This window comes from Musa acuminata, chromosome BXJ2-1 (assembly GCF_036884655.1).
Source record: "Musa acuminata AAA Group cultivar baxijiao chromosome BXJ2-1, Cavendish_Baxijiao_AAA, whole genome shotgun sequence".
In the NCBI taxonomy this organism is placed as follows: Eukaryota; Viridiplantae; Streptophyta; class Magnoliopsida; order Zingiberales; family Musaceae; genus Musa; species Musa acuminata.
Window position 1 is genome coordinate 18,981,484 of NC_088338.1, and position 122,306 is coordinate 19,103,789.

The window sequence follows — 122,306 nt, forward strand, 5'->3', positions numbered from 1 at the left end:
TAAGGCGCGACAACCATACGCGCTTATGGCAGCCATCTCTTTCGCACGACTTCAAGAGGAGCGATTGAACCATGAAGCCCGGAGGACTAGGATCACTCCACGACCTATAATACTAAAGCCCTCAGCCCCCCCTACTATCAACCGAGTCCCTGCACCGAAAAGGTTAACAAGAGAAGAACTTCGAGAGCGATCTGCGAAGGGGTTATGTTGGCATTGCGACGAGCCGTGGAGCTGCGAGCATCGCTGTAAAAAAGGTAGACTTCTTATGATTGAACCAGTAGAAGAAGAGGTCATTGAACATCTAGAAGAGAGCCTTGAACATGAAGAAGAAGATATGGAAGAAGACCCACAGCCGACCGACATTATGGTACACGTACTAGCCGGCTACTCAAACCCGCAAACGATGAAAGTTGGAGGCCTTCTCAAACAACAGCCGATCACTGTTCTCATCGACACGGGTAGCACTAATAACTTCCTGAATAGTAAGGTTGCTGCTTGGATGACACTGCATATTGAAGGTTGCAGCAAGTTCGATGTAAAGGTTGCCGACGGCAGAATCCTAAAGTACGACCAAAGATGCCCGCATGGTGAAACTATTACTGCAAGACCAAGAAATTATCACCGATTTCTTCCTCCTACCAATCGATGACTATGAGGCAGTGCTTGGTATAGAATGGCTGACTACACTAGGTGATGTCTCTTGGAACTTTTCTAAATTAATTATGAAATTCTACTGTAAGGGCAAACAGATCATCCTACGCGGGAAGCGCGGAAGCAACGTTACCACTGTTTCGACCCAACGAATGGAGAAAGTTTTGCACAAGGTAAATGGTGGCTTTTTGATGCATCTCCAGCCACAACCAGAAGAGAAGAAAATAGAAATTGAAGATCAAAATCTTGCCCAATTGCTTACTGAATTTGCCGACATATTTGCTGAACCGCGCGGTCTTCCTCCTTCTCGGCAACATGACCATCGAATTCCAATCCTTCCGGGCAAGCCACCAGCGAACACTCAACCGTACCGATATCCTCACCTCCAGAAAGATGAAATTGAAAAGATCGTAAAGGAGATGCTTGAAACAGGGGTGATTCGGCCAAGTTGCAGCCCCTATTCCTCACCGGTGCTACTTGTATGCAAGAAGGACGGAACTTGGCGGATGTGCATCGACTACCGAGCTTTAAATGGCATCACCGTCAAGGACAAGTACCCAATACCAGTGGTGAATGAACTTCTTGATGAATTGAAAGGAGCTCGAGTCTTCACGAAGTTGGACCTCCGATCCGGTTACCACCAAATTCGGGTATATGACGATGACATTCCAAAAACTGCATTTCGCACACATGATGGCCATTATGAATTCTTGGTAATGCCTTTTGGACTCACTAATGCTTCTTCAACCTTTCAAAGTCTCATGAATGATATTTTTCGGAGCTTTCTTCGTAAATTTGTGCTGGTATTTTTCGATGATATTCTCGTTTACAGCCCTTCTCTTGAGACTCACTTTCAGCATTTACGGATTGTTTTGACGATCCTTCGGGAGAATACTCTTTTTGTTAAGCAACCAAAGTGCATCTTTCTCCAGCAAAAAGTAGAGTACCTTGGGCATATAATATCAGAAGGAGTGGCGGTAGACCCAACAAAAATTGAGGCAATGCAAGGCTGGCCGAAACCTACAAACGTGAAATTACTACGGGGGTTCCTTGGACTAACGGGCTACTACCGAAAATTTGTTAAGGACTATGGGAAGATCAGTGCACCACTCACTTCTTTACTGAAAAAAGATGCTTTCCAATGGTCGGACAAAGCCATGACAACGACGCCGGTGCTTGCGCTACCAGATTTCAATAGATCCTTCATCATTGAGGCCGACGCATCTGGAGTCGGAATTGGAGCCGTTCTCATGCAAAATGGTCGACCACTCGCATATACGAGCAAGGCATTATCTCCCTCCCATCAAAACATGTCAGTATATGATAAGGAGATGCTTGCCATTGTACTCGCAGTAACGAGGTGGAGACCCTACCCGATCGGCCGGCGATTTCAAATTAAAACTGACCATAAAAGCCTCAAGTACTTTTTGGAGCAAAAGATATCATCCCCTGAGCAGCAAAAATGGGTAACCAAACTTCTTAGATTTGATTATGAAATTATTTACAAAAAGGGGAAAGAAAACGTTGTTGCAGATGCACTCTCACGGCTACCAGAACAAGCTAAGGTTTCAGCCATCTCCCTTCCTACCATCGGTCTCCTCGAGGACATTAGGGAAGAATGGAAGAAGGATCCAGAGATCAGCAACATCATAAAAAAATTGGAGGAGGATCCAAGTGCAATAGCCCACTACACCGGGGATTCGAGGGATCTACGCTATAAAGGTCGCATTGTGCTTATACCTGACTCCCCTTGCATCGCAATCATCTTGCATGAAATGCACTTCATACCTTCAGCAGGGCACTCTGGATTCCTAAGAACCTACAAAAGAGTGAAGCAAAATTTTTACTGGAGAGGGATGAAAAAAATTATTGCTGAATATGTGGCACAATGTGATGTATGTCAACAACACAAGGGTGAAACTGTGGCAAATCCAGGGAAGCTACAACCATTACCCATACCAGACTCAGTGTGGACTGACATCTCCATGGACTTCATTGAAGGGCTGCCATCTTCCAAAGGTAAAAGCACGATTCTCGTAGTGGTTGATCGACTTACGAAATATGCTCATTTTTGTGCTGTGAGAAATCCCTACACTGCTACTAGTATTGCCCAGATTTTCATAGAAAATATTGTTAAACTGCATGGGATGCCAAGGTCCATCGTAAGTGATCGTGATAGGATCTTCACTAGTAAATTTTGGACCGAGTTATTTCAGTTACAAGGCACCAAACTTAAGATGAGCACAGCGTATCATCCACAAACTGACGGCCAAACAAAGGTGGTAAATAGGTGCTTAGAGACGTACCTCCGGTGTTTCGCTAGCGACCGACCAAAAGAGTGGGCGAAATGGCTTCCCTGGGCCGAATGGTGGTATAATACTACATATCATTCATCTACAAAATGTGCCCCTTATGAAGCATTGTATGGTCGACCAGCCCCTGTGATTCCAAAGTATGTAATTGGCTCGGCTAAGGTAGATCAGGTTGACCAAGAATTGATTGATAGGGACAAACTCTTACAACTGTTAAAAGATAATCTCTCTACCGCTCAAGCCAGAATGAAGCAGCAAGTCGACACACGACGAAGTGAAAGAGAATTTTCAGTGGGAGATTGGGTTTATCTTCGCCTACAACCATACAAGCAACTCTCTATCAACACTCGAGCCTCCATGAAGCTATCCCCACGTTTTTATGGGCCATATCAGATCACAGAGCGTATTGGAGCCGTGGCGTATAGACTTAAATTACCTGAGGATGCCAAAATTCATCCTGTCTTCCACGTATCATGCCTAAAGCCCAAGTTAGGAGAACACGAGTCACCCCAGATCCAACTGCCCAACATAACTGAGGATGGAGTTATTCAAGCCCAACCACAAGCCATCCTCGATCGCAGGATCGTGATGCGTCGCCGACATCCCTCTACTGAAGTACTAGTGCATTGGAATAATCTACCACTTGAAGACACCACATGGGAACCATATGAGGAGCTGAAGACCCGGTTCCCTGAGTTCATGGAATCTCAGCCTTGAGGATAAGGCTGATTTGAAGAGGGCGGGTTTGTTAGGACTCTAGCTAGGAGAGTCCTAATTGAGAGGGACATTCTGTTAGGACTCTGTTAGGACTCTAGCTAGGAGAGTCCTAATTGAGAGGGACATTCTGTTAGGACTCTAGCTAGGAGAGTCCTAATTGAGAGGGACATTTATGTAGGAGGTTTTTTCTTAGAGAAGAATTAGGAGTTGTAAGGGAATAGGAGTCTTGAGTAGGAGTCCTATTAGGAGTTGGTTAGAAGTAAGAGTCTTAAGTAGGAGTCCTATTAGGAGTTAGGGTTTAGAAGCCCTATAAATAGCCATGTATTCCTTCTCTTTTCATAAGTAATAGATGAATCTTTTCTGCAGCCTTTGAGCAGCAACTTGGAGGGAGGAACCCCTATAGAGTTCCAAGGAGGCCGATCCCCTAAAGAGATCAACCCCAAGTTTAGAATCTACAAGGGTTCTAACACAGCGAGAGCAGCGAGCGACAACAGTGGTAGCGGTAGCGACAGCAGCGAGCAGCGGCAATGAGCAGGGTTAGGGTTGGGGAAGTTGTGCCTAGGCGGCGCTCGCCCGAAGCGCCCGGCGACTGGGCTCGGGCGAGCGCCTAGGCGGCGCCTCTTTGAAGCGCACCACCTGGAAATGAAGCGAGGCGCTCAGACCTTGCCTCGCCTCGCCCGAGCACCTAGGCAAGCGCCCGAGCGCCTTTTTAAATCACTGTTAGAGATTGGATAAAAAAATTTATAAGACCAACTAAAAATGCAATATCTATCTGGTCTTGTAATTGTTAAGTAGATGAGACTACCAATAACAGCATGAAAAGAACGAGAGTCAGAAAGAATACTCCCATCATTACAACTTAACTTTATATTTGTATCAAGTAAAGTGGAAACCTTCTTATTTTTATTAATTCTAAACCTTTCAATAATTTTCTTTGCATAACTTGTTTGAGAGATAAATATACCTTATTTTGTATTCATCTCCTCTAGACCAAGAAAAATATTAAGCTCTCCCAAGACTTTCATTTTAAATCAAAGAGAAAGATCACAACGAAACTTTGAAATTTCTATTTCATCATTACCAGTGATAATCAGATCATCCACTTATAGAAGAACAATAATATGTAGACTTCTTTGTTTTTTAATAAATAAGTTAGGATCTTAATAAGAAAAAAAAATTCACAGAAATGTAAGTATTGAACAATTTTTAAAGATTTCTAAGTGGCATTTACATATGTAGATCCATGCAAGCCTTAAGTATTTAAGCCTATAAGGCTGAAGTCTAAGAGTCGTTCAAGATTTATAAGTATTTTTCTTTTTGAGAAGTTCAATATAGTTTTTCCTTTCTGCCTTGTTTATTCTTTTAATTTGATCTTAGGCTAACAACATCTTATTATTACTATTTGAGAAACAGTTACACTTGTATATAATCCCTCCCTTTCTTTACAGGAACGACAATAATATTCCGTTTCATCAGAAATATATCCTTCAAACTCATGTTGAATACACTTACTGAGCATATCTTTAGGAATGAAAGAGGTATCGAAGTGATGTTTCAACTGCGAACAACAGATATTTTCCGTGCCATTGATGGTTTCCAATTGAAGTCCTTTAATTTACGGGATCGAGCAAGCGAGTTTAACATCTAGAAGAACAGGAATACGTTTCCATTCAGATGTAAATCAAAGAAAACATGCATAAATTATCCAACAAAATTAACGACTAAATACGAATCTGTTTTCCTGCTCTCATCCGGACAGTTGATCGAACTAGCCTATACCTAAAGTTTCTTCTCTGTGGGGAAAAGATCGTGTCGCATTGACCCTAATTACCCTGGAAACTGTAGGAAGCTGAAGTTGGAATCATCGATCGCTGAATTGCTTCGGGAATGTAGGGACAGAAAACGCACCGTGGATTTGCCGGTGATGACGGTCACCCCTGACCGGAGATTCTTCCGAAGTTGCCCGCCGTAGATTCTTGGATAGGAGGGAAGGTTCCGGCCGAACAGTCTCGGGCTCTTCTTCGATTTGGATGGCGAAAGGCGGGGCTTTGTCGTCCTCCTCCACGCCTCCAGCAGCGAAAGCGTAGCTTAAGCTCTCTTCAAGAACGAATTATTACACATTGCCATCAGATCAAAATCAGACGATCGTGATCTTCTGGGCCATCCGTCCAAACCCGAACCACTTGGGAACATAATCAAAATGCTTCGTTTCATTGAATACATTTTTCTTACCGTAACCTTACCCTCACGACAATTGGAGAAGTGAAACGCCGATCGTGGAACCCACCAGTACCTACCACCAGACGAGGACCGTCAGGGTGGAGATGGGCATTTTAATATTTATGCTGCTTCTTCAAGTTATTTATTTTCAACATTCCAACTTACCCTCGTTTTAATTGGTTTTACACGAGCCCCCAAATGGGACCCACTATAACGGGACGGATAAGTATGGGATTGGTAAGCTGGGTATTTCCGAATGCTACTTATTTAAATGTCAATTATATATTGAGTTGCTATTGATTTCTCCCGACGAGTCGCTAACAGCATTGTCTCAGCCCGATTTAACGCTCGCCGTCTCTTTTGCTTCACAACGATCTCTTTCCTCCGTCGCCACCGCAATTGCCTGTCTCAGATCCACTCGCTCCCCCTGCCGATTCGAAGGACTCGAGCCTCTTCGTCCCCCAACCGATCGATGGGCGTGGCGAGTTCCTTGGTACTCCCCTGTGCTCCATTCTTTCCCGCTGGGGTCATCTGTTAGGTTATCAAGCATGCTCCTGCTGAGATTTCGGAGGCGCTTTGGGAGTTTTTAACATATCTGGTGATTGAGTTTGGTAAATTTATTAGTCTTCTCGCATCTTGTCTCTCCCCTTTTTTTTTTTTTTGATCTATCTGTTTGTCTGATTTGTACGAAGTTTATTCGTAGTTCAGAGTACTGGAAATTACGAAACTTATATTGCTAATTTTTCTGTTCATTATGGCATCTGTTAACATCATATGAGTTAATTTGAAGTTTTTTTTTTCTTGATCTCTGTTTTTATATGTTTGTATTTTGGTTACTACTCAGACTTGGACAACTCAACTGGTAATGCACAAGATTGTAGGATAAACGAGGCTAAAACGGGCTTTTATTTTATATCTGCGTTGTAGGAGACAATGAAATCAAGATCTGGTAAATGATATCATTTTAGATTGGGCTTTTTTGTATTTTTTTTATTTTTCAGTTGAGAAATCTGGGATTGATACTATAGGATTTTATAAAACAGTTATTGATGCACAAATCATGAGATTAAGGGTGAATTTTGGATATTATCATCATGTGACCTTGAGAAAAGATCTTTTTTGCTGTTTCTAGTCGACAATTATGTCTCCAGAATTTCTGTCAGAAATTTACTTTTCTGGACTGGTTTGTAAAGAGTTGTGGCCCTCATGCATGATTGTAACTTTAACATTGAGTCATTGACCATGAAGAGTTTTTACTTTTGATCTTTTACCTATATTTTATGTTTCCTAAATTTATGTTAGCATGAACTTGTGAACTATTGTCACTTGACCTTTGGGTCTAGACTCTTGACATGTAGAGAAGACTCAGTATTGTTTCTTTCAGAGCAAGTTGTCATTATATTAAGAGAATGGACCCTGTTTTTCACCTAGTTCTTTAATCCATTGATGCTGATAGATTGACTACAAGTTCTATATTGTTTGGTATTTAATAATTTACTTTCTTTAACATGATTCATTCTAAATACTTCATTGCTTCGGAGATTTCTCATGGGTTCTTAATGTTCTTTTAAATTCTATTTATTCACTACCAAAAACCAAGAAATTACTTTTTGTCATGAATTCTAATGCTGCATGCACTGATTTTTTTGACTTTGTATTGATATATGGTACAAGCTGGTGTTGGTAGCATAATATAAATGGGTAGTTTGAGTGTGGCATGATCTAGTATCCTTGTAGAATAGATATTTTCTTCTAGGTCTTGACCATTTCAGATTACTTGACGTGTGGATGAAACAGCATCGAAATAGCATTGAAAACCACCAGTAAAGGACGTCTTTGATGTGCTCAAGAACTGTTAATCTTCAATTTCATATCAGTTATATTGTCAACACAGCAATCAGATTGCTGCTGCAATGTTATCACAGCAATTTCCACTTGTTTTTGAGATGGATCTCAGCAGATTAAAGGGTCTTTATTCCACTGTAACCAAATGCAAGCTAGAGAAATAATTCAGAAAATAAGAGAAAGGAAGAGGAGATGGATAAACAACAATGTAGTGTGGGTGAAACCTAGAGAGAGATGGGTTAGAGTATCTCATGCCAGTTTTCTCAAACTAATCCAAGTGTCTGGGGATGTGTTTACATCAACTATATAATAATCTACCTAATAGAGTCCTTACTAACTAAAAGAAGTAAAATTTGTCTAAATAATGCCTAAACTAATCAGCTGAGCACTGTATAATATCTTTGGGTGAATACTGTTCCCACTCTTATACAAAAACTGCAAATGACTAATTGCAAATTGGCTTGACCTATAGCTAACACTAAAACCATATTATATCAAAATTAAGGTAATACTAAACTTACATCATCTTGACCTACTACTTAGCACTAGAATTTTCATAATATATACTTATGAAAAACTATAGTTGACCTCAACAATTGACCTCTTTTACTTCATTTCTCTCTGATTCATAGAATTTTCAAGCCTGAATTTCAACCAAAGGCACTAAGAATCTCTCTATTCCTTCTTTATAGGTAGAGCTCTATTTCAGAACAATCTATCTATATTCAAGGTGTAATTTTCCTTAAATTTCTCATTTAATTTTTGGTTTGCAAGATGTAGACATGAATAAAGCATTTTATATTTAAAAATTTTGGACTAGATGAAGTATGGGTCTATAATGATATACATTAGACCTACATGAGATTAAGTTGGATCCACACGACTCTAACGTAAATCTTACAGAATATAACACAAGTGCCTCTATTGTGCACAAAGTTTGTAATCATAAGTTCTGTCATTAAAGTTATGTACTTCTATGGTTCAAACTGTGTGCTAAGTTTATGGATGTCAGCCAGATCAACCATATTGATTTAAGTTATTTCAAACCTTAACCTCAGCAATGAGAGAATTCTTCAGTAGCTTAAGTTGATGTGCTACTAATCTTGGCGAGTTAGATCCTAACGGGTGTAACAATAGAAGAAGTGTAATAAGTTAGGGAAGGTGTTACTGTTTCTTTCATCCCCCTCTTTTATTTAGCTAATTATTCTTTGGAAGTTTCACAATAGGAGTTGTCACCTCTTCTTTTATAAGAAAAAGAAAATCATAGGCTTTGACATTAATGAAGTGGTTTCTGGTAGAATCAAAATTTTACCTTTCGTCCTTATGATTTCTTAAGTCTTTTGTGATTGAATGAGGAATTTTGTAAAGCACAGTTGTTCTTGGTGCCACCATGTTTTGTACTCAGTTTTGCAGTTGGCCTAGAGAAACTCACCTGTGATAGGATTTTGGAATAACATAATCTTTTTTTATTTTGCAGGTAAAGTTCTGCTTTGGTACACCATTTTCTGCTTAACGACAGAAAACTTAGAAACTGATTTGGAGCCTTTGCTTCCTTTTCTTTTCTGTTGAATTATCTTTTGGCAGTCAACAATGGCCAAAGATTTGATATCTGCTGAAGTTTTGAAGGCAGTGTTCACTCTGCTTGATGGTGAAGATCTAGTTTCATGCATGCTTGTAAGTCATCAGTGGAGAGACACTGCCAGGGATGACTACTTCTGGAAGTGCATCTGCACCAAGAAGTGGCCTTCCATTTGCAAAAGACCTCCTCCAGCCATAAGTTACCACAAGCTCTTTTTGACTTTTTCTAGATCCCAACCCCCTCAGCCCCTTCCTCCATCAAGGCTTTCCTTCAACAATTTGGAATTCTTTATTGACCTTTGGTCTGAACAGACTCTGATATTTTCTGAAGCTGTCTCAGGCACTGTGCTCCGGAGAGGGTTAAAGAATCCACCTCCAGGAATACCTGATGCACTCAAGATTCATCTGGACAGTACAGATTACAAGATGATAATGCAAGTTGAGCCAAGATTTTCTTTTCCACTTGGGCAGACGATCATTGTGTCTGTTCTTGTGAGTCGCAAAGACACAAATCAGATAGCACGGATTGTAAATCAATCCCTCTTTGGATATGTTGATGGTAATGCATTTCGTGCACTGGCTTACGACTACCTAATCTTTGCACCAGGACATCCATTCATATCCGGAATCAGGGCTTGGGTTTCCTTGTTATTCATGGCGAACACCGCTCACAGTATCACCGATGTCTTTGGCATTGAGATAGACTTCTGTGATGCTGCAAACTCTGAGAATGAAGTCCTGTGGCTTCTGGACATGCTTGATTGGAAATACATCTGAGCTACATTTGCTGTTGAATGTAAAAAAGTATAAGCGTCAAATCAAATTGTGGAATGTAAATGAGAGATGATACTCAATATTTTGGAACTTGAGTTAAAATAAACTAGAGGCAGAGTATTGTCTACAGCTGATTGTTTGTAGTCATTTTAAGCTAGTGCTGATAAGGAACTTAGACTTGCATGATTTTTGTAGTACAGCTGATATACTCTTGGTTATGTGCAGGCTTCAGCTCAGGTTTGCTGCAATGTCACAACTTGAGTTACAACTGAAGCATGTGCTACACATCAAAGGGCCAGAAGGGGTTGGGCTCCAAGGCATTGTCCTTATAGATGTGTGCTAGATCAGCCAGTTGTGACATATTTCTCAAGATCATGGTAATCCTTCTCAACCTAAAGCTTCTTATGGGCACAAGCAATGGTTCACTTTTCTTTATTCACAACTTGTTGATGTACTGTTTATGATGTCTTTGTTAGCAACATTGGCCATTCCCATGAAAGCGATCACATCAGTTGATCTTCAAATGGCCATTCCCATGACGTTTTGGAGGTGTTAGAGTTTACAAACAATAACTTAACATCAGTTTAGTAAGATTCTAGCGATCATTTTTGTTGAGAAGACTCACTGCTGATACTCTTAGGCAACACTGTACATTTTCTAATATCTAGTTTAATTGGCTTGGTGAAAATTAATAATACTGAGATAACAAAACTGCTCCATTGTCATGTCTTCTTTATTGGCATCTGGCTCCATATCCAGTTTCCATGGTCATGTGGTTTTGTTTATGCTAAAAAATGATATAAGAAGCGCTGTCCATGTTTGCAAAAAAGTACAGTGATTGAATTGCTGAAAATTTATTGATGAGCTTATATAATAATTTTACACTGTTTGGCCAACTTCCATTTTGCCTAGCCTATGTGGCTGGAAAAATATAAATCTGCTTATGTGCAGCCTGAATTGGGTTTTGTATAAACTCACTTTGGACATGCAACTATGCATTTTATGTCCAAGATATCTAACTTGGTTTGAGTTTGAATCAAGACCCCATCTGGGCAACTTGGAATACAGTTTGGGAGCCATAATTTCTTGGTGGCATACAATTTGATGTTGTGTGTTTGGAGAAGTTGATCTCTGTCTGTTTTCTAATAGATATCTTAGCTTATAATTGTAAAACAATAAGCAAAGACTATATATATGAAAAAAATGAAAAATAAGCAATAATTAGAATGAGTAAATCTTATTCTTCCACCAAGAAATTATCAACATTGATTAACAAGCAGGCTGTCCGTCTGCTTAAAGGAACTGGTTTAAGTTGTCCATCTGCTTCTGAAGAAGGACAATATATATATATATATGTATAAATATATATATATATATATATATATATATATATATATATATATATATATATATATATATATATATATATATATATATATATATATATATATATATATATATATATGTCTGTTCTAATCTCTGGTACTCTTTTATTCGACTTCCCCTGTTCATCTTCACCTGTCACCAAGAAATCAATGGTGTTGCTTGGCTATTGCTGACTCCCTGCCTAACTTGTTCTCTTTCCCGACTTTTGACGTCACAAACTCATGCAACGCCTTAAGAAGAAAAGAAAAAGAGGACGCAAAATGGAAATCATTCTTTTGCATTTGTAAAATCTTTTACACTGTGCATCATGTGTTTTTTATTTCTACATGCAGAATGCATATTATGAGACTCTTGCCGATGATTTCTCACCGGTATTAGTTCTTTATCATAGTATCATGTTTATTAGATTTTACACTTAATTCTTTTACAAAATAGAGCTGCTACGTTTCAAGCCAACAAATATCTTTTATTTTCCCTATAAACCTCAGTCTCACATCAGCTCATCATTCTATCACACGAATATTTATTAGCTTCCATTCCGTCAATAATTCCAATTATCTCAAATTAATTAATAATATGATATGTCATTTTCCTGAAATACTCCTTTTTTTCGAATATATTGTCTTATGCGAAATTCTCAGTGTCGTTTGGACTACTCGTCAACGAACTAATTTGTCCTCTTAATTTGTACGAGGTTATTATGGGTAATTAATACGGCTTAACACATCTTTAATAGACGGCACGACACACTAACACTCGACACCAAAAAATACAATAATAATAATAATAGTAGTAGTAGTCGTCGTAGTAACAAAAGTGACGGACGCAAGCCATTTGCCCCCATTTGGCGTTTTCGCTGCCAAATTCACCGACTTCGATCCAGATGTCCTCCAATTCCTCCTGCAAATCCACGAATCGACCCCTTGCCAGCTTCCGGCCTCGTCCTCCGCTCTGTATTGGTACCGATTTCTCTGCCCTTGGAAGCTTCTGGTCGCTTCTAGGGTTAGGATTTCCGTGCCTTGTTTTCTCCTCGTTTCCGATCACGATCTCTGCATCTGTTGCATCGAGAGGTTCTTGAATCGATCTGCTGCGGTTTCCCCATTCTGATTCATCCTGATTCGTTCTTTAGACAGGAAGATCGAATCTAGGGTTAGGGTTTCATACGGGTTCTCGATCATTTTGGTGGCTAAATCCCGATTCCTAAATATTTTCCTACATACTTTTGTTCTCTATTTTGCGGCGTTTCCCCTTTGTAGATTTAGTGTTTTCTTTACTTCTTAGGTCGCTGGCTGGTCTTTGGTATTTGGGTATGTAAGTTCCGAGATTCTTCCGATTTCTTCGTGCAATTCTCGTGCGTCTGTCTAATTGGCCGTTTTGACTTGGTCAGTCTTAGTCTATGGGCGAAATTAGGCTATAGGGTTAGCACTTTTAAACCCGGTGAAATTGGGGAGTGTCAGCTTGTTGGTAGGCTAAAACATCTTTTTCTATATCGTGTCCTCTTAATTGCCATAATCCTTTGTAATACATCAATTCAATTACTTTGTTGGTTTACTGCTGCTCCAGGGCGCACTAGATCTTTTTGGACTGCTTTAAAGGTAAATAGCAGTCACACAGTGCAGCTGAGTGTGTTATGTTTTTAGTTATTTTCTAAGAGAATCGTTCCTGGTTTCTTATCTTGATAAATTTACATTTTTGTTCTCGACAAAGTTGATTAAAGAGGGTGATGAGTTATGCATTATTTAGTATTTATTTTTCGTACTTAATATGGAAAATACAGATGTTCTTGCAAATTGGTTTTCCCTATTGTTATATGTCAATATGCTTTACTTTAATGGAAGCTTACTTATTCACCATTTTAGATTTTAAAAAATAGTTATTTTATTAACAGGAGAAAAGTACAATGCAAAGCTTAAGATTTTTCTTGCGCCTTTGACATGTTTATTGTTGCTGAATACGAAAAACTTGTCAGACTGATATGTACCAGCTGCTACAGTATGTACCATTTGGTACATTGCTGAAAAAATAACTGAAATATTCAAAATTTATTGGGACATTTGTGTACTAATACTGGATTGGACTGGTGCAATCAGTATATCATGGTATTTAGTTTCATTTTTTAACATAACGTTCTTAGTGAAACTAGCCTTTTTGATATCAAGTGTTTCTCTACATAGATAGTTTCTATATTGATCCTGCATGATCATAGTGTTAGCAGGTGTTGAACTATTTATTGACATGGAGGAAACACTCTGTGGTACAGAATTTAATATGAAGTTAGAAAAAAAAAAAAAAACCAGATGGCTAATCCTTTTCATAAAAATGACAGTCTTTTTTGTTAAGTTCACTATATTTTGGGTTTTTGTGTTTAATCTTTGGGCCTTTTTTTCAATTCTTTTTCTTGGGTTGGGGTGTTGGGACTTGGTGGGATGGTTGGGGGATGAGGCGAGGAGCTTGAAATCTGCTCTCCTATGCTGAAGAACTTGAATAAGCATCTCTTCACCATGTATGTTATACTTGCTTCATATTAAACACTTGTCTTTTCCCTTTGCGTTTCATTATTTCTCATGGCGGGCTTCACATTTATTGTTTTATTGCTCTTGATTCTTTCTGTTTTAGCTTTGATCAATGGTATTTCTCTTTCTGACTATTTTGCCTTTTGGGGCCTTTTTGACGGCCTCTGGAATTGATGAGCAGTGTTTGTTTTTTGTAATGCAATCTTGGAAGTTGTTTAGGTAGATTATGGATGGAAATTTGGGATGATTTCATATGCACTGTACTCTGACCAGATTATTTTTTGGTTAGGTTCAGCTTGTGTGGAACAGTCATCTATTAGAATAATTCAAATCATGCATGAGGCTCTTTGTCAATGTCCAAATTCACTGCTTTCCTTTACAAACAAAGAAATGTTTCTTTATCTTTAAGTCTTCCTGGGTCATTTTCATTGTCATACAAATTGTTGTTTTCTTAAGTTATTTCACTTGTTGGCATTCCATGTGAATTTATTTTGCTTGTTACCTTTGCAGGTTATATATGGTGTTCAACCAAAATGAACAGTCTTTTGCCGATCACACATCTGACCAATTTAATTGTGAACACGTAAGACATTTGTCTTATGATGGCCAACTACACGTGAGGCCATTTGCTGAAGGCTCTACATGTGAGGACATTCCTGCAAAATCACCTGTTTCAGGTAACTGAAGGAAACATTTAGTCTGAAGTTACAGGGAGTTATTAGTATATATTTCCTTATTTTTTTTCTTTTTCTGATGTAAAGATCAAGAGAGGGGTTTCTCCAGCTACCACATAGACTTTGAGAATGTGATTGCTGATCCTCCCTCTGACAACTCTTACAGTAATCTCAGTGGCAAACCTAGCTTCTCACGGGTGACAGGCAACAACAGTGAAGTTATCTGGTTAGAGAATGGCAAACGGTCTCTTTGTGATGATGAAACTTGCCTTTGTGCAAGTAAGCGTTTGAAGCGAGTGGACCAAAATTTTCAATTGGGTTCATCTGAAGATGTTTGCTTCAGTAACTCTAAGAAATCACTCTCAGGTAGTCGTAGGACTTAATTGTTTTCATTCTTTAATCAAATAATATGTAATATTCTCAAGCAGATTAAAAGATTTTGACTGATTATAATAACATGTTTCTAGTCACCGCTGAGGACTTGAAAGATGGAGGAACTGCTGCTGTTGCTGAGGATGCTATTGATCAGACAACCACCAGCCACTGGTTTGCACAGAGTAGTAGCAGAGAAGCTGGTTTAGACCCACCTGTTCGGGTACCTTCCTATCCATTTTGTTATGGTGATATCCGTCAAGCTGCTGAATTTGATCAGGTTGAAGAGATTTATTCGCCCGTTTTTGGTTACTTCGATCAGAAACATATTGCTATTGGATCAAATCATCAGGCTGATGTTCCAGAGTGGAGATTTTATGAATTTAAGAACCATATTGGGGATCATGAAGATTGTGCTTTTCCTGGAAGTTCACCATTATGTGATGATCATATAATTGATGAAGATGACAGTGATAAATGGAATGGAACATGTGTAATGCCCATGCCTGATTGTGCTTTATTGGCTTCAGATTCTGTGGGCTTGCACTACGAGATGAATTGTGGATGCCTAGATGAGGCTTCAATCAGATGTGTGAGGCAGCATGTTGTGGAAACGAGAGAAAAGCTCAGGCGCAATTTGGGGCAGGATAGGTTTTTAGAGTTTGGTTTTGCTGATATGGGTGAGGTTGTAGCTGAAGGATGGACTGAAGAGGAGCAACAGTTATTTCATGAAATTGTGTTGTCGAATCCTGCTTCGGCGGGCAAGAACTTTTGGGATATATTGCCTAGGGTGTTTCCTGCTCGAAATAGCAAAGAACTAGTAAGTTACTACTTCAACGTATTCATGCTTCGGAAGAGGGCTGAACAGAATAGGTTGGACCCTTTGCACGTAGATAGTGATGATGATGAATGGCAAGAAAATGATGATGGTGAATTCACAATGGCAGAAGATGAAGATGAAGAAGATTCTGTGGTGGAGTCTCTTGCAGATCAAGACAATGTTCCTGGTGAGGAAGATGATATTGTGGAAGAGGACATAACTGAAGAAGCTGATGATGTAGAGGATTGTAATTGTTACACCCTTGCCAGGAACAATGAAAAAAGGACCTGCGGTGATGTGAAAGGATGCATTGGTAGTGATCCGAGCCTTCCTCCTGGAATGCAGTTTACAGGAAGCAATTTGCACCATTGTGTGGAGGAACAAGACATGCAGGATGATTCATGCACATCCTACGAGGGCCAGCGTAATGGGGCTGATTCCTGTAATCCTGTCGATATATTTGACTCGCAACACAGCTTGATTGAAGATCATGAGAACTTCCGCAAAGAGTACCAGAATGGTAATCTAAGTGGGTTGATGGATAATGGGTTCTTTGACAGTCTGTGTGATCCAAAAGCATGGGATACAAGTTATTGCTGTGAATCAGAGAAAGATGACCTCTTACCAACATGTAATGTGATAGAGGAGGTATTTGGAAAAGAATGCTGACTGTCATGATTTAAGTCGGTACGATTACTCTTGGGTATTTTCTCCCTTTCTTCACCATAGGTGTATGCTGATTGGTTTAGGATTTGCACCTATCCTTGTAAATTATGGAATCAGGCAGTCCTGCCTGCTTGCTTGTAAAGAAGAGTGTTTGATGTGAGGGGCAGGTACTTCAACAATGGAGTGAACCTCCTTTACGCTCTCTCTGATAACACTAGAAAGGCTAATAGGAATCTGGTAAACGAGGAAACACTCCTTTTCGAATTATGGAATGTATTATTGTCGATCTAATGGTTTCTTTACTGTTTGATGTCCTTCTTATCTGAAATTTGTTTGTTGTTTCTTATATGATGAGAGACTGAACTATTAATGGCGGGTAATATTCATTAGCAGAAATGGGCCACTACACGACTTGGGTTTTTAGATTTGTGCAGCCATGTTGTCGTGAGATTTACTCTTCCTAGATCTTTTAGGTTTTGCAGCCCACATATTGTTAGGTCTGCAAGATTGAATGCAACACTCTGGAGTTCTTAAAAAGAAATTTGCTGTTGCAGCTGCCAGAACTTATTCCAGCTGAAGCCCATGAAAGCTAGATTTCCATCTTCTCGGAGTTTTGACTCTTTTGCAAGCAGAAGGATACCTTCTTCGTTGCGTTGACATATGGACGTGTCACTTGAAGGCCTCGTATCTCGTTGACTAGTCCGTTGTTCACTGCTCTTTTAAGTAGTCAGCGTTGACCCCTGAGGACGCATCACCCCCGATTTTTGGACTAAATAGTATTTTTTTTCTTGAATGATAGAAGCCAAGTATCGGGTCATTCAAAAACCAACAATTAAACAAGATTTCAATTGAAAGAATATTGTTTGATAAATAATAAAAGGAGCATGAGAGTTTTTTTGTAGTTTTCTTTTTCAAAACAAAGAAAAAAACTCACCCTAGTTTTCTCCTCGCCGGTCCGTATTATAAGCCAAACGTTCAAATTCTCCCAATCCCCATCCTTATAAATGAATGAGCAAACGCGAAGAGGACAATAAAAAAAATCTTCCCCTCCCCATCCTTATAACCGAAGGAGCAAACGCGAAGGGAACAACAAAAGAAACCTTCCCCTCCCCATCCTTATAATCGAACAAGCAAACGCAAAGAGGACAACACAGGAAACCATTTTTGCCGTCGTTTCGTCTTCGGTGCGGATCCTCTGTTCTCGCATGGATTTAGCTTCTCCGGATAAGAGATCTCTGATGGTGTACATTTTGTAAGGAACGATCCAGTTCTGGGCCTCTAATTAGCAGTTTGCTTGCCGTTAGTTCGACGAGATCGAACTCGGGACAAGGAGTCATCTTCTACTTTTTAACCTTCTCGAGCATGCCCGCAGATTTGGTTTCACGCCTACCCGATTGACAAATTCGCTCGCCCTTTCCGGTTTGGTTCACGTTTCGATCGTTTCTCTTTATAAGAAGGCGAAAAGAGAAGCGGGAGTGGTTTGGTATACTCTTTTTGTCCCCATTTGTTTGTCTTTTTTTTTTTTTTTGCCTTAGATCTTCTTGAATTTCATTTAGTATTATATTCTACTTTGTAATTTTTTCTTTCTTTATATTCTTTTTTGTAGTTTCTGTGATTGTTTTGATATCCGATATCTAATTTTGCATCAGAGTCAAGATCTGTTATTATTGTGCTTCATTTCCTCTTCTTATGTTTTGAAGCTATATGTGCCTTGTGTTGTTTTGTTAGGTAGAAAAATTTTAGATCACAGTTTACTGGAATTCTTGGTTTCTTCAATCTGTACCCCTCACTGCATTGCCTAAATCTGGCACAACTCATGCCTGTATCTCCAAGCCCAACCCTTTTGATTCAGATTCTGAACCCGAAATGAATCCTAAACCTGGAAGATCTTCCTCAGGCCCTGTAATTGGTAAGAAAAATCCAGTAGGCTCTTCTTCTAGCTATGATGAGGATGAAGGAAGAGAGGCCTTGTCATATTCACATTTGACCTCTGCAGCTGCAAGAAACAGATATAAGAATGATTTTTTTTCATGATGCAGGAGGGATTACAGAACCAATCTGTGCAGGAATTAGAAAATTATGCTGCATACAAGGCTGAAGAAACAACACACAAAGTAAATGATTGTCTCAAGATTGCTCAAGTCATAAGGGAAGATGCCTCAGACATACTTGTGATGCTGCACCAGCAAGGAGAGCAGATTACACGTACTCATGAAACCACTGTTAGCATTGATCATGACCTCAGTCGGGTATGCTCTTGGAACCTGTCTTAAACTTTTATTATGCATCGAGCATCTAAATTCAATATCACTGTTTATGGAAGCTAAGTCAATGCAGTAATGCAGTCCAAAATGCACTACAGGATGTATAAAAATGCTATGATTATTTTTTTGGCAATGTATATGTTTTTCATGAATTTCCAATGCCTCTCTTTGTTCTGTGAACATTTGATGTTTATGTATTTTGGCCACTTGTCTCTCAGATATGTGAGACTGGGACATCTTTATTTTACAAATAAATATTCAGGAGAACAAATTGTGGTAATTCATGCTAATATGTAATTTTTTGCATATCGGTTGCCTATGTGATATATGTTTGTTCTGGACATAGATTATTGTCGTCATTTTGTAGTCAGGGTTTACCTATCAAACGTACCAAAACAACTTCCTAGTAATTAGTTCAACTTAGCAAATTTTTTATCTGCATGCTGGGGGAACCATAAGTGAATAAATTTAAGCTTAATCCTCTGAAAATATATCCTTGTATTAATTGATGCTTTTATTTAATTCATTTACCTGCCATTCCACTAAGCAAGATTTTCAACTTTGCTAGTTGTAAGAATATTTTTCTCAAACAACCCCTCTACTAGCAAGGGGGTATTGATGGGAGCCTTGTGCATTAGTCGCCCGATAAGAATATTTCTCTATCCTCATCACTGTTAAAAGAGCACTGCATTGAATAAAATTCAAAAGTTTTGTGAAGTTAACCCTTTCGTAATTCTTTTTTAAATATACTTTTGTCAGTACATATTCTTGTTACTGCTTAAAAAAAATATTTATGGAATAAAAAGAGAATTTTGTATACGAATAAATGTAAGTTGGTCGTAACACATAGCAGAATTAAACAAAAATCATAATCAAATCGGACATCAAGATTTATGTGGAAACCTTCCCCCAAACATGAAGGGTAAAAAACCACGGGACAAGGATTACGTCATTGTGTACAATATATAAAATCTCTCCAAGTGGTCACAGTAAGAATTCATTGTAAATCTGATCTAACCTGAGATGAGAACATTGCCTGGATGATTGAGAACAACCTCTGCGTTGTCCTTGTCTTCTTCCTTTTCCTTTTTCTCTTGTTTTTCAGCCCTCAACTGTGTTGTTTCTCTCTTTTTCACAGTCATCGCTACTTCCTTTTTATGCCTTAGCCATCACACCTCTGGGTTAAAAGAGTTGAGGTTTAGATTAAATGAGAAGATTAAAGTAGACTATGGGTAATTAAAGCTCATTATGAGCTGAATAATGGGTTATCTGTCCAATAGATATTACTGCATGTGGAGTCAATAAACTATGAAATTTGTTGTTTCATTGGGTTAGTATCTATCGTTCCATGCAGCAACCTTTTTCAGTTTATAAGACAATAATGTTTTTTTTACTTAACTTGCCTTAAAAGAAGATCCTTCGATAAGACAGGTTTCCACATATCCCATCAATGTATTTTTAAGATTTGAAGTTGAATCGGGTCCATTACTTTATTATCCTCACCATCCAAAAATAGCCACCACACCTGAAGGCGATGGTAGCTTATTTGAGAATTCAGATTAAACATTATTGAGGCTCCATGTAATCCAGTCGATGCAAGAAAACTTCCGCAATCTACTTGTGAGTTCTGACTTTGAGCTTCCTTGATTCCATTTCTTCCTAATACACTTTTCCCTGGATTTCTTGCATCGGTTTGCCAGGGAATCGGAAGTATCCATCATCTTTCTCTCTTTTTCAGCCAACTAACAACAGGTGTTTTGTACTAAAAATACTTTAACTATTATGACATTGTCCAAATTAGTCTCGTGGTCGGTCCTTCACCTGTAAACTATGATAGATAGTCGATTAGGATCCACATAAAAATCCAGAGTAACTACAACAACCTGGCTTGGCTTGTTATGTATTTCATTTGCATGTTGTTATTTGTGATAATGTTGATGTTTCGTTTTCCTGTTTTCAGGTGTAGCTTCCCTTCCCTGACATGCTTTCCTTGCAGGGTGAGAAACTTTTGGGAAGCCAAAGAAAACTCACCAGATAAAGGGCCCAGTTTTTACAACAGGTATGTACAACATATACATGAATTAGTAACACTTTCTGATGTTGGTTGACATCTGTGCTTGATTTGGCACTCCTATACTTGATGATTCCTATGAAAGAAAGGCAAACCACATGGATCAAAGAGAAAAGTCAAATCCACGGCATTATTCTGAACCCACATCTGCTATGTACAAAAGTCCAGTTTTGTGTTTTTATGAGTTTAAAATGACAAATATGAGGACCACTTACTTGTGGATACATTTGACTTTCTCGTAGATTGAGAAGGCAAAACAAGATGACACCCTTTCAGACTTTAGTGATGTCTTGGGGCAGCTGAAAGGCATGGCCCTTGACATGAGTACAGAGATGGACAGGTGAGATATTCTTTTTCTATTTTTGAACGTTTTATCACATCTCTCTCTCTCTCTCTCTCTCTCTCTCTCTCTCTCTCTATTTCTTTTTATCTATTCTTGTGCATATGAATTTGCTGAAACTAAAAAATGGTATATTGGGGGCATTGATGTTTTCATGAAAATTTATAGAAGATGTTGCTCAAAATCTGCCATAGCGTTTTCTTAGTTGTGCTCCGCAATCAACATAATTTGAATATTTCTCCCCTCACTGAGATGTAACAAAAGAATTTTTGATACTTTAATATTGTTTTGTGGCAAAAACAATGGATTTTGATTTTTTTTTTTTAATGAACAATGGATTTCTTGTTTCCTTAAAGATGGTACAGAGATCTCTTGATCAAGACATAAGGCCAGTGTGATCTATAGATATTTTTAGATAGATACATTACAAGTCAGTCTAAAATAAGAATCTTTAGCAATGGTTATATGAGCCACTGAGTTTGCATTAACATCAATATTGACAAATTTATCCTGGAAATTGTTGGAAAGAAAAACTTAGATTGTTCATCATATTAGGAGGTTGTCAGCTTTACCCCTACTGGTATTTGGTACTGTATCAATGTGCCGCCATTACTGGTGATTAGAGCTTTGCCATCTTTTTAAAGTGGCTATAAAATTATGCATCTGTAACCATTTTTCTTGTTCCATATACAACTTTTTATACAACAACATGATACATTTTTGCATAAATAAATAAATATCATGTAAAGAAAAGAAACTATTATATTTGACCCTCTCTCTCTCTCTCTCTCTTTCTTCTTCTTATACCTACCTACTCTTTTTACCTTGAAAATTGGTTGAAGGTCAGTGGTTGGCCATTAGTGGGAGAATTTGGGTCATTGACAGCAGACTCATTTGAAATTTTAGAGTTTTCCAACTTTGGTGTTGCAGTTCAGACTGTAGTTTCCGCATCCTTGCTTTAGTATAGCATTCATTATATGTATCATTATAAAATAAAGAAAGAAAGAAAAATGAGCAAAATTTGGATGTTTGATTCCTAAATGAATGCATCTGCACGGCATACAAATAAGTTTAAAATGAGGAAATTTTGCTTTATAAGAAAAATCTCAAATGTTGCATGAGAACCAACCATGGACAAACCTAACAAATTTTGACGAAGAAAAAGCAGAGTGGTCATGGCCTTTTTTACTTTTCAGTGATTATTGTAGCTTTGTCATCTTTTATTTTCATCTCTTGATTCATTTAGTAGTCCATGTAAATGTTGGTGAAAAAAATTAAATATAATTATTTTTTCTGGGGTCATTCAGTTCTATGGAACAATATGTCAATGGAAGGTTGTTGGTCAAATAAGAGAAATGTATGATATATTACATCATACTTTTTGCCGCTTCCTAATTCCGTAGTCCTGTGCCATTGCACCTGCCCTTTTCCATGAGCTTTTGGATGTCTTTATCTGATCTTATTAAAGTTTAAAAAAATAACTAGAAAGAGTCTGGTGTTATGCTATCTAATTCTCTCGTTTACGCTGAGTTCATGGATTCATGGTTCCTGCCTCTTGAATGGCCCATGTAACTTGTTTTATCTGTTGCTCTATCTATCTTTTTGGTAAATGGAATCTCCTTGCTTCTTGGCAGGCAAAACAAGGCTCTGGTTGCCTGCCTTGCATGATGATGTGGAAGAGCTGAATTCCCGAGTGAAAGGAGCCAACCGACGCACTCGCCGGTTACTCGGCAAATAGGGGCTGCAGATGTTCAATCATTCAGGATAGCAGATAAGCAAGTCCTTATATTAGATTTTTTTTACCCACTTCAATTTCCATTATATGGCCACTTTTCAGCTTTTGCACATGAATTATTACATTCTTCCTGTTTATTATTACTGATTCTGTTGTAACACTTGATTACATACAAAAGGTGATGATGTCAAATTTGCATTAGAGTGCATTTAAAGAACTCCATATCATGTTAAGGTAAAGGCATGCTTGAGCTCCATATGTTGATAGCCAGAGTTCCATGCAACGCAAGACCCCTCAGTGCTTCCATTCGTTTTATGTATTTTTTCACTCAGATGGAGACGGTGCCCGTTCCATCATACATTCACCGAACAATCATGATAGGACGGTTCAGATCCATTATAATCAAGCCAGCCGCTTGATGCTCTCCCAACAACGGTCCAGACCAGACCGGAGAGAGCGTGCCAGTCTTCGTCGCCCCCCGACGCTACCGGAGATAGATAGCAATGACAGCCGCGGTATCCTTGAACCACCACCGTCACCATCCCCGCCTCGTTCCTCCGGCGTCGGAAAGCTCTTGTGGCGACTCCCTCTCGGTGTCGCTCGCCTCCGATGCCAACCCCTGAGGGTGTTGAAGTAAGATTTAGGGCACACGAATTGTCGGGTTCTAGATCCCCATCACAAAAGTCAGATTTATCCTTAATTATTTTGATACCAACACTCTGATGGTTTTGAGAGATAGGTAGTGATAGGGTACAATTTGGCAGCACGCCCTTTGATAGCATATCACAGCCACGATAGCACTAATGTGAAACTTAAAAGACGATGTAGCGTACCACGTTAGCGACTCAAACAACGCGACCATCCTACCAGCTTGTACAAGGCCGTCCAAGTGGCGTCGTCAGGTATGAAGCTGCCTCGGAATGTTCGGAACGATACCGTCGGGTACAGAGTCGCCCTGGAATACTCGGGATGGTGCCGCTTGGCGACGATCTATGAAGGTCAACCATCGTCCGCGGAATGACGTTGTCGGGTATAGAGCCGTCCCAGAATGCTCAGGACGGCGTCACTCGGTGTCGATCCATATAGGTCGATCGTCGTCCGTGCATAGAGGCATGAGCCGACCGCTTAAGGGGTCAACGATCATTAACATATGGGGTACGACCGATCCCCGTGTGTAGGTATAAAAACCCACCACCTGGCTAGCACCAAGAGGGACTTTTTTTCACTACACTTAACTCACTCTCATTCCACTCAATGCTAACTTGAGCTTCAGAGGGGTCGAGTCAGGAAATCCCCCTCCCGACCTCGACCTATGTGTAGGGGTCGGCGACGAAGAAACCAACAACAAGACTCTTAGCTCATAGCTCAACCCGACCGGACGCCCAATCCCGCCTCCCGAGTCTTTGCGTGAGTGACCTTGCACATTCGGGATCGGACCAAGCCATGTTGACTGCTTGGCCACAGCATAAAGGTTCACTAATATTTGGCGCTAGAAGGAGGGCCCGATGTCATAAGAACGCCCTCAGCAAAACAACCTGGAGGAGCATCCCAGAGAAGAGCTACACCCGACCTTCGGGTTCAGAGGGCAACCCCCACTCCCTCCGAGCCTAAAAGGAAACACCTTAACCGCAACCCCAAGCCGCTATTGGCGACTATTCAATGATCTTGGGTTGTCGCCTCCCGGGACCAGTATGGGGCAACTTCCCATCTCAACTGAGGCATTCCTTAGCCTCACTCACCAGGTCCAAGCTTTGGCAGGGATGATGCAGATCATCATCCCTTTAGTCCCTCAGCTAGCCCAACGGTCGGCGATGCCTCAGCCACTGTAATGGCAACCGCTAGCTCCTGGTCCCCCATCACCATTGGCCCCTCAACAGCCCATTGCGGTGAACATTACCCCATCACCCGAGGAGCTATCGGAGAACCTGAGGCTGATACCCAAGCATAGCATTCCCGACCCCGACACATTATCATATGACTTGGCAGACTCTCTCTGGGCTCAGTTGCGCTCGGTCAATCGACGTCTTGATGAAGTCCAAAGGGAGTTCCACAAATCCAAGGAAGAGCTCGGCGAGGTTCCCCCGGGAGGGTCACCCTTTATACAGGAGGTCCAAGATAAGCTCATCCCGCAAAGCTTTCGTCTTCCTACGCTTAAAACCTACTAGTAGCTCCGTCCAAATGGAACATGTTGCAGCATTTCGAGCTCAGATGGCCTTGTACGACACTTTGGATGCCCGAATGTGCCGAGCATTCCCTACAACTCTCTAAGGCCCAGCGTGGATGTGGTATAGCCGACTTAGGCCGACCTCGGTTGCATCCTTCAACAATTGGCCAGAGAATTTGAGCTAAATTTCCTGGCCAGTGCATGGCCAAGGCCATCTGCAGTCGTGCTCCTTAGCCTCAACCAAAAAGATGACGAGCCACTCTCCTAATTCGTCACCCGTTTCGCTAATGTGATCCAAGGAGTCCCTGATGCTCACCCTTCTTTGCTAATGTATGCATTTTTTATGGGTCTGCGACCGTCCAGATTCTTCTGGTTGCTAGTCGAACGATCGGCGATGACCGTCCCCGAGATGCTTCAGTGCATGAACCAATACATAGTCATCGAGGCGCTGGTGGCAGGAAGGTGTGAAGAGCATAAGAGGCCCCATGCAGAGTCATCCTGAGGGCAACCTTCTGTCACGAACGGTCGTCGCACACCCGCAACAACTCCGTTCAACGAACCGTTCGTCGCTCTCATCTATATGTACAGCTACTTGGCAGCATGTTTTGTCTTGGTTTTGAGTTATTTTGCTTGTAAAAATGTAAGTTCGAACAAGTTGCAGTGCTACAAAGCGATCGCTCACCGAACCGAGCAAAACAGCCCCAAAACAGCTCCATTTTCGTGTGCCACGGGCTGTTTTCTGCAGTCCGCTTCTGCTCACAAAACGTCAGTCATCTCAGCCCCTTGGAACCACTCAGGTGGCACAAGGCTGGATGGGGCTTCGGTATAGTGTCGGGCGTTGAACAATCTTTCGCAAGTTCACACGTTACCTTGATGGGAACTTGTTGTCGCGCCCGGCACCCGGTGAGCAGCTGTTTGTGGACTTGCAGCTGTTCGTTCAACCTTCTAAAGTCCTTGTTTTCCCCCTCTCCCTCTTTTCTCTTATGCATGCAAGGTGCTCGCTGAATTACTGGTAAAGCTTCCCCTTTTCGTGAGATGTCGGGACTTGTCCGTCGCTTGTTCTTCGAACTAATCAAATTTCTCTTTTTACAGATCCTGCTAGTCATAGGTGCCCAACAAGCCAATCACGTGAGTGATGGCACATGTGACTTGATACATAATTTTTTGCTTATTATATTTTTGGCATATATCACTTTATAACTATTGCATATATATATATATATATATATATATATATATATATATATATATATATATATATATATATATATATATATATATATATATATATATATATATTGTGATGTCCTTGGATTTGTGCAATGGGAATTTGATCGTGATGAGATCACGATAATGAGATCGATTCACCTTTAAACACAGATCCTAAATAATCCCGGTCATAGGTTACTCGAGAGGGACATCGTGATAACCGGACAGACTGGTGTGTTGTATACCCATCAATATGATGGATGCAGCTGGTCTCATAGCTACTCGTATAGGGACACTAGGGATACAGTACAGGTGCTCATTGGAGAATGAGTTCACTGATTGATCCGCTTACGGAATTTTGGATGGTTGATGATGCCTTATTGTCAGACAACGATTCCATAGTCATAGTGGTGTATCTGGTCCTTAGACTTGAGTCACCAAGGATGTCCTTTATGAGTGCTCCACTCTTTGATACTAGACTTATAGGTTTGGCTGTCCCAGATCTAGTACAGCTGGTCATTGGGAGTGGTAGTCGACCTTACGAGGGCTATTGAGTGTCGATAGAGGATCATCCACTCTTGGCGTCATGAGAGGAATATCCCATGTGTTCTTGCTCAAACAAATCCCTGGCTAGGGTCATTCGGGTTGAGAGAGAAAGAGTTCTCCGGGAGAATCCGATTAGAGCGAGACTCGAATAGAAACCGTATGGGTCTGATAGCACAATGCTCGATATACGGTCTCTGGGATATTAGATGGATGAGGGACTATAGGTACACGGTAACTGAGGACAGACAGGTCCAATGAATTGGATTCCCCTGTATCGTCTAGGGACTACGGCGTAGTGGCCTAGTATGTCCGTAGTTGATGAGTCAAGTGAATTATTACAGAGACAATAATTCACTGAGTTAGAAGGAGTTCTGACAAGTATGACTCACGGCCAGCTCGATATTGGGCCTAGAGGGTCACACACATATGGTAGGCATTGCGATGAGTAGAGGTTCGGATATGAGATATCCGACGGAGCCCTTGTCTTATTGGATGTAGATACAATACCCACTAGGGGAGGACCCATTAGGGTTTGAGAGGGGACCTCTATAAATAGGAGGGAATCAGAGCCTCATAGGCTAGAGCCTTTGCTTGCCTCTCCTATTCTCCTCCCCATCTCCACCTCAGAGTAGGCTTGGAGTTTTGAGGAGCGTCGTCGCAGCCCTACTGTGTGGATTACCGCAAGAGAGGAGGACGCTTGACCTCCTTCACCCTCTTCTAAGGATCTGTAAGGAAACAGGGATATACGATCTCCCTAGGTAACACAATTTATTCTATACGTAGTTTTTCAGTTTCGCGGATTTTGCGCACCAATCTTCGCACGACGATGAACATCTCTTTGGGAATCGGGGATTTTGTTTTCTTGTTCTTCCGTTGCGCATGTGATGTCGCCCCCAAGATTTCCCAATAGTGGTATCAGAGCGAGGTTGTTCGTGCAAATGATTGGTTTTGAACTACGTGTGTTGTGTTTAGGAAAAACTTTATGTCAAAAATTGTTGACGCAAAAACAAGGAAGGGCAGCAACAGTTACTGCCCTCGATCTACGTGCGTGCAGCGCAGCCAAAGGCAGGCAGCACAGGGGCTGCATCTGCAGCAGGCTTGCGTCCGGCGGGGCTGGCAGCCCACGGGCAGAGGCGCCTGCGGCCGCTTCTCCCGCGGGGTGAGGCACCACAGGCGCCGCTGCTCCCGCGGGCGAAACACCCCCCACAGGGGCGGCCGCCCGGCGGGACAGCACCGCTTGCGGGCGTTGCCCCGCGGGCAGAACTGCCCATGGAGGCAGCGGCGTCCGTAGGGGCACCAACCTGCAGGGGCAGCACCGCCTGTGAGCGTTGCCCCACCAGCAGAACCGCCCGCGGAGGCGGCGGCGGCAACAGCAAAGGGGAGTAGGGCATTAGTGTTTTCTTGGCAAAAGATAATTTTACCCCTCGGAATTTGAGAAATTCCTGTTTCTATCTCTTGTCTAAATTATGAAAATACCCCTATGAATTCAAAAATTCCCTATATGTCCCTGATTTCATAAAATACTAATTAATTAAAAGGTTTAGTTGATTATTATTATTTTCATTATCTAGTAGTCCTACATCATGATGATTAATTATACATGTGATGTATAATGTATGAACGGATGATCATGGACTGTGTGATGTGTGTACTTGTGATTTTTATTATTGGGGTCTGCGAGCCTCCATTATATTTCTCATTTATTGTCGGGCCTGCGTGCTTATGATTAAGTTGTAATCACATGAGGAGGCGTAGCGGGAGCGCGGATGCGATAGCGGGACCCACGAGACGGACGATCGCGATGCATGAAGATGTATCAAGATGTCGACGGAACCGACGAGGACGAGATGGACGATCACAGGGCATGGAGATGCACCGTTGCACACATAGATCTTGATGTGAGTGATTAAGTCTACTGGCTCGGGCCTAATCACATTAGGTTGTGGTCCATGATCATCTGGTGTGATTACTTATACACATATTAGATATGTATATATATTTACATGCGATGTAGATATATATTAAATATGTATATGTGTGACATGTCATATTAGGAGACCAAATCATAGAAACATCTCTCTCGATAATATTAAGTCAGTAAACGTGAGGCAATTAGATTGACCCACGTGGCCTTCCATCGTTAAGTAGGAACCGATTCCCGGTGTATGTTGAGTTGGTTGAGTCCCTCGAGACTCATCTATATCGCGATTCGCTATCTTACTTACGACATAGAGATGTCACCGGTGACCTGAGGACATGGTATGCTTGGTCGAGTCCCTCGAGGGTATATCATCAAATCAGACTTATCTTGTAACGAAGGTGGTTGACTTAACCGAGCATCATGGTTGGTCGAGTCCCTCGAGGCTATGGTGATTCGGAGGCTGAACAGGACAGGAATCACAAGGAGTTGTGATCGGCAAGAGTTGCCTACCTTTTAGGTTTAGTGTGATTGGTCGAGTCCCTCGAGGTTACATTAAGACGCTGATTGGATCCTGATCCCCACTAGAAGTCTGCCGGAGACTTCCGTTTCATGTGCTGAGGGTGTCGCGTGACTCGTTAGTAAAATAGTGGGAGCATATTAAGATAGAAGTTCATATTTTGATAGTTTATTTCTTGTAAAATCTGCATGTTATTCATTTTTGCTGCATCTTTATTTTTAGAAAATGTCGCTTTCAAATCCCTTACGTGGCATACTTGATGTCAAACACCTCACTGGTCCAAATTATACGGATTGGCTCTGTAACTTGAGAATTGTTCTCACGACAGAGAAAATCATGTACGTCCTTGATACAGTGATGCCTACGCCCGAAGAAGGGGCAAGCGAGGATAAGATCGCTCGCTACGTGAAGTACATTGATGACTCCACTCTTGCTCAGTGCTATATGTTGGGCTCTATGACTCCTGAGTTACAGAGACAACATGAAAAGATGTATGCCAGATCCATTCTCCTACATATCCGTAAATTGTTTAAGGAACAGGGAAGGACTTAGTAATATGAGATATCCAAGAGCCTCTTCCGCGCTAGGATGACTGAGGGGACACCGGTTCAGAACCATGTCCTAAAGATGATTGAGTGGATAGAAAAACTCACAGGTCTAGGAATGGTCCTAGAGGATAACTTGTGTGTGGACATTGTGCTTCAGTCCCTACCAGATTCCTTTTCACAGTTCATAATGAATTTTAATATGAACAAGCTTGAGGTGACTCTCCCAGAGCTCCTCAATATGTTGAGGCAAGTAGAGAGTACTATTAAGAAAGAGAAATCAGTTCTCTATACTGGTGAGACCAGAAAGAAAATGAAAGCAGAAATGTCCCTTAAGAAGGGAAAGGGCAAGGGCAGACTAGGTAAAGCAAAGGTTGCTAAGAAAGACCCAGCAAAGGACAAAGGTCAGTGCTTCCACTGTGGCAAAGATGGGTACTGGAAGAGGTACCGTAAAGAGCACCTTGCAGAGAGGGTGAAATAGAAGCTTGGAGAAGCTTCAGGTACATTCATGATCAATCTCCAATTGTCATATTTTTGTGATAGTGCATTGGTATTGGATACCAGTATTGCTTATCACATTTACAATTTATTGTAAATTCTAGCAAAGCCGAGGGGAGATTGGCGAGAGGAATATTGCATAAAGATTTGTTTATGCTAGACACTACTCCACATATCATGAATGTAAATGTGTCCAAGAGGAAACGAGATGAGATGAACAGTGCATACCTGTGGCATTGTAGGCTAGGTCACATCCATGAAAGAAGAATTCAAAAGTTGCTAAATGATGGATATCTAGATCCATTCGACTATGTGTCATATGCAACTTGCGAGTCTTGCCTTCGTGGAAAACTGACCAACTCTCCATTTAGAGGAACTGGAGAGAGAGCCACTAAGCTATTGGAACTCATACATAGTGATGTATGTGGACCCATGTCAATTCATGCCATTGGTGGTTACTCCTACTTCATTACCTTTGCTGATGATTTCTCAAGATATGGATATGTGTACTTAATGAAGTACAAGTCTAAGGCTTTTGAGAAATTCAAAGAGTATAAGAATGAGGTGGAGAACCAGACTGGAAAGAGTATCAAAACTCTTCGATCAGATCGAGGAGGTGAATACTTAAGTACAGAGTTTACTCAGTTCCTCAAGGACCATGAGATATTATCCCAATAGACACCTCCTTATACACCTCAGCTCAATGGTGTCTCTAGAAGGAGGAATCGTATGCTATTAGATATGGTATGGTCCATGACGAGTTTCGTTGACCTACCCATATTATTCTAGGGATATGCCCTAGAGACCGCAGCTTACCTTCTGAACAGAGTTCCAACTAAGTCGGTAGTGTCTACACCATATGAGATATGAAAAGGGAAGAAGTCTGATCTTAAGGTTGTTAAGATTTGGGACTGCCCTGCTCACGTTAAAAGACACAACCCCGATAAGTTAGAATCGAGGACAAAGCGATGCAAATTTGTGGGATACCCTAAGGAAACTTGTGGGTATTATTTCTATCATCTCGAGGACCAAAAGGTCTTTTTAGCTAAGAGAGTAGTGTTCCTTGAGAATGAACACATTCTTGGCGGAGATAGTGGGAGTATGATAGAGTTGAGCGGGGTTGGAGAACCAAGCTCAAGCACCACTCTACAGCCCAAGTCTGTTCAGGTACCTAATACATAAGTTTCAACTTTACGTAGGTCTGATAGAGTATCCCATCCTCCTAAGAGATATGTGGCACATATTAGAGGAGAGGATGTTGAGGATATTGATCCTCAGACCAACGAGGAGGCTATTATGAGTATAGACTCCGGGAAGTGGCAAGAAGCCATGAATTCTAAGATGGATTCTATGTACTCCAACAAGGTTTGAAACCTAGTTGATATGCCCGAAGGTATTGTACCCATCGGTTGCAACTGGATCTTTAAAAAAAAGATCGGAGTAGATGGAAAGGTAGAGACCTATAAAGCAAGGCTAGTGGCTAAGGGGTATCGTCAAAGGCAATGTGTTGACTATGACGAAACATTCTCACCCGTAGCAATGCTAAATTCCATCAGAATTCTATTGGCTATTGCAGCACACTATGATTATGAGATCTGGAAGATGGATGTGAAAACCGCATTCCTCAATGGGAACCTCGAGGAGGTATATATGATGCAACCTGAGGGATTCGTGTCCAAGAACTGCCCAGATAAGGTGTGTATGTTGCTTAGATCCATTTATGGACTAAAGCAAGCTTCTCGAAGTTAGAACATAAGATTTGATGAGGCAATCAGATCTTATGACTTCGTTAAGAACGAAGATGAGCCTTGTGTGTACAGGAAGGTAAGTGGGAGCGCTATCACCTTTTTGGTGTTATATATGGATGACATCCTAATCATTGGGAATGACGTAGGAATGCTATCCATAGTAAAGGCTTGGTTATCTAGACACTTCTCTATGATGGACTTAGGGGAAGTATCCTATATCTCGGGGATTAGAATCTATAGAGATAGATCCAAGAGGATGCTTGGCTTGTCCCAGTCCAGGTACATAGAAACCATTGTCAAAAGGTTTGGCATGAAAAATTCCAAGAGAGGTCTCATACCGATGAGACATGGGATATCGCTTTCTACGAGTATGTCCCCAAAGACTCCAGAAGAAAGGGCGAATATGGATATGATACCTTATACCTCAGTAATAGAGTCTATCATATATGCCATGCTATGTACTAGGCCTGATATAGCGCATGCTCTGAGTGTCACGAGCAGGTATCAAGCGGATCCAGGCTTGGAGCACTGGAAAGCAATTAAGTGTAACCTTAAGTACTTGAGAAGGACTAAGGATTTTTTACTAGTATATGGAGGTAGTAGCCTTAAAGTTGAAGGCTACACAGACTCAAGTTTTCAGTCTGATGTCGATGATAGCAAGGCGAATTCAGGGTATGTGTACACCGTGAATGGAGGAGCAGTGTGCTAGAAGAGTTCCAAGCAAGATACTACTGTTGACTCGACCACAGAGGCGGAGTACATTGCTGCATCAGATGCAGCAAAGGAGGGAGTCTGGTTGAAGAAGTTCATCACAGATTTGGAAGTCGTGCCGGATAGTGAGAAGTCGACTTCCTTATATTGCGACAACTATGGGGCGATTACTCAAATAAGGGAACCCGAGTCTCATCAGAAGTGTTCTGAGGAGGTTCCAGCTTATCAAAGAGATCATAACCCGAGGAGATGTAGTAGTGGAAAGAGTTCCATCCGAAGATAACATTGTAGATCCACTGACAAAGTCGTTGTCTCAGATTGTCTTTGAGCATCACAGGGGTCTGATGGGATCAGACACATAGGTGATTGGCTTTAGGTCAAGTGGGAGATTGCTAGTCATAGGTGCCCAACAAGCCAATCACGTGAGTGATGGCATGTGTGACTTGATACAGAATCTTTTTGCTTATTATATTTTGGCATATATCACTTTATAACTATTGCATATATGCATATATATATATATATATATATATATATATATATATATATATATATATATATATATTGTGATGTCCTTGGATTTACGCAATGGGAATTGGATCGTGATGAGATCATGGTAATGAGATCGATTCACCTTTAAACACAGATCCTAAATAATCCCGGTCATAGGTTACTCGAGAGGGACATCGTGATAACCGGACAGACTGGTGTGTTGTATACCCGTCCATATGATGGATGCAGCTAGTCTCATAGTTGCTCGTGTAGGGACACTAGGGATACAGTACAAGTGCTCATTGGAGAATGAGTTCACTGATTGATCCGCTTACGGAATGCTAGATGGTTGATGATGCCTTATTGTCAAACAGCGATTCCATAGTCCTAGTGGTGTATCTGGTCCTTAGACTTGAGTCACCAAGGATGTCCTGTATGAGTGCTCTACTCTTTGATACCAGACTTATAGGTTTGGCTGTCCCAGATCTAGTACAGCTGGTCATTGGGAGTGGTAGTCGACCTTACGAGGGCTATTGAGTGTCGATAGAGGATCATCCACTCTCGGCGTCATGAGAGGAATATCCCATGTGTTCTTGCTCAGACAAATCCCTAGCTAGAGTCATTCGGGTTGAGAGAGAAAGAGTTCTCCGGGAGAATCCGATTAGAGCGAGACTCGAATAGAAACCGTATGGGTCTGACAGCACCATGCTCGATATACGGTCTCTGGGATATTAGATGGATGAGGGACTATAGGTACACGGTAACTGAGGACAGATAGGTCCAATGAATTGGATTCCCCTGTATCGTCTAGGGACTACGACGTAGTGGCCTAGTATGTCCGTAGTCGATGAGTCAAGTGAATTATTACAGAGACAATAATTCACTGAGTTAGAAGGAGTTCTGACAGGTATGACTCACGGCCAGCTCGATATTGGGCCTAGAGGGTCACACACATATGGTAGGCATTGCGATGAGTAGAGGTTCGGATATGAGATATCCGACGGAGCCCTTGTCTTATTGGATGTAGATCTAATACCCACTAGGGGATGACCCATTAGGGTTTGAGAGGGGACCTCTATAAATAGGAGGGATTCAGAGCCTCATAAGCTAGAGCCTTTGCTTGCCTCTCTTATTCTCCTCCCCCTCTCCACCTCAGAGCAGACTTGGAGTTTTGAGGAGCGTCATCGCAGCCCTGCTGTGTGGATTACCGCTAGAGAGGAGGACGCTTGACCTCCTTCACCCTCTCCTAAGGATCTGTAAGGAAACAGGGATATATGATCTCCCTAGGTAACACAATCTATTCTATGCGCAGTTTTTCAGTTTCATGGATTTTGCGCACCAATCTTCGCATGACGATGAACATCTCTTTGGGAATCGGGGATTTTGTTTTCTTGTTCTTCCACTACGCATGTGATATCGCCCCCAAGATTTCCCAACAGATCCTTCGAGACCTGTGAGAGGTTGAAGTGGGCAGATCTTTGCGGACGCAAATCGTAAGGGCAAAGCACGATTTAGGCAACGCAAGCTAAGTTCACATCTTTGCCGCAAGGGTGCCTCGCGACTTAGGCAACGCAAGCTAAGTTCGCGTCTTTGCCGCAAGGGTGCCTCACGCCTTAGGCAATTCCAACTAAGGCCATGACACTTCGGGCCCGCCAAGAAGAAGACTCAACCGACCCAACCTACCGCTCCCAAAGCCCTCTCTCCCACCATCGAATTCATCCAGAACAGAAATCTTCCTCCAGATCAAAGAGAGAGGACTTTTAAGAACGCTCAACTTGATGAAGACCCCCCGAGAACTCAAAAATCATTCAAAGTACTGTCGATTTCATCACGACTATAGTCACGATACCGAGGAATGCCATGACTTGAAGAACCAGATTGAAGAGTTCATCCATCGAGGACACCTCAGACACTAGATCAGAAGGCCACAAGAAACCTCTTGGTACCTCGTGGGTCCCATTGAAAAGCATATCAACATGATCATCGGTGGGCCAGCCTCGGGAGGAGATACCATGTCGGGACGAAAAGCTTATGCCCGGGCTGCTATAGAAAAATGCCCTAGACAATGATAGGAGCCTGAGATCACTTTCCCGGCGGAAGAAATTGTGCAACCCAACCATGATGACGCATTAGTGATCTCGATTAGGATTGCTAATGCTCAGGTCAAAAGGATCATGATAGACACCGGAAGTGCCACCGACATCCTCTACTTCGACGCCTTCCAGAAGCTTGGCTTAACCAAAGAAGATCTTACTCCGATGACGTTGGCTTTGACGGGGTTCACAGGAGACTCCATCTCACCCCTCGACACCGTCGTTTTGTCGGTTACCTTGGGAGAAGAATCGAGATCCAAGAATGTCATGGTGACTTTTATGGTTATGGAGCTCCCCTCAGCATACAATGCCAACTTGGGCCACCCGACCCTCAACAAGTTCAGAACCATCATCTCCACCTACCATCAGGCGATAAAATTCCCAACCCGAGCCGGGGTCGGGGAAGTCCAGAGCAACCCTCAGGAATCAAGACGATGCTATCTGACGGTTGTAACGCTACCCAAAAAATGGAAGCATGAGAAGGCCATCGCCGACCCTCGGAACACCGCAAAACCATCACCGCATCTCGAACCAACCGAACATACCTAGAGACTTCGCTAGATAGGAACTGACTCGTAGGATCGTGAAGATCTGGTCAGAACTCCTAGAGGAAGAATGAGTATAGCTCATCAACTTTTTGACCGAAAATGCCGACGTCTTCGCTTAGTCGCCAAAAAACATGCCCAGGATTGATCGAAAAGTGGCACAATACTACCTGAACATCTGCCCCCAAACACGACTAGTGAAGCAGAAGCCGCGGATGCAGGCCCCCCGATCGACAAAAGGCGATAAGTGATGAAGTAGAGCTATTGCTGGTGATGAGATTTATAATCGAGGCAAAATACCCCCATTGGTTATCAAATATAGTCCTCGTTAAAAAACCTAATGGAAGCTGGAGAATGTGCACTAACTACACTGACCATAACCGAGCCTACCCAAAGGACTGTTATCCACTTCCAAGGATCGACTAGCTGGTCGATGCAACCTCGGGACATTAGATTCTCTTGTTCATGGATGCCTTCTTGCGATACAATTAAATCAAAATGACCCCTAAGGACTAGGAACATACTGCCTTCATCACACACCAGGGAGTCTACTACTACAAGGTCATGACGTTCGGGCTAAAGAATACCGGGGCAACATACCAAAGAATGGTGAACAAGATGTTCGCTCATCAGATTGGGAGAAACATGGAGGTTTACGTCGATGATATAATCATGAAAAGCAAGTTCGCTCGAACTCACCTAGCAGACCTAGCGGAGATGTTCGAGACGATAAGGAAGTTTGGCATGTGCCTCAACCCTGCCAAGTTTGCCTTCGGCGTCGGTTCGAGAAAATTCCTCGGCTTTATCATCCACCAAAGGGGGATAGACGCCAACCTCAAGAAGGTTCAAGCCATCATCAACATGCAATCCCCCTGCTCAGTAAAGGAGGTACAACGTCTAACTAGTAGACTTGTTACTCTCACCCGATTCTTGTCCCGATCAGGAGACAAATGCCTGCCCTTTTTTCGAGCTTTAAGGAGCCCGAAGGACTTTAGGTGGACCTCAGGATGCGAGGAGGCCTTTGCCCAGCTCAAGGAACATCTCACCCGACTACCCCGACTTACCTTGGTTGATCCAGATGAACCGCTCAGCCTCTACCTCGTGACATCTGAACACGCGGTCAGTTCTGTCCTAACCAGGGAGGATTCAGGGGTGCAATAACCAATCTACTACATGAGTTACATCTTGAATGTACCCGAGGCATGATATGAACCGATCGAGAAGCTGGCCTTGGCGCTTGTACAGATGGCCCAGAAGCTGCACCCGTATTTCCAAGCCCACCCGATCCAAGTAGTGACCGACCAACCATTAAGGCAAATTCTATCTAAATTTGACATATCAAGGCGAATGCTCAAATGGTCAGTAGAGCTCGGAGAATTTGACATACAATACATCCCAAGTATGGCCATAAAAGCTCAAGCCATTGCCGACTTCGTCCTGGAGTTAACCCCTCCTGAGAATAATAGTGACGTGTACACCGAGCAACGATGGACCCTACATGTGGATGGCTTGGCCAATGTCAAAAGAGGAGGAGCCGAATTGGTTCTAAAGGGACCCAATGGCCAACAATATAGACATGCACTTGGCTTCGATTTCAAAGCTACCAACAATGAAGCTGAATATGAAGTGCACCTGTCCGGGCTTAGAATAGCCCCAGAGCTCTAGGTAAGCAGCATTGTGGTTTTCACCGACTCACAGTTGGTGGTCGATCACATCAATGGGGACTGTGTTAGGATCAAGAGCGGCACTAAGAGGGGGGGGGGGTGAATTAGTGCAGCAGAAATATTACGTCGATTCGAAAGCCTTCGTACGATAAAAATCGATTTTGACTCAAATTGTTTGTTTCACTTTGAATAAGTAGAGAAGAAAAGGTTGGGCAGTTTGCAATGTAGTAAAGATGAATGTAGTAAAGAGAATTTGCAGTAAGGAAAGAACATACCAGAATTTATAGTGGTCCGATCGTTGTGACCTACATCTATTTTTTATTCCTCCTCCATTGAGGTCACCAGCGTCCACTAATGGTCCTCCTTCAATAGGCAAAGACCAACCACCTCTTTACAGCACTTTCTCCTTTTCACGGGTTTAGGAGATAACCCTTACAAGCCTCACTCCTCTTTCTTAGATGATTACAAAGCTAAGAGAGGGAGGAGGACTCTTCTCACTTATATAACACTTTTAACACCCCAACACTTAAGATTTTTCACACTTTTGATTGCATTTTTATTACCCTTCCATGCAGAAAAGGGTGGGGTATTTATAAGCATAAGTGGCTTCAGAATTAGAGCCAAAAAGTATCACATCCCCATATTTCGGGGTACTAGTGGTACCACCGCATTATTGGGCGGTACCATCACTTGACTCTCTGACATTAGGCGGTATCACCACCAAGTCTGGTGGTACCACCGCCTGACAGAGCTCTTGAAGATTGAGCTCTGGCAATACCACCACCTGATAGGCGATACCATCGCTGGCAAGTAATAACTGTCAAAGGTACCACCGCCCAGAACACTTGGGAGACCGAGTCCCAGGCGGCGACCGTGACTTCAAGTGCGGAATGGGCTGTTCAATCCAACCCAATTCAATCCTGTTAAGGGCCCAATTGGCCCCTAACTGAGTTAATGGGATTATCTCCCAATCCTAACTCAACTTAAGGTCTAACTATAATAATTAAGACATTTAACAAAGCATTCTTGTTCCGGTTTGTCAATTGTTCTTTCGGTGAGCTTTCAGCGAACTTCTGACGATCTCTCGGCAATGTTCTGGCGGACTTCCGACAAGCTCCTGGACTTCACGACGGTCTTCTTAGCGAGTTCCGATGAGCTTCTTTGGCAAGCTCCTGGACTTCTCGGTTAATTCCAACAAAACTTCCGACGAACTCTCGAACTCCCAACGAAATCTCGATCTTGACTCCAGCATAACATTTGCTTTATGTCTTACCGCTATCGTAGTTAATTCTGCACACTTTTCTCAACATATAGATTAGATCAAACAATTTACCAATTGATTTTATCATCAAAATCCGAAATTCAACAATCTTCTCCTTTTGGATGATGACAATCAATTGATGACGGAGCTAACCTTAACTCCCCCTATCTATATGTCATGCTTGAGAAAAGATATTCTTGAATTCAAGGCATTTGAATTCAAGCATCAAACTGATAAGTTATTTCCATTTAAACTTATCAACATGCACATCATGATACTTATCATGATTTTCTAATTCAAAATACGATACCATATATTTATCAATAAAAATGATGTCAAGGCATGACATCCATTTTCAAGTCCAATGATGATAAACAATCATCATTTTCAAATATGATATGAGTTTCGAATATGAAATTTAGCAAGATAACAATTCTCGATAAAAGATGACAATTCATCATTTTGAGGCACAGTATCAATTGTAAATAGCAAGTTAAGCTCATGATACCTTATCATTATGATAGACATTTATCAAACATTTATGAAACGGTTCAAGTATCTACGATACATATGATGCATGCATTTTGAGGTAACTACGATAAAGATTTCAAATATTCATATGCTCATATTTTCAAGTATGTGCAATGTATTTGATGATTCCAATTATATTTGCTCATATTTCAAGCATTCGTAATACATTTCAACTTGTCTCATTTCTCCCCCTTTGTCATTTCAACTTGTATACATTTCAAGCATTTCATTTTGTCATCAATTTGTCTCATTTCTCCCCCTTTGTCATCAACAAAAAGGAGAACAATTCAACAATGCAAGTGTGGTAAAGATTCAAGCAAGTTTTACACTAATTTATCCAAACCATAAAGGAAGGTAAGCAAAAACTTTGCATGATAACTTTTTGAAAAGCTAACATTTTTACTCAAGGGCTTTTTGGTTTTCTTTAGTTGTACAAGTTTCTTTCTTCTTTCGTCAAAGAAAAATAAGAAGAGGAAGAAGGGTAAGGAAAGATTCCATCAAGAACCAAATTTCATGAAAGGATTTGAACCAAGTCAAATTCAAAATAATAAATGAGTTTCATTAAATCATGCTTTAATTTTAACAAAGAGAAAGGATTTATGAAAAGGATCAAGATATCCATACAAAATCAAATCCTCATTCTTGCAAGTGATCATCACACACTAAAAATTCATAAAATTTTTCTTTAATGAGAAGAGTAAGGAAGAAGCATCAAATGAAGGATTAAAAATCCTTGAATGAAACTTCATAAATTAAATATGTTAAAATTTCACGAGTGAAATCCGTGAGAGATGCATTTGTCAATGAATTCCATGAGTGAAGGGACTAAGTGTATCAAAAATTATTAAGTGATGGAGCATAAACTTGATATCAAGGAAGATAAAAACGAAATAAATTCATGAAAGCTTCATTGATGAAATATATTAAGAGAAAGATAGTCAGAAAAAGAAATACAACAAACTCATGCATTCGGATAATTTAACATCTTTAACTCCCTTCTAATGAAATCAAATTGTTCTTCATTTAAATGTTTTGTAAAGATATCGATCAATATGTTTAGTTCTAGAGTGTTGAATAGGATTTTTCGTTAAATATATTGCACTTGTGTTATCACATTTTATGAGAATATTCTTAAGATAAATTATATAATATTCTAATGTATTTTTCATCCATACGACTTGTGCACAACATGCACTAGCCGCTATGTATTCGGCTTCGGTTGTAGATAGTGCAAACGAGTTTTGTTTCTTAGAAGACCAAGAGACAAGTGCATGACCTAAGAGTTGACATGTTCTGGATGTGCTTTTTTTATCTAATCTATATCCAGCAAAATCTACATCAGCATACGCAGTTAATTCAAAGTTTTTAGATTTTGGATACCATAATCCTATATTAGTGGTTCATTTAAGATATCTAAGAATTCTTTTAACTACTTTAAGATAAGATAACTTAGGATTAGATTGAAACCTAGCACAAAGTCCTATGCTAAACATGATGTCCGGTCTAGTTGTAGTGAGGTATAGTAAATTACGTATCATACCCCTATAAGTTTTATGATCAAAGCTTTCTCCAATTTCGTCAATGTTTAACTTAATAGAGGTACTCATAGGAGTATTGATAGCCTTTGAATTATCCATATTAGACCGTTTTAGTATGTCTAATGCATATTTTGTTTGATTAAGAAAAATATCATTACTAAGTTATTTGATTTGTAAACCTAAAAAGAAAGTTAGTTCACCCATTAAGCTCCTTTCAAACTCTTGGCTCATACTCTTGGCAAACGATTCATATAGAGATTCATTTGTAGAACCAAAAATAATATCATCAACGTAAATTTGAACAACAAGAAAATTATTTTCAAAATTTTTAATAAACAATGTAGTATCGACCTTGTGTGTAGAGAAATTATTTTGGATAATAAATTAGCTAAGTCTCTCATACCAAGCCCTCGGGGCTTATTTCAATCAATATAGAGCTTTAGTCAATTTAAACACATGATTAGGAAGATTATCATTCTCAAATTTGGGAGGTTATTCAATATAAACTTCTTCGGAAATAAAGTCATTAAGAAAAGTACTTTTAACATCCATTTGAAATAACTTAAAATTATTACTATTAGCATAGGCAAGGAGCATCCTTATGGCTTCTAATCGTGCCACATGAGCAATGGTTCCTTCATAATTGATACCTTCTTCTTGGTTGAAACCCTTGGCCACTAATCTAGTCTTATTTCTAACCATAATACTAAATTCATCTTACTTGTTTCTAAAGACCCATTTAGTACCAATAACTAAATGGTCATTTGGCCTCGGAACAAGCTTCCACACCTCATTTCTCTCAAATTGATTCAACTCTTCTTACATTGCGATAACCTATGAATCATCTTTCAAGGTCTTGTCAATGCATTTAGGTTCAATTTGAGAAAGAAAAACGGCATTAACACAAAAATTTTTAAGAGAAGAACGAGTTTGAATCTCTTTTGATGTGTCTCCTATGATTAGCTTCTTAGAATGAGCATCTACGTACTTCCATTCCTTGGGTAAGGATGTTTCAGAAGAAGATGCATCGAAGTTGCTAATTGAAAGAGAAGGTTCATTTAAATTCAAAGCATCAAAAATAAGATCATCGTCAAACTCATTTTTTTTAAATTCAGAAACTTCATTAAAGACAACATGAATAGATTCTTCTATAACCAAAGTTCTTTTGTTAAAAATACAAAGGCTTTAGAACTAGAAGACTAGCCAAGAAAAATCATTTGATCGAATTTTACATCAAACTTTCCTAAGGCATCTTTTTTCATTCAAGATAAAACATTTACAACCGAAAACTTTAAAATATGAAACGTTAGGTTTTTTATTGTTCCACAATTCATAAGGAGTTTTGGAAAGTAATTGTCTTACTAGAACCCTATTCATGACATAGCATGACGTATTAACGGCTTTGGCCCAAAAATATTTGGATAGGCTATGTTTGTTCAATATGGTTCTTACCACTTCTTACAAGTTTCTATTTTTTCTTTCTACTACTCTATTTTGTTGAGGATTTCTTGGAGTAGAGAAATTATAGTTGTATCCATTAGATTCACAAAAATTTTAGAAATCACGGTTTTGAAATTTGCCACCTTGATCACTCCGAATTGATGAAATCATAAAGCCTTTTTCATTTTGAACAAGTTTACAAAACTTTAAAAAATACCTAAAGCAATCACATTTGTGTGCCAAGAAGTATATCCACATGTATCTACTATAATCGCGCACAATTACAAAGGTGTATTTGTTACCTCATAGGCTTGATGTATCAATTAGTCCAAACAAATCCATATGGATCAATTGCAATGGTCTAGAGGTGCTTATTTGATTCTTTAGTTTCAAACTACCTTTTATTTGTTTTCCTAATTGACATGCCTCACACACATTGTCTTTAACAAACTTAATGTGAGGAATGCTAATCATAGGTGCCCAGCAAGCCAATCACGTGAGTGATGGCACGTGTGACTTGATACAGAATCTTTTTGCTTATTATATTTTGGCGTATATCACTTTATAACTATTGCATATGTGCATATATATATTGTGATGTCCTTGGATTTGTGCAATGAGAATCGGATCATGATGAGATCACGATAATGAGAACGATTCACCTTTAAACACAGATCCTAAATAATCCCGGTCATAGGTTACTCGAGAGGGACATCGTGATAACCGGACAGACTGGTGTGCTGTATACCCGTCCATATGATGGATGTAGCTAGTCTCATAGCTGCTCGTGTAGGGACACTAGGGATACAGTACAGGTGCTCATTGGAGAATGAGTTCACTGATTGATCCGGTTACGGAATGCTGGATGGTTGATGATGCCTTATTGTCAGACAGTGATTCCGTAGTCCTAGTGGTATATCTGGTCCTTAGACTTGAGACACCAAGGATGTCATGTATGAGTGCTCTACTCTTTGATACCAGACTTATAGGTTTGGCTGTCCCAGATCTAGTACAGCTGGTCATTGGGAGTGGTAGTCGACCTTACGAGGGCTATTGAGTGTCGATAGAGGATCATCCACTCTCGGCGTCATGAGAGGAATATCCCATGTGTTCTTGCTCAGACAAATCCCTGGCCAGGGTCATTCGGGTTGAGAGAGAAAGAGTTCTCCGGGAGAATCCGATTAGAGCAAAACTCGAGTAGAAACCGTATTGGTCTGACAGCACCATGCTCGATATACGGTCTCTGGGATATTAGAGGGATGAGGGACTATAGGTACATAGTAACTGAGGATAGATAGGTCCAATGGATTGGATTCCCTTGTATCGTCTGGGGACTACGGCGTAGTGGCCTAGTACGTCCGTAGTCGATGAGTCGAGTGAATTATTACAAAGATAATAATTCACTGAGTTAGAAGGAGTTTTGATAGGTATTGTAACATCCCAATAGTCCCACATCGGAAGTGGGCAATGGGTATGATTAGCATATAAGGGCCTGATGAGTGTACTACGTAAACTCCCGCTTAAGCATTTTGGTCCGTGGTTGCCGGACCAAAATGGAGTTATTGGCCAGTTGGCTCATCAGACTCGGGTCGTGACATTTGGTATCAGAGCCGACCTAGCATTTGGGCAGGGTGAGAGGGCTCGAGTAGGAAAGTATGCTAGGGTTCGATCTGGGTTATGTCTGGCCTTGACGAGGACGTCAAGCTAATTGAGTTGGGAATAATGTAACATCCCAATAGTCCCACATCGGAAGTCGGCAATGGGTATGATTAGCATATAAGGGCCTGATGAGTGTACTACGTAAACTCCCGCTTAAGCATTTTGGTCCCCTCTATAAACTCACGGCCAGCTCGATATTGGGCCTCGAGGGTTCTGACATGTATGACTCACGACCAGCTCGATATTGGGCCTAGAGGGTCACACACATATGGTAGGCATTGCGATGAGTAGAGGTTCGGATATGAGATATCCGACGGAGCCCTTGTCTTATTGGATGCAGATCCAATACCCACTAGGGGAGGACCCATTAGGGTTTGATAGGGGACCTCTATAAATATGAGGGATATACTATCTCCCTAGGTAACACAATCTACTCTATACGCAGTTTTAAGTTTCGCGGATTTTGCGTACCAATCTTCGCACGACGACGAACATCTCTTTGGGAATCGAGGATTTTGTTTTCTTGTTCTTCCGCTGTGCATATGATGTCGCCCCCATGATTTCCCAACAAGGAATACCTCTTACAAGTTCTTAGATGAGATTTGAGAGATTAGTTTATGCTAGCATGACCTATTCTCCTATGCCAAAGCTAAGCATCGTCATTTAAAATCGAAAAACACATTTCATTACAAAGATCATCAATGTCGATAGTATATATATTATTTTATTTTAGGACAATTATAGTTGTGTTTTTGTGTGATTTTTTAATAATGCAAGCATTGGATTCAAATCTAATGATGTATCGTTTATCACACAATTGACTGATGCTCAAGATTATGCTTTAAGCCATCAACCAACAACACATCTTCAATCAAAAAGTTGGATTTGTTACCTATGGTTCTTTTGCCAATGATTTTACCCTTGTTGTTGTCTTCAAAAGTGACATACCCTTCGTCTAGACTAGTGAGTTTAGAGAATTAAGATGGATTTCCGGTCATGTGCCTTGAGCGTCCACTATCAAGGTACCATCTCTTGCTCCTAGCTTGTAATGGTAAACATTTCTATAAAAAAGGATGATTTTTAGTTACCCATTTGACCTTGGGTGCCTCAAAAATCGATCTACTCAACTTATCATGTTGCATTGAGTTCTTTACGGTTCCTTTATGAACCAAAATCAATTTGTGTGGACTACATCCCTTAAACGAACATTGATAAGCAACATGTCCATATTTGCAACAAAAGTTTTATTTATTTCAGAGTGAAACATGCAAGGTAGGGCCTTTAACAAAGGTGGTTAGATTTTGGTGAGAGCTACTCACAAATCTGATTCCGCCTCTTCTATGAACATGACCCTTATTGGCAAGGATCATGTTCAAAGACTTGCTACCAACCTGAAACTTTTCTAAGGTTTCTTTGGGTAGCAAGTTTTCCTTTTTAAGCATTTATAATTCATCTTGTGCAAGGAGCTAAACTATCATTGTACTCAAACTTTTAATTTATCAAAATCAATAACAAGAGAAGCATGCTTCTTTTTTAACAGTTTATACTTTTTACTAACTAATTTACATTCATCAAATAAATCATGAAAAATACTTAGTAATTCATCAAAAGATAAATTTGCATCTAATGAACTGCTTATCTTATCTCCGATAGCCATTAGTGCATAGTGAGCAACTTGCTCTGTGTTGGTTGGCTCCTCTTCTTCGGATGCACTTGAGTTGTCCCAAGTTGCTTTAAGAGTCTTCTTCTTCTTTGGTTGCTTCTTCTTTGCTTGAGGACATTCACTTTTGAAATGTCCCGGCTTTTTGCATTCATAGCATATAACTTGTTCTTTCTTGGGTTCAAATTTATTTTTAGTATCATTTTTAGATTTATTCCTTTTTATGAATTTTTTAAACTTTCTTGTCAAGAGTGCCAAGTCATCATCATAGTCCTCATCACTTAAATTTTCTTTCAAGTGGTCTTCTTGAGTTCTTAGTTGTTAGGATCAAGAGTTGGCACTAAGAGGGGGGGTGAATTAGTGCAGTGGTAAAATAACGTCGGTTTAAAAACTTTCATACGATAAAAACTAATTTCGATGAAAATCGATTTCGGAAGCTTAATAACTTGGAAGCGTATGGAAGCATAGTGATTAAGTAAAGTAGTTTGCAGTATGTAAATGGCAAGAATAAAATGCAAACCAGAGAACACATTAGTTTTAGAGTGGTTCGGTCAATGTGACCTACATCCACTTTCAACTTCCTCCTCCGATGAGGTCACCGGTGTCCACTAGAGGCCTTCCTTCAATAGGTGAAGGCCAATTACCTTTTACACCCCTCTTCTCCTTTTACCGGGTTTAGGAGATAACCCTTACAAGCACTCACTCCTCTCAAACTATTCTAACACTTAGACTCAAAGAGGATGATTCTTACAAGAGATTACAACTGTGTTTTTCCCTCTTTAAATTCTCTATGCTTGTGTGTTTTAACCAGGAATGAGAGGGTATTTATAGGCTTCAAGTTGATTCAAACTTGGAGCCTAAAACTTTCCCATCTCGAGTTCCCCGGGCACGGGCGGTACCACCGCTTGTGCTGGGCGGTACCACCGCCCAGTGTCAGTCTGACACTGACATTGCCCTGGGCGGTACCACCGCCTAGGTCTGGCGGTACCACCGCCTGGGTGGGGGCAATGCTGGGCGGTACCACCGCCTAACATAGTCTCGAAGACTATGCCACGACGGTGAGACTTCTTGGGTCACTGTTTGAGCCTCTTATTGGGCTCAACACAGTTCTTACATGGGCCTAACTGGCCCCTAATTGGGTTGGCCAAAATCCAAGCCCAATTATGTGCTAACTACGAAATCCCAAGACATTTGCTAAGCTAAACAAGTCCCTATGTCTATTCTTCCGGCAAACTTCCGACGAACTCTCGGCAATGTTCCGGTGGACTCCCGGCAAGCTCCTGGACTTCATGATGATCTTCTTGGCGAGTTCCGATGAGCTTCCCTAGCAAGCTCCGAGACTTCTCGGCTGGTTCCGACAGAACTTTCGACAAACGTTTGGACTTCCGACGAACTGCCAACGAAATCGCGTCCTTGACTCCGGGGCTTCATTTTTCTTCATGCCTTGCTATCGTAGTTAATCCTGCACATATAAAACATACATCGATCTAGACAATTAATACTAAGCATTTAATCATGTTGTCCGACATGTCATTGGTCCCTCGATGCTTCGTCCGATTCTTCGGCGCATCGTCCTCTCTTGGGGCCTATTGCCCAATTGGCCAGTTGACTCCATAACTCCAATATCCTTGGCACAATATCCGCTCTTCTTGGCCCGATGCCCGAATCCACGGCCCGAAGCCTTCTGTCGATACGTCGACTGTTCCTCTGACCCGACGTCCAATCTTCTGATATGTTTTCCTCCAGCACAACATGATTTTTCCTGCTTTAATTGTCTCATCCTGATCGAAGCATCCTGCGTCGCAAAAACATAAACACATATCAATTGGTTTCATCATCAAAATACGAGATTCAACATTAGTGACATTACCTTCCTGTTATTTGAAAGGTTATTCTCAAGTTCTTCATGAGTATTGCAAGTCATCTCATAGGTCATTAGTGACCCGATAAGTTCTTTGAGAGAAAAGTTGTTTAAATCCTTGACCTCTTGAATAACCATTACTTTAGGGTCCCAACTCTTTGGAAGGGATCTCAAGATTTTATTAACAAGTTCAAAGTTCGAAAAATATTTACCAAGAGCTTTTAAACTATTGACGACATCCGTAAAAAGGGTGTACATGTCGACAATAGTCTCGCTTGGCTTCATCCGAAACAATTCATAATTATGAACTAAAAGATTTATCTTCGACTCCTTTACTCTACTAGTGCCTTCGTGAGTGATTTCGAGTGTGTGACAAATATCAAAAGTCGTTTCACAAATAGACACTCGATTGAACTCGTTTTTATCTAAAGCGCAAAATAAAGCATTCACAGCCTTGGTATTTAAAGCAAAAGTCTTCTTCTCTAACTCATTCCAATCGCTCATCGGAAGAGAAGACTTTTGAAAGTCATTTTCTACAAGGTTCCATAACTCAAAATCCATTAAAATTAGAAAAATCTTCATTTTAGTCTTCCAATATGTGTAATCCGTTCCATTAAACATGGGTGGGCGTGTAATTGAATGACCCTCTTGGTTGCCGGCAATTGCCATCTATCTTGGGTTTCAAACCAAACGAGAGTGACCTTACTCTGATACTAATTGTTAGGATCAAGAGAGGTACTAAGAGGGGGGGGTGAATTAGTGCAGTGAAAAGATTACGTCGATTCAAAAGCCTTCGTATGATAAAAATTGGTTTCGACTCAAATCATTTATTTTACTTTGAATAAGTAGAAGAAAAGATTGGGCAGTTTGCAATGTAGTAAAGTTGAATGCAGTAAAGAGAATTTGCAGTAAGGAAAGAACACATCGGAATTTATAGTGGTTCGGTCATTGTGACCTACATCCACTTCTGATTCCTCCTCCGTCAAGGTCACTGGCGTCCACTAATGGTCCTCCTTCAATAGACGAAGACCAACCACCTCTTTACAATGCTTTCTCCTTTTCACAGGTTTAGGAGATAACCCTTACAAGCCTCACTCCTCTTTCTTGGATGATTATAAAGCTAAGAGAGGGAGGAGGACTCTTCTTACTTTTACAACACTTTTAACACCCCAACACTTAAGATTTTTCACACTTTTGATTGCACTTTTGTTACCCTTCCATGCAGAAAAGGGTGGGATGTTTATAGGTCCCAATGGCTTCAGAATTGGAGCTAAAAAGTGTCACATCCCCGGATTTCGGGGTACTGACGGTACCATCGCCATTATTGGGCGATACCATCGCCTAGTCTGGCAGTACCATCACTTGATAGAGCTCTCGAAAACTCAGCTCTGGTGGTACCACTACTTGACAAGCGGTACCATCACCCATAACACTTGGGAGACCAAGTCCCAAGCGGTGCCATCGTCGGTCGTGACTTCAGGTGCTGAATGGGCTGTTCAATCCGGCCCAATTCAGTCCTGTTAAGGGCCCAGTTGGCCCCTAACTGAGTTAGTGAGATTACCTCCCAATCCTAACTCAACTTAAGGTCTAACTACAATAATTAAGATATTTAACAAAGCATTCTTGTTCCGATTCGTCAATTGTTCTTCCGGCGAGCTTCCGGCGATCTTCCAACGAACTTCCGACGATCTCTCGACAATGTTCCGGCGGACTTCCAGTAAGCTCCTAGACTTCACGACGATCTTCTTGGCGAGTTCCGATGAGCTTCTTTGGCAAGCTCATGGACTTCTCGGTTAATTCCGGTGGAACTTCCGACGAACGTCCAGACTTCTGACGAACTCTTGAACTCCTAACGAAATCTCGATCTTGACTCCGGCACAACATTTGCTTTATGTCTTACCACTATCGTAGTTAATCCTACACACTTTTCTCAACATATAGATTAGATCAAACAATTTACCTATTGATTTCATCATCAAAATCTGAGATTCAACATTATGAAGCTTGAGATACAACCATGTCCAAATACTTATCGAAGGTGAGACAACTCACCGACCGCTTCCAACACTTTACGATGACGAGGATTCCTCGGGTGCAAAACATGCAAGAAAATGCATTGGCAAAACTTGCCTCGGGTCCAAGCATCAAACTGCCTCTTCCCGAGGTCAAGCAACTCCCTTGTCGAACCATCATGGCCAAGGATGTTATCAAAGTTGATGTGACCCCGACCTGGATAGAGGAGATCCTCCGCTACAAGAGGGATGTAATGCTTCCGACCGACAAAGCTGCCTCCCGACAGCTTTGGCGTACGCAAGCATGGTATTGCGAGATGAATGGACGACTCTACCGATTGTCATTCACCCAACTGCTCATGAGGTGCCTGGCCCCCGAGGAGGCCCAAGTGATTTTAACCAAGGTCCACGAGGGAATCTGCGAAGAGCACATTGGCAGTCGAACCCTAGCCTTCAATCCTCTGATAAGGCTATTACTGACCAACCATGCACTAGGATGCCAAGACTTGTGTACAGCGATGTCAACAATGCCAAAAGCATGGTCGGGTGCAGCATCAACCCACGATCCCAGTAACCCCGATAGACTGCGCGTGGCCCTTCGCGTAGTGGGGGATGGACCTCCTTGGACCCTTCCCCCCAACTTCAGGACAATGAAGGTTCCTCATTGTTCGAGTAGATTACTTCACGAAGTGGGTAGAGGCTGAGCCACTAGCATCCATCACTGAGAGGTAGGTCGAGGGGTTCATCTCGAAGAACATCATCACCCGTTTCGGCATCCCTAAGCCATCATCACTGACAATGGGACACTGTTCAACAATGCCAAGTTTAGAAAATTTTACGAAGATTACGGGATACAGTTGAGGTTTAGCTTGGTGGCCCACCCTCAAACCAACGGTCTGGCCGAGGTAACCAACCGAGCTCTTCTTGAGGCCCTTAAGAGGAGAGTCTTCGGAGCTTATGGCACGTGGGTCAACGAGCTCCTGAGCATCCTGTGGGCCTCCCACACAACGCTAAAACCCGCCATAGGAGAGTCACCCTTTAGTTTGGCATTTGGAACCGAGGCGGTGCTCCCCCCCCCCGAGGTAGTCTTCCCGACCCCTCGGATTAAGAACTTCGAAGAAGGTACGTCGCACAAAGGCCTCCACACTAACCTAGACCTCATGGAAGAGCGGAGAGCCGACGCGCACCTCCGAGCCCTGGCTTACAAAAAAACTATCACCAAACTCTATAACCGAAAGGTGCGCCCTCGATCGATCAAGCTTGGCGACTTGGTCTTACGAAAGGCTGAGGTCAGCGACCCGACATGCACCCGAGGCAAGCTGGCCCCAAATTGGGAGGGTCCCTATCGAGTAGTTGAAGTGTTTTGGGATGACACTTACCGCCTAACAATGCAAGAAGGAGATCAGTTACCAAGGACCTGACACATATCAAATTTAAAGTTCTATGTCTAACAAGTGTTCTCAGCTCGGGAACCCCTGGGGCCGGTCCAAGAATCCCCACATGACACGAAAAATCTGTTCCAGAGAATAGAGTTGTATTGATAAGCAAAAATTTACATAGCCCGATCAGTCGTGACAAACAAAAGCATAACAACTTCCGACCGATCGCCAAAAATACGTGAAGATAGACCTAGGCCTCGGGATCGCCCACGCTGTCATCAAAAGGCACCTCATCCGGCATTGCAACATTCTCGTCTTCGAGCAGGCTGGTGAAAGGATCTTCCTCGACTGCCAGATCGGGGTACCGAGCTCGGAACCAAGCCAGAGCAACTCGGTATCCGTATTCATAAGTAACCTGGCCCGATCTTTGCAGATCGAGTTGAAAACCGACTAATTCCTTGTACTTTGATATAATCTTCTTCCCCTTTTCAGGCGTCGCCTGAACCTCCTCAACAAGGGCTTCCTCTGCCTTATTCATCTCCGCTCGGGCCTCCTCAAACCCCGCAAGAGGTCCAGTAGCTCGCCCTCCATCAAGACTCCTTCGATAGGCATTGAGCCTCTGCGAGCTGTTCTCGAAGCATGCCTTGCTCCCGCTCAGCATCCTCGAGCTCAGACTTCAACCGAGCCACCTCCCCTTCCAAGTCAGCCTCCCGCTGCTCGGCCATTACAACATCTTCCGGCGTAGAACCTCGTTTTAGTTCTTCGATTTGACCACGAAGTACGGTAATCTTATCCCCCATATTACTAATTACTCAACCCACGTCCTGAACCCGATCTATCAGCCCCATAGAACTTGAAAGAAGTGTTGGCTCTGCACAAAGAAAGCGCAAATCAGTGCTTGAAAGAAGAAACCACGGGAGCAGATGAAAAAGGCGGCATTCTTACCCAGACCAAGGACTTGGCGGTTTTGCCAATCAGCACCTCCGATGGAGAGGTATACACCTGCTTAGCTACTACCGGGACGAGCGCACCTCAGACATACGCCGCGGACGAGAAACCATCAGTCCACACGCGGCTCCCCATGGTCAGCCCCGGCCAACGCGGCTCGAGGGGAGCCTCTGCCTCTCCATCAAGTAATTCGCCCATCGACAGAGCCTGAAAGGCTCGTTCTTTGTTTGCGCTTGGATGTGACAAAGGTCTGGCATCGACACCGACTGAACCGACCTCCCGGGCTCCACCCCCGACGAGGGAGCATGCTCCTTACCGTGCGTGCTCCCGCCGACACATCCGCCTTGGGTGGCGCCCCAAGAACTTTCTCTGCACTCGCCCCCCTGAACGGTGGTAGCCCCCCAGCCACAGCCGCCTCGGACATCTTGCGGGTCCCAACCTTAGCCTTCTTCCATGGACAGTCTTGCTCAAGGCTTCTCCGTCGTGCTGTCGGGTTCGGCCCTCCCGAGGGAGGAGCGAACGATTGGGTAGGGCGAGAAGTCGCTGAAATGCGAGGCATGCCTCTCAGTTCCTTGAGGTTCACCATGTCTACCCAAGAGATCAAGGGTGGGTCAGCGACACGGAGAATGATAAAGCTATGGCTGGAGCAAAGGCAAGGGGACGGTCTCGGACCATACCCCGAGGAGCCAAACTAAGACCCGCCTCGACCAAGCACTCCTCGATCATGTTCTTAATCGCCTGGGAAGAAGAAAGAATCTCCTTCAAATGCCCAAGCTGCTCGAATTCCTCATTAGACAACTCCGAGGAAGTATTGTTAACCAGATCGAGCCTGGAGTTCAAAACCCCATCCCTAACTACGATTAATAAAGAAGTAATGGCTCTTCCACCCCCTTGTTGTTAGAAGGTACCCCGCTTACCCTAAAATCACCCCGGGACGATAGGTAGTAACCACTCAGCCCTTTGGAAAGATGAAAGTAAGGAAGAGCGAGCGGGTCAGGGTTAAATATACCCACACCGTGATACTCCCTAAGGAAGACCACCATATACCGTCATGAGTTCGGCATCATCTACGAGGGTGAAATTCGCCATTGAGACATACCTCAATTATCGAGTGCAAAGGAAACTTGAGCCCTACCTCTAATGCATCAAGCGTCAGCCCGAACTCGTCCAAGAACAAGTCATAGGCGCATTGTCCAGGCCGAGGAGCATGTAACTCATATTTGACCGGTATACTATAATGATCCTAGATGCGGCCGAGCAGCGCTATAGTAACAATAGAATCAAAATCATGCAACGATTTTGAGACTTTGAGGGCCCGCACAACCTTCTCACTCACGGGGGATGCGCCACCCGCCGACAAGCTATCCCCGACACTACTTGAGGTTGACGCTGCAACCTCAAACCCCGATCGACCAGATGAAGAAGATGAAGAAGAGGAAGAAGAAGACATCCCGATCGACCTGAACTGCTAATCGACCAATGGAAACAATGGAGGAAGGGAGTCGAAGCACTGGAATGAACTAGTAAGAACCAGCAAAATCGAGGAGGTTTATAAAGAAAGCCCCACCAATCGAGGTGACCCTTCACCTTCCCCGAATGCGAGCAGCCACTCACCTCGCCATAATGACTCATGAAAGAGTGCATAAACACAAGTTCCAAGGAAAAAATGTACCCACCAAGACAAGAGCCTCCCACCGAAAGCAAAGGCTCTAGCCATAAATGAAATTCCCACAAAATTGCATGGCGGGAAATCTCCCGCCATAGTCGGCTTTGGCTATGGGCTATGCAGATCCTCGATCACATCAGTCCCCAGTACCCGAGCCATGATGCTCGGTCACATCAGTCCCTAGTACTCGAGTCATGATTCTCGGTCACATCAGTCCCTAGTGCCTGAGCCATGGCGCTCGGTCACATCAGTCGCCAGTACCTGAGCCATGATGCTTGGTCACATCAGTCCCCAGTACCTGAGCCATGGTGCTCGGTCACATTAGTCCCCAGTGCCCAAGCCATGGCACTCGGTCACATCAGTCTCCAATACCCAAGCCATGATGCTTGGTCACATCAGTCCCTAGTGCCCGAGCCATAGCGCTCGGTCACATTAGTCCCCAGTACACGAGCCATGGTGCTCGGTCACATCAACCCCCAATAATCGAGCCATGGTGCTCGATGCTCGGTCACATCAGTCTCCAGTGCTTGAGCCATGATGCTCAGTCACACCAGTCCTCATTGCCCAAGCCATGGTGCTTGGTCACATCAGTCCCTAGTGCCTGAGCCATGGTGCTCGGTCACATCAGTCCACAGTACCCGAGTCATGACGCTTAATCACATCAGTCTCCAGTACTCGAGCCATGATGCTCGATCACACCAGTCCTCAATGCCCAAGCTATGGTGCTCGGTCACATATCAGTCCCGAGTGCCCGAGCCATAACGCTCGATCACATCAGTCCCTAATACCCGAGCCATGACGCTCGGTCACATCAGTCTCTAGTGCCCGAGCCATGATGCTCGATCACACCAGTCCTCAATGCCTGAGCCATGGTGTTAGGTCACATCAGTCCCCAGTGCTTGAGCCATGGCGCTCGGTCACATCAGTTCCCAATATCGAGCCATGACGCTCGGTCACATCAGTATCTAGTGCTTGAGCCATGGTGCACGACCTCACCAGTCTCCAGCGCCCGACCAGCGCGACCAGACCAGTCTTCGATGCTCGAGTAACACCACTTGACCAATCATACATCCATGCCTCATTTACTTTCAACCAGTCTAGCACCAACCGGCAATCAAGCCAACAATTCCAGTGCAACAGCCGATTCATTCAAGTGAAGACACCAAGCCATGCCCCGAGCCCCTTCGGGGGGAGTCGAAGCATGGCTCTCTAGGGGGGGAAGAATGATAGGGCACAATTTGGTAGCATGCCCTTTGACAACATGCCATAGCCACGACAGCACTGATGTGGAACTTAAACGCCGATGTGATGGACCACATCGACGACTCAAACAACGTGACCATCCTCCCAACCTATACAAGGTCATGCAAGTGGCATCGTCTGGTACAAAGCTGCCTCAGAAGGTTTGGAATGGCACCGTCAGGTACAAAGCCGCCTCGGAATGCTCGGGACGATGCCGCTCGACGACGATCTGTGCAGGTCGACCATCGTCCGCAGAACGACGCCGCCGAGTACAGAGCCATCCTAGAATGCTCGGGATGGTGTCGCTCGGCGCTAATCCGTACAGGTCGACCATCGTCCGCGCACAGAGGCATAGACCAACCGCTTAAGGGGTCGGCGATCATTAACATACTAGGTATAACCGATCGTGTGCAGATATAAAACCCACCACCTGGCTAGGACTAGGGGGGACTTTTTTTTGTACACTCAACTCACTCTCATGCCACTCAACGCTAACTTGAGCTTCGAAGATGTCGAGTCATAAAATCCCCCTTCTGACCTCGACCTGTGTGCAGGGGCCAGCGACAAAGAAACTAGCAACAAGACTCTTAGCTCATAGCTCAACCCGATCGGACACGCAATCCCGCCTCGCCTCTGCATTGGCGATCTTGCACATTCGGGATCAAACCAAGTCGTACTGACTCCTCGGCCACGGCATAAAAGTTCACCAACAGGTAGGTTCGATGGTGTTGTGAATTGGATCGAAGCAACTCTTAGAAAGACTTGGGAGCTACATGAGAGCTTGTGGATCATGTGGTGGTATATGAGGAACAAGGATTTGGTACCAGACTGGGCTCCCGAGGGGAGGAGGGATGCTTAGAGAAGTGAACGGGTCGTCGAAACAACGCGATCAAAAAGGTACTCGATTGCATCACCAATAGTCTTTACAGGAACAAACTCCACCACCAAAATGATGAAACCGGTTCTTATCCCTGACAACGATCTTCCTCTGGTACACCTCCGAGACCAACTTGAAAAAGGTATGACAGTCCACACACATTCTCAAGTTCTTTACTATCCTTACGATCGACCCATGTTGAGCTCTTACGAGTCCAAACGCAAGCGCAAGCTTCTCGCTGTGATGCATCACGGCCATCTCCTTCTCCTCTTCCTCCAAGTCATAGGAAGCCATCTCTGTGTCCACAGCATAGCCAGCCAGCTTCAATTCCCTCTTCATGGCAGCCAGCATTGTAAAGATCTCCTCCAGTCCTTTCCTCTGAAACCGATCGGAGACGACGAACTCGTGTACCCTGTTATCGACCTCGATCAAACTGCACCCAGGGTCCTTCTTCATCCTCTTCTTCCCCATCATCTGCCTCACTTTTCCCACATCAGTCCACCGCCGATCGCGAGCTAAAAGATTTGCAAGCAAGATGTAGTTTTCTCCGTTCTCGGGCTCTAAATCGAGGAGCTTTCTTATTGCAAGTTCTCTGAGCTGCAAGTCCCCGTGGATCCTGCAACCAGCAAGCAGTGCCCTCCAAACAGCAGCGTCTGCTTTCATTGGCATCGTCGCGATGAGCTTGTGAGCTTCCTCTAGTAAACCGGCTCGGCCGAGAAGATCAACCATGCAACCATAGTGCTCTATCCTTGGCCGCAAGCCGAAGTCCTCCTCCATGCCGACGAAAAGCTTTCTACCTTTGTCGATGAGTCCTTGATGGCAGCACGCGCATAAAAGAGCCAGGAAGGTGACTCCATCCGGCTTGACCTTCTCCATAATCATTTCATCGAACGCCTCGAGGGCAGCTTCTCCTTCGCCGTTCATGGCATACCCCGTTATCAAAGCATTCCAGGAGAAGACGTTCTTCACTCTCATCGCCTGGAAAACCTTGGACGCTTCATCGATCACCCCGCACTTCATGTACATGTCGATCAATGCAGTGCCCACGAACACGTTCAGCCTCAATCCGTGACTCTCTATGTAATTGTGAATCCAGATCCCCTGGCTGAGAGCTCCAAGATGGGAGCAAGCCGAGAGGGCGGTCACCACCGTGACCTCGCCCAGGTCCAGCCCCGACCCGAGCATCCTGGAGAACAACTCGTGTGCCTCCCTGAACCGCCTGTTGTGGACGTACCCGGTGATCATCGCGTTCCAGGTGACGGAGTTCCTCTCAGGCATTTCGGCGAACACGTGCCTCGCGTCACCGACACGGCCCAAGGAGCAGTACATGGAAACGAGCGCGGTATTCACGAAGACGTCCGAGTCGGACCCGGTCTTCACGACGCATCCATGGATGGATAATCCGAGATCCGGGAGGAACAGGTGGGCGACGGATTTGAGGAGGGGAGGGAAGGTGAGAAGGTCGGGGAGTATGGATGCTTGGAGCATGGTGGTGAACACGAGCAGCGATCGGAGGTGGCTGCCGGAGTGGGTGTCGGATTTGATGAGGACGTTGCAGGTGTCGGTGTCAATGGCGTGTTGGGTTTGGGGGAGGGAATGGGTTCCAGAGAAGGCGATGGAGAGGTTTATGAGGCGTTGAAGGGAGGAGGAGGAGGAGGAGGAGGCGGGTGGTGGTGGTGGTGGTGATGGCGACGAAGCGGAAGTGTGGAGGCATTTGGGGCGGCGTGTGGGGTGTACTGGAGGGAAGAGAGGTGGTGGTGGTTTGGCGGGCATGAATGAATGCTGCGTGTGTTATGGCCTTCGGCTAATTTATGTGATGGTGGGGTGTCGTCTTCGTCTATATGATCATTGTAACTAATTTTAATATATTGATTTTGGTATATATATATATATATATATATATATACATCAGAAGGATGATTAATATGACATAAAACTAAATAATTTTATCATCATTAATTTGAAGTTCAACAATGATATATGAAAGATAACATTTATAAAATATAAAATTACATCCTGAGAAATATAAAATATCATCTTAATGATCGATAATGACATAGTTATAAGATAACATCTCAATTCATCATAAACTAGATACGAATAGTTACAACAATCAACATTTCATCCATTCACATGACAGGAACACAAGAGGATACACATTACACCAAACTATTGAATTGAATGAGATAATTCAAAAAAATGATAAATCCATTCACTCTATCAATAATCATCTTATAAAATAATTGATTATGAGGATGTCAAGTTTTTTATTAATGGATCCATTATTTCATCCCATCCCCACTATAAAAAATATTCAAGAACTCGAGATAATTCTAATAAGATTCTTCCACGATTTAATAAGAAACATTTTTACATATATAGGATCCAAGGAGAATATATGTACACTGTTGTATCTCGTTTAACAATAAACACTTCAATATATGAGATCAAAAAAGAATCGATATACATTATTATTCCTCCGATAACAGATATTGTACATATGAAATAAAATATGTTTGCAACCACTTTTTAGTTTTAAAGAGAAATGAAATAAAAATATGCACAAATTTTGGTGGATGAAAGCCATCATCATCATAGTTAGACCTTTTCTCATTTGCATTGAATTCATAACAACCTTATCATCAATGTAATGGGCTGTGCCTCGAAAAGGTTGTGTTAAAAGCTCTTTCCAAGGATTCTATTCCTATTTACTTTGCCCCAGTTGGGCACCTCATCATCACCTTTACATTTATTTTTAGTAACTAGCAAATAATCCTGTGTAATTTATACAGAGAAATAGCAAATTATAATTTGGTTCATAATAACATATGAGGAGAACAGGTTCCGAAACGATGAAAGTAAAAACAAATCCCAAGATTCATCGATATCAAATAAAAGAAATGATCTAAATGGAAGCTGATTATTGGCAAAACATGTCATTGAGAAGATTTGGCAAACATAGCACCATATTAAACTGCGACCAATCGAAAGCAGAGCAACGTATTGTATTTAACATGATAAGCTTAATGGAAACGTCGACCATGAAAAATGTAACACAGATTTATAGCTCTCCACATAAAATGTCTCCATTTTTTAAGCCAGAGATGGGTATTATATCAATCATATTAGATGCTAAGAATTACTGTCATATGATAACTATACTAGCATATGGCAGATTTATAGCCAACACAAATGTCATGAAGTGTAGTTATTGAACCACAAGTTCTGCAAACTCTCAGTTTCTACACTGTGATTCAATGGAATCGGTGACCATCTTTTCATAAATAATCGAGTATTTAACTGTTTTTTGCTCTTAACTCATCAAACAAACGACAGAATTATCAAAGAACAGTATCATGGCCTACTTGTAATTGTCAACTACAAGTTAAAATCAACGTTTAAACATGCTACAATCACTTCATACACTTCAGATTACCCGAGTGTTAAGAAGCATATTTGGGGTTGACCATTGTGAGCCATATTCATGTTCAAAATGACACCTTATTAGCATATCTAAACTCTATTTTACATTATTCTCCTAAATTGACTACAACAACAATATGCACAGCAAAAGAAAATACTGTGAATTGATTGTTAATTTAGAACTACCTTTTAAGCTGAGGTGAAGAGGGTTGATCTGGAGATGATTGCCATGAACCAACTCGATAAGTACCACCATGCCTTTGCTCATATGTCCCACTTGCTGGAACTCCATCGCTTGGATGATGTGCTACATGGTTTTCTGGATGATGCACTGGCCCAAGTGAACCAAATTCAAGTGGCTCAACAGATGAAACATCACTGACGCCTTCATCATATGGATACACCATCAAGAAAGGAGGAATTTCTGGTCTTGTCGGACCTCCAGCGTCTGAACCTAAAGCAGATTGTGTGTATGTGCCAACCACAGTTCCCCTACCATGCGATGAGTTTGAAGACCCAAAAGAACTGTTCTGGACCATGTAATAGGAAGCTGGCACATGCCTGTAAGAGTCCCATTGTGTGTCTACATGATTTTTTGTCGTGGCGTGTTGGTCAGGCTGTGCTCTTGGCCTCTCAGCACCATTGCGTAAATTATGTTTTGAATTGATCCAACTTCCTTCTCTATCCCTATGGTCGTGCCTATCACGGCTGTGGTTTCCTCTGTGGTGTCTCGAGCTTGATTGTCGTTCTCTATGAGAGAATTTCTGTGCAAAAATGAAGAGCCAAAAAAAAATATCAAATCTATGCCCTCTACATGCAGGTAAAGTATCAAGTTAAGAAGTATTAAACATCATTCTCTTAAGCTATGAAACTTGCAACTAGATTGTTTGAAGGATAATGCTAACCAAAGAGAGGTTAAAGTGAAATGCCCTAATAGAGGAGATGGGCCTTCACAATGGCACAAGTATATGGAACATATATGAAACCAATAATGGTATCATACTACAATGTGTATCTAAATCCAAATCACAGAAAATGTGTTCTGTTGTTAACCAAAAAAAACATTTAATGGAACCTATTATATGATGAATAGGATAGAATTTCCTAACGAAACAAAACTTTCCATCAACACATAATGAAGTAACAAAGGTAGAAGCATGATGTTGCTTGCATTCAAGTTCAGGTGCTACAGCCAGGTAGTGAAGCACCTAGGAAGCATATGTCAACTATTTACTAATAGAACAAAGCACATTCAAGAAAGAATTTAATAAGTAAAAAGAAAAAGAGGAAAAACTTTTCCAAGTTCATTTATCCTGGTAAAAACCTGACAAATTCAAGCTGAAATTTGTTACCATTATCTCTTACCCAAGTGGTAACAAAATTTCTGCTTGTTTCTTCCTATCTTCTCATCATGTAAAGAATTCATAAAATGCAAAGACCCAATCACATATTAAGACAAACAGAAGAATCTGTGTACACTTGTTTGGATAAAACACTAAATTTGGAATGGTAACTATTTATGTAAGAATCTGTGTACACTTTCAGTAGCTTACTCTAACATGAAATCCACCATAACCAGAAGCCAAGGAGAATATTGATAACCGGGTAGATATTTGCAGTAGTAATAAAACTTCAAAGAAAGTCAGAAGCTAAACAAGCCCTCATACATTTAAAAAATAAATGTGTACATGTTTCTTGTGAACAAACAACTCAGTTGGGCCAATATTGATAATTTTTGCAAGTCCACGTTTCTAATTTGATAACTCAGATAAGGCATTCTTATTCCAGAACGAAGAGAGATTGAGATATTAATTTTCTTACAGGATTTGGCAGGTATGTTCCTGTACCACCACGATATCGTGGTGCCTCATCTCCAGAATGCTGGAAACTACCAGAAGCCCTATCAGGTCCAGGGTGCAGAGGTATCATGGGCACCAGAGAAGGACCATACCCCATTACTTGCATCAAGTTCAGATTGGCTGACATGGACCTGGCAGGACCATCCCAGGGATATGGCCCCTGCAAATACTGTGGTGGCACCATAAGAGGGGAAGAAGAATAAACTAATGGTGCATGATAGTGGGAATTCTGGCACAAACGTCCATACTCCAGATTTTGCCAATGGCTGTTACGATCACTGTTCAGAATGTCGGGTTTGTGCAGCTCATCAAAGGATTCAGGTCCAGGCACTCTTGAAGCAGCTGAGTTCAAGAAATCTTTAGAATGATCAGAACTCTCCACCAAGTCAATGTTCAAGTCAGATTTTGCTCCACAATGACTTACTTCATCATCTCTTTCTAATTGGCTTATGGATTTATAAACTGGCACTGGTACCATCACAAATGGAAATGGTGGGCCAGTAGGAACAAATGCTAGAGGCAGACCCTTTGCATTGTCCCCTCTGCTCTGCTGGGAAGTATCTACAAGCACTGGTGCAAATTGAAGCAGTTGATCTGATCCAGTTACCCGTGCTGGTTCAAATCCATTTAACAGTTGGTTTCTCGTGTTTCCAGAAGACAACATGGAAGATCCTGTGATTCTTTCGGACCCATCAGTTGCCTCAGGGGACATAGAAGTCCAATTTGAAATCCCATCATCAACAACTGGCTGAACATGATTGGATGAACTCTTAGACTGTGAACCATTTATAGCTTTTCCAGACAAAGAAGAGAATGTTGGAGAAAAGACTGGTTTTCTTTCCCATTTATCACTTGCTGACCTGGGGACTTTCTCCATAAAGCCATTACTAAAATTTTCAAATCTCTTGTTTGCACCCCTGGAATTGGAGTTATGATCACTTACTTTACTTTTTGGTTTGGAATTTTGAAATGTATCATTTTCATCTTCTCTAACCAAACCTCTCACTTCTCTAGTGAATTTACTCTTTTCTATTGATAAAGCACCAGAATTTATGTTTCGCGATGTACGTACTGGGTTTAAACCATAATGAGGTTTCCGTTGCTTGCTATCAGAATGAAACATATGATGGCCACTGTCATCAGAGTTGAACCTTCTGGATGCCCCAGCATCACTCTCCTGGTAGATGAAGTCAAACTCCTCTGAGTTCAGTTCTGTAATAAGAGGACCCTCATTATCAAACTCAACCGCATCATTCCCATTTGACCCAAAGGTGGCATCACGAAAATAATGGGAAAGAGGTGCTGCAACACTACCTGGATGGAACTGCATACTGGAACCCCAGGAAGGACCAATCAAGGGTGGATTAGCAGGAAAAACTCCTGCCCAATTTCTCTGGGAAATATCAAATGAACTTGGCACAGGAGATAATGTCAATGGAAAATGAGAAGAAAGATACATTGGCAACTGAACCTGTCCATTGAAACTGTGGATGTCGGATGATTCCATCATATTGATCAAGTCCTGCTCTTCCTGTTGCATTTCCATTCTCTCAGAGACAGAAGCAAGCTCCTCACCCAAAGTCCCAAAGTTAAAATCACCATGAAAGTTATTCGAAGCACTATTTGAATCACAAACAACTTCAAGGTTTTTGTCAGACGAGCTTTGCCTCATTGGCAAAGGATCGACATTTGATATTTGACTCCCTGTAGCTTCAGAACCCGAGCTACTTCTGATATTATATCCAGTATCTGCAGGAGCATCCTGAGTTTTTCTGGTCTCCATTTTGCTGTCATGCCTCCCTCTAGACAAATCAAGTGCTGCCTCCACCAATTCAGGACTGGATCTCACCCTTGTAAACTGCAATCTCCCTTGCCTTTCTTCCTCAAGAGAGTAATTAGATTTAAACATTTTCTGGCTTTTGTCAGTGTGCACAGAACCACTATAGCTATTGTTCCTTTCAAACTGATCAGAGACCCTTGAATTGATTTGCCCACCATAATATTTCTGACCCCGACAACGAGAAACCAAGGATTTATTGTAGTTACTTATCCCATTAATCCTTTTAGAGTTTTGGTCAATAGTACTGTCGATTCCAGGTAAGAGCTCTCGAGAATCACCACCAGCTCCAAGATCACTTTCATGACCAGCATGCATTCCAACATTTTCAATTTTCTTTTTGGCATTTGTGGTATTTTTTGAATTGTTTGTTTCTTTTGGAACATTTTTCAGAACTTGCAAATGTCGCAAATCTAGGATAGGAACATTGGCACAAGGACCATTCCCATGTCTTTGCCATGTGTTCATGAAGAATTGATTCACTTCAGCGATTATGTCTTCCATTGGACACTTAAGTAACCTGGCCAACCTTTTGGCCCCAAATGCAAAAGCAGTACGTATTCTAAAGAAATTACCTAATAAAATTAAAAAAGACAATATTAGCATTGCTCTATGCATGTCGATTCAGAAAACATCAACAACCAAAGTCAAAATAGCATTTTACTCTGACAAAGAAATAATAATCATTACTAAGCCTATAACTTCTCACAAAAAGTGGATAGATAGTGGTATCAAATACAAAATTGCTGGTAATAGGAACCCAGTCACTTCCACGTTTCCAGCATTATATGATCACATAGATAGTTCAGTACTTGCAACCCAATTACAGTTAATTCCATCACATGGCCTTTTTAACAAGAATAAGCAAATAACATAAGAAATATTCCCCCATAAGGTGCATGCTAGCAACAAAGGCATAACATGACAAAATAATTGCTTTCTATTCATCAGTTGACAAAGCAAATATAAATACTGGAGTCAAACATGACATAGTAGTGACCACCATTGTCATCAGCTAAGAAGAGCTTCTGACATGGTCCTGTCCTCAACATCATAAAACCAGATATAATTATGAAAGAAACCATGATCACCAACACAACACTGATAACTACCAAGAGGTCCATAAAATGACTTAAAGATTGGAACAACTTCAGGTTAATAAAGTTCAAATTTTCTCCACCACTGTTAATATTCAATAGGGTCAATTTTCAAAAGAAACGTCCATTTACAGAAACCAAATCATGCAAATTCCTCATTCCCTTTTATACACATAATCTGAGTCCATCTCAAGATAACAAAAGAGTAAATTTACAATGAAGCCAAGATTTTCTAATATATCCAACTTCAACACCATGCAAAACCAAAAAAGAAATTTTAAACTCTTATTGCTTCCACAATTGTTGGAAGGAAAGCAAGTAATTGTTCTCAATCAAGGTTAATCTTCTACATTAAGGTTGTGATTTAAATCAGTAGATTAGGCATTGTCAGTGAGAGTAGCATCAGTATAAACCGGTTCATATAACTCCAGATAACTAGCATAAATCATACCTTTACTCACACTGCGTCCAAGGTTGTTGTTAGTACGTAAAGGATCAACTACATTGAAATGCTTTGAAACAAAAGGTTGCGCTTGATTTTCTTGATCACGAGGGATGATAACACCATATTTTTTACTGCAGCCATGGAGAAAGTCTTCACTAAAGAACACCTTGCCACTATCCTTTCTAGGCTGTTCAGCTACATGATGTGACAAATAGTGGATCAAGAAAGCACATTCTCTACAGAACTAGTATTGAAGTGTGAGACAAACTTACCGAACATATCTGGAAGTGAACTGATAGGAATAGGACCCCATAGGCTAACACAGAAATTATCCCAATCAAAGTTGCTAAAAAATTCTAGAAAACGGTATAATACCTATAATTGCAAATAAAATAATGATAATTAGAGTTTGCTGGTGAGTAGTATAAAAAAACTTTAAAAACTAGGTTACCTCAAGTGGACCAGCAAAGGAGGAGTTGTACACATGAAACATGTAAAGAACTAAGGTCTCCAAAGCATATGTGGATATAAGCCCATGATGAGCACCTAATATACGACTTTCATAGTAACACCAAGACTTAATCAGTATAATACTCCGCTTGAGTAGATGATTTTGATTTATCAAGTCATCAACCTATAAGACAATCATATTTGTTAGCTTAAGAAAATATGCTGCTTGAACAAACAGATGTTTTTAGAATCAGTTCAACAAATTCTACATCAGAATCAAAATCCATACCAACCTCTTCTAGATAACAAAGTGTGCATAATCCACCAACTTGATTAAAGGATACATCGACAACAATGTTGTCTACAAGGCACTTTATGAGTTTTACCTGCACAGGGCTAAAAATGAGACATGAAACAATGTTCCAAAGGAATCATATAGATGCTATCACATATGAAAGCCAAGTTATTCAAATGAAAACAGCAAAGAAGATTAAAATATCTAGATATTAAAAAAATGTAGGTTGCAGCACAAAAGGGCGTACATCTTGACATATTAGATTAACGCAGATAGCAATTAACCATCATTGATTGGAAGTCCAAGATATTACGTCCTATTGATTGCATATCAGATTCTGCACAAAGTAATACATTTAACTCAAGATCAACAATATCATAATGATGGTTTCAAATACTATGGTAATACTGACCACACTAACCATATTGTATTGGTTCAATACTGTACCTTGACAATACTTGTTAGTATCAACATACTAGACAAAGTTTTTTATTGAAATACTGAAGCAAACCATATCTAATCAATTAATATGCACCAATTCAGTAATATTCTGGTACAGGTACCACCTCAGTATTCGAAATGTTTAGCATACAAGTGCTCAGAAGACTAAAAAATTTATAATGAAATTTAACAATAGAGAACAAGGACAAAGAAAGAAGAACACCACCAGATAAATGATAACAGTTCCCAGACCCAAAGTGTCCAACCATAAAAACTCATTAGAAACTGGCATCCTTGGCTACAAATTTACTTTATCTAAGTATTTTCGAGTGAAAAAAATCTACAAGTTTGATATGGCCTAGAATCTATTTGTACTTATTTTTAACAGTTTTACTTCTGAGAAGTTTGAAGTCTTTAGGCCAATCTAAATATTTACAGGACTTGACATGGGATTTCGAAGTCCATTTAACACAACCGATACAGGCAGATCGACCTAGTCTCAACACTTATAATGCCACAATGGACAAGTACTGACCCAGTCATCATAGTTGGTACATTACTGATGCATACAACCGATGAACTCCATGTTTATTTAATTCTCATCACCCCCATCTTTCCACAGCCTGACTCATTCATTCCAGCATTTCACAACCACAAAAGAAAATTAAAATGATGGTGAGCCTCGGCACCATCAAAAGGTTGCTCATTTGTGACAGGTTCAGTTCATGGAAACAAACTCTTTTCTTATTAGGGCAAGGCTGCATAAATTTGCCCTTCCAAGCACCCACATTGGTTCGGGAGGCTTGTGCATTGGACCAACATTTCCAAAATAAGAATAAAATAGTTTTCTAAGAGATACCAACTCTAATAAAAGAGCTAGTTTATATGCCATATTCATTGCACACATACAGAAGCATGGGAATAACCCAAATAATAAGAAAGGATCTGACTTGATAGCCAAAACAAAAAACAGAATCCTATCAGTCACTCCATAAGTCAAAACATACAGAGAAACAACATTTAGTATGCGATTGTTCATAAAGTATGATGATTACAAGGCAGTTGACTTGTTGCTTTTTAGTCAATATTGAATGCTGTTTGTCAGTAATGTACCATTATCATGTTTAAGTTGCATGACAGATAGCTTCCAGTTGAGCAATTAAATCATAACACTTTTGTCTCTTGGAACAATAAAGATACTCAAAGCGAACACCGCATGTTCATGTAAAGAAGAACACTATAAAATGATTGGAAAAGAATAGTAACATCAACTCATCAAGTACTATAAACTGAATGGAAGTTAGAAGATCAAAAGAAAATAGTATATTCATGGTGAAGTATATTCACTAGAAAGCATACTTGTGCAAGCAAATGACACATGCCAGAGTTTATATTTATTATAATTTATGTCCACCCATTGAATGCCTTAAATTGAGATATACCTCTGCTTGAATGTATTGGACTTCTTTTACACAAAATTCAGCATTCTCAATCTTTTCTTCATTTTCCAGCACTTCACGAACTGCATTAGCCCATGAATCCTTCAAATCTTCATTATTACTGCATGCAGTCAAATCAATGTCGCCATCAGGTAAATAGGTTTTGAGAGGTACAGACCCAAATGTGAAAACCTGAGATCACAAGAAACATGAAACAATGTATCAGTGTCATGTTTGAATACATCAGCATGGTAAGAAAACAAGAGAAAGTATGCATAAAAACAATGCAAATTAAACTGAAACTGCAAAAAACCAAAAGAAAGGACATCAACAGAAAGGCACACAGCAATTGACCTAATAAATTAACCAAAAGAAGAACCCACCGTATTTTACACTTGTAATTAAAACTTTAAGTGCTTCCTGCAACCTATTAGAAAATTCACATCCAATGGTAATTTATCTCTTCTTCTTCCAGATGCACCTAAATTTCAAATGTGAGATCAATCCAGTTCACGATATGTTCTCAAAAGTTTTAAAACTCCCATGGTGCACAAGTAACAGTCTGAAGAGTTTTCATATATAACAGTGACTATGACAATGAATCAGTTTTCCAGATTGTTCATAGCAATTCAGATCCATCAAGGGCCATGTCCTTTGAAATTTAAAAGCTATCATCTTAAAATATTGCTTCAAAGCATACTTTATTTCGTATTCGTATCTCCTGGTGTTTCACTTTATAGTTATTTTCTAATCAGTTGTTATATCACTATAGAGGTTGGGCCCTGGTATTAAGCAAGGTGACTAAGCTTAGTTGAAAAAACAATATCCTGGCAAGCAAAGGCAACACATGTTAACTCTAAAACTCATGCATTGGCAAAAGCCTTGTTGTACAATAGGCCACCAACTTTTTATGTCTCTAGTAGTAGAATAAAATCAATAAAACAACATTCTTAGTAAATTAGAGTAAGGCCCCTTTGACAAGGCTTATCCATTGGACATGGATGAAGTTAAGGGCACACAACAAGATTATGATGATTGTGAAATCCATGAAATTGGATAGAATTTGAGGTTCCAACACCAAGCCACTATACCTTAGAGAGAGCAAGAGAATAGAAAATACCCTTGCTTATCGAAGTTGGAAGCAAAAGTAAAAAGCTAAAGGAGAGAAAGCAACAAATTCAACATTTTTCTATTTCTTAAAGGATTTGAAAAATGGTAGTCACATTTTCAAGAAAGCTTCACTTTGCAATTTGTAGATCTCTTTTTCAAAAGCCAAAGTAGGGAACACAAAATGCTGACACTTCCTTGCAAGTAAATGAGCCCTTAGGTCAACTACAGATGTACTAGATAAAAACCAATTTCAAGGTTTTATTCTACCACCAACACCAAAACTTCTACAATATCTAGCCCTTTGTTCTAAATCTTAAAGGCATTTCTTAAACAAAGGAATGTTCCTGGCTCAACAGGTTCAACCTATAATGGCTCAAAAAATGAGCAAATTTCTCATACAGTAATTTCTATGCAAAATAGATCAACAATTAGCTTTTCCAAGGGTTCAGCTTTATGATTATCACCAATGTCTTCATTTATGGACCCTTCGACATTGTTTCCTCGAACTTTTTAATCCTTTTACTCAATATATGTCAACTGGAAAAAGTAATTCAATACTCTTGCGAGTTGATCGAATTTACATCTATCATTTGTAATCCATTAGCAAGTAGCAGTATCCATGTCAAGAACTCTGCAAAAAAAATTCTTCATGAATCTCAAGTTGCCTAAAAAAAAGCCTGCCACCATCATCAAATATAAAAGATCTTCTAGACAAGATATTCAATGATTTGTTTCATCCAACACCACCATCTTATTGCAGTTATGCAATTGTGTGGGTACACCACTGGGATGCTCAAGTTAAGCTCATTTCAGGATTCACTTGACAGGTTGAAAAAGATTTGACAGAAAATATCAAGAGATAAAACAAATTTAAAGAGAATAGAGAAGTTGAAACATAAGAAAAATATTTAAATGATTATGAAGAGATATAACTGACAGCAGCTTATGGAAACTACACCAAGATTCATGCATAATCTTCAAAATGACCACAATCTCAAAAAAAAAAACAAAGAAAACAAAGGGACAGAACCTTCCTAGAATAATGAAAATCCAGCAAAGTTCTAAATCAAAAGACAGCAGGTCTTCCCAAACATGGAAATTGATGGCTTATTAACTGCCTGAAGTCCAATTTCCACTTTAAATATAACTCATATGCATTAACTCTATCAGATAACTGTGAAGCTAACCAAAAATTGACATCAATAGAACAATAATGACACCCAATTGAAATTTACTAAACAAAAAAAAAACAACATTAAGCGAATATATTATCCCTGAAACAGCATCCATACCCCACACACTCCACACTCCAACAAATTATGACATAACAAGAGAGTTTGTCCAAAATAAAGTGCACAAAATGTCTAAGCATGCACCTAAGATAACATAACTTCAGTAATCAATACACAGCTCCTATATTATGCTGCAAGATGGAAAGCTCACTACCTTGTTATCCTAGATCAAAGGATGCTACTCTTATAACATGTCAAATCTTTTTATATCTGAGATTCTACAAATGATTGAACTGGTGCATGGTTATTCCTTTATGAAACCTATTCATTAAATACTCTAACCTGGCTGTAAAACAATTTATCTCAATGCTTCTCAATTCCAACATACAAATGCAATCAAACACATTGTCCCAAGTAACAAAATTTAAAATAACCACATCCCACAAAGCTGAGGTAACTCTTAAGGAAGTGATTAATTTAGGTCAACCTTGTTACAACTCCTCGGAACTCTCTGTATCACTACTTCTCATGTATCTTTGATGATTTGAACCAGTGTAATAAAATGTATGCGACAAGAATTTAAATTCTTGCATATTCACAAAGGCAAAGGCCTCACCATTTAGATCTAGCCTTTTTAATAGGCAAGCAATAGCTTGTCAACTTCATACCAGGGTTTATTGAATTCCTCAAAAAATGTCAACTAAAGCATTTCTTCCAAACTACAGTCATTATATATCCAAATTTAAATAATTTCCAAATTTCTGGTCAAATGATATGTCAACATATGCAAATGACAACAAAAAGTAACTGATAAAAAGAAGGAACATATATAACATAAAATGTACAACATAGAAGGTACACTCTGTTATTCCTCTTTATGCACATATAATGTATGTCTAATATCTAAAAATGGAAAAGAAATTGAAAGAGCCTGACTTTCTCTGCACTAAAATATGTAAAAAGAGAGTACTGAAACAATACTATTTATATTCTTTGAATTAACATATGGCTAAAGGATCAAAAATCATAAGGAGACCAACCGACCCGACAGGAGAAACACTTCATGATTAGCCGGCAGACATAGCTGGCTACAGCACTCCTGTGTTCTTCAGATGGTTGATTGGGCTGAATACATGCTATCAACTCTGCTGTTCTCTTTTCAGCCTTTGACCATCTCTCCATATCAAGGGCTCGGGTCACATTAGACACTTGATTGGGCAAAAGACCGTTGGGCAATAGCCCATTAGGTTGCCCCAGGACTGCATGCTCACCCATAGAAGGCTATTGTACAATAATTGCTCTATGCTATATTGGATGCCTCCACACACCAGAAAGAACACTCTCCTTTACGCAATATCAACTCAATCCACTGTACACAGGCTGACAAATCTTCCAAGAAAACCCAACCCAAAAAAGGCTTTCTGTGAAGATCTTCAGCCACAACGACAACAGATACAACAAAGATCAAATCTTTGTATTTCCTAAATACCAGCAACCTAGCACTCGAGAGCAAAGATGGAGTATCCTTCACTCTGGTAATCAGGTGGATCTCCTCAAAACTCTTCACCGGGTAATCCAGAAACCTTAGGTCAAGTTCACCGATCTAATCGGGAAGAAAAGGCCTATTTTCTCAAACCTACACAAGGGGAAAGGGCAGCGGAAATACAAGCCAAATAAGGTAAAGCCGACGCCTTTGTTACCACGCTCTCCGATTCAAGCAGACACCAAACGATCCACGCCCCGGACGGACCTCCACAAGGAGAGCAAAGTGGGGAGATGCGCCTAATCAAACTACAGGCGAGCCCCACCTGTTGGCGGTGGGGATTCAGTGGATTCCACAGATTACCAATCGACGGATGAATCAAAAGTAGAAAATTGCGAGCTTCGGAGGAGCAAAGCGATGGAATGTATGTGCGAGAGAGCGAGGAGCCTTAGGGCATGTAAGGGTTAGAGGCAGCCAACATCTACACTTGTCTGTATATATATATATATATATATATATATAAACACAGAGAGAGAGAGACAGAGAGAGTCCTCCCGGTGCCCTGTTCTCGGTGGGGCCTACTCCTACTGGCCAATGACCATGGATGATGGTCCTCAAAGTCATAAAAAATAGAACAAGAGAGTAAGTTTTGATCTATTAATTTAGGAGTTAGGGCACATAATTTTAGTTCTTCCAAATCAAAAAATATATATTTTTTAAAAAAAATATTTATTATATTAAATGATGGATATGTGGATTCGAAATTGAGATTTATGAATTATGCACTAATACACTAATCAAATTGAATGTCTTTGTTAGGATTAAAGCGGCACTAAGAGAGGGATGAATTAGTATAACGGATTAAAACTTGTAAGTTCGAAAATGATTTCGTAAAATGCAAGGAGATTTCGCTTTGATAGTAACTTGAGTAAAGTAAAAACCGGAAACTTACTGTTGTGTAGATAACGATTGCAGAAAGGTAAGTACTCACATATTTAATGAATACGTCAATTTAAAGTGATTCGGTCAAATGACCTACATCCACTTGCGAAGCCTTCTTCGACGAGGCTCCCAACTTCCACTAGCAAATCTCTTTGAAGGGGAAGGACAAATATCCCTCTTACAACCTTTTATAAGTGGTTCACACTCTTACAGATTTTTTAATAGAAAAAAGGAGGTGAACACTCAAGCAATTGAAGACAAGACTTGCTAAAGACTTTTCTAAGACCTTTATCTCAATCTATTGCTTTCACAAAAGTTGTAATCTCATATGAGAATTGAGGAGTATTTATAGGTCCCAAAAGGATTCAAATTTGGGCTCCAAATTTTAAATTATCTTGGGTTTCCGAGGTTGGCGGTGCCACCACCTGTTAGTGTCTAACACTAACAGTGTACTAGCGGTGTCACCGCTTGTCGGTGGCTGTGCCACCGCCTGATCTCGGGTGCTGGGCGATGCCACCGCCCAATCTAGCGGTTCCACCGCCCGTCCTTACGGATCTATGGTTGGGCGTCAAGTCCGGCCCAAACCAGGTCACATTTGGGCCCAATTGGCCCCTAACCAGGATATAGGATTATCCCTTAATCCTAACCCTAATTACATACGAACTACGTAACTAAAAATATAATCCTAAGCAAGTATTTAACCGGCAAACGTCGAGTCTTGTTCCGGCGATCTTCCAGCGGACTTCTGATACGCCCTCGGATTTCTTCCAGCGGACTCCCAGTAGGCTCCCGATCTTGTGACGAATTCAGCGAGTAGCCGAGCCTTCTCGGTGATCTCTGCAAACCTCCGACAAGTCCTCGATTTCTTCTTGGTTGGTTCCAACAATATCTCCGACGAATCTTCGGACTCTCAAACGTTCATCGAACTTGACTCTGATATCCTTGCTTTATGTTTTCAGGCTATCGTAGTTAATCCTACAAACTTAATTCAATAATATAGATTAGATCAATTATCCCATCCGTTGATTTCATCGTCAAAATCTGAGATTCAACAATCTTCCCCTTTTTGATGATGATAATCAATTGATGACGGAGTTAAACATAACTCCCCCTATCTATATGTCATATTATGAGAAGATAAAAATACTTGAGTTTCATCCCTTTGAATTTAAGCATAAACTGATAAGTTCTATCTGTTAAACTTATCGTTATTCTCTTTAAGAATGAGCAAATACGAAACTTCGTATTTCTCATAATTTCTAGCTATAAAAATTATTTTCAAGTCGAATGATAAAATATAATTATCACTATGACAAGAGATAAAAATTTCCAACATGAATTTCATGATATAAAAGTGAGGCATGAATTCATATTATCAACCAATCTAAGAACTTGCGATATAGTCAAAGATTTTTGTAAGGCATATAAGACATTTGCATTACACAAGCTTTTGCAATTCATATAAGTCATGCTATCGATGAGTACAAGACATTTTCATTAAGTCATGCTATCGAAATGGTACAAGTCATCATAAGTCATGTTTTGCTCATTCTTCTCCCCCTTTGTCATCAACAAAAAGGAGAGAGACTTGAAGCGTATAATTTATAATTATAAAACCATTAGAAAAGGAATTCAGCATTAAGATCAATCATACAAAATTCAGCATTCATCCGGAAAGAAAATCAACATTCATCCAAAATTTTAAAAATTCATCTTTCATTCAAAATACATCTACTCAAAGGAAAGAAGGTGACAAAAGTCTAACTTGGCATTAAGAGTAAATATACAAGTATCAAAGTGACAGAATAAGGAGGTATATCGACTAATCCGTAGGAAGAAATCCATAGTTCTTATACATGACATCTATTTTTTGATTCATTTGTCGCAGTTCCTTCAAATTTTCAATTTTCTGAATTGAATTTGCTCTTGCTGTGATTTGAGTTGATCTTGTTGTGATTTAATCTGATGCAATTCTGCCATAATGAGTTCTTCAGAAGATGACACAGAAGCTGAAGGTGCTGCTCCAAAGGGACTTAGAGGAGAAGATTAATTTCCCCTAAAGATTGGTGTTTCGGGGTGTTCTACTAATGGGGGAATTGGATCAGTCCTTCTAGGTTGCCTAACCCATATACCATTGCTAAATGTGCACCTATGTCTTTTCAGTAGATTTCTATTGATGATGTTATATCGATCACTTTGAATTGTTTCTTCATCGGGTGGGATACAAATGTCATGGGTAAGTATAAATCGAGTGATTAACCCCTCATATGGTAACATAATATCTTTAGCTATAATATCCTGCATGTGTTGCCGGATTGAGTATCCAAAACAATTATGTTGACCGGTCATAATCTAATACATTGTGCTTATCTCTATTTGACTCATTTTATCAAGATGAAATTGCTTAGGGAATAGTATGCTTGTTATGATGTGATGAAGAATTTTAGAGTTAAAGGGAAGTAAGTGCTCGCAACTCTTGGGTATTATGCCGAGGTCCGGATTTGCAAAAATAGTTTCTACGGCTTCGGAGTAAGTTGCTCCGATTACATTGACATCACATTTACCTCTAAAATAACAGCCCCTATCTTTTTCAGTGATTCCAATTAGTTCACAAATAGTACTATCAAAAATTTTAATTTGTGTTCCTAGAAGGTAAGTACTTAGGCTATCGTTATCCACACATAAGTTTGCATAAAATAGCCTAACTAACCTAAGATAAATTGGTTCATTTATTTGTAGGAAAGGTAGGGTATCTAGATATGCAAACCACCTAATGGGTTCTAGGTTTCCTAGTTCATCGAGATCAACGTGTTTACCCTTATGGATAGATCTTGTTTCAAAATTTGGAAACCTAAGAGCTGCTTCTTTGGATATAAAAAGATCTTGGTCATATGAATCTCCTTCAACCCTTTTCCCTTTTGATCTCTCAGGAGTCATTATCTAGACAAGATGATAGATCAAAAATATAAAACTATGAAGAGTAGGCAAAATAATGAGAAGAGGAAGGAAAGATTTCAAATTTTACCTTATGGAGAATTTCTTGGAAGATGGAGAGCTTGGACCAATAAGAATCCCTCTCCTAGGCTTCTAAAGATTGGAATGAGGGTTTAGAGAGGTTGTGGGAGAGCTTGAGCCAGTTTCTCACGGGTTAGGGGCGGTGTCACCGTCTGCCCTAACCCTTCGTCTTATAAAGGGGCTCTCGGGCGATGCCACCACCAAATCGAGCGGTGCCACTGCCTGGCGCCTGAGCGCTCAGGCGATGCTACCGCCAGTTCTGGCGGTGCCACCGTTGGCATGCCGCAGAAGAGAAAAAAAAATTCTTTCTTCCCCCCTTTTGTTTTTCAGAGGTGTTTGACTCAAGATAGGATAAGATATTGGGTTGTACTTTAATATGTCATTTAGAATCGAAAGATAAGGATAAAATCAGATCTACAAAAGAACAGAAAAAGGATGAGACATTTTTCGAAAAATACATTCAAACAAGCTTATTTTTAAGGACAATTTAACATGCCTAGTTCCCTTCTAATGAATTCAAATTGGTCTTCATTTAAGGCTTTTGTAAAAATGTCTACTAATTGATGCTTTGTGTCAATAAATTCTAGAACGACATTATTGTTAAGTACATGATCACGTATGAAATGATGCCTAACGTCGATATGCTTAGTTCTAGAGTGCTGAATTGGATTTTTGGTAAGACATATGACACTTGTATTATCACATTTTATGGGAATATTTTTCAAGTGAATTCCATAGTCTTCTAATGTATTCTTCATCCAAACAACTTGTGCACAGCATGCACTTACAACAATGTATTTGGCTTCCGCCGTAGATAGTACAACTGGATTTTGTTTCTTGGAAGTCCAAGAAACAAGTGCATGTCCTAAGAATTGGCATGTTTCGAATGTACTTTTTCTATCTATCCAGCATCCGCCAAAATCGGCATCTTCATAAGCTATTAAATCAAATTTATCAGTTTTTGGATACCACAATCCTAAATTTGGAGTTCCTTTAAGATATCTAAATATTCTTTTAACACTCTTAAGATGAGATAATTTAGGATTAGATTGAAACCTAGCGCAAAGTCCTACACTAAACATTATATCCGGTCTAATCGCGGTGAGGTAGAGTAGACTACCTATCATTCCCCTATACATTTTTTTATCGAAATTTTTACTATTTTCATCAATATCTAACTTAGTCGAAGTACTCATAGGGGTATTTATCGCTTTTAAATTATCCATGTTAAATCATTTTAACAATTCTAATATATATTTAGATTGGTTAAGAAATATACTATCACTAAGTTGTTTGATTTATAATCCTAAAAAGAAAGTTAATTCACTCATTAAACTCATTTCAAATTCATGACTCATACATTTGGCAAATGATTCACATAGTGATTCATCCGAAGTACCAAAAATGATATCATCAATATAAATTTATACAATAAGAAAATTATTTTTAAAGTGTTTGATAAACAATGTAGTATCAACTTTGCCTTTGGTAAAATTATTTAAAATAAGAAAGGAACTAAGTCTTTCATACCATGCTCTAGGAGCTTGTTTCAAGCCATAGAGAGCTTTAGTCAATTTAAATACATGATTGGGAAGAAGAGAATTTTCAAATCCGGGAGGTTGTTCAACATATACTTCTTCGGAAATAAAACCATTCAAGAAGGCACTTTTGACATCCATTTGAAATAGTTTAAAATCATTACTACTAGCATAGGCAAGGAGCATCCTAATAGCTTCTAATCTTGCCATAGGAGCGAAGGTTTCTTCATAGTTAATACCTTCTTCTTGGTTGAAACCTTTAGCCACTAATCTAGCCTTGTTTCTAACTATGATACCGCATTCGTCTTGCTTGTTTCTAAATACTCATTTAGTACCAATAACTAAATGGTCACTAAGTCTAAGAACAAGCTTTCATACCTCATTTCTCTCAAATTGGTTCAATTCCTCTTGCATTATAATGACCCAAGAATCATCTTTCAAGGCCTCGTCAATGCATTTTGGTTAGTTTTGAGAAAGGAAGACGGCGTTAGCACAAAAATTCTTGAAAGAAGAACGACTTTGAACCCCTTGTGATATATCTCCTATAATTTTCTCTTTTGGATGAGCATCTACATACTTCCATTCCTTGGGTAAGGAAATTTCGAAAGAAGATACATCCAAGTTGCTATTTTGAGGAGGGGGTTCCATTAAATTCAAATTATCAAAACCAAGATCATCATCAAAATCATTTTTCTTTAACTCAAAAATTTCATTAAAAACCACATGAATAGATTCTTCTATAACTAAGGTTCTTTTGTTAAAAACACGAAAAGCCTTAGAAACGGAAGAGTAACCAAGAAAGATGCCTTCATCGGATTTAGCATCAAATTTTCCTAAGGCATCCTTTTCATTCAAAATAAAGCATTTGCAACCGAAAACTTTAAAATAAGAAACATTTAGTTTTTTGTTATTTCATAATTCATAGGGAGTTTTTTATTGAGACGCTCTTATTAGAACCCTATTCATGATGTAGCAAGCTGTATTTATGGCTTCGGCCCAAAAATACTTGGGTAGACTATATTCATTTAACATAGTTCTTGTCATTTCTTGTAGGTTTCTATAATTTCTTTCAACTACTCCATTTTGTTGAGGATTTCTTAGAGAGGAGAAGTTGTGATTATATCCATTAACTTCACAAAAACTTTGGAAATCATGGTTTTGAAATTCGCCACCGTGATCACTCCGAATTAATGAAATCATGAAGCCTTTTTTGTTTTGAGTGAGTTTATAAAATTTAAAGAAACACTTGAAACAATCACTTTTGTGAACCAAGAAATAGGTCCAAGTGTATCTAGTATAGTCATCTATAATTACAAAAACATATTTGCTTCCTCCTAGACTTGTCGTGTCAATTGGTCTAAATAAGTCCAAATGGATCAATTGTAATGGTCTAGTGGTGCTAATTTGATTTTTTGGTTTGAAACTAGTTTTTATTTGTTTACCTAGTTGACACGCATCACATACTTTGTCCTTAACAAATTTTATATTTGAAATCCCTCATACTAATTCTTTAGATGAGATCTTAGATATAAGTTTCATACTTGCATGGCCTAATCTCCTATGTCAAAGCCAAGCATCATCATTTAAAGCGGAGAAGCATATTTCATTACTTAGTTCATCAAGGTTGATGGTGTAGACATTATTTTGCTTTAAAGCAATCATTGACATGTTATTTTTTGATTTTTTAATAATGCACATATTTGATTCAAATCTAACGATATAACCTTTATCGCATAATTGACTAATACTTAAGATATTATGTTTCAATCTATTAACTAGTAATACATCATCAATAGAAATACTTAATTTGTTACCTATGGTTCTCTTGCTAATGATTTTGTCTTTGTTGTTGTCTCCGAAGGTGACGTACCCTTCTTCTTTACTAGTAAGCATAGAGAAATGAGTTGGATCTCCAATCATTTGTCTTGAGCATCCACTATCGAGATACCATCTCTTGCTCCTAGCTTGTGGATTTTTCTACAAAAGAGGATGATTTTTAGGTACTCATTTGATTTTGGGTGCCTCAAAAATTGATCCACCAAATTTGTTATTTATTATTGAATTATTTATAGTTCCTTTAGGAACCCATATTAATTTATGTGGACTAATTTTCCTAAATGGACATTTGTAGGCAACATGTCCGGATTTGCAACAAAATTTGCATTTCATACAAGATGAAACATGCAATGTAGGTTCTTTAATGAAAGTGGTAGGATTTTGATGTGATCCTTTTACAAATCCAATTCCACTTCTATTTGTGACGTGACCCTTGTTTACAAGGATCATGTCTAATCCTTTGCTACCGACCTTAAACTTGTTTAAGGTCTCTTTAAGTAGTAAATTTTTATTTTTTATTGCTTCTAAATGCTCACATTTAGAGCATGGAGGAGTTTGATGACTATCAAACTTATTTTGTAGTAAGACATGCTCTTTCTTTAAGATATTAAACTTCTTTCTAATAGTTCTACATTCATCAAATAAATCATGTAAAGCGATAGAGAGTTCTTCAAAAGATAAATCTTCACTAATTAAATCACATACCTCTTCTCCTAAAGCCATTAGCGCGAAGTTTGCCTCCTCTTTGTTGCTAGCATCTTTATTTTCGGAATCACTTGAATCGTCCCAAGTTGCTTTTAGAGCTTTCTTCTTCTTTGGTTGCTTCTTCTTGGCTTGGGGGCATTCATTTTTTAAATGCCCCAGCTTCTTGCATTCGTAGCATATCACTTGGTTCTTTTTAAGTTCAAGTCTATTTTTGGTATTATTTTTAAATTTATTCTTTCTTATAAATTTTTTAAAATTTTGAGTCAAAAGTGTAATGTCATTGTCACTGTCCTCATCACTTGATGTTCCTTTCAAGTGGTCTTCTTGTGATGTGAGTGTCGTATCCTTCCTGTTCTTTGGAAGGAGGTTCTCGAGCTCATCATGAGCTTGACACGTCATTTCGTAGGTCATTAGAGACCCAATAAGTTCTTCAAGAGGGAATGTTTTAAGGTCCTTAGCCTCTTGAATGGTCATAACTTTTGGATCCCAACTTTTTGGAAGGGATCTTAAGATTTTAGTTACTAGTTCAAAGTTAGAAAAATCTTTACCAAGAGTTTTGAGTCCATTGATGACATCCGTGAAACGGGTGTATATGTCTCCGATGGACTCACTTGGTTTCATTCGGAAAAGTTCGTAAGAGTGCACAATAATGTTGATTTTGGACTCTTTCACTCGGCTAGTGCCTTCATGAGTGACCTCAAGAATTCTCCAAATATCAAAAGCCGAATCACAAATTGAAACATAATTAAATTTATTTTTGTCTAGTGTACAAAACAAGGCATTCATAGCCTTTGCGTTTAAAGCAAAAACCTTCTTCTCCGATTCAATCCATTCGCTCATCGGAAGAGAAGATTTTTTATATCCATTTTCGACAATAGTCTAAAGCTCAAAATCCATGGAAATGAGGAAGATCCTCATACGAGTCTTCCAATACGTGTAATCTGACCCATTAAACATAGGTGGACGTATGATAGAATGACCCTCATGCATGCCGGAGTAAGTCATCTCTCTTGGGTATTAAACCAAATATGAGAGTGAACTTGGCTCTTATACCAATTGTTAGGATCAGAGTGGCACTAAGGGGGGGTGAATTAGTATAGCGGATTAAAACTTGTAAGTTCGAAAATGATTCCGCAAAATGCAAGGAGATTTCGCTTTGATAGTAACTTGAGTAAAGTAAAAACCGAAAACTTGCTGTTGTGTAGATAACGATTGCAGAAAGGTAAGTACTCACACATTCAATGAACACGCTAATTTAAAGTGGTTCTGTCAAATGACCTACATCCACTTGCGAAGCCTTCTTCGATGAGGCTCCCAACTTCCATTAGCAAATCTCTTTGAAGGGAAAGGACAAATACCCCTCTTACAACCTTTTACAAGTGATTCACACTCTTACAAAATTTTGAATAGAAAGAAGGAGATGAACACTCAAGCAATTGAAGACAATACTTGCTAAAGACTTTTCTAAGACCTTTATCTCAATCTATTGCTTTCACAAAAATTGTAATCTCAGTTGAGAATTGAGGGGTATTTATAGGCCCCAAAAGGATTCAAATTTGGGCTCCAAATTTTGAATTCTCTTGGGTTTCCGAGGCTGGCGGTGCCACCGCCTGTCAATGGCGGTGCCATCGCCTGTCAGTGGCGGTGCCACCGCCTATCAGTGTCTGACATTGATAGTGTACTGGCGGTGTCACCGCCTGTCAGTGGCTGTGCCACCGCCTGATCTCGGGTGATGGGCAGTGCCACCGCCCAGTCTGGCGATTCCACCGCTTGACCCTTCGGGCTCTGGGCGGTGCCACCGCCCAGTCCGACGGTTCCACCGCCCATCCTTACGGATCTCTGGTTGGGCTTCAAGTCCGGCCCAAACCAGGTCACATTTGGGCCCAGTTGGTCCCTAACCAGGATATAGGATTATCCCTTAATCCTAACCCTAATTACATGCGAACTACGTAACTAAAAACATAATCCTAAGCAAGTTTTTAACCGGAAAACATCGAGTCTTGTTCCAGCGAGCTTTCCGACAATCTTCCGATGGACTTCCAATACGCCCTCGGATTTCTTCCGGCGGACTCCCAGCAGGCTCCCGATCTTGTGACGAATTCAGTGAGTAGCCGAGCCTTCTCGGTGATCTCCGCGAACCTCCGACAAGTCCTCGATTTCTTCTTGGTTGGTTCCGGCAGTATCTCCGACGAATCTTCGGACTCTCAAAAGTCCATCGAACTTGACTCCGGTATCCTTGCTTTATGTTTTCAGGCTATCGTAGTTAATCATGCACACTTAACTCAATAATATGGATTATATCAATTATCTCATCAATTAATTTCATCATCAAAATCCGAGATTCAACTGTCTTAACAGACATTAAAAAAATAAAATTTATATTTTAAAATACTTGATTATATTATTTTTACATATGAAATTAAAATGGTTAAGACAATGTGTCAAACGATTGATTAAATTCTATTGAATCTAACTTATTGTATTTCTTAAAAGAGAAATCAGTATTGTTAACCTTTATCATATAAAATAAATAAATTTATCATGTAAAATTAAGTGATCCTATGAATTGTTTTTCCATAAATCGTTTAAAAAAATTTAGTTAATACGAGAAACATGACTTATAAGTAATCATAATTACCGTGATTGATTTGATGCAATATCTGCTTTTTGATATTTTTTATTTTTTTATCTATCAAATAAAAATTGATGATATATGTTTGATCGATGAATTAAATGCTATAATGCATGATGTTTGTTATTTATAATATGTCATTATAAATGCATAGATATGTCCATCAATTTTATTTAGCTTAAATTAATAATAATAATAATAATAATAATAATAATAATAATATGGACTTTCTTCTCTCAATTGATTTTAACACTCCCCATGCAGCACTCACTAAAGTCTTGTTTTACATTGTCATTCTGTATTCATTTTGCATTTCTATATATTATTTTTATTAGTTATTTTATAATTACTTCCTTTCATGATTATTTTTTATAAATGATAAAGACGAGTTTTGACCTTTTGATCTCGTTATCAAACAGTCAAAGGTTATGGATTCATTTTGGTAATACAGATTCACTATTGCTGTTTTATTTTTTTTAATTTCCTTCACAAAAACACAAAACTTGTAAATGTTTAAGAGAATTACATATGAAGAAACAATAATTCCAGTGGTTACTATTATTTACTTTAAATACTATAAATGTAGAAATTTCATATGACTATAACATAAAATCTTTGCTAATTAAGTGAGAGAATAAAAGTGCTTAATGTGCTTGATTGTGTTGAAATTTCAAACCTTAAAGCATAACATTCATTCATTGTAAATTTGGATTGATACTATTGTAAATATAAAAATTATAACATATTATTATTATGTAAAAAATTTTAATATCAAAATATAAAATTAAATAACAATAGATCTAAATTTATCATCTGTACATTTCGATACTACTTAAAAAAATCTTTATCTGATTTATAAACACAATCGTCGGATCTGAAATCTATGTTGATTTAAAACTAGATTTGTCTTCTTTTTTCTTTCTATTCTTTGTAGAATTACTATGAGCGATAAATTTAGAGATAAAGAAAAGATGAGAGAAGATATATAATCTCTCATTAATTGATTTACTTTGATTAAAAGGAGATGAGAGAATATATGTAATCTCTCAACAATGTCACATGTATATGTATATTTAATTATTCGTACTAAGTTCCTATGAGCTTTTTATCTTTTTATAGGCGATAATTATGAGTAATTAGAATTCAATCATTTTCATAATATATCTTATAGGATCATATAATCTAATAATTATCAGATATTAAAAATTTATTTAGTACTAATTATATATTTTTAATTAAAACCATCAACATAAAGGCTCTCTAACTGTGGGGAATATATTATTATTATTTGTTTATATTCGATTTTATATTAATAAAACAGAAAACATAGTATAAAGACACTTAATCCATAAGCAAGCTAAAGAATTAAGCCCACCAATGTTGCAACCAAAGTCATGATGCTCAGATCTTGATTCAGTAAATAATTGCAAGCTAAAGAATCTAAGTTGTTTCTTACTTTTTTATATTTTTCAAAACATATTGATGTATGATTTTGTTAATCAATTAAGCCTACCAATCACTTTCTATAAGTGGCAAAAGCCTTATTTATTTTCTTTTCTTCCCGTACTAAAGAAATAAAACGAGAAAATATTTTTATAAAATACTAATAATAATATATGATTTATGCCTGATTAAACCCACAAAAGCTCCGTAATTTGTTGGTGCTAAGGGTGTTGATCATTGTTTGACTAAATTTTTAGGTTTGGAAAATTTATGAAATATGATTGATGATTCGGCATGGTCTTTTTTTTGTCTATTTTGAATAAATTAAATTACAAATCATAATTGAGTACAATAGGTTATGTTGTCGATATTGTATTTGCTTTATATTAAAAATATTATTTTTAAAATATAAATCGAGCACCTTTTTATTTTTCAATATTTACAACATTCACAATTTTCAATGACTTCACAAGTAAAAGATCTTTTTCTTTTTTTACAAAATTGAGCTTAAGATGTTTAGAATTGTATTAACATGAATAGATAATACAAATTGCAAAGAAAACTAACCATGATTTTGTTGGAATTCCTTTCCTCCAAAAGAAATAAAACTAGATTTTGCCTATTGTTAGTAGATTATCAGTTCCATTACCAAAATACAAAGGAAAAAAAAGCAATAGTCATATATAAATTGCAATAATCATATTAATTACATGTTATAATTTGATGCAATTTTGGTATTATTTATGTTATATGCAATCTTATGTGTATAAAAGAGTATATACTTTCTCAAAACAAATCCTCAATTCTAGCTTAATTAAACCATATTCTTATTTCACAATTCTCTTATGCTTCAACCAGATGGAATTTATCTTTCATAAATAAATATGGCAAAGTAGAAAAGTAAATAACTTATGGTGTTCATTTCCTTTAAATGGCATATGTAAATCAGAATGATCATTATTTTTAATTAGTCTATCATATGGTATAATTATAAACCCTTCTTCATGACATTGTTGAGTGTCACCACAAGTGTGTGTGTGTGTGTTATATATGTTTCAAATGTGCATATTCCACAGTTCTTTGCCTCATTTGGAATGTGTTTCATGCAGAAGGGCTGTCACTGTCTCTTCCAGCTCATGGATTCGATGGTGGAGATGCAATCTGCTGCTCGGTAATGGAAGCTCCAGATTGAGTAGAGAATGCAGCAAGAAAGAGATCCACTGTCCATATTTCATGGCTACCTCAATTCCACATCACCAGTCGCAAGGCTTCTCAAACTAAACCATGGCCAAGAAAATCCAAAGTAATGAAGCAGCACCCAAAATGCAGGAACCACAAGAAATGACCAGCCTATGTGGAACTCTACGATCATGACATACGTTTTGTAGACATTGGCTGCTGAGAGCAAAAGAGATGTATTATATCCAAGTTGGATTGGGCTCCAAATCCTGTGGTGAAAGCTTTTTCTTCTTCTTTTTCTTGCTCCTTTTTTTTTGGTGGTGGAGCTTCTTCATCATCTGCACCCGCTTCGTTGTTCTGTCTGCTTTGGCATATATAAGCTTAGAAAGCCAATGAGTTTTGGGCCATAAGCATCAATGGAGGCATCCTGTTTCCTAACCTGCAAATCCTTCAAGCCGAAATCGCCAGTCCTCCACAAGAAGAGGTCCGGTCAAGGTTTCCATGGAAGCGGTGGCACCTCATCTTCAACTGTAACTTGTAAGTGCTGTTCTTCCTTCTCCACGGCAAGGTCTTTGGTATTGATGGGTGGAGAGTGTCATGGTGTTAGCTAATTCCAAGCTACCAGGCTGCAATCTCAGGCCTCAGCCACAGGACGAGAACGGCGAGTTAGTGATCAGATCAGACTGGAGATCCTTCAGGGCAAGGCTGGTCGCCGGCGAGCAAGCATCCAGTCTTGCCGCATCGCTTGCTCTATGCGGCATGGACCGAAGCCCAACGCCTCCGGAGCCGGTGGGCGACAAGTGGGCGCACCTGCTGCACGAGCCGGAGCGGGGCTGCCTCCTCATCGCCACCGAGAAGCTGGACGGCGTGCACATCTTCGAGCGCACCGTGATCCTCCTCCTCTCGGCCGGCCCGCTGGGGCCGACCGGCGTCATCCTCAACCGACCATCGCTCATGTCCATCAAGGAGACGCCCTCGGTGGACCTGGACGTGGCGGGGGTGTTCTCGGACCGGCCGCTGTTCTTCGGCGGGCCGCTGGAGGAGGCGTTGTTCCTGGTCGGTCCCCGAGGAGGGGAGGACGGGGTGTTCGAGGAGGTGATGGAGGGGCTGTACTACGGCACCAAGGAGTGCGTGGGGTGCGCGGCGGAGATGGTGAAGAGGGACGTGGTGGGGGCGGGGGACTTCAGGTTCTTCGATGGCTACTGTGGGTGGGAGAGGGAGCAGCTGAGGGACGAGATCAGGGCGGGGTTTTGGAGGGTGGTGGCCTGCAGCCCAAGTGTGGCAGGGGTGGCCAGTGTGGGGAGTCTTGGGCTGTGGGAGGAGGTTTCGGGACTTGTGGGCGAAAGGAAGGTTTGGTGACTTGTCTCTTCTCTCGCTCTCCTCTCTCCTCATGTTGATGATATGATGATGATGATGATGATGATGATGATGATGAGAGGCAGCTCTTTCTCATGTAATCTTTGCATTGTGTAAGGATTGGACATAGCAATCAATCTATTGATTTCGCCCTTGAGGAAGAAGTGATCATAGTCAACAGAGTAAGCTTGAGCCACACACACACGTACTATCAAACACATCTTGGTGACAGTAAGACAAAAGGTCTGACTTGTAACAAGGTCATACGCAGCGACATACATACGTACATCATGCTTATCTATTGCATTTCTAAGCAGGAAGAGTTTAATCTCTAGAATTATCCAATCTTAAGGAAAGATATTGGCTTGAAATCCACAGTCAAAAATAACCCGTTGACTTCTTCATAATCGCACCGGTTGACGCTTACCACGTCCGCGCCTGTTAGCCATCAAGAGTGAGAAGCACGTGGGGCTAACTCGGTCAGTATCTTCGTGCACTAAAAGTCGTGGCTCGACCACGAATAGCACCATGTGCCCTCTTTTGTCATCTTGTACGGCCAACAAACGACGTTCACCGCACCGCGTCGTTCGTCACCGCATGCCCAATCAGTCATGCTTTGCGTCTCAAGTCGTTGTTTGATTTTTCTTTCGTGGGTTAGACGTTATTTCCCGACCCGACGAGTCACTCGGAAACGACGGTAGCGACGACGACTCACGGATACCTGTGGGTCCACGCCTTAATTCAATCACAAAGCAGGTAAACGAAGCGGGCAAGTTACAACAATAACCCGTGAATTGATCCCATCCAAGTTTGGCTTGATGTCTCTCAGCCGCCTCAAGCGTGCCAACCGCAACGCCACTCCACTCTGCCATCCCATCTCTCTCTCTCTCTCTCTCTCTCTCTCTCTCTCTCGCTCTCTCTATATATATCTTGAGACGTCTCGTCGCTCTTCGTCTTGTTGGCTGCTTGAATCGTCTGTCCGATCCAGAAAGAGAGCAAGGATCTGATGGCCGTAGATGCCGTAGAAGAGACGCCCTCGCCGTCGCCATCGTCGTCGCCGCCACCGCCCTACCAGGTGGGGTCCACGACGAAGGGGAAGCGGTCGAAGCGCCCCCGCCCCTCCCCCTCTTCTTCTCCGGAAGTTCCCGATGAGGACGCTGACCGCCTCTCCCGCCGCCGCCTCAACACCGAGGAGGAGTTCTACGCCCTTTGCCTCGTGATGCTCTCCCGCGACGTCGGTGGCGGAGCAGCGTTCGAACACGAACATGTGCCACCGCCGCCGCTGCCCCCGCCGCCTCCGAAAGCACAGTCCTATGGGTGCTCCGTGTGCGGGAAGGCGTTCCCGTCCTACCAGGCTCTCGGGGGGCACAAGACCAGCCACCGGAAGCCCGCAGCCACGACAGCGGCGGCGAGAGGTGATGACGCCGCCTCGGTCTCGAACGGTGGCGGAGCTCCTGTCGTGGTCGCAGGATCACTGGGGAAGCTTCACGAGTGCTCAGTGTGCCACAAGTCGTTCCCGACGGGGCAGGCGCTGGGCGGGCACATGAGGTGCCACTACGACGGCGTCATCGGCGGCCGTGCCACTGCTGGAACCGCGATCACCGCGACGGCGGCGTCATCTTCAGGGGCGGCGAGCTCGGGGAGGGACCGGGGGTTCGACCTGAACCGGCCACCACAGCCGCAGCTTCGAGAGACGGGTCTCGTCGGCAGGTTGAGTGCAGCAAGGAAAGAGGAGGGGGAGGAGGTGTTGAGCCCTCTGTTGCTGACCCCAAAGAAGGCACGTCCGTTGGCGGCGGCGGTAAAAGCCGACATGGAACCACCGCTACCGACCTTAATTAGTTTCATATGATGGATGTGTTCAATTTTATTCTTTTGTTTGTTTATATGTAATAATTATATTTCTGCTCACTCTTGGATTTATTTTAGTCTACTGAAGCAAAGGATGAGATTTGATATGCCATGTTGCTTGTGATAGACGACATCCGAGAGGTGTGAGCGTGCACGCATGCACGTCATGCACCCGTGTCAAGCCTCTCAGTAGCCGCCATCATCGGGGTCTATCGGGTTGGTATCGGTTTGCGTGTGGACCGGGTCTTGCAAGAACGATCCGTGTGGACCGGGTTTTCGATCAATTTAAGTTAGGAAGAAGACAGCTTAGTATTATTGTTATTGTTGGGATGGATAATTGAATTCCGTAGGAAACATTCTAAGAAATGTATTTTCATACATACATATATATATATATATTCGCTTGTTAATTGTTAAAAAAAAGCATTATCTTAGGGCATGAATATTCATAAATGACTACATACATAGGTTTTAATATATGCTTCGGATAAATCGTGAAGGTATTGTCATGATGACATACAACAGTTGCGAAGGTCAAACTTGTGGTCGTTGCTGATATTTGTTGGCTCTCATAATGGTCAAGGCTGGAAAAAGGAGAGAAACATTTGTGGAGTAGTAATTATATATACATCATAATAGGTGGAATGAAGAGGCAATTGGAAGTGGCTGCTCATCTTTGATCCTAGAAAGTGCTGCATGTTAGATGAACTCATGCCAGTTATCACCTTTGTTTGCCTTCCTCATTTGACTTCTTCTGAACTGGACGAGCGTGCTTCTTTTGTGAAACGTTCATCTCTTCATGTTGACATCTACAAACTTGTCTTCACACAAATAACCAAGATGTATATTTCTTCTGTATGCTTTACTTGCATGCTATATTCCTGGTCATCTCCATTTCTATGACTTATTCCAAGTCCAATCCTTGAAGCAGACCTTGCTGTTGCTATCTTTAGCATGCGTATGTCACTGTACAGTTCACACACCCAGTAAGAGCCAAACAATCAACGTGTGGCAATTTGATTCAGTTTGGTCTTAAAAAATTCTGCTTTAGAAAAAAAACTGGAACTCTGTGCAATTTGCACAAGATCATCAACAGTTCGAGGTTGCAATTACTGATGCGAACGCTTGGGCTTCTCACGTAGTTCATATGGATTGCTGTTGTGCTTCTTCAGTGTGATTATGATTCAGGTCGTGAAATGATTTTTGGTGAATCGAGTGAGTTTTGTTTCTCGTTAGTAAAAATCATTTGCTGGTCAATAAATATTACAATGAGATAAATTATTTTTCTGGCAAATTTTGACATGTAAATATGGAGTGAGATAGATGATACGCAGACACTCATGCTTAGTTTAGTTGCACTCTTTTCTTTAGGTGCTAATTTCCTAAGTACAACGCTACCATAGTTAAATAATCATGCTTATGATGAGATTATCTTCTTTTCATCTAAAACTAACTGCTGATGTTTATTTTATTTTACACAAACACAATGAACAAAAAAGAAACATTATGAACATATGCTGCAGTGATCTATGAGACCGTAGGTGGAGTTGTTTGAGTTCTTCTTTATGCAGAAATCTGCAGGAATTCTTGTTTCGGCAATTATTGCAATCAATTGAATGGAGTACATGAAGTTGTGTATACTTAGCAGCCAGCTGAAGCATCTGAGTGTACACAACAGACTCGAGTGTGACATTCTGGTGGGGCCGTCTTTAGGAGGTGGAGATGGGACTGCCAAAGTGGGTACCTTTTGCCCTAGGGTTGCCCTTCTACAACTTTGACCTTCTGTATTTTATTAATATCCTTTAATTCTTTTGGCATATTTACAGTTTTGCCCTTGATGCTAGGGTTTTGCCAAATTACAGTTTTGCCCTATATAAATTACAGTTTTGCCTTATATAATTAAGTTTTGTCCTTTCAACATATTTACAATTTTACCCTTGTAAAATTGAGAATTTTAAGTTATATTCTCAATTATAAATTTAATAAATATGATTTATTATAATTATGATTGAATTTAATCATGATTATATTTTGGTTATTTGATTTGATTTAATTTTTGATTAAAAAACTATAAATTATAGTTACTTTTATAGTTTTCTCATATGAATGATTGATTATGTTTTAACATATGATAAATAAAATCTAATTATTGTTCTTGGATATTCATTTGATTATTCACATGTATATATTTAAAATTATGAAATGATAATTTTTTTTCACATAAAGACTCTTCATGATTTATATGTTATCATGATTATCATATGAGTTTTTTATTTTATTGATTAATATTTAATAATTATTATGATTTTTATTTTATTATTGAACTATTTTAAGATGAATCAAGATAAATAAATTTGTGAATATTATTTGTAATTTATCTTCATAAGTTTTATCTGACCGATATCTGCCAAAGTAGCCCGGGATGATAAACTTATGATATATGAATTATAATAAATGTCTTATCATTTATAAGATATTTTAGATTATATTTTATATTTTTTGTATTAGTCTTGCAGCCACCAAAGTGACCTAGACTAATAATTTATAAAATATATTATGAAATTAGTCCTAAATGATATTAAATAAAATAATATTCACAATGGTAATATGAATCAGGATAAAGAAATTTAGTGAATATTATTTATAATTTATCTTCCTAATTTTTATTTGACCGGTAGCTACCAAAGTAGCTTGGGATGATAGACTTATGAGATATGAATTAAAATAAAGTTCTTATCATTCATGGGATATTTTAGACTGTATTTTATCTTTTTATACTGTAGTCACCAAAGTGACCTGGACCAATAATCTATAAAATACGTTATGGAATTGATCCTAAATTATATTAAATAAAATAATATTCACGATGACATATATAATTAGAAGATTTAGATAATCCTAAAGGAGAATCTATTTTAAATAATTATGTGATGGGATAGGATGATACTATTTTGGATATTCTTGTAGTTTAGGGTCGTATACCTAAAGCTAACAATACTATTCCATAAGGATGATATCAGTTCTCCATAAGTGATCTTGAGTGAACATTAGATATGTCAATATTTCACCCAAAGGTGAAATATATATGATATCAATAGTTCATTATATTTTGGAAACTTAAGGTATTAATGTTATATTATTACTATGGCACTTCCTTTATTGTGTTTTTGTAAATGTCCTTATACTTTCTGAAATAAATGGCTTGAGCATATATAAATTGTATTGAGTGAGTGAGACCTTGATCGGATTAATTGAACAGAACATAAACTTAATTATTGAAAGTTCTATGAAATAAATAATTAATGTGACTGATCAAGAAAGGTATGAAAGACTCAATTTTATGATATTTTGATTTCAGAATAGTTTACAACTAGCGCATGAGAATATCTAAGGATTAATTTAAATTTTCTGATAAGTCATTAGTTGACATATGATAGTATTTGAGGAATTCAAGATTATATTATCAAAATAAATGATAAAGCTGTAAGCTCAAAACTCATAATATTTTGAGCACTACTCAGGGAGTAGGTAACACTAAAATAAGGATGAAGTATAAGTTATTTGAGTTTATAATTATTATATAAACTCATAAAAGAATATCCTCATAATAAAGTGTTACTCATATAACAAAGATTATGTAACAAAGAAAAGGACTATAAGATTTGATTTGAAATGAAAAGGTATAAATATAACCTTTATATGGTTCAAATCAAATATTATAGATATTATTGATGGATTAATTTGATGCTTCATCATATGTTACCAATAATAGATATTCATAAAGAAAAAAAAAATGAAGGGGGATAAAACCAAAAGAGAATGAGATATTTATCATTATAGGGAATCATCTTAAAGTGAAAGTGATATTAATTTGTATTTATCGTCTATATCTAAAGATGATTCAATTTAATAAATCTTGAGGATCCATATGTTCTTATAATTCTAGGAATTTGGGTTCCTTACCTAGAATTGTTAAAATATTATTTCTCTTTTAGTAGTTGTAAACTTACTATGATTCAATAAAATTAACCTTTGAATTCTATATAATAGTATGAATCTTAAGTTTACAATGATCATACAATTAAATATTAAAATAAAATATAGTTTTTTAAACTCCTTGGGGTTATGTTTATCACTCTATACTTTCGTCTCATTAAAGAGAGACATTTTATCACTATATAAATAACCTATTGAGATATGATTATATATATCTAATTTATATAAAGTCTATGACTGTTTACACTCTTGAAGTGTACATAAATGAAGTCGATAGACAATTAGATAAAAAAATTAAGATTATCATATCTGACAAAGGTGATGAATTTTATGATATTTATGATGAACCTAATTATAATTCTAATTCTTTTACGAGATTCTTGAAAAAATAAGGTATATGATTTATCAGATGTGTTATAGTAGAATATGATTGCTGAAAGATATAATCCTACCTTATAGATATGATTAGGAGCATGATAGATTATTCTTTTGTACCCAAATCAATGTAAGAAAAAGCTCGAAGGACAATTATATATATCTTAAATGGTATTCCTATTAAGTAAATTACATGACTTCTTTTAAGTTATGAAATGATAGGAAACCGAACTTAAGATATTTATATATTTGAGATTGTCTTGTAGAGATAAGAATCTTTAACTCACATAAAAAAAAATTAGATTTAATAATTATTTCTAAATATTTTATTATCTATTCTGAAAAGTTTAAAGGGGTACATATCTTATTGCTCTAATAAGACAATTAAATCTCGTAACATAAGATTCCTATAAAATAGCAAATCAGTGGGAGTAAAAATCTCAAAATTCAATTTTGATATAGAGGAGATACAAGTTAATACTCCTTTATTATTCGAGAAATTGTTGTTACTCAAATTATTAAACGATTTGATGAAAGTGAATAATAAAATAATAGTACTAAACTCTCACATTATATTGATATCGTTGTTAATGGTCTTGTAGAACAACCATAATTGACAACCTTGGGAATATCTCAAAGAGAAAGGAATCTTGTTATTTATGATTATTATATGGCATATCTACACGAATTATATTATGATATAGGAATCAGAATGGATCCTTATTGTTTTCAGATATTATGAAAATTAATGATTATGAAAAGTAATATGATGCAATAAAAAAAAGTTAAAATTAATAACTAGAATGGTGTTTGATAAATTTATCAAATTATCTAATAATTGTAAAAGAATCTATTATATAAATGTGACTCAAAGGACAATGTCGAACGATATAATGATCAGACTTGTGGTTAAAAGTTTTACTTATAAAAAATATATTGACCATAATGAGATTTTTAATGAACTCGTTAAGAATCATCATGACATTAGTGACTCATTATGAGTTTGAGTTATATCATAATGAAAACATTTTATTTTTTAGATCTAGCTTTATATAGGTTACTCTAAATAATTTACAAAGAAAATGAAAGAAATATAAAGTTTGGTATGCAAATTCAGGAATTTATTTATGACCTTAAACAAGTTTCAAAATAATGATATATAAAGGTTCTTGATATCATTATTTCAGATTTAAGGTAAATACTATTTATCAGTATTTATATCAGTAGGAGTAAGTTTATTATATTGATCTTATATATGAATAATATTTTATCTTACCAATAGTGATCTTGATTTATTATACTAAATCAAGAAATTTGTCACTAAGAGTTTTAAGATGGTTGATATGAATGAGACATCTTATATTATTAACGTTGAGTAATTCAAGGATATACCTCAATGATTATGAAGACTATCTTAGAAAGGATATATCAATAAAAAATTTTAATATACAATTTTATTCAGTAAATCATAAAAGTAAAGTTTTAATAAATAGTAAATACTTTAAAATGACTTGAAAAGAACCAGATAAAGAATATATTCTTTGTATATACACAGTTGGAAGTCTATGCTCAAGCCTATGTCGGAACAAATATCAGTTTTACAATTAAAATGTTGGGTATATATTGGAGTTACCCATAAATAAAAACACTAAAGAAGTAAAAACACTAAAAGACTATAAAGAAAATAATAAAATATCTAAAAGGGACAAAGGATTATATGCTTACATGTATAAAATTATATCAGTTTGAAATAATGGTATTTTTCAGATGCTGATTATATAAATTACCTCAATAATAAGAAGTCTACCTTACGGTTAATATTTATGTCAATTAGAGGGATAATTTATTAATAATAAAAGTTGATTTTGTGGCATGCTTTGAGGTCACTAATTAAATTTTTGACTGTAAAATTTTATCTCAGGACTTGGTGCAATCAAACTCAATTACTAAGTCGTTAAAGATATTTTATGACATTGTAGTAGTTTTCTTCTCTAAGAATAACAAGTACTATTGTATCACTATGCATTATGGTATAAAGTACTTGATGGTTAAAGAAGAGGAGTCCAGAAACATTTAATGTCAATTAATTACTTCAGTTCCACTATATTGATTGCTGATCCATTCATTTAGGACTTATTGTAACATCCCCCATTTTTGAAAATTTAGTAAAAAGTTTGTTTGTAAAAATAAGGATTATTTAATAATTATTTTATATTAAATAATATTATATTAAAGGTTTATGGCTAGGGACCTAAGAGTAAATATTAGAAGTTTGATATAATTTATGAAAGATTCAGATTTAAGTTAAAAAAAAAGAAAAAAAAATATATAGTGGACATGTGTCACTAACTAACCTAAGGTTGGTGCCACTTATCTTTGCTCTAAAGATGACACCTAGCCCCTTTCATGCATGCATGACACCTTGCAACTTTTGCATTAGCCAAAACCCAAATAATTAGATGAAAGGTTAAAGAAAACAAACCTGAAGAGTTGCAGCCAACGTGAGTTTTGAGAAGAGAAGGGAAGAAGAAGAAGAAGAAGAAGAAGAAGAAGAAGAAGAAGAAGAAGAGCTTGAGATTTTTCATCAATCTTCCCACATTTGGGATTCAAATAATTTTAAGGCAAGTGTTCTAACCCCATCCAACAGTAACCTTAATCTCCGTTTCCATTTTTATTCTGCAAAATTTGAAAGATTTCAACTGAGAACCAGACCTCCTTTCGTTTTGATATAAAGCTATGAATCTGTAATTTTTCGATAATCTGACCTCTATGCAATGTTTCGGTCATAACATTTTGTAATAAACTCTGATTTAGACAAAAACTGTTCCATTTGAAAGTAGACAAAAAAATCTTTATTTGGATACTAAGATCGAATAATTTGGAGTTTAAATGCCTACTAAGACTTCTGTTTAAATTAACCCTACAGATTCTGTAAAACAGGGACCAAAATTTCTGGCCTCTTATTGCTTAACTACTTATAACTTTCTGCTGTGAACTCAGATTCATACAAAGTATAATTTATTTGAAGGTAGACTCAAAATTCTTTCTGTATATACCTGATTTGAAATTTTTGGAGTACAATTACTAACCGAAACATCTGCTTTCATCGACCCTATGGATTCAGTAAAACAGAGCTAATATTTTCAGACCTTATGCTACAAAATTATCTGTAACTCCCTGTTGTAAATTCCAATTCTTGTTAAGCTTGATTTTCCTAAAACTAGATTGATAAAGGTTTCTAATGACACCATTTTGTATAAATTGGAGCATAATTGGTTATCCAAATAGTTCATACAATGTTCCTATCAAATTCTGCCAGAATCGAGCTTTGGTCAATTTCGGCTTTCCTTGTTTCTTCTCTTTGGAAATCAATTTCGGCAAAAACTCTTACTTCATTTAAGCTTTACATTATTACCTTAAATTCCTGTATACTTTTGTCCTTTATTTATTTGTACATATGCAACTATCATCTAAAGATCATGGTTGCATCGTAATGATTCGGCACATGCATCCCATCGTTCCGCATTTGCTTTCGATATGTGCCTCTTCTAGTTTCATTTCTTTGGACATTGAACTTATCTAACTTTCTTATTTCAATTGAGCTATATATGGTTTCTTGGAATCCTTGTATGCTCTTGCTTTTGTTTCCTTTCAAATCTGAATACATTGTGAAAGATTATGTTGTATCGTATTGACTCGAAAGGCATATGTACATTTCATTGTTCCGCATGTGCTTCCAATATATGCTAATTTCATTATTCATACTGTCCCTTTGTACTCCGGTGTTTGTGGGATAAATGTGAACCTTTTCCAGAAATGGTAAAGGGAGTTATGCTTAGAGCCCGCGATGCTCTACCGGCCTCCTATGACTTCACTCAGACGTGGGTGGATGGAGCTCCCAGACGTGGGAGACTTATGTTTGTTGGTCATTCAGAAATGGATGGACCATATTATGTTATGATTCCACTTCACCTTCTATGTGTTTGATATGATATCCAAAGCTTTGGCTATGTTTCTATGCATGCTTTGGATAAGAATGAAATGAATGCAACGTTATGTGACATTTGAGCTTCTATTCATGTTTTGTTCTTTGATATATTTCCGAAATGTTATAAGTCTTTGTTATACCTTGAAAGCTACCATATGTCATCGATATGCTCTTTATGCCAATGATATGCTCCAATTACCTTTCCTCGATTGTATGAATAAAACGTGCTTCGAACGATATGATATTGTAATTCTGCATTCAAACAAAACCTGCTACTGTTTCATCTTGTATCTCTGCTTTGTATTTTGATACCTCATTTGTTTGAAAACTGTCCTCTTTGCTATGGATATGTTAGTCATTTGCTGAGCTTTATATGCTCACCCCGTTGCTATATAAATTTTTCAGGATAGCTTATCGCTCACTAAAATGTGTAAATTGGGTTGAGGCAGTGGAAGACTAGAAGATTTTGGGGCAAATATTTTGTACTTGATAGGTTGATGTTGTATAAGTTCTTTTTGGGTGTAATGAAATATCAATGACAAATCTAGATTGATGTATCTTGTAAATATTTGAAAAGTACCTCTTACGTCAGGATTTTAGAAATGTTAAGTCTAAACTGTGTACTGATATAAACATGTAGTACATGTTGATTTTGTGATTGCATTAATTGCCGCGCTTATGGATTTATGATATAGTTATGGTTTAGTTAAGTTGCTTTTGGATTTTAAGAATCTTCTAGTGACATGATGTATGATTATAAACTGCACAGGTTATGTGAATTGTGGATTGTAGAGATGAATGACTTGAATATTTTTCTTAGTGACCTCAAATGTGTGATTGGATCCTGGATTGTTTGTTGAATCATAATATTATCAATCTTGAGTTAGGTTCACACCTCCTAAACGAGAATTAAATTCGGGGGGCGTGACACTTATAGCCTAAAGTATTTTGAAAACATGTTCTTATGATTGAGTTTGTGAGAATCCCATAAAGGATATGGTGATGAATATTTGAGTGGATACTATAATTGATATTCTTGCTTACGTATTTAAAGTTATTTGTTTCTACTATCCTGTTCATAATTTTATATATACATATTATGGTTGAATGTGATGACAAGATTGTCTTGACAAGACAAATTATAGGAGTCATTTTTTACTATATTAGGAAAGACTAACAATATTGTGGTACATAAAAGGAAGTGTGACACTGATGACATATAACCGTTATGACTGATATTGTTAGTCAGACTTAATACAGTATTATTATAATTATTAAACTTATTGGCCTATTTTAAAATTCGTGCGCGTGTATATAGTTTTTCTAAAATTTCATAATCCAATTGAGTCAAATTATTTTTAAATAAATTTTATTTATTTATTTTTAATTTTAATCTTTTGTATCTTACTAATTAATGGGCCAACTGGGAGAATATTAGATTATGTGGCTCTATTTAATTAGATAAGATATATTATAGATATGATTGGATTCTGATTATGGTTATTGACCAATAGAAAAGAAGTTTAGTATGATTCCTTAGGAAATAACCTTGGGAGGAACTCTAACTTATCCTAAATCCTCTGCTTTCACCTATAAATAGACAGTATCTCTAGGGGCTAAATAAGGGGTGATCTTAGTGCATCTTAATGTAGTTGAGATATCAAGATTTTTCTTTCAATCTCCCTCTCCCTTAATCCCCTAATTCATCAATCTAGGTGAGAGGAGAAGGATCTAGTTCACATTGCAGATTAATATATCAGATCCGACGATATTCTTCTGAACAACAAGAAAGGTACGCATCGTAATATATTATTAAATCTAATTTTATTTGATTTCAATCTTAGCATAAAAATTTTTTCGCAGCATGAGCTCTGATTACCCGAAGCACAAGACGGCTACACACTCTTCTTACTCCGACTTTGGCCTGCTTTGTTTCTTTGTTAGGACAGTGCAGAGGGAAGTAACGCTCCCACGCAGGGAGACTGGGATCTTAGAGAGAGAGAGAGAGAGAGAGTATCGACTGACTGTGACAGTGTTTGTGGGTCAAATGCTGGATCATCAGGTGGCCATCTTGCTTGGTTTTGTTCTTCCGCAGTGGTGGGCGCCATGACTGAGTTCTTCTTTTATCTTGCATGGTGGTGCCAGTGCCTACCACCTACCAATACGATACCAATACGATGGTATCTTCTGGTTGGTGTGGCAATGCTTGCTTGCTTGCTCTGGACACTTTTAACCCCCCACACAAAATGATGGCAGCTAAACAGAGAGCTAAGTGGAGAAGCTCAGGTCATTTTAACCTAACCTTATTTGATCTGTGTCAGAAATTGGATGAGTGTGGGTGATGCCTGACCATCTTAATTATTCCTATTTCGATAATTTGTCTATTAGTTTTGCAAATTCCATAAGTTTTTATAACATCTCTAATTAATTATCTAAGTTTAAAAAAAACAAACTAGAAAAAGGAAACTAAATATTGATTATGGTTGAAGATCATAAGTTTTGACAAGGAAGTTTCATCATCCTGCAAAGATAGAAAGTTCATCAACAAATTTTTTTGAGAAAAAATAAAAATTCATTCTTCAAATCAAATATGAAAATATCTATGAAAGTTGTTATACTTGATATGTCTTTGAGTTTCCGATATTATTTTGTTCTTTCATAATTTTTTTTTATTTTTATATTTGAAGCATTAAAAATAGAAGAAAATTGCTGACAATGGCTCATGCACTAATCTATATCCTTTTACAATCTAAACTACTAATCTAAAATATTTATTATATATTTATAAATCAATCTAAATCTTGATCCATATGTGATTCGAAACTAAATAAAAAATGTTACAATATATGTGAGACATAATTCAGATTATAATATATCCTCTAGATCCATAACTAAATGATGCAGTGTATAATGAGCATTGAATGCTCTCAAGTATCAAGACAATAAATTTCAAGCTCAACTCTTTCAAATTTTAAGAAAATAGTTCACATTTTGAGATAATTATGGAGATTCAAAATACCAAATACAATGTACCATAAATTTAATATGTATTATAATTTATGTTTGACTTTTAGTAAACCATTAACTAAGTGGTTGAGGGATTCATTTTCCAATGGATTTATAAAAGGAGAAGGAAGGAAAATTGATGAGGCATTCTTATTTTTATAACCTTATCAATTTTTTGTATTTTGAGCTATCAGCTCGTAGTTATCTTTTTGAAAAAGAAGAGAATCTCTTTCGTTCTCTCATATCTCACTTCTTTTTCTCACCTTCTTCTTCTCTCTTCATCTTATTTCACACTATTTTGTATCACAACTTTGCCATGCTCTTAAAGTCCTTCTTTCTTATGGCAACTAAAAGGGGGTAGAGGACGACGATGAAAGAATTATGCAATCATATAGAGATAAAATGAATGCAAAAATTGAAGTACTAAGGAGACAAGTTGAAGAGCTTACTATGTGCCTTAAACATCAAAAAACCGATGATTCTAAAAGCTCAAGTTATAGTTACGTAAGTGATAGATTTGAAGACATAAATCCCTCTGCATCTAAAGAAACTGTATGAGACTAAACCACGGAGACATTTTTTCATGCAAATGACAACATCAAAATTGACTTACTAAAGTTCCATGGTTGACTTTAACATGAAGAGTTTCTTGATTAGCATAGTACTGTTGAGAAATTTTTTGAGTACAAGGATATCATCCAAAGCCCAAAAAGTATAATTAATTGTTATAAGACTTTGAGGTTATACTTCAATATGGTATGACAAGTTGCTAGAGATGCACCTTCGGAAAGGAAAGATGAAGATATCATCTTGAGAGAAGATCGAAGATAAAACCGTGACATTGTGAGATTTTTTTTCATTTAATTATATTCGAACTCTTTTTTCATAATTTAATAATCTTCAGTAAGGTAGCAAAATCATCATCGACTACACTGAAGAATTCTATAAGTTGATGTGTAACATCTCTCATTTTTTTGAAAATTTATAAGGACTTATTTTTAAATATATGGATTTTTTTAATAATTCTTTAGCACTAAATTTTTTTTATATATTGAAAATATTGTAAGGGACTAAAGTGTGAATCTCATTAATTGAAGGTGATTTGTGAAAGATTCACACTAAGAAAAAAATAAAATAAAATAAAATAAAATGAAGGACTTGTGGCATTAGCAAGGATGAGCCACTTGTATTTATTCTAAAGATGACACCTAAACCTCCATGCATGCTTGCCACCTCGCTATATTAGCATGAGCCAAACCTAAGTAATTTAAGGCACAATTAAGGAAAACTTTCCAGCCAACTTAACTTGAAAAGAGAAGGAATTGAAGGAGAAGAGAAAGAGAAAGAATTGAAGAAGAAGAGGTTTTATCTTGGCTTAAGGCTTTGCATCAATTCCCCCACATTTGAAATTCAAAATTTTTAAAGGCAAGTATTCTAACCCATCCTGAAGATAAATTTTGATCCTTGTTTTCACCTTGATTTTGAGAAAATTGGAAGATTATGGCTGTATGTAAGATATCCATGTCGTTTATACATCAAATGTTGAATCTGAAATTTTTCAGATTTTGACTTTTCAGTACCCGTGTGGCTATAACTTTTTACACAAATTCAGATTAAGAAGAAACCTCTTTCATATAAAAGGAGACTTAAGCTTTCATTTGATATAAAAATTGAAAGATTTGGAGTAAATTTATCTATCCAAACATATGAATAAAAAGACCTCATGTATTCGGTAAAACAGATATTACAACTTCTGACCTTCTATTACTAAATTGCTCATAACTCTCTAGTGAAAATTCTGAATTATGTAAAACTTTATTATTTGAATACGCATATATTTCTATTGACACCTAATTTAAAAATTTTAAAGTAAATTTGCCTTCTGAAACATCTGTTTAAATTGATTCTATCAATTCTACAAAATAGAGATGATCAATTCTGACCTTCTGTTACTAAATTACTCATAACTCTCTAGCAAAAATTCTGAATTATGCAGAACTTGTTTTATGGAAACTAGATTCGCATATATTTCTTTTGACATCTAATTTGGAAATTTTGAAGTATGTTTGCCTTCTGAAACATCTATTTAAATTGATTCTATCAATTCTGTAAAACATAGATGATCAATTATAACCATTCGTTACTAAATTGCTCATAACTCTCTAGTGAAAATTTTGAATTATGTAAACTTATTCTTTAGAAACTAGATTCACATATCTTTCTTGTAAAACCTAATTTAGAAATTTTGAAGTATGTCTGCCTTTTGAAACATCTGTTTAAATTGATTCTATCAATTCTGCAAAACAGAGATGATCAATTCTGACCTTCTATTACTAAATTGATCATAACTCTCTAGTGAAAATTCTGAATTATGCAAAACTTGGTTCTTTGGAAACTAGATTCCTATATCTTTCTTTTGACACTAATTTAAAAATTTTAAAGTATGTTTGCCTTCTGAAATATATGTTTAAATTGATTTTATCAATTCTGTAAAACAAAGATGATCAATTCTGACCTTCTGTTACTCTATTCGTTATAACTTCTTGTTAGGAACTCAAAAAAAAAAAAATACAAATCTGAGTTCATTTGAAAATAGATTGATATAGCTTTCTAATGACACAATTTTAGTGAATTGGAGCATGCTTGGTCACTAAAACAAATCAGAAAATGTACCATTCAAATGTTGCCAGAATTGAAAACTTTGTTGAGTTTTGTCTATTCAAGTTTCATCTTATTAGAAATTTGATTTCTGCTAAATTCTTCTTCAATTGAGCTTTATATTAGTCCTTTGAAATTCTTGTGTTGTTCATCCTGAAATTATTGTATGTCTGAAATTTATTATGTAATGCTTTGTTTGCATTTCCTTGTTTGATAAAGGCACACACATATCTCCGTTGTTCCGCTTGTGCTTCCGATATTTACCAATGTTATTATTCATACTACCCTTTTGTACTATGGTATCTTGTGGGATATTGTGAACCTTTGCTAGAAATGGTAAAGGGAGTTATGCATAGAGCCCGCGATGCTCTGTCGGCCCCCATTGACTTTACTCAAACGTGGGTAGATAGAGCTCCTAGACGTGGGAGACTTATACTTAGTGGTCATCTTGAAATGGATGAATCACATTATATATGTGGTCCTACAACACCCTTTATGTTTTTGATATGATATCCAAAGCTTTGCTTATGAGTTTATATTTATGCTTTGGATACAAATGAAATGCATGCTATATCAAAAATGACATACAAGCTTACGTTTATTATTCGATTCACTTGTTATACTTTGAAGTGTTTCGTATATCATTATTATGCTCCTAAACACTCTTATGCCTTTGATATACACCTAAATGCTTCATGTGCCATTTGATACATGCCTAAATGCTTCTTTTGCTAATGAAATGCACCAATTTTTTTTCTCCTATTGTTATGTCTAATGCCTATTTTCAAATGAGGTAACTCTTTGTGATTTTTATATCAAATGAGATGATTTCAAATGAACACTAGTATTTCTACTTTTGTTATCTTGATACTAAGCCTGCTTGAACTTCTCCTATCGTTATGGATATGTTAGTCGCTTGCTGAGCTCTTTATGCTCACCTTGCTGCTATATAAATTTTTTAGGGTAGCTTGTCATGCACTGAAAAGTTAGAATTTGGTTGAAGTAGTGAAAGACTAGAAGATTTTTGGGCTAATCTTTGTTGGATGATAGGTTTTTGTTGTATAGTATACTTTACTTCTGATGTAATGTTAATGATATGTTGATACTTATGTGTTGTAAAAGTTTAAAGGACCACTCATGTTTATGGAATGATAAGTTTAAATTGTATAAGAATAAGAACTCATGGTAGATAATTATCTTTTTGTGATTGTATATACTTCTACGATTATGGATTTGTGTTGTGGTTGATGTTTAGTTGAGTTGCCTTTGGATTTTATGAATCTCTGAGTGAAGTGGAGTATGATTTATGTAACGTACATGTTTATGAATTGTGAATATTGATTTGAATGATTCTTAGTATCCTTAAATTGTTAGATTGGATCCTGGATTGAATTGATGATGAATTATGATATTATTGATTTTAGACAGGGTCACATCTCCTAAATGCGATATTTTGGGGGGCGTGACATGATGACCCATAATAATACTGAAAAAATGGAAGAACAATTTGTTACAAGCTATGTCAGCGACTTACAAATTATGATATAAGATAAAATAAAGATGACTATGGAGGTTATATGATGCTTATCAATTACCGTTAAAAATTGAAGCAAAACTTGTAAGGAGTGGAGTAAAGATGTATTGTGATATTCTTTTGCATTCCTTCTAAAGCTGATTTTATTGGTTATAATGCTAGTGGATTAAAAGCCAGAGAAATAATAAAAAAATATATCCAAACTAACTCTTACTAATCGTAAAGGATAATCTAGTAGCACCTGTCATCTTCCTATTTGCTTTAAATGCAAGTAGGACACTACATGAACAAGTGCCCAAATTGATAAGTTAATACATGAGTTAACTTTGCCAAAGAAGAAGACGCTAATGAACAATGTGAAGATATTGAAAAACTAATACATGATGAATACCAAGAGAAGGCTTAGGAAGAAATTACACCTAAAGAAGGTGAGTGCTTGGTAATCCATATAGTGCTTGCTACTTAAGAGGTGATTATAAAATAATATTTTCAAGACACATTACAAGTCTCGAGACAAAGTTTGTTCTCTTGTTATTAATAATGGTAATTGTGAGAACATTGTATCTTAAGATATGGTGGACAAGCTCAAGCTCAAGATAGAATCTCATTTTAAACCATATAAAGTTGCATGGTTTAAGAAAGACAATGAAGTATGAGTTACTAATCGATACCTAGTTTCTTTTTCGATGAAAAAAATATACAGATAATGTGTGGTATGATGCAGTATCAATGTATGTTAACCATATACTTTTGGGAAGACCATGATAATATGATCGGTGTGCTATCCATGATGATAGAAAGAATACATATATTTTTAAATTCAATAGAGTTAGAATTATACTTTTGTCATGCAAAGAAGAGTTTGCTCCCAAATCTTTTAACCTAAAGGCAGGAAAATAACTTCCTCACTTTAAATGAGTTTAAAAGAGAAAGTAAAAAAAGTAGAGTTGTATTTATATTTGTTGCTAAAGAATGCATGTAATTGTTGGGAAATCTAGGACAACATCATATGCGTAGTGGAAGAATAAAAAATAAAATCTTAAAAATTTTTATAGAAAAATAAGGTTTCATCGTTATGTGAAGATTGGTGTACAAAATTTGTAAAATCGAAAAACTACGTGTATATGAAAGATGTGTTACCTAGAGAGATCATATATCCCTGAAATCCTACATATATGTGAGAGAGGATGAAGAAAGTCAATTGTCCTCTTCTCTAGTAGTGATCCATATGACAAGGGCTACGAAGATGCTCCTCAAATCACTGCACAATCCTCATTTCCTTGCGCACCATACGATCAAGAAGGGGTCGACACTTCTTGTTGTTCATACACCCCAAACTAGGGTTGTTAGCTGAGGATGAGAGAGAGAGAAAAGTATAGGAGGTGGCAGCTTAAAAGGGTTTAGCCTATGGCTCTTGGTTCCCTTCTATTTATAGAGGCCCCCTATCAACTTAACCATAATGGATCCTGTCCTATTGGGTACTGGATCTCTATCCAACTACCCAAGTTTTTTGGATTAGTGGATCTCTACCTAATAATCTCTTATTGGCTCTTATTCATAAGATCTAATAGTTTATGGGCTTATTGGATATCCAATAAGATAGGGGCTTCAACGGATATCTTATATTCGAACCTCTACTCGTCGCAATACCTACCATATGTGTGTGATCCTCTAGGTCCAATATCGAGCTAGTTGTGAGTCATATTTGTCAGAACTCCTTCTGACTCAATAAATTATTATCTCTATGATAATGCACTTGACTCCTTATTAGGCCACTACGCAGTAATCTCTAGATGATACAGGGGAATAAAATCTATTGGACCTATCTATTCTCAATTATAATATATCTATAGTCTCTCATCCATTTAATATTACAGAGACCGTATACTAAGTATAATACTATCAGGTCTATACAGAATCTACTCGAGTCTCGCTCTAATAAGATTCTCTCGGAGAACTCTTTTTCTCTCAATCCGAATGACCTTGGCCAGAGATTTGCTTAAGTAAGAATACATAGGATATTCCTCTATAACTCTCGTAAGGTTGGCTGCCACTCCCGATGACCGACTATGTTAGAACTGAAACTTCTAAGTTTATAAGTCTAGTATCAAAGAGTTGAGTACTTATACAGGATATCCTAAGTATCTCAAGTCTAAAGATTAGATATACTATTGGGACAATGGAATCACTGTCTAACAATGAAGTATCATCAACCATCCAACGTTTCATGAGCGGATTGATTAGTGAACTCATTCTACAATGAGCACCTGCACTATACCCCTAATATCCCCACACGAGTAACTATAAGACTAACCGCCTCCATCATATGGATGTGTATATAGTATACCAGTCTATCCGATTATCTCAAAGTCTCTCTCGAGTAACCTATGACCAAGATTATTTATGGTCTATATTTAAAAGTGAATCGGTCTCATTATCGTGATCTCATCATGATCCAATTTTTATTGCACAGATCTATGGATATCACAATATATGTAACGAGTAATATAAAGTGAGAAAAAATATTAAATAAATAATAAGCAAAAAGAATATTTTGGAGGAATTCAAAGACATCTGCTATGAAGAACTTCTTAGTGCTCTGCCTTCTTTTCTAGACATTCAACATCGAATCGATCTAATTCTAGGAGCAATCTTTCCAAACAAATCTCACTATTAGATGAATCCAAAAGAATATGAAGAGTTGAGTAAACAACTTATGGATATACTTCACAAGGATTATATTTGAGAAAATTTAAACCTGTGTGTCATTCCAACCGACGCCAAAGAAGGATGAAACTTGATAGATGTGCATTTATGATCAAGCTATCAATCCAATTACTATCAAGTACATATTTTCTATTCCACGTGTGAATGCTATGTTTGATATGCTCGGTGGTGCTCAAATTTTTTCTAAGATTGATCTTCAAAGTGGTTATTATCAAATCCATATTAAACTAAAAGATGAATGCATCAAGACTCAAGAATGTTTATGTAAATAACTAATTATACTTTTTGGATTTTCAAATGCTTCGAGCACCATCATGCAGGTAATAAATCAAATTCTAAGTTCTTATATTAGGAAGTTTATTGTTGTTTACTTTGATGATATTCTTATTTATAGTCACAATAAACTTGATCAAGAACTATCCTATCGACATTGAAGACAGAAAAACTGTGTAATTCTTAAAAAATATTCCTTCATGACCTCTAGCTTTGCTTTTCTAGGCTTTATTTTAACCCATACAGGTATTCAAGTGGATTCTAAGAAAATTTAAAGCTATCCAGACTTGGCCAACACCAACATTCCTATAAGATATTCAGAGTTTCCATAGTTTGACATCCTTTTATCATCGATTTATTTAGAATTTTAATACTAGTGTGCTCCATTGCATAAAGAAAGAAGTATTTTAATGGTGAACAACAGTTTTGAATTACTAAAGGTAAAATTATCTACTAGTCCTCTTGTATTATCATATTTTTCTAAAATATTTGAAGTTAATTGTGATGCCTCTTATATGGGTATTGGTGGAGTATCTAGCCAAGAAGGATATCCACTTATATTTCTTGGTGAAAAGCTTAACAATACAAGAAAGAATTATTCAAGATATTGAATTTTATACTATTATTCAAGCACTATGACATTGGAGACTTTATTTGATCTAAAGAGAATTTATCTTAAATTATGATCATGAACTTTTTAAACATATAAATTCTCAAACAAATCTCAATAGGTGATATTAAAGATAGGTGACATTTTTATAGGAGTATACTTTTGTTTTGAGGCATAAGGATAAAATATGTAATAAGGTTGCATATGCACTCAATCGGCGATTAGCACTCGTTAATACTATGCGAATCCAACTAAATGATTTGATGAAATAAAAAATACTTACTTTAATGATGAAAATTTTGAAGAAACATAAAAGTTATGCATGAAGAGTCATCTTGAAGTTTATATTATTGAAGATTATTTTTTCTTTTGTGAAACTCTATTTTATATTTCTAAATATTCTCTAAGAGAGTAATTATCTAAGAACTTGACTCTGGTGGATTAGGAGGTCATTTTTGAAGAGACAAAATAGTACTTCTTATCAAAGAAAAATATTTTTGGCCAACAAGCTACTGAGATGTTATACATCATGTGGAAATATGCATAATATGCTAAATTTCAAAGGGGCAAACTCAAAATCTTGGTGCATATACTCTTTTCCCAATCCTAATGCTCCTTGAGATCATATTAGTATGAATTTCATGATTGATCTATTGAAAACTCAAAGAGGTGTAGATTTTATTTTTGTTGTTGTTGATCGATTTTCTAAAATAGTACATTTTATTCCTTGCAAAAAGACCATGGATGCTTATTATATTACTAACTTTTATTTCAGTGAAGTGATCAAACTTCATAGAATTCCTAAATCTATCGCATTAGATATAGTTATTAAATTTCTTAGTCAAAAGTTTATAGAAGAAATTTGATACAAACCTATTATATAGTAGTGCTCATCATCCTTAGACAAATGGACAAATTGAGATTGTTAATAGAACCTTGGATAATCTACTACGATGCTCTGCTACAAAAAGACTAAAATAATAGGATATCATTTGCTTATAACTTTGTGGTTAAGCAAGAGTTCATTTCAGATTATTTATGATTGTATTTCACCTCATTATCTAGATATTGTTATTACCATGATAAAAATTCATGAAGTAAAGAAGAAGAAGCTTAAAGCTAGCAACCAAGTTTACAAAAAAAAAGAGCCAAAAAGCAGCATCATGTGATGATCTTTAAACTAAGAAAATTCATAAGATCTTGTTTGGGTATTTATGAAAAAAAGAGTTTTCCAGTATAAACTAAGAAAATTAACAATGCTTATAAGGTTGGACTTCCTCCTAATATTTGTACTCACTCCACATTTAATATTCAAAATTTATCAGTTTATCATGACAATAATGATGATAACTTGCGGACAAATTTTCTATGAGAATAACAAAATGCATAAGGAGTATTGAATGTTCCTAAGTTTCAAGATAACAAATTTCAAAATAATAAATGCATACTATGCATCGTATCACTGAGTCGACTCTAATATTAATACTTTAATATCTAATAAAATAATTTATTTATTAGTTATATTAAATTTAAATTATCGATCTAAAATATTGAAGTTAAAGGCTTATAAATCAGTCTAAATTTTAGCTGTGTTTCCATGTGAAGGTAAATCGATGGTACAATGTCGAGGCTTAAAAAGCCCCGTCTTCACTGCAATGTGTATTTAGTTCCTCACGGAAGAAGCCACATTGCAGTGTTTCAATAGCCAGTCAGTCCACCACCATTGTAGGTGGCAAGCTCTTCTTGCTCAGGATGTAGCAGCAGCTTTTCCCCTTCTCAACTAGCCTGAAGCCAGTCAGCACTTCTCCAAGCTTCTTCATGTGTCTAAATTACTCACACCACCGGCAGAATGGACCAACTCAAAGACCAGTAGTCAAAATTGACGTGGTCAAAATTATCTGCTGCATCATTCTCTTTTCAACATCCATCTTTAAAGAGACTTATCCTTTTATTGAATAGTTCATCATCACCATAACTTTTGTTGTCATGTGAAGTTTTGCACGACGTTTGATAATGCTAAATTTGTGAGGTTAAAGGCCTGAGTGAAAAATGAGAAATTAAATACTCGACACAAGTAAAGACAAAGGAAAGTGAGTTAAGACAGTAAGATGGTTTTAGGTATTTATTTAAAGAAATAATGATATTTTGTGTTTGCAAGGCAAAATTGGGAGGAAAATATTAAGAAGTTAAGAATTGGGATAATTTGCATCATCTTAGTCTTACTTCCATTCATGCATAATGTTCAATATCATAAAGATCAGTGGCGGTCAGCATACATTTCATTTGTCTCGTCTCAAGACACACAATTCAATTGTTTTAGGATCTTTAGGAAATCCAGGGATTGCCATCAAATAGAACAGTATGCATGAATGGAAATTCTACCATAATAAGAACAATACATCTCACTCAATAACAAAGAGAAAAAAAAAAAGAGAGAGAAAAAATATGCTACACTTCACAGTTCATTTTGAAGGGCTCTTCTTAGATTAAAATCATATCCATTATGAAACCCCTCCTCTGGGGATAATCTACTTTATTACTATACAAAAAAAAATCAGGCAAAAACAATTTGAATTACAAATTTAATTAAATATAAAATAATCGTAAGATTTTTTATATACTCAATAATTCAAATCTAAAATCATACAATAAATAATCAAAATCTTTACCACCTAAACTTCCCAACACCTTCGACTCAAGAAATACTTATCGGAATATATTGCTAACTATGAGAATTTAGTAAAATATTATTTCTATATATTTATTTTTATCTATATTATTTTTCTATTGCATTTAATTTTAAGTTGTGTGTGTGTGTGTGTGTATATATATATATATATATATATATATATATATATATATATATATATATATATAATTGCAATGACAGAAACTGGAGACGAAAAATTGCAATCAGATTGAGATCAGAGGAAATAGATTCGAATCCAAATCGTTTCTTAGTCTCGAGATCAGATGGAGGAGACAGCAATGGGAGGGGCAAAGATTTGGTGTATATGTTTAAAGCCACCGTTGCTGTGCCAACTGTCTTCCCCGGGATTCCCGTTATCTAAGACTGAGACCGTTACTGGTTTCTCCCTCCTCCAACCAAAAGCTGCTCACCCCATCGGACAGTGAAGATAATAAAGGCGACATGGAAGCGGATCGATCACGTTACAGCTCCCGGGGGTCGACGAATATGGACGCGCCCGGCACCGACTTGGTCCAGTCGCCGACCCCGCCGTCGCTGTACTCCTCACCCAGCCGCTTCACGCACCACACGTCCTCCGCGCACGACAACCACCGCCAGCGCGGTATGCCCCGCAGTACCGGGTCTCCCGCCGCCACCTCTGCGGCCAACACAGTCGCCGACCCCCGCGCCACGTTGTGCGCCTCCCTCCACGCCGCCGCTGCCATCTCCGCCGCGCCGGGCCCCTCCCCTCCCACCCCGTACAGGAACCACGCCACGAACGGTCGGAATAGATCCGGCACCGCCGGGATCCGTAGCCACGGCATCGCCCGGTCCGCCGCCCGCGTCGCTGCCGCCGCCCCCCGCCGCAGCCGCGACGCCCCCCGCACCTCCATCCGGAGCACCCCGCCGCAGTCCCACGCGCTTGTCACCGCCCACGATCCCGGTGGAGCCGCCAGGAACGCCTCCGCCCCTGGCCACTGCCGCGCGGTGTTGCAACCCGCCGGGACCGCGAGGAAGGTCGCGACGGTGAGTGGGTTGCGGAGCACCGCGTCGATGTCGCGGGGGAAGAACTCGGTGGTGGCGAAGCAGCGGCGATAGATGGCCTCTGCGTCAGCGTGGCCGAGCCGGAGGACGGTGACGGAGCGGGGAACCGGGAGACGGTGCGCGAACACCGGGTGCACCAGGATGGTCGGCGCTCGGAACTTAGTGTAGTCGCATCGCTCTGTGAAGAGACGCATCGATGCCTCGTTGTCCTTTCCCGTGGCCATGTAAGCGTACTCCGCCCCCTTCTCCCTGAACCATCCCTCCATTTGCCTCACCAGCCTCAACCCTATTCCCTTCCTCCTGTCATTGTTATCATCAATACAAGAGAGAGAGAGAGAGAGAGAGAGAGAGAGAGAGAGAGTAGTAACTGGTAGAGATGATATAAGGAGTTTACCGATGAGAAGGAGACACTCGAAGACCAAGGAGATAGCCAACCTTGGTGTAAGTGGGAGTCGCCACCTGACAAGTGTTCTTGGTGCTCCCTCCTTGTCGTGGGAGCTTCTTGCCGCATGTGACCACCTTCACGCAGCCGCGCACCAGCCCGACGATCTCTTTCACTCCACCACACGTCTCCGCCACCTGAGCCGACCACTCATCACCCGAAGCTCGACGACGGAAACAAGAAACAAGGAACGTGAAACAAGACGAAGAAGAAGAAAGAGTACGAGCATGAGATAGGTGGGAGAGTGGCGGATGCGGGAAGCGGGGTCGCCGAGGAGGTCAGTGTGGAGCGACATCTTGCCGCTCGAACCGAGCTCGCACGTCCGTTCGACCTCCTCCGCCGCTGCCCGATCGTTCGCCGCATTGTACTCTCTAACCACGACGACGGACGCTTCCCTCTCCATTCCCTTCTACCAGAGTATTATATTACCTTGGCAGAATACGTTGCGCTGTTCGGCACTGCTACTGTAATGATGTAAAAGAGAAAAAGGAAGAGTACTTCTAAAGGGGAGAATGTGACAAAAATCACAGCCTTTTCATTCGTAACCTGTTTGGATTATTACTGATCTCCTACCCTATCATCACTCCACTTGAAATCTCCTGAATCATGTGTGAGGCAAGCAGTAAAGCATGAGGGAGAGGAAAGGAGCAGTAGTGAAAGAGAAATGAAACAGATCTCCCTTCCTTTCTTGTGATCCTCCTATGTGTGAAGTTGGTAGGAGGTGAGTTTATGAGTGAGCTTCAATTGTGTGAAGGGAAGGGGGTGTGTGTGTGTGTGTGTTTGTGTCTATATATATATATATATATATATATATATATATATATATATATATATATATATATATATATATATATATGTTTTCTTCTTTGTCTTGTTCTCTCTCTAGAATCTATCATGTCCTCCCTAATTACAAATCAAATCTCATTGTTGGGAAAAGCCAAATAGTGACCTTAAATCGGAAGAGATTGGTGTTGGGATTAGGTTGAGTAGGATCACGACAACTGCATGGGTCTGAGTTGAGGATGGGGATTGGGTAGAGAACCTAATATGTACGAATTAGATGAGTCTTAATAGCATGCAATTCCGACGAGTTCAGTCGTGTCTTGCAGCTTGATGGATGTGTTCTGAGGATCAAATTGGAAACATGGAGGGAGAACCATGAAAGCATGTTTTCGAGTTTGAACTATTGCAAGGAAACTCTTCATCTTTTAAGAAAATTATAGATTATATTTGACACTAAGCCACAAAAAAGGTGACCTAATCTTATTGAACCTCCTAAATTAATTCAACTTCTCATCTTAATATTCAAACACTAAACCAATCTTCTCTAATCCATAAACTAAACAAAGTTGTGTTTATTATTTCCCCAAGGACCAAAAAGGAGAGGCTGAGCAGAAGCCAGGCTTCATCCCTTACCAACCAAGACACACAGTGATTAATGGAGATAGAGAATGATGCTGCTACAATTCTGGCCAGGCTTGTTACAACAAAGACCATATAATAATCATGGTGTTTAATCAGGGTGGACCGAGGAAGGAAGTTAGCTTGGTTGGGAGGAGTTGACCCTAACATTTAAGAGGGAAGGTTGAGTCCTCCATCCTCCTTAATTCCCCACCTATTAATTGTACTTGTTCTTGGGCAAAATAAGTTCCAGCTAACCATGGCCGACTAAAGTTCTTCCTGTGGAAGTTCTGAGCATTGAGATTTCATTAACAATGAGTTTCTCAAGCCTTTCTTGCTTCCTTACATGTTCATGTGCATTCATCTTGTCTGGTTCTCCTCCATGCAGGAAAGAACTGCCTGTCAAGTTCACAGGATAACAAAACACTTGTTCACCGGATGACACAAGAAGAACAAACATTTTATGAGCAGTGAGGTATATGGTGGGAACATTGTTAACCACATCTTCCATGATGGAGACACCATATGGAATCCATGATTGGTGGTTGAAGAAATAACTATAGGAAAGACTGATAAACATGATGAGGTTTGGCTAATAATTGGAGCAGCTGACAGCTCCATCATGCATGGACTATGCTTTGGCTCATTAAGTTGGATATAGATCACACCTAATTTGTCCAAATAGAACCTTGACGGGCACATGGATTGATAAGGTGGATTGAGAATAATTAGCGTTAGCAATTCTAGGAGTTTAGTTCATCTGTTAAGAACCAATGCAATCGTTGTGAAGTCACACAGTCACCAATCTACATTACATCTGAGATTAATGGTCACCAGGTGTCTCGATATTAGACTTGTATCAACTGAAGAAGCATCTCAAGGAATTGATATATAGGAAAATAGTCAATAGGAATTCCTTAAAATAAAAAAATAAGTTAGAGAAATTGTATATGCATGAAAAAAATTTCACCAAAAGACATGTGAGGATGAACATTTATGGTATGAAGCCTTCCTCTTGTTTCTTTGTTTTCTTTTGATTTTCCATGACATTCATCTTACACAACCTTCATTTTTCATTTTTCAAAATGTCATCGATTTTTTTTTTATCTTGAAGGCAAAATATAGAAAAATACCACAGAATTCTCCCATGATGATACATAATCGATTGTGAACTCCTGCTTATCAATCTCATCGAATGATGGATGAACAAAAGAAGGAAAACAAAATAAAAATAAATAAATATACATCGAAAATGATACACATGACTAGTCATAAGTATATTAGCCAACATGCATGATTGTGCAAATTGTATGATACATAATTGCAAGTATCTCTTCCTACATTAATCCATCTACTAAAAACCAGCTTAATCAATTGGCAAGATACTATTCTTTCACTTTTCTAAACCTTGTGATGTCTCTACCATGCTAAATGTAGGCCATTGTATTCCCATCCCTCCTTAACAAGTTGTGGGCAGATGCAATCAGTCTTCGTCTCATGGCTTTTAATTTAAGCCTGTCAACATCTGAAAAGTCCTCCCTAATAATTGTGCAAACTTAAGACCAACTATAGACTTCTCTCATTTAACTTGATCTGATTAAACTCGCTTTCCACTATTTTTGAGATCACCCACCCACTTCTCTCTTTCACTAGATATATGTGGTAGCAATAACAAGATCCACATGAAGTGCCTGTGACGATGAACAAATAATAATTGTTATGGATTAGCAAAGAAATACGATTGGGTGAGTATTTTGTGAAGTGGTCGTGGTGGAGAGCTTGGAGGTGAGAGGGGACAAGAAATGCCATAATTGGAGGTCACTTGCTTCTTGCCTTGGCCAACTCTGCCTGCCATCTCCATTCACATTTCTTTAGTTCTAACTTGGAGGTGAGAGGGTTTTATATTTTTTCATTGTATGATTTGTGGTATCAAATCAATAACAAGATTAAATTGGAAAATGTATTAGTGTTTGGTGGCAATGCATATTAGTTGTGTGTCATTTGAAGTGTCACTCAAGCTAATAATATGTGGATGCTCCAACAATCTCTAACATATTTGTACTATGCGCGTGACCTTTGCATTAAGAATTCGGCTACCCCTTAAGATGGAGATATATAGAATGAGAAACATGCTAATGTTAAGTTCCATTTCACGGGTATCATCTTTTTATCGATTTCTCGGAGGATGCTTGTCTTTTGGAGGTACTGTTTAATGCCCGGGGACAGTCCAAGAAGATGGGGCCAACTTGTGTCAATAGAATGAGATCACAACTGTGCATCTGAGAAGGTAATTTTTGATGAATAGGGAGGGAGGGTTGTGCCATAATGATCCGATGAACATGATGAATAGAATCAAGCTTAGAGTTTCCACTCTATTCAAATCATGCAACAAAAAGCATAAATTTAGTTAAACCAAAATATTATTTATGCATTCAATTTATATGTTATGCTTTTTTCAATGAAAAAGAATGAGAGCAACATTAGCTAAAATAAATTAGATTGGAAAAAAAAATCCAAATTCCTCAAAAGATTTGTGTTCCATAAAGATAAATGCGAGAAGATGGGTCGGCAATTAGTCTAAATTTAGAGATCTGCTTTTGAGAAATTATATAAATCAAATTCTAAGATCGAACTTTTTTTCGATCAAAACTCATAATCTAGTCTGTGATTTTTATTTCAAGTGCGGTTTGTGATGGGGGGGTGGGGGAGGAGTCGCTGCAGAAGAGCACAAACTTGTTTTGTTCTCTCTTTGGTAATGGTAGCGACATGATGCACACACACACCGCCCCCACATGATCGATCTCTCGCATCGCTGTAATTGTACTCCGCCCCGTCATTTTACGGACGCCAAGAGCGACGACAAAACGGTGGAGTACAAAGGCATGCAAAAGTTGATTAGTCGGTGATGGATACGTAGAAAGATGCTCGCTCTCTCTCTCTCTCATCTCGTCTCGCAAGAAGTGGAATGATGATGCAGTAGAACTCAAAATTACTTTCACCATGTTTCATGTTTCGTGCACAGATGTCAGATCCAGGAATGCACCATGTTTGTCTTTCTCGCCATCCTTGGACCTTTGCAGCCACGGAGGATCCATCATCATCCTTTGAGAGGAGATAAATGAGAGAAATTAAAGATGGCACAAGAGGTACAAGGTGTCGTACCAAGACGACAATGGCTGTAGGTTAGCGTCACGGCCACAATAATTGCGCCCATTTCATGCGACACAAGGCAGACCACCCACTCAACTCAACTCGACTCGACTCGGAGCGGGCATGGAGGACGACAAGTACGAGGCCGCAGCAGCGATCCACATGTACACTGTGTACTCGCTAATCTTGAGAGAGAGAGAGAGAGAGCGAGAGAGAGAGAGAGAGAGCAAACAAATGGCTGCTTCCCTTCTTCTTGGCCTCCCCATGTGGTCACAAGAGAGGGGTGGGCTCGAGGTCGTCCTGGGTGAAGGTGGAGAGACCCCATGGTCTTTGGCTCCTTGGTTTCAATGCGGTAGACCCACACCAAGGACTCTTTTGTTCGTAGCAGGACAGAATCCAACATGATGAAGCTGCTCAATGTGGTTGATGACATGGTAAAACATTAGTTGTTTTGTTTTTGGGATCCTCCTTACACATGAGATGAGATGTATATATATATATATATATATCCTCTCCCGCCTTAATGCGAGTTATAAAAGGGGTCACCCATATACAAACTTACAGACGAAAAGATGGTTGAAGGATTGGATTAGCGGTCGCGTTTAGAAAGGGTATCTATCGGGACGCGATTGACATGAAAGGATGCCTTAAACGTTTTGAGGACGTGATGGCGTGTTAGACATGTCATGCTGAGATCGACAGCTTAATGAGTTTTATTTGATTTTGGAAAGTGCATTTAGTATGCTACATAGGTGTTGATCGTGTCCTTCTTCTGTAGCATAGGCTTGACCGGTGCCATCTTTTTCTTCATTGCTACATCTCATAATTCCTCTTACTGCTGATATCAGGGCCCAAATTTAGATCATTTTGAGTCACATTGATGACTTGATGTAGCATACCATTATTAGCACAATTATTAAAAGTCATTTTTACATGTTCTAAATCACCATCTCGACTCAACATCAACACATTTATCGCAATCAAAATGTCACGCCCAAATTTACATCATCTTGGATCACATTACATGATCTGAGGGGGCACGTGATGATTAGCACAATTTTAAAAGCAATTAGAATTGAGTCCATTCTAAGCAATCATTGATCGTTGATTGCCATAGCAACACGTTTATCGTTAATATCAATCACTGATTCTGATCACACACATTTATCGTTTACTGCAGTATCAATCAGTTAATGCTGAGAATGGGCGGGCACACACACCATTTCAACTCAATATCAACCCATTTATCGTTCATTGCATTCATTGATTCTGATCGTTGCAAACCAATTCATAGCAATATTTTCGCCTATGCAGTCACATGAACCCCAAATCATTCTACACCCCAAAGAGTTAACCTATAGCTGCAAGTGTTCCATGGGACAACAATCCAGAGAGGTCAAAATTTCATCGTGCCCATATAATACTTGCTGATATTTAATGCCATAAGAATGGTTCAATTTTGTCCAGACCAGTTGAGGCATCAATTTCTTTAGGTAGCAGTAGGGACTGCAATTACACAAAGATCTCTAATGAATTAGGCACACTTACCAGACACCAACTACTCCAGTACAAACTAGTACAAACTAGTGCCAGCAGTAGACAATAGAGATCTCATAATGAAAAGGTGCTAAACAGTTGATCATGAGTTGGAAAGGAAGACCTTAAAAAATACTCTAAAGTATATGGGTCAAACAAAATCACAAGATTTAATAAGTGAAAAATGTTAAAAGCAAAGCGTAGAGGTCCGACTACACGATAAGTAAAAAGCCTTCTGGTGCATGGTAGTTCATTCAGCAGTCTCCCTCGGGTGAATCCAATATTTTCAACGATACTGCAAAAACAATAGGAATACTAACGAAATAAAGGTCCACATCCTTAACAAAAATACACAAAATTAAGAAACAAATATAGAGATTAGCAATGTGCATCACAAGCATATCTTATTGTATTCAGTTCCCTTAGAACAAAAAAAATATAATCATATAAACTCCAGTGCTTATTTAATTTGATAGAACTTCAGTTTCCAAACACTGTGCCAATAAAAACAACATTTCTTTAGAACAATGCTCCATTTTGCAGTGAAATCACACTTCTAGAAATTAATTTCCCTTGTGAATGTAAGATTAGACTTAAAAAAAAAAAGCAAATCTGAAACAAATAATTAAATATTTCTCCATTCCACTGGACATAAGGCTTCTACTTTTGTTTATACCATCCGAAGGGCCCTTAAACTTAGATTGGATGACATGGGAACCAAGTACTTGACCAATTTTAACAAAATTAAAATAGCCTCTGGAAGTTTTAGACAGCCATGATATCAGCAGCACAAGAAAAACATGAATTACAGACGGCCATTAAAAGGCTGAACAGGAACGGAAGCTTGCATCCTTGATGTATCACTTATGTTATGACAAGTCAAATGGCATTGCCTAAAATTGTCTTTCACATAGAAGGTAAGCACATAGAACCACATGTTCAATCAGGATCCTATGATACTACAATAAATACACTAACATGTGGCAAACAAACAAATGGAACGAGACAGTAAGTCATCCTTGATATATACAATGACTGACCAACTATTATTTGTGGAGACATATATATTTTAATTGTTCAATGGATACTACAACATATAGAACAAGGATGGAAGGCAGATTTTGAACGTGGAAACCTAGACCCAACTAGGACCAGGGACCAGTCAAAATGCCTCACCATGTCCAAGGCCAAATATTGATGGATTTAATTCAATCAATTAAAACTAATTGTATTATTGTTTCTTATGTCAACACATAATTGACACACAAAACAGTTAACTATAAAAAACAGACGAATTAACACAAACCCAAAATTGTACATCTTACAATAGAAAACAACTCAATTAACACAAAATCCAACATCTTAAGGGATCATCATAAAAATGCTCATCTTAATATTCAGTAAGCTGCTTTTATATAACTTTATTGAACCAGTGGATAAGAAAAGTATTCCAAAACCTTTTGGGTGTCATTAAAGTTATATACATTCAAGAAAGCCCCAGAGCAGAGTGTGCCATAGATAAAAAATGATCTCAGATCAAGATGAGTACAAAAAAAAAAGTACTCAAGAAAAACACAAGATGAATATGTAGGTAAAAAGCAACATGAAGGTAAGATTTTAAAAAAATGTTCCTCCCATAGATTGTTAAGGGGTTACAGCCCAAACCAGGGATTTTCATCTGCAGTTAGCGGAAGGTAACAATGGAGAGTGGAACTTACATGCTTATGTAAGTGCATGCAGGTAAGTTTATTGCAAAGATCAGGAATGGATGATGGTGATGATAGTGGGGAAAACCATAGAAAAAGGTCCTAAAATCTCTAAATATTTCACATCCAAGGCCTCTTAGAGCAAAAGAGTAAAAAGCTTGACAATAAATTTGGCTGTAATCCTCTTCCATCATAGCCAAGAATGAATGAAAATGTTGGGATCAAACATAGAAGCTTCTATAATTACATATCCATGATGGACTCAATACGACAGCAACATCTTAATTTACGACTGATAATCATGACTGATTCTCTAGTAAACCATCATATGTTCCAAGAAGACAGACATCATCCAAACAAACTTCTTCGTTAAAGAAAGCTAGAATCCACAAGATATTATCAGAATGGAAAAAAAAACTGTACATGTACCTTAATAAAGCCAATTTCCTTAGCATTGCTGCGGAAGCACTGTCTGCAACACATTAGACCATACTTCCTAATTAGTCCATGGGGGTTCCCACACACCCGGCTGCAACAAAAAAAAACAATAAAACAACATCAGAGATGATACAAGTCTTGGATAAGAATATACAACACACTAGAACACCCTTGTTGACGATCCTTTACTCCGATAGCATCTAGGGTTCCTTGAACAATGTGATATCTCACACCGGGTAAATCCTTGAACCTTCCTCCTCTTACTAATACTACAGAATGTTCTTGTAAATTATGGTCAATACCAAGTATATAAGCAATGATTTCAAATCCAGAGGTTAATCATACTTTGACACTTTTCCGTATGCATAGTTTGATTTTTGGGGGGTGATAGTGGAAAAGTTGACAGATAAGTCACTCTTACAGTCACTCTACGGAACCATGAGATTTTTACGCTAATACAGATCCTCGTTCAATTCTTTTGATGTAATTGGATCCTTTTCTTCGTTTGAGAATCTCCTCCCTTATTCCACTCCGTCCCAAGAGTAACTAAGACAAATCAAATAACGTTTTCATGTTCCAATTAAACACTTTCCATTTATGATCAAAGGGAAAGATTATTCTTTTTATCAAAAATATTAGGATCAAATCATGATCTTATAATAAAAATAAGAAATCTTTCTCGATCAATCCCTTTACCCACTGTAGAAACAAAAAAAGTTTCAATACATGAATAACAATACAATGAAGACGTTAAAACACGCGTATCGCGTGAAGAGTTCTCTTGAATCCTCTATGAATCAAAACGTTTTTCATCGCATATCCGGATTTTGATATTAATTAATCTAGCAGATGACATATCGATAAATAAACCGAAGGGTCCACAATGAATTTGCCACGGAACGATTGAAAAGTCTTTATCTTTAAATTGAAAACGTTCAAAAGAAGGAGCCGTATCTAGTTTGAGCAACAACAAAAGATTCATGCATTTCAACCAACAAAAGTATCAGATTTGGAGATGATACGAGACGGTCAATCTGAAATCGCTTACCAAACCCGAGATCCAGGGCCATAGTTCTTCGGATGCGAGTTCCAGACGTTAGAGTGCCCCATCCCTCTCCCTTCGCTAGAATCGCAGTCCCCGACGAACCCTAACTCCAAACACCTATGTAACGACGGCTAACGAGGAAGACGGGATCATAGCCAAGCGAGGGGGTCTTTTATAGCAGAGGAACAAACCCTAGTTATGACGTGCAATTAATACTCTTGGTGCCCATTAAACAGTAACCCACGGTCCTACCCGCTATCTGGACGGAATAAACTCTCAGGGCCCACCAAGGGCCCCAAGATTGGGGTCCGCCACCGTCCCCAATCGGCAACATTTCGATCCCCACCGTTTGCTTTCATCCGTGTTTAGGATCAAACGCTTGTGATCTACCTCAGTAAAGTTTAAATCATAAAAATAATATTTTGTGTGTGATCCATCTCCTCAGTGGCTGTAGTAGTAAGTATTGAATTATTTATTCATGTGAGGTGAGTTCTTTTTAATGTAGATTTTATCATAACTATGAGGCCTTTTTAATGGAATTTTATCATACCTATCAAATAGTCATATATAATTTAATTGTGATTTTTCTCATTCTACCGATACACTGGTTTCACTATGTAAGGCACTCTCAAACCTGGTATCAAATAGTCATGTAAGGTTTATCTTGTTGCAGATACGTCAAAATAACTTACCAACAGTAACTAGCATTCAAAATTTTTAATGATCATGCAACCAGTTCTAAGCTATTATCTTAACCCATTTCATACTAAGTTTTAGATATTTCATATACTAATTCCTTTTATTTGTATTCATGTTTAGTGAATTATCAATTCTAATATCTTTTTTGCTTTATACAGTAATTAATCATGTCATCAAGCGATTATTATACTGCAAGAATGTTGATTTAAGCATATCTATATTTTTGCTTATATTCTTTTATAATTTGTTTGGCTTAAATTAACATTGATAATTTTTTAATTTCATCTTTGTAGTTTCGTATGTTGGTAAACCTAAATTAACTAGGGTCATGTAGTTAGTAAAATAGTATCCAAGCATATTGCAGGCCTTGTGCACCAACTATACAAATATTTGGTCTACTAACCTTATATGTAGCCCTTATCAAATGAGGAGTCATACGAAGAAGAAAAAGAAGGGGAGTTGCTGTGAAAAGGAGACGATGAAGCAGATTAACTGAAGGTAGCTGTTGTGAACACTTGTTAAAAAAAAGAAATTAAAGGACAGGGAAAAGGAGACGGAGTGGGATATTATTTCTCGACGTAGGCATGGGCATAAAGATTAATCGTGAGAAGGAAATGATTGACATTTGATAGGAACTAAGGACCCTAGTAAAATTAGGTTCTACTCAATCAAGAAATAGCTAATAAAAATCTTGTAAGATGATAATAAACCTCATCTAACCGGTTTTATCCTATGAAAAAAATAATTAGAGTTTATATTTATACCTTTGGGCTTCCTAGTCGTCGCCCCCTTTTTACGGACTAATCGACTAGGGTTGAGGCCAAAAGGGGTAACTCCCTTAGGAAGCAGCCCCTAGGGCTAGGGTTTGAAGCTCTATATAAGCATGTAGCCTCCATCTCTTTGAGAATAAGATCAATCCATAATTACAGCCATCTGACCAACTTCTAGGAGGGTGGAACCCCTATAGTATTCCAAGGGTTGATCCCTCTCAAAGATCAATCTACATAGAATTTCTATAGGGTTCTATCATATGGTATTAGAGCAGCAGTCTCATTACTTTTTTTGCCACCCCTACCGCTCACCACCGGCCAATCAATTCCTACAATTGCTCTTGACATCATCATCTCCACCGTCATCTTCTACCGTAGATCAAATCAATCTACTATCGTCACCTCCAATTGCTTTAGAGATATGGTATTCTCCTATCACTAGTACCTTTTACTACTACAATTTTCCGTTCAAATACCAAGAAGAAATCTTTTTATCTATTTCGTTGTAAAAGTTATTATCTTTGCGAACGAAGGATTATTGTAGAAAATTTCAACTACATATTATTGCCTTTAATCGATCTATTTGTATTTTTTGAACAAAATTTCTTATATGCTTCATAGATCGTCTTACCTTCCATCTAAGATTGATCTATCGAGGAATTCATCTCTAAAAACGTTCTTGTGTTATTGTAAATTTTCGTTGTAAACCATTGGAATTTTTTGATGAGAATTATGCTATCACAACTTGCACCGATTTCCTTGCTATTATATTGTCGAAATATTCTTGATCAAAATTTTCATCATTGCTCATATCTAAACCAAGATTTTGCTATCAAATTTCCTCCTCAAATCTCTTAGTTTTTGTTGAAATTTTCTTCGTGAAACTACTATTTCTCGACAATGATTCTGCTCTTATATAAACCAATCCACCAACCCTTTTAGCTACCAC

At 38.8% G+C, this 122,306-nt stretch overlaps 8 protein-coding genes, 1 long non-coding RNA gene and 1 pseudogene across 20 annotated transcripts; 5 read left to right on the plus strand and 5 right to left on the minus strand.

Annotated features, from left to right (window-relative positions):
• Window positions 1–6,255: 6,255 nt before the first annotated feature.
• LOC135599057 (F-box protein At5g39250-like) lies at window positions 6,256–10,226 on the plus strand. 7 transcript variants are annotated; one of them, XM_065093738.1, is made up of 3 exons: window positions 6,257–6,393; window positions 6,745–6,849; window positions 9,223–10,226. In XM_065093738.1, exon 3 carries the CDS (start codon window positions 9,336–9,338, stop codon window positions 10,098–10,100), a length of 765 nt encoding a protein of 254 aa, XP_064949810.1. In that variant the 5' UTR covers window positions 6,257–6,393; window positions 6,745–6,849; window positions 9,223–9,335; the 3' UTR covers window positions 10,101–10,226. The 7 variants fall into 7 exon arrangements, with proteins under 7 accessions (XP_064949812.1, XP_064949810.1, XP_064949814.1 ...); XM_065093742.1 differs by having other exon boundaries at window positions 9,330–10,226; XM_065093736.1 differs by having other exon boundaries at window positions 6,379–6,498.
• Window positions 6,376–16,842, plus strand: LOC135599055 (uncharacterized). 4 transcript variants are annotated; one of them, XM_065093733.1, is made up of 5 exons: window positions 6,376–6,511; window positions 10,323–10,474; window positions 14,507–14,673; window positions 14,758–15,036; window positions 15,138–16,842. In XM_065093733.1, exons 3-5 carry the CDS (start codon window positions 14,514–14,516, stop codon window positions 16,529–16,531), a joined length of 1,833 nt encoding a protein of 610 aa, XP_064949805.1. In that variant the 5' UTR covers window positions 6,376–6,511; window positions 10,323–10,474; window positions 14,507–14,513; the 3' UTR covers window positions 16,532–16,842. The 4 variants fall into 4 exon arrangements, with proteins under 4 accessions (XP_064949805.1, XP_064949806.1, XP_064949803.1 ...); XM_065093734.1 differs by lacking the exons at window positions 6,376–6,511; window positions 10,323–10,474 and adding an exon at window positions 12,272–13,986 and having other exon boundaries at window positions 15,138–15,265; window positions 15,365–16,842; XM_065093731.1 differs by lacking the exons at window positions 6,376–6,511; window positions 10,323–10,474 and adding an exon at window positions 12,273–13,986.
• A 1,719-nt stretch (window positions 16,843–18,561) lies between these two features.
• On the plus strand, window positions 18,562–23,155 carry LOC103973618 (SNAP25 homologous protein SNAP33-like; annotated as a pseudogene).
• A 27,913-nt stretch (window positions 23,156–51,068) lies between these two features.
• LOC108951939 (uncharacterized) lies at window positions 51,069–53,515 on the minus strand. Its single transcript, XR_010481498.1, has 2 exons — window positions 51,878–53,515; window positions 51,069–51,803 (listed from the first exon to the last, which is right to left on the minus strand). It is a non-coding gene; the product is annotated as an uncharacterized LOC108951939 (long non-coding RNA).
• Window positions 53,516–54,431: 916 nt separating this feature from the next.
• LOC135598231 (pentatricopeptide repeat-containing protein At3g62890-like) lies at window positions 54,432–57,438 on the minus strand. Its single transcript, XM_065091770.1, has 2 exons — window positions 55,716–57,438; window positions 54,432–54,643 (listed from the first exon to the last, which is right to left on the minus strand). The coding sequence occupies exons 1-2, from the start codon at window positions 57,436–57,438 to the stop codon at window positions 54,432–54,434; spliced, it is 1,935 nt and encodes a 644-aa protein (XP_064947842.1).
• A 1,565-nt stretch (window positions 57,439–59,003) lies between these two features.
• Window positions 59,004–71,246, minus strand: LOC135584539 (uncharacterized). 3 transcript variants are annotated; one of them, XM_065093743.1, is made up of 8 exons: window positions 70,338–71,246; window positions 66,955–67,143; window positions 65,070–65,162; window positions 64,778–64,960; window positions 64,599–64,701; window positions 64,333–64,521; window positions 60,910–63,359; window positions 59,004–59,852 (listed from the first exon to the last, which is right to left on the minus strand). In XM_065093743.1, the coding sequence occupies exons 1-8, from the start codon at window positions 70,566–70,568 to the stop codon at window positions 59,271–59,273; spliced, it is 4,020 nt and encodes a 1,339-aa protein (XP_064949815.1). In that variant the 5' UTR covers window positions 70,569–71,246; the 3' UTR covers window positions 59,004–59,270. The 3 variants fall into 3 exon arrangements, with proteins under 3 accessions (XP_064949815.1, XP_064949816.1, XP_064949817.1); XM_065093744.1 differs by lacking the exon at window positions 70,338–71,246 and adding an exon at window positions 65,319–65,408 and having other exon boundaries at window positions 66,955–67,094; XM_065093745.1 differs by lacking the exon at window positions 70,338–71,246 and having other exon boundaries at window positions 65,070–65,172; window positions 66,955–67,094.
• Window positions 71,247–84,380: 13,134 nt separating this feature from the next.
• Window positions 84,381–85,586, plus strand: LOC135598145 (uncharacterized). Its single transcript, XM_065091688.1, has 2 exons — window positions 84,381–84,603; window positions 84,692–85,586. The coding sequence occupies exons 1-2, from the start codon at window positions 84,483–84,485 to the stop codon at window positions 85,423–85,425; spliced, it is 855 nt and encodes a 284-aa protein (XP_064947760.1). The 5' UTR covers window positions 84,381–84,482; the 3' UTR covers window positions 85,426–85,586.
• Window positions 85,587–86,352: 766 nt separating this feature from the next.
• Window positions 86,353–87,347, plus strand: LOC103973608 (zinc finger protein ZAT6-like). Its single transcript, XM_009388236.3, has one exon. The coding sequence runs from the start codon at window positions 86,429–86,431 to the stop codon at window positions 87,269–87,271; it is 843 nt and encodes a 280-aa protein (XP_009386511.1). The 5' UTR covers window positions 86,353–86,428; the 3' UTR covers window positions 87,272–87,347.
• A 22,008-nt stretch (window positions 87,348–109,355) lies between these two features.
• Window positions 109,356–111,355, minus strand: LOC103973609 (probable N-acetyltransferase HLS1). Its single transcript, XM_009388237.3, has 3 exons — window positions 110,836–111,355; window positions 110,565–110,749; window positions 109,356–110,470 (listed from the first exon to the last, which is right to left on the minus strand). The coding sequence occupies exons 1-3, from the start codon at window positions 111,013–111,015 to the stop codon at window positions 109,609–109,611; spliced, it is 1,227 nt and encodes a 408-aa protein (XP_009386512.2). The 5' UTR covers window positions 111,016–111,355; the 3' UTR covers window positions 109,356–109,608.
• Window positions 111,356–116,573: 5,218 nt separating this feature from the next.
• On the minus strand, window positions 116,574–120,052 carry LOC135599059 (small ribosomal subunit protein uS14). The gene is made up of 3 exons (XM_065093746.1): window positions 119,892–120,052; window positions 118,835–118,934; window positions 116,574–116,994 (listed from the first exon to the last, which is right to left on the minus strand). The coding sequence occupies exons 1-3, from the start codon at window positions 119,951–119,953 to the stop codon at window positions 116,986–116,988; spliced, it is 171 nt and encodes a 56-aa protein (XP_064949818.1). The 5' UTR covers window positions 119,954–120,052; the 3' UTR covers window positions 116,574–116,985.
• Window positions 120,053–122,306: the final 2,254 nt, after the last annotated feature.

Excerpts from the sequence above, each read along its gene's own strand:
- LOC135599057 (XM_065093735.1), top strand. The coding sequence starts at position 6,373 with ATGGGCGTGGCGAGTTCCTTG. Across the intron at positions 6,394-9,329 it reads TGGGCGTGGCGAGTTCCTTG|TCAACAATGGCCAAAGATTT; the intron begins GTACTCCCCTGT and ends ATCTTTTGGCAG.
- LOC135599055 (XM_065093731.1), top strand. The coding sequence starts at position 13,952 with ATGCTGAAGAACTTGAATAAGCATCTCTTCACCAT. Across the intron at positions 13,987-14,506 it reads AATAAGCATCTCTTCACCAT|GTTATATATGGTGTTCAACC; the intron begins GTATGTTATACT and ends TTACCTTTGCAG. Across the intron at positions 15,037-15,137 it reads CTCTAAGAAATCACTCTCAG|TCACCGCTGAGGACTTGAAA; the intron begins GTAGTCGTAGGA and ends ACATGTTTCTAG.
- LOC135598231 (XM_065091770.1), bottom strand. The coding sequence starts at position 57,438 with ATGCCCGCCAAACCACCACCACCTCTCTTCCCTCCAGTACACCCCACA. Across the intron at positions 54,644-55,715 it reads TGGTGGTGGAGTTTGTTCCT|ACTGGTTGAAAGTAAATGAG; the intron begins GTAAAGACTATT and ends GGTTGGTGCTAG.
- LOC135584539 (XM_065093743.1), bottom strand. The coding sequence starts at position 70,568 with ATGGGTGAGCATGCAGTCCTGGGGCAACCTAATGGGCTATTGCCCAAC. Across the intron at positions 67,144-70,337 it reads TGAAGTGTTTCTCCTGTCGG|GTTTTCACATTTGGGTCTGT; the intron begins GTCGGTTGGTCT and ends TTGTGATCTCAG. Across the intron at positions 64,522-64,598 it reads TTCACTTCCAGATATGTTCG|CTGAACAGCCTAGAAAGGAT; the intron begins GTAAGTTTGTCT and ends CACATCATGTAG.
- LOC135598145 (XM_065091688.1), top strand. The coding sequence starts at position 84,483 with ATGGAGGCATCCTGTTTCCTAACCTGCAAATCCTTCAAGCCGAAATCG. Across the intron at positions 84,604-84,691 it reads CTCATCTTCAACTGTAACTT|GCTGCAATCTCAGGCCTCAG; the intron begins GTAAGTGCTGTT and ends CCAAGCTACCAG.
- LOC103973608 (XM_009388236.3), top strand. The coding sequence starts at position 86,429 with ATGGCCGTAGATGCCGTAGAAGAGACGCCCTCGCCGTCGCCATCGTCG.
- LOC103973609 (XM_009388237.3), bottom strand. The coding sequence starts at position 111,015 with ATGGAGAGGGAAGCGTCCGTCGTCGTGGTTAGAGAGTACAATGCGGCG. Across the intron at positions 110,750-110,835 it reads CTCCCACCTATCTCATGCTC|GTGGCGGAGACGTGTGGTGG; the intron begins GTACTCTTTCTT and ends TGGTCGGCTCAG. Across the intron at positions 110,471-110,564 it reads CGAGTGTCTCCTTCTCATCG|GAGGAAGGGAATAGGGTTGA; the intron begins GTAAACTCCTTA and ends TAACAATGACAG.
- LOC135599059 (XM_065093746.1), bottom strand. The coding sequence starts at position 119,953 with ATGGGGCACTCTAACGTCTGGAACTCGCATCCGAAGAACTATGGCCCT. Across the intron at positions 118,935-119,891 it reads GGCCCTGGATCTCGGGTTTG|CCGGGTGTGTGGGAACCCCC; the intron begins GTAAGCGATTTC and ends TTTTTGTTGCAG.